Below are 123,823 nucleotides of genomic sequence, written 5' to 3'. Positions count from 1 at the left end.
CTCCGAGCCACGGCAGCCACAAAGGCACCCCCTGGCAATGAAAGCCTCTTTTATCACTCTCACCCCATGGGAAAAGGCAAAAAGGGTATCGGGTCCCAAAACCTGGGTGGGGGAACGCAGTGGAAATACCCGCTGCGAGTCCCCGGCGGTTTCAGGGAGCAGCCCCCCTCGCTCCGCTGCCAGCCCCTCCGAGCCAAGGCGGACACACGGCTCTGCTGCTCCCCTCCCTCCGCGGCCATCACGCACCTCCTTTGGGAGGAGGGGTGAAAACCAGCGCGGGACTGCTGCTGCAGAGCGGGGTCAACCTACCTTGGGTTGGCACGGGGAAAGCGCGAGGCCGAGTAACATCTACGGCCGAGGTTTTTGATCAGCTGCGGATCAGGAAGAAACAGCTTTCCCAGCCTGGAGCACCCCAACGCAGGGCCCGAGGGCTGCTCAGCAGGAGCCCCTCCCTGGGACAGCTTTTCACGGTGACGTTGGCTTCTATAAAGCAAAAACATTTGAGCTGAAATTAAAAATACATCAAAAAAGCGCAGACACTTACAAACAAAAACATTTTTGCATTATGTTTAAAAACCGGTTGGGCGTCTGTGAAAACAACAGAGTGGATCCAAACCTGGGTTTATCACAAGTTCACTGTAAACGAAAAACTTTGCCCAATAAAGGGGCCTTGGCCAAGGCCCTCTCCAGCCTCTTGGCCTCCGTTAGAGGAATAAAGGGTGTTGTTTCCATAGGAAACGCTATCAGTCAGCTGGCAAGTCAGCTGCGACGACACTTTAGATTTGGCTCCAAATAAAAATGTTTTGTTTTGAAGTAATTCAAATTAAATGGGGGGGAGGGGGGGAGAAAGTGGGGGCGGGTTTTTTTCTTTTGTTGGGTGTTTTGGGAGGTTTGGGAGGGACCCTCGTATCCATCTTCAGCCTCGGCACCGCTCGGCGCCCGCCTTCGCCCGCCGCTTCCCGGCTAGGAAACAAAGAAACCAACCCCCAAGTGGATTTTCCTTCTGAGCTGAACCCAACCTCAATTTCTAATTCGGAGCCTTCGCAGAGAGAAAGCAAATAATCCCCAGGGAATTTAAAATAAAAATAAAAATAAAAATTTCACTATTTCACAAGCCAAATTGTAAAAAAAGAGACAGAAAAATTAGTATGTTTCCTATTGAAAAATGTTACAGTAAAAAAAAAAAAAAAAAAAGACACTTTTGTGGTTATTTTTAAGCAGTAAAACAGCAGAACTGATGGAAGTCCCCAACCCGGCTCCACGCTCAGCCCTCGACACTTTGGTGCTGTCTCTCTCCCGCAGGGTACGGATGATCATGGGCTGAGGGATTGAAAGAAAAAGGCAAATTATAAATAAAAAATTAAAAGAAAAAAAAAAAAAGAAGAGAAAAATTAGTAAGTTTCCTGTTGAAAAGCATTACAGAAAAAAAAAAACCAAAAACACACAAAAAACAAACGAGCCTTTTTTGTGGGTTGTTATTTTTAACCGGTAAAACAGCCGAACGGGTGGAAGAGCCCGGCCTGGCTCCGCGCGCGCCCTCGAGGCCCTCCCCGGGGCGCGGGTGGCCGAGGGCTGCGTGGGGCTGGCTCCCACCCGCGCTCCCCAGCCCCGACCACGTGTCAGGCGCTTGGCAGCGGCCCCGGCTCCTTCCCCCGGCGCGGCTTCTCCTTCCCCTCGCCCCAGCCGGCGGGTGCGTGTGCGGGGGGGAGCCCGGCCTCGCGCCCCCGCGGCCCTCCCCGGCCGGCGGAGGAGCAGCTCCGCTGGCTTTCGGCATGGCGACCCACCCGGCGGTGCTTCGCTGGGCGAGGGTTTCCTGGGTTTCGCTGGAAGGCTGAGGAATGTTTAACGCTAACTGCATCCAGATGTGCCTGCTTGGCAGCCCGCTGACGAGCCTTACCGAGGGGACGCGGGATCAGCGCTATCAAATGGGATGTAAGTAGCTGTTCTGTAATGTTTTATGGGAGCGGGCCGGGGAGCAGCGAGCAGCGGGAATTGCAGGCTGTCCTTACGGCTTCTCCTTTTCCTCCAGCTTCCCTTCTTGCCATGTCGCTCTCGCGGTGCCGCTCCACGCAGCGACCCGCACCGTGACCGCTAACACGCAGCCGAGTCGGCTGCAGGCTCCGACCACGCAGCCTCCGGCCCCGCTCCGGCTGCCCTACGCTTTCCTTTCCAAAGAACTTGCTTTGCACGTTTTAGGTGATTTTTTACAGAAGAAACTTCAGGGCTTCTTTAAAGTGCTGCAAGACAGGGTTTCTTCCCGCCCGCGAACATGTTTCAGTGGTGGCACGTTACATTTACAAGCCGTTCCTCGTCAGCAACAGGACATGAATCTTCCCCCCGTGCTACACTATTGCACGCCTTCAGCAAAACACGGGAATTTTCAAGCTCTCTCATGTCACAAAGAGAGAAAGAAAGAAAAAAAAAAAAAAAGTTCAGTTCCAGTGAAACGGCCAGTTACTCATCACGTTTTCAAATGGCTTTCGGGGAGATTCTGATAAACTTTTGCCTTGGGTATCACCTCAAAATTAGTGGGGCGAGTTGGCGCGCGCTCCCCCTCCTCTTGATGTGCGGGTGTAACAACAACCCCTCCACGCTAACGCAGCGTCGCGGCTGGGCGCGGGGCACAGCGGGCAAAGCATTTGTCAGATCGGAAGAGGGTCCAGGAGACGAACCGGCGGCGAGCACTGCAGCCTGGGCAGAGGAGCGCGGCGGGTTCCGCGGGGCCGTTTCTTACCCCTTCACGAGCCTGCAAGGTTGTGTTCTCCTCCTGGGGCAGGGAGGTAATTAGTATCTGCAAGAGAGAGGCAGGCTCCTTGCCCTCGGCACTCGGGCTGCGAGTGGAGCTGCCGAGCTCTCCGTAATTCTGAAAATCCAACCACCTACGGGGCAAGCCTGCGCCTGGATTTCGGAAAGCACCTCTCAAGGCTGCTAAGTCCGCGCGAGATAATTGGGCCTTACCTTCTCCTGCCTTGCGGGCAGCCGAACGCTCTCGTCCGAGACGTGCTGCTGCGATTCGGAGGAGCTGCGAGTTCTCCCCGTTTTTCGGGGCCAGCCATGGTGTGCCGGGCAGCAGGGCAGTCCTGCACTGGCTCTGCCGCGATGGCATGTCCTGCCCCTCGCTGGGGAAAACACCCCGCATGGCTAAAATGCGGCAGGGCATTTTTAGGGATGCCTCGTTATCTCTTTTTTCTTTATGGAAACAACTCCCAGTGCAACTTGCTGTGTCCTTCATTGCCCAGTATGCGAGCAGGGGCTAGGTGGGAAGGAAAACCTTTCGGATACATTTTGCAGCTCACTGTTTTAATTAGAGTACTGTCATCTCGCCACATGTACACAAGCCGCTCACCAGCGGGTCCGCCGGGCGACGGGAGGAGCGGTGCAAGCAGCCAGTCTTCCCCGGAGGCCGTGGGGACGGCGGTGCGGGCGGCCAGGGCCGTCGGGGCTGACACCTTGGCATCCATCGCCGGCTCTGCGGGTTCTCTGCATCAGCAGCCATTCAGGGCTGGCAGCGCCGACAGGAGAGGCTGGAATGAAAGGGGACCAGCCAGCTGGGAGGCTGATGAAACCACGTATTGCAGGGCTGGGGCAAGCAGAGAGAGATAAATAAGGCACCCTGTCTTGTAACAGCATGGATCTCATCCATGCGTTTGCACTGGCCTGAAAAGTGTCACCGACAGGAAAGTTGAAAGGAGCCTTTGGACTGAGGTCTGCATTTTTATCATAGAATCATGGAATGGTTTTGGTTGGAAGGGACCTTAAAGCCCACCCAGTGCCACCCCCTGCCCTGGCCAGGGACGCCTCCCACCACACCACGTTGCTCCAAGCCCCGTCCAGCCTGGCCTTGAACCCCTCCAGGGATGGGGCAGCCACAGCTTCTCTGGGCAACCTGGGCCAGGGGCTCACCACCCTCACAGCAAACAATTTCTTCCCAATATCTCAGCTAAATCTCCCCTCTTCCAGTTTAAACCCCTTCCCCCTCGTCCCATGGCTCCCCTCCCTGCTCCAGAGTCCCTCCCCAGCTTTCCTGGAGCCCCTTTAGGGCCTGGCAGGGGCTGGAAGGTCTCCCCGGAGCCTTCTCTTCTCCAGGCTGAACCCCCCCAGCTCTCTCAGCCTGTCCTCCCAGCAGAGGGGCTCCAGCCCTCCCAGCATCTCTGGGGCCTCCTCTGGCCCCGCTCCAACAGCTCCGTGTCCTTCTGCTGTTGGTGCCCCAGCGCTGGAGGCAGCACTGCAGGGGGGTCTCACAGAGCGGAGCAGAGGGGCAGTTGAGTTTCAACCGACAGAGCTTTTGCCTCCATGTGCTGCAACGCAAGTGGTGGCAGTGGTGACACTGTGCACGGGGCCGTGCGCTGCTGCAACTGCGGCACTGCGTGGCTGAGCACCACGAGCCTCTGCCCCTTTGCACGGTGCTCGTTTGGCTCTGGCTCATGGGAAAGCTTTCGTAAAGACATTCAGCTAATTAAATCCTACGGCCTATTCTCAGTTTGTTTACAGACTTCAAAACTTCTAAGCGGCTGAACGCAATGGGCTCTTTTCTGGTAAGGCAGCTTAGCGATTGTTTTGGTTACTTCATTTTTCTAGGGCTTTGCAGTAACCAGCGTGTCGAAGGGCGCCTCTTGCGTTTCGGCCTGCCCTGTCTGCTAGTCAGGAAGATCAAATCGTTCAGCATGGCTCTGTAATGCCATAGCTCCAAACGCGAGCTCCTCACAAACACCCTGTAGTGCAGGGAGAAGTTGGCCGGCACCAAAGCCACTCAAAGCACCGGCGTGGATGAGGTTATTGACTTTGCCTGGAGGGAGGGGAAAAAACCCCCAGAAAACAAACAAACAAACCAACCCAAAAAAGGAAACCACGCAGGAATAAAACCCATTACATGACACCCAAACACAGAAACGCAAGAGGGCTTCTTCCCCAGCTCTAACGTACAGAGGTATTTTTCCCCTTTAAACATTTCAAAAACAGCTCAAAACTGTTCAACCCGAGTTGTTTTGTGCAAGTTTTCGCACATGGAGCGGAACAAACCCAGCGCTGGAAGCTGCCACATTTCCCTGTGGGCACCCCAAAGAGCCCAGACGCTCACACGCTGCAAAATAAGGTTTTTGCCTGCAGGAGACCCAAACTGAGAGAACGCCGCCGAGATTTTGAAACCTTTGCCTTAGCGCTTCACTTCAGGTTTCTGTACAAGGGCAAGAGAAGGATGGCAGCCCAGCGTGGCTCAAAGAGAGTGGAAGAAGTAACCCTCCTGTGAAACAGAGCGCTCCTCGCGTTCGCGTGTCCAGCAGCGCGTTGAAATTCAACTGGTGGGGACGCAGAAGTCAAACACTCTCTCGGGGGCTCGGGAGGACGGCACCAAGCGAGAGCTGGTAGGAAAACGTAGTCACCAGAGCTTCAGACGGTGCAGACTTCTTGCTGTCAGCATCCTGGGCTGGTGGGATGAAGCTAAGCCACACGCGTCTCTGTTTTCCAGAGTCTCAGCTGCAGGATGGGCCTAGGGTTTGCTATTACTGTTCTTGGTGGGTTCTTGAACGGTAGGAGGAGGTGGCAGAGGAACAGCAGCACAAGGTGAAGAGGGGCCTGGGAGCTTGACTTGTTCTTGTTGAGTGAATCAGGATGGAAAAAAGGATGGAAAAACTGCTGGAAATGAGGCGGGAGAGGGACACGTGTGCAGATCTCCCTTATGGCAAGCCAGAGCCCGGGGCTCAGCTTCCAGCGCTGGGTGTTACAGGCTGACTTTGTTCTCGTGAAATGCATTCAACCCACGTGAAATGACAACAATTATCCAAAAACCTCAAGCATTGCTTCAAAGGGGCTTTGACCAACCTGGTCTGGTGGGAGGTGTCCCTGCCCAGGGCAGGGGGCGTTGAAACTGGATGATCTTTAAGGCCCCTTCCAACCCAAACCATTCTGTGATTCTATAAAGCAACCCCACCACCCAGAATATTCCAAGTTCCCCTGGGTATTGCAAAAAAATTCCTTGAACCCACCAGTGCTGGATCTCCAACACTTTCTTTACCTCATTTTACAGCGAAGCAAATAAGACTTCTCCATCAGCAACCGCAGCCCCGTGTATTGCATGGCCCACACGACGTACGCAGCCCCTCCACTGCACAACCCAAACCTACCAGTGCCCGCTCCGGCTTCAGGAGCTGGCAGGGAGCCGAAAACGCTTGGCAGGTGGCAGGGCAGCAAGCTGATCCGGGGACAACCCGCAGCTGTGCTCGGTGGGGACGGGTGGTCCCGTGAGGCGGGCTGGGACAAGCGTGCAGCAGAGCTCGCCGCTGTGCGTTGTACCTTCTCGCTCAGCGTACCACGTTTTCAGCTTCCCTGGCTATCGCCGCTGCTTTTCCCGAGGCTGGGCAGGTTGAATAACCACTCTTCAAGGCATAACGCAACACACCAGAATCACCAAGGCTTCTTGACTGAACTCAGGGACAGGATCCAGAAGCTTTTTCCCGCCTGGGCCCACGTGAGCAGAAGTGCCAAGTGATGGAAATGTGACGGCTGCTGCAAAAGGAGATTTCCAGGATTAGTTCAAGGCTTCGTGTCATTCAACTGGGAACGAAGGACTAGCAACTTTTTTTTTTTTTTTTAATTTAAAATCATCATTTAACTGCTTTTATTGCAGCACTCCTTGGCCATGTTTCAGAGTCCTCCTCTCAAATAAATGAAAACCAGGCGGAGGACTGGGCCCTCTGCCCGAGCGTGCAACAGCACGGGTCAGATTCCTGCCTGGACGCTCACCAGCACACGCCATACCCAGCTCTGGCCACTTCCAACTTTCAGGCATTTTGTTGCCTCTTGGAACACACAGGCTGTGGCCCCCTTGGTCCTTCCAGCATGTTCCCTATGTATGTGCTCTCCATGTTTCCACCTCATGGATATGAGACCTTTCAGCCTCTGCCTACAGCCCAGCTCAGCCCTCCCACCCGCCTCATCCCACTGCTGGGGCAAACTGCACCGTCCCCTTCCCAGCCCTCACCGCGAGAAGGACACGGAGCTGTTGGAGCGGGGCCAGAGGAGGCCCCGGAGATGCTGGGAGGGCTGGAGCCCCTCTGCTGGGAGGACAGGCTGAGAGAGCTGGGGGGGTTCAGCCTGGAGAAGAGAAGGCTCCGGGGAGACCTTCCAGCCCCTGCCAGGCCCTAAAGGGGCTCCAGGAAAGCTGGGGAGGGACTCTGGAGCAGGGAGGGGAGCCATGGGACGAGGGGGAAGGGGTTTAAACTGGAAGAGGGGAGATTTAGGTGAGATCTGAGGAAGGAATTGTTTGCTGTGAGGGTGGTGAGCCCCTGGCCCAGGTTGCCCAGAGAAGCTGTGGCTGCCCCATCCCTGGAGGGGTTCAAGGCCAGGCTGGACGGGGCTTGGAGCAACCTGGGCTGGTGGGAGGTGTCCCTGGCCAGGACAGGGGGTGGCACTGGGTGGGCTTTAAGGTCCCTTCCAACCCAGACCATTCTATGATTCACACCCGCTGGAGCTGGACTACAGATCCCATCCTCAGGCAGCCGATACAAAGAGGGACAACTGCCTATTTCTCCAAGCTTGGAGGACATGGGAGGCATCCCCAGCAGCAAAGCCCCCATTCCCTGAGGCACCGAGTGATGCAGCGGTTTGATAACCCCGGCTCTGTTTCACAAGTTGGATGGAGATCCCCCACGGCGGCATATGGAGAAGAGGCGCATCTGCCTTGGATGGGGACACGCAGCGAGGGGCTGTGCCGAGAAACGCTCTGCTGTGCTCACATCTCTTTTGTTTGGCATCAAATATTTTCTGACCAATTTAATAGCTCTGTAATTTTTTTTTTTTTTGTCCTCCTGGTGTTGAGGTGGATGAATAATCTTTTTGGCTTTAGGACATAATGGAGCGTCTGCCAGAATCATCAGTCCCGCTGAATTCAGGACAGGACAGCTTTTCCCACACTGACATCCATGGGTAGAGCTTCCACCTGTGTAATAGTCGAGGGTATTTCCTGCAAAAGAAGGAAATATTCAACAAAGACTGGAAAATCCATATAATTCGATCAGGGATTCACTTCAAGGACTGTCAACTTCTTTTGAAAACTAGATGTCTATATTCAGCACTGAACTGTTTTATTTCAGCATGAAAACCGCTATTTCGGATTCTTTTCTTTCAATAAATGAAAACACAGAAGAAAATCTGGGCTATTGGCCCAGGCTTGTAACAATTCAGGGTTTTTCTTGGCTTTTTCAAGGGCACTTATTGCCAGATTCTGAGATGCTGGGTAAATCTTTAAGTCATGGAAATTACGAGTTTCATGACACATACATTTTATTCCAAACCCTCTCCGATGAAATTAAACACAGGAAAGAGCCAGGACTTTCATCCAGCTCCTTAATTACCATCTGGAGCCTGGCAGCTGAAATAAGATCAAACTTTTGCATAGAAAAGGGAAAAAAAAATAAAAATTATTACAGTGAAGCAAGTGATGAGACTTTACAAAGAGCTTGAGTGGAGAGAAAACATCCCAACGCTATCAGGATTCACCCCACCAGGAGCCCACGTGCACCTCAATAAAGCTTCTCCCATCGCAACAGAAGGAGTGAAAATGCCTCAATTTTAGTTCTTGTGAGCTTTTTGAGACAAGGTCCCTATTTTAGGTATTTTAGGTAGCAACCATCACTGCTTGCGATGGGCAGAAGAGGGACAGACCCTTTCTCCTTCGGTGGTGTGTCCTGGGTGTAGTGGGACCATCCCTTCATACCCCTGGACCTTCTGGAAGATTATTGAAGGCAACGTGAGGGAAAGCCTGCTGGGAACCACGTCTCAACAGATAAAGGATGGTTTAGCACAAAACGGGAAGACAGCAGGGTTGCTACAGAGCACCGCAATCCGGACGCGCCAAGGGTAGCTCGCACACGACGGACGTAAAACGCGGAGTAACATCCTACATGCGTTAGCAGGGAGTGCTTCACCAGGCTGAAAATAGTTATGAGCCAAGTCACGCGGCAGAAAGAACGTCAACAGAAAACAGCTTCTGATTATTATCAGCATTTTAACACCAATTTATAAGAGATCAGAGAAAACTCTACAATCCTGCTGCTAATATCAAAGCTACGCCGGTTAAAACATCTGCCTAGCCGAGAAGTGAAAGGTACAGTAAAAAAAAAAAAAGCCAAGAAATGGAGAAAACCCCAGAAACCTCTCTTAGAGGCCAGAAAACAGCAAGAAAGGCAGCCTGAGAAAAAAATCCTGGTCATCGGGACAAGGAGGAAGTGATTTTGAAGCCCCTGGGAACACAAAGAGCCTTACAGCAAGGCACAGATAAGCCATTTGCTAAAATAAAGATTTCAGTAATACTGGAGCCAAAGCAGGAGGAGGTCAGTAAATATTTTGGAGCTGCACTTGGGAAAAAGATAGCTGATACCATATGGTGATGAAATACTCTCCGTTTCAGCAGTAACTTGGAGATGCAGTTAACCAGTAATGAAACAGCAGACTATTTAGAAATTGTGAGGCCCGAGCAATGTGCCTCAAGAATTTTAAAGGGGCCGACCAAGAAATCAATTGATTTATTAATTTTGCTTTCTCATAGGTCTTGAAACATTGCCTAGATCCCACAGGGTCTGGAGGCAACGCTGTGCCACTATTTTTGTACTTCGTAATTACAGACTCATCGGTCTAATTTTGAGCTTCAAAAAGAGAACGTTATGGCCAACACAAAATTGATGGTTCGTGAACAATTAGCAGGTGATACAATCCATGACAGCGAAAGAAGGTTTGCTAGAATTGAACGTCACCAGGCTAAACAGGGTCCTGTTTTAGGTGATAATCATGCCAAATAACAATATTCTTACCAAGCACTTTGCCGCCCCATTAGATGTTTGAGGCAGTTTGAGGTGGCTGCAGGGCTCGACTGGAGGCTGAGCGGCCATCTGTGTGCTCCATTGGCTAGGAATACTGAAAAACGGTGAGCTGCAGGAATAAATTGTGTAGGAAACGGCAAACCCTGGCTCCTCCACCCTTTTCGGTGCTCAGTAAGGAGGGCTCCTTAAGCGAAGGCAGGATGCTGTTCAACCAGGCAGCTTTGGGTCAAGAAGCGTTTGGAGAAGACGATGTTGGCTAATTCAAGACATAGACAACTGCATTAAATACAGCAATACAGCACAGGCAAGATGGAGCTGTAAACTGCATATGAACATAAAAGATTATCAGTGGGTTATTTAAGAATAATTATGAGCACTCGTGGGAAAATTTTGGGGTAGAGCTAAACTTTCAGGAACGTGCTCCCTGCTAACGACTGTAGGGAGCACGACTGGCGCCTGCCTTCCCCGGGAGCCTGCAGCGGCTGCCGGTCCCCTCCCTTCCCTGCTGTGGGAAACGGTGGTGATGAGAGGAGCTGCCTTTGCCGCAGCTACAGACCCTTGACCAGCTCTTTCCCTGAACCCCAGTTACACGTGGCTTTCTGCCTTCCTACTACTCTTGCATTTTATTCTTATTATTTTTCTTGCAGTTGAAGAACTGATCGAATGAGACAGAAGATCTCCGGGAAAAGCGTAAGTGAGAATCAAACCTTGTATGTCAAAAGGCAGCTTCATCTCTCACGCTTTGAATAAAACACTCCTAACACCAGGCTCTGCCTTGCTTCTGCGTACTGGGATTTATTTGCCCACCTCTTTCTTCCCAGTTAGGGCGAGCTGGCAGAGGCAAAACACCCATGCCCCTCCTAACCTTATTAATGGAAGTTATTTACAATGGCTTAATATTTTATGAAGATTACTGGCAGCAAAAAGGCCCTATGTGCATTCAAGCGTGTGCTGAATGTATTCGTTTTGAAGGCACAAATCACAACTGGTTTAGGAGAGCTGGCTCCGGGTGCAGGGAAACGCCAGCCACACGCTGCAGATTCTGCCCTCCAACAGCCAGCTCTGAGCTTCCCTGTTTCGACTCAAAAAGAGTAAAAGCAGCAAGAAACAGTTACCAAGTTAGGAAAAAAAAATAATTAAAAAGCTCTAATGATTTACGGAAGAACGGCATTGTTCATTTTCCACCTTGTTTTACCCCAAGGCAGGGAAATCTCTGAAATGGTAAAACGTGTTTGGCAGAGGGGGATGTGGGCGGGAGGGCTGATTCCACGTTGTGTTTCGGGAGTGGTTTTCAGGACGATGGATGAATTCTTGGTGACTTAACGAACCAAGTCACAGAGCCGGAGCACTCGGATCAGCGTTAGGTTTGCAACCCATGTGCCTTTTGGCCAGTTCCTTAACACATCTCGGTGTTTTTATGAGTAAAATGCACTTTGCTGCTAGTTTTTTAAATGGTGTTTCAGTTAGTCTTGCCTGCATGCTTCAAAGCTGCCGAATCCTCATTGCTGACGCACCGTCTGTTTGTTTACAGATGGACATTGGTGCCAGGCTGCTCAAACACAGCTTTTAATGGTCCCAGAAACACGGCAGAGACAATGAGAGTTCGTCTCAAAGGGGATGCGATCTGTACCCTCTTCCTGCTGGTAGCACTCTGCTCTTTACTCTACTCCCAGCTGGAGCATTTAGTCCCGGTAGGAAACAAGGAGCCGGCACAGAAGAAGCCGGCAGTAACACCAAAAACATTCTCCGCCCCCAGAGCACCTCGGAGACCGATGCCAGCAGAGGCAACGGTCCCCAGGCCCCAAGCAACTCCTAGCGTTAGGCGAACGGAGGCAGCCAACAACAGGGTCCAAACTACAACTCGACCTCCATTGACCGATTCTGCCTTCAACTTCAAGCGCTATCTCCTAAACAAGGATAACAGGAACTTCAATCTCCTCATTAACCAGCCCAAGAAATGCAGGAAAACCCCTGGAGGTCCCTTTCTGCTCATTGCCATCAAATCGGTAGTTGAAGACTTCGACAGACGTGAGATTGTGCGGAAAACATGGGGCAGGGAGGGTTTGGTGAACGGGGAGCAGATCCAGAGAGTGTTCCTCTTGGGAACACCAAAGAATAGGACAGTGCTGGCAACATGGGAGACTCTGGTCAATCAGGAGAGCCAGGCATACCGGGACATTTTACTCTGGGACTTCATGGACACTTTCTTCAATCTGACCCTGAAGGAGATCCACTTCCTCAACTGGGCTGCTGAATTCTGCCACAACGTGAAGTTCATTTTTAAAGGTGACGCCGATGTTTTTGTCAATGTCGAGAACATTGTTGACTTCCTTGAGAGACACGACCCCACTGAGGACCTCTTTGTTGGGGACATCATCTACAACGCCCGCCCTATCCGTGTCCAGAAGAGCAAATACTATATCCCAGAGACCATGTACGGACTAAGCATCTATCCAGCCTACGCAGGAGGAGGAGGGTTTTTGCTGTCCAGCCGCACCATGAAGAAACTCTCCAGGGCTTGCAGAGAGGTGGAACTCTTCCCCATCGACGATGTCTTTTTGGGCATGTGCTTACAGAGAATCAACCTCAAACCCATTTTGCATGAAGGATTCAAGACCTTTGGCATCGTCAAGCCTTCTGCTGCCCCACACCTACAGACATTTGACCCCTGTTTTTACAAAGATCTCATGGTAGTTCACAGTCTGAAAGTTGCTGAGATCTGGCTAATGTGGAACCTGCTCCACAGCCCACGTCTTTCCTGTACTCAGAAGAAGCAAGTGAAGAAGCCTTTCCAATGGAAAATGAAAGCTCAAATAACACCACAAGCATCACCTCTCAGATAATGCAGGCAGACGGCAGCAGAAACACATAGAAAACCATCTGAGAAAGGGAACCCTGAACTGATGCAACTAGATGAATCGACTTTAGAAGCAGAGTATTTTAGGACACCTTATTTACAATGTTAAGAGAAGATGACGAACTATTGCAGGAATTTGCCAAAATTCCACATTTGCACACACATACCGTGTAGGTCCTTCTCCATTAACGAGTCCAAATAATCATAACAGTATCTTTAATTTATTATTATTTATTAGAATTATAGTAGTGCTTAGTGGGCCAATGTGTAAAAGCACATTGCAAACGCAATCTTTGGAGACTGTTCAGCATGGTTAGAAACATGAGAAATGAAAGAAGATAGAGGGTAAGAGACAATGCCAAGGAGCCCCCAGGATCGTTATCAACTTGGTACCTTGACTCAGACTCATTGAGAAATGAGCAAACTACAGTAACTAGTGTAAAGGAAATCAAAGACACCTTAGCGTACGCTCAACTCGTATCACCACTGCCTGGTTGGCTTTCTGTAGGCCTCCTAAGAAGAAGAGGAAAACTAACAGCTATTGAAGTGGGGTCCCATATGTCGCAGATAAGGTGGACTACAAGAACACAAACTGGAGGCTGAGGCTGGTGCGGCTGGTTGAGCAGAGGACCGGTAAGTAGATAACTGGCAAGAGGCTGACTTCTGAAGGGCCTTTAAAGAAAGGACAGGAAGAACTTTGAGTTGATCCCCCGGAGTCTTGATTTTCTATTATTCATAGCAACACCTCGGTTCAAATATCTGCTCCATTGACACACTCAGGACTCAGGGGACCAGTTTTTGGCACTTCCATGAGCTCAGGCTCTCTACGCTATGCTGAGCGGCACTCAGTGAAAACTCAGAGTCATTCAACTGCATCTGATCTCTCTCATCGTCTAACCCAGATCTTCAGAAGGTTTGCATCCGGAGAGATCCTTTGGCCTTCACTTGTGAGGGTAAAACCACACAGAGCTGCTGCTTGCGTCACATTTGGGAGCTTCTTCAAACCAAAGGAATACTTGTCAACGGATTGGACTGGTTTCTATAGGCCTTGGTGCTCTTGCCTGGCATATACTCAACGGCAAAGAGCAGCCAAGACTTTTCACATTGCTGCGGGTGCCATGTAAAGGGAGAAAGGAGCCTTCAGACAAAAGGCCTTCAGAATAAAAGGCCATTCTAAATTTATTGCAAGAAAGCAAAAACACAAAGCAATCTTTCTGCTGGACTTTCCAAGTTTCAGTCAGCCTGTAACTTCTTGAGTATTTTAAGCATCAGACAAGAACACTGGATTGCTTAGTTTTTCAAAGAATAGTCAATACTTTGAAGCATTTTGTTTTTTCTGGCAGCAGAGTACAAGAATATCCTTTTATTGGACATCAAACAGGAAATGAGTTCCTCTAAATCAGGGTTAAAAAGCTATAAAATTCATGGGGCAAAAAGCTTGAATTCACCTCTGATACCGTGTTTGTTGATTCTTCTGCAATTTTTTGCCCCCTCAACAAAACTCCTATCCATCAGAGAAGCCCTGATGCCATCCCTCTTCAGGAGGGCACATACACACGGCTTCAAAGGAAACTACAATCAGTCATAAACGTCCCCGAAGTTGGACATTTGACTTAAACTCTGTTTAAGTTTCCCTTAAACAGAGCCTGCAGCACAGCTGCATTTCATACCTGGGTATAACCTTCTTCCCACCCAGCAATGGTCCGGGCTCAGTACTCGTACTAACGATGCACAACATGGAGGAAAACAAGCTGGTAATAGCTATTGGTAGGCTAGTAACAAGAGTCTTACATGCTATCCTCATTGTAACAGTTTAAGCCTTACAATAATGTATTTCCAAGGAAAGGTCAGCTCTATAGAACCCAAGAGACCACACGTTGATTTGGGGTATTTTGAGGATGCAATCCTGAAACACAAAGTGCTCACATGAGCTCTACACAGAGCTCCCTAGGGGGTGGAAATAAGCAGCGCCTTGCTGGTGGGAGAAAGGCAATCACGCCCCCGTCTGCTGCCACGTGTGATACTTATGTATTTATGGGCTCGTACAGAAATGTATTACCTGTGATTAGTTTACAGTTTGGGAAATTATTTATAGCATCATTAAAAGACAGCATGCTGACGTGTCTCTAGTTGTCGGAGTGAGTCTGTCAAGTACGTCTGCACTCACGTCATAAGACTACCACCACATGTATTTTTCATCAAGACAGCAACATGAAAAATACATTATTCATTCTTTTAGATAACTTGGTAAATCTTTCCTTATGCTGGACTTAATTCAATGATAATGACAGAAAAATAAACACGACTTACCTTATCATTTCCTGCAAGGCAGCTAGGCAGGTTCAGCAGTCCTCATTAAGATCTTCCCTTTTAAGCTTGGAGATGCATAATTGGCTCCTCCTTCTAGAAAGTCTTCAGATCTACAATCTACCCACAATACAGCGTTAATGAGTGCATTTTGTCCCAGATCAAAGTTGTCGTTCGACATCCACCTGTGCCAGCACGTACCCTGACAGCTAGCAGAAACAGAACCGGAGCAAACTGCTTACTCTGTTGCTTTAGTCTATAGAATAGCTCGTTTCTTTTATCCAATGAATACTAAATCTGGTGTCTATTAATGAAAGACACATCTGCTTTTGTTCTCCAGCCTCTGCTGCACGGCCTGTTTGACCTGGTTTTTAAAAGTTTCCATTTGCTTCTGCAGTCGAGCTGGGAGTTTACAGACCCCAAAATACAAGCCATAATTCACTGGGGAAATACCGGCAAGCAGTGCTGCACCCCCTGCGGTTTATTAAATTCCACTTACTGCTACAACAGGCAAAAAGTCTTTAACTTCACCCAAGCTGGGGATCGTTTCCTAGAAGACGGGGGTCTTTTCAGAAAATCCTAAAACCCCACGTGTGTATGAACTGGCAGGAAGGACCCTCCACCGACCTTTCTGATGCCTCTCAGAAAACCAAACCCATCCATTTCACAGCGAAATCCTGAGCAGCTTTTACTAACTGCCTAATGCCATGCACCAGTCGGGGGGTTGCTGCAAAGCCTTGCCTGGCATTTTTTTTTTTCCACAACTAACCCATGACGATAAAAGAAAACAGGAAAACATCCTAAGCGGGTTCCACCAGGAAGAGGGAAAGCAAGCAGACTTCCTCAAGACAGACGCAAACATCTGAAGCTACTACAGTACAGTAGGGTTTATTGAATCCCAGGCATCCCCACACAGTCAAGTTTTGTTCCTACTGTACATAAGTAGCCAGATTTGGTCACTCCTAACGAGCAGAGCTGGCTGGAACCGCACATTCAGCGCCTCTGAATGCATCTCTGAACGCATAAACTGGTAGCGAATGCCAAGACCCATCACTCGGTCAGGCCACCGCTGGCTTAGGCATCATAAAGAAGAAAGCCAAAGACGGCTCTGAAGCAACCGAGCTTTAAAATATTGTGCTTCCTGCCTGCAGTTTAATTATTCATCTTTCTACAGCAGGTTCTCGGAAGCAAACCCCAACTGCAAAATCAAAGAGTAGAAAATAACTGAACGGCTCAGAGAATCCTCACTAAATACTGGCACTGAGAACATTCCCTGGAGACCACCAGACTGCGTGGGGGGGGAAAAAAAAAAAAAAGAAACTCTACCCTAAAGCCTGCTGCGGAGAACGGCTGAGCTCCTGAGCTGCATCCTTCAGCTGCCATCGCAGGTCTTGGCAGCCCTGGAAATCAGCCCATCACGTTTCCTTAACGATACTGCTAACTCTATTGAGGTTTGACAAAACAGCAAAGCTTTCAAATCCAACTTTTCACGATTTTGTAGGCTTATCGTCAGTAACAAAACCATACTGAGGAATGAGAGGAAACGAAATCCCAAAGGACGAGTGCATCCGAGCCCTTCCAGGAGCAGCAAACATCTCCCCCATCCCACAGCCCTGACCAGCCCAGCGCTCTCCAATTCATGGAGATCATGGATCCACAGAGGTCATGGAGCTCCGCTCCTCTCCCTCCTCCCAGTGCCAAGACCAGGGAAAAACCATAAAGTAATACTGGTCTGCAGTGATTGCCTTGGCCCCAGGGTGCTGAGTGGGAATAAAGCCATGATATTAAGACAAAACGCTCACTGTGGCCCCAGAAGCAAGAGAAAAGAAAAACAATCTCAGCAGCCTCCGTATTTCCAGGTGCGACCCAACAAGGAACTGGGCAAACTCGGGATTTCAGGGGTTCCGTTTTTCTAAGAGAGACCAGCAGAAGTGAAAAGGGGAATACAGTGATTCAGGCTGTTCTGAGTATTTAGTTGATTAAACTGCACACTGCATAACGATGCAGGGCTTTTTTTCGGCAATTGGTATTTAAAATGAATGTCTCTCGGAAGGATATTAATGCTGGAATGAAACTTACACGCTAAGTGGAATATGTAGTGTAGGTGTGAAACAGTAAGGCATTTAAAACCAGCTTCCAAAATTGCAATCTGCAGTACTTTAAAAATCACCAAACTAGTAACATTTCAAGGGGAATTAATTAGGGTATGAAAGAGAAAAGGTTACGTTAAAGCGTTACAGTCCAGTGCAGAACAGAAGTTACTGTTATAAGGGTAACTCACACCACAGTAAATGACCGACTCCACAAACTCCAGCTTCCCCTTCCCACTGTTTCAAGTGGTCAGCGTTCCCGGATTATGAAAAGGAATGATTTTGCCTGCAGCAAAGATACACGTCCCCACAAACAAAACAAAAGCCTTGCATATAGGATTTGGGAGATAAAACATTTAAACAGCGGCTTTATTAGTTACAGCTAATATTCACACAGGTAGAGAACATGGTATTTCAATAATGGGAAATTCAACCCGAACCCTCCAGGTAACACACACACCCCTGGCAAAACCGAATCCCTTTGTAGGTGATTTTCACTGGGTGAACTGGTTATACCCTGGCCTGGAACAAAGCCCCCTACTTCATTAACTCCCAATCTCATGCTAATGCTCATGAGTTACATCTTCAGTTGGCTCCGTGTTTAATTTCCCCTTATTTTGCTTCAACCTTACCTGATCTCTGAAACATCCTGGGCCACACCTTACACGAGAATCATAGAATCACAGAACGTGTTGGGTTGGAAGGGACCTTTAAAGGTCACCTAGTCCAACCCCCCTGCAGTAAGCAGGGACAAGAAGCACCAACCAGAACTAATTTGTATTCAATTAACCCCCCAAAAGACTGTGACATATTTATTTAGCTACACGTGCTGTGTCAGGTTGTGCCTGACAGGATCGGCCAGAGGAGAGCGTCGGTGTAATCAAGATAAAGGAGGTAAAATACAAGACGTTTATGGGGCAAAAGTTGGGATGGAACAATTGTTATCTGCAGAGCTAGCACAGAAGAAACGTTCTAGCATCCCCACACCAAAAATTATTCTAAACTCCAAGAACCAGCCCACGTGGAATCCTGCCGTATCAGACGTCTCGGTCCTCAGCCGAATACTCCGGAACAAACAAACAGCTACAGCTTGGACATAACATTTCTTTCAAAGTAACAGCCGCACGGCTTCACACACATGCAGATTTCCTCTTACACACACTTGGAGCCATCAAACCCAAAGCCGAGCAGAAGTTCCGCTGAGCAGAGCCGCCAAGTGACTAACGGGCTCTACCAACACACCGACAGTCGATGTGAAGTGGGCACCAACACCTTCAGTTTCCCTTTGGAAGGCGCCAGCTGGAGCCTCACCTCCAGCCAGTCCCAACGACGATGAATCACCACCTCGCTGTAACGCTGAGCCGCAGGGAAGATCTTGTTTAAAACAAATTTGATAGGACTTCTGGAATGCGAAGGATCATAAGGGCATGAATCAGTTCTCACACACCACCCGATTACTATTTCGGCAAAAAAATATGTTTAGAATTAGAAGCGTGATGGTTTCTGGCAACAGAAAACTGTGTTTCCTTGACAGGAACTGCATTTTGGTGAAGAGAGGGTTCTCGTATTACACAGCACCACTGATCTATACAGCACTGCCCGTAATATCCACAGGAGCCCAGGGACTGCTTGCAGGCCTACAGGATACGGGAAGAAATGCCAGCTTCACCTCCAGAAAGAAGGGCACAACAGGCAGTTTTCTTAAGTGTAAACAAATGAAATAACGTGGAAAATACCGCAATATTTGAGTTAAGCAGACACCCACACAAACTCTTAATTTCTATACAAAGGAAAAAGGCACACATCAAAACGGGATCATATGCACAATGTGTTTTATTAAAAATGCAGTTGTACTTAACGTTGTATCAAACAGCTTTATCATATGAAACCAAAGTGATGGACCACCAACGCACGTGTTGGCAACATGCAGGATCTGTATCAAACCACGCATAACTCCAACAAGGGCACCTGCCGAGATGGGATCTGACAAAGCCCAAATCTCTGGGTTCCTTCAGGAGGGGAAGGTGACGCACCCTGCCCAGCTGACCCAGCAGAGCATGAGCTGTCACACTGCGGCACCCTGGGCACCCCTCTGTGAGGAACAGCAGTCGCTTCAAACAAGCATTCCATCCTCTCTTCGTTCTGGTGATTCAAAACTGCCATCAGTCCCCTCCACCCAGCCCTAAACTTTTCAACCCAGCAAGCCCTGAAGGCTCCACACCAGCTCCCCCAACGCATCAGCATAGGAACAGCTTGGCTTAGGCCAAATAGCAGCAAATAAATCAAAACAGCTCAGAGACGCGAGCTACAAACAGCTGCAATCACAAAGGAAGGGCAAGGAAAGCCCGAAGACCTGCTCCACATTATCTCCCTGTGCTTTTCTCTAGCTCTGCCTCTCCCAGAAGTCAAATGCTTTGTGCTCAGCCCATCTGCAGCGGCCAAGATGCAAAATTGCCTTTAATTTTTGGCTGTTACAGAGGAACTTTTCAAGACGAAGGGACTGACCTAGAGACGTATCTGGGCTGCTAAAAGAGCACATTTCATTACCTACACTGTTTTAGTCACTTGGACCCACCAGTGTGTTACAGTGAAGATGGGAACCACTGAAGTTGTTAAATACCTTTGCTCAGCTGCCGCCGCTGCCATCCTGTCCTAAGCCTCGAGGTGCATGCTACAGCAGCGGTCCTCACCTCTCACTGCTGAAGGATCTCCACTGAACATGCTTCAGAGCAGGATATCGGTAGCATCTGCGGAGCCACTACTCAAACTGTCTCCTCCTGCACCTAATCCGGGGCCTTTATTAGAAAAGGATTAATTCAAATTAATGCAAATTATTAGCAGGATTGCTGTCATGTTTTAGTAACAAGCATAAGCAGGCACACCATCTCAATGCAGGGACCCTCAAATTCTCCAAGAGACCACTGAGCCAAGGCCATTTTATATTCCAACACAGCGGGATGCTGGAGGAGGGGGAGCCGAGTGCTCTGCCCTGCATTGCGCAGCCAGGGCTGGAAAAACACGAATGGGCACAGGCATCCCGTTCCTCTTCCCCACACTAACCCCTAAGCTACTTCAGGGCAAGTGTACCCTCAACGCTTTTCTGGTGACGCACCTTAAGGCACAAGAAAGCAGTATGAGAATTCCAGCTTGCTCCTTCTACTGCAGGCATTTCTTCCATTCTCTTGTGCAACAGTCAAACTCTTTGAAGCTCGATCCGTTTTAGTGATACCCAAAGGCTGACATGAGTGCAACAATCGCATTTTTGAACACAATACAGAAGGCACGGTGTTATTTACCGTAAAAACTTTCATTGTCCACTTTGGGGCAAAAATTTATACTATGCTTTCACAGATCTACTAGGAAACAGACTGCAAGTTATGTTAGTTTTTATACCGCTTCTTTGGAGAAGATACTATATCGTCTGTAAAGGAGGAACACTAGTCACCTACTTCAAATATAACGTCTGAAAGACAGTAAAATAAAAAGGACTAATTGATAAGAAAAAAAAAGCAAAAACGTCCATGACTTTATTACAAAAACACCCAGCAACTGTATTTAACACAAAACCAGTAACTGAGAGTCTCGTTTTATTTTTCTTTCAGTGTACATGCTCATTATTATTTCATTTAATTTACAGAAGGGCTATGTAAAATGAAATTAAAATTAGAGAGGAAACAAAAGGAAGGTTGAGGCATAGAATTTTCTTAGCAAGCAATGATCACAGGAGACAGCACAGATTGAACAGGGATTCAACAGGAGTGACACCTAGGGATAAAGGTAAACAGTAACTTTTTCCTTATCCGTTAGATTCTCCGTGGGGCTTTTTTTGTTTGTTTTAGCAAAACAGTTTAGAGTATCACAGTATACAGGAAGACTAAATGGCAAAGAACGTCTCACACACACACCACATTTATCCCTGCTACTGGTCCAGGATCCAAAACCGCAGTTAACATTCGATTTCCTATCTCTCATTCGTTGATAAACTATACAGGATTACACTGTACATGGAGTTAAAATTACAAAAATGTCATATTTACAAAATCTGTACACACATAGTAAAACTCACAAAATTGTCATCTATGTATCACAAGTTGCTACACCAAAATATTAAAAATGGGATAAAATTATACATTTCTCTTGTCCATTTTTAAAAAGGGTTCAATATTTCAAAGACAGACCACCTATTTCCCCCAAATAAGACTGGTAAGAGAACTAGAAACCTAAAGTATCCTCCTGGGATAAAATGTCGCGAGCAGCATCTCCCAACTAGAAAGAAGCCTATATATCCTGTCTGCTGGGGTGGGGTGTGCAGTTAGCATGTATGTACAGAAATGGTGAAACTACAATAAGGATGTCTTTGGCTAAACCTTTGGCATAAATTAAAATCATACATCAGAAGTTACAGAAAAGGTTTACTTGGTGATGGCAGAGCTCGGGGATTTCTTTCTGAGACACCATTATATACAGCTTTTTGTTCTCTAAGGAAACGGAGTAGGAATAAAGGATTTTGGGACAGAGGCAAATGAGGCAACGTTATTTCTTTGTTAAATTTTTCTGTAGTATGAAAAATTGTATCAAACCTTTTCACTAAAGCACAATTCTATCATAGAAACAACCTCTTCCAGATTTTTTTTTTTTGAAACTGCATATGAAAAAAAAATTAGTAAACCAGCCATGGCAGAAAAAAATTGTTTCAGCATATCAAGTACATATTAGTGCAGGAAGGTGGATAAATTTGATCCACTGTATAAATAAGCTTTATGCGCAGCGTACATTAAATAACCATCACACCCCACTCACACCCAGTACACAGATGCTCCTCAGTGAAGATAAACGTTTATCAAGTAATTAAAGTGTATGTAGTGCAAATGTTACAACCAAGTATTATGCACATGCTACTTGCTTGGTTTAAAGTTACACAAAGATGTGGTGCCTGAAATCATGGACATATATACATCCTTGTCACACTTGGTACAATGTCCTAAGCCACAGAAATACCGATGTGTTTATATCTATATATATACACACACACGTTTTTCTTAAAATGTGACCACCACATCAATACAGTAACACAAACAGACTAAAATCAATACCTGCTTCCAGATGCTCCAAGGCTCAGAAAGTTTGTGCTTCTAACTCTTGCAGTCATTACGTGCCCCTCTTCCATTTCCCCCCTTCTGCCAGCTGAGGAGGGGGGGGACAGTCTCTTCAGGTCTGTGCTGCATAGGATGAGGGCAACGGAGAGGAATAAATGACGGCACAGGCACCTAAGCTGCTTTCCTCCATCAACAGTTCCATGCCCCATGATGAAGGGTTGAGAGAATTTCCCCTCCACACCGCTCCTGGGTGGAAAGGCTTATTGAAAAAAAAAATAAATCATAACGTGCTTTCCATATTATAAGTGGCAGCAAATCAAGGCACGCTGTACTAATTCTGTAGCATTGAGATTAGCTGACTTTGCAGGGGATGCTCACTGGGGAAGGTCCGATGTTCTCAACTGGCTGCTGGGCCGCGTCGGGCCGTACAGAGTGACAGAAGCTATGTGATTATTCTGCATCACCTGCAAAAGATGGCAGGGAAAAAGGGAAATTAAAAGAATTGTACACCAAACAGGAACTCAGAAGAGCGAAAAGGGCAAATAGAGAACTGATCTGCCTGAAAAAAAAAGAAATCCCAGCAACAGAATGCAACGAGCTCTTGGCTAGTTCCTAAAAACAGTCTCTGGATTTCCATGACACATCTGAGCACCAGCACGCTCCACCACTGCTCAGGGCCAAGCACACGCGTCTCCTGCTCGTACGACTTCCAGGTGACAAACTTGAAGTGCCAGCTTTAACATGCAAACGTACAACCTCAGAGAAGAGGTTGAAAAGTTGCCCGTTTCTGCCAACAAGCTTTAAAAATACAGCCACTCCCAAGCCCTGCTTTTATTGAAATGGGAAGTAAGCAGCCAGCCGTAATAACAGCAAACTCTTCATCCGCTTGCTCACACAATATCAAAGTTTTTCTCCTAACCTCAAAGATCATTCGTTGCAGTCCAAAGCAAAAGGTTGACCCAAATGGGTTAGTGTTGTTTGGAGATGACGACCTGAACAGAAAAGAAAAAGAGAAAATAAATAAAAAACGGATGCGTGAGGATCAGGAACTTCTTAGGGAAGAACAAGCACTTGGTAATATAAGGTAAATTATGGCATCTTTATCATGGCTTTCATCAAGTCAATCTATATTATGCAATGCCACTGCTAAACTCCAAGCGAGCCAGAGGATACCGCTGCTAAACGCCACAGAGCCGTCATTAACTCCAGGAGAAAGTAATCAAACAGTTACTAACGACCTCTACAGGAAAACTCTCTTTCACTGAACTTGAACAGGAAGAATTCTGAACACAAACACACGCATAGGAAGAGAGAAGCACCACGTAATTTATTACAAATTATTTTTGTGCAGGATCCCTTCCCCACTCTTCAGTCTACTTTGTTTCTCAGCCTTCACCAATGTATTTACTATAAGTGGTCACTGGTTTTATCATGTTAGAAAATTACCCTGCAAGATGCTGAAACGGAATAATCCAGATATTTATTAAATGGTGTTTTTCACAATTAACATATCACTTGTCCTTCAGATATTTCCAATATTTTAGGATCATATATATATATATGACAGTAGCAGGCTCCTGCTGACTCCAATGGATTTTAGATTACAGACCAAAAAGAAATCTAGAAAATATTTACCTTTTGGCCTTTCTTGCAAGTCATCAGTTTCTCAAATTGCATATCTGAGACATTTGAGATGTGCTCAGTAAAGCAAAATCTGGTTGAACTACTCTCTACAACACAGATGAAAAATAGAAGGGCTCTATGTAATTTCACCCCAGCTTTCCTTTACATGGCTACTGCTCTAAAGATCTCATCGGAATAAAACAGAAGCGAAGGGGAGCAAAGGGCACAATGATTTAGTGGGGAAAAAGGGAAAAAAAAAAAAATCAAACTCAAAATCATATGAAAGCCTGATGAAAATACCTTGTTAGGTGCATCCGAAATCAGTGCAGTATTTTCACAGTACCCCCCACCTCTTACACTTACCCCGAGATAAATCACAGTTTCATATCGTATCATAGAATGGTAGCACCGCAAACAGCCCATGCCTATTTAACCCAACACCCAGCTCAATCCCTCTGGAAACACAGCAAATGTAAGGACTATTCTCTCTTCAGTCGGCCTAGAACTGTAGAACCACCACGTATGTTTGTAAAAGCAAAGCTTCTTCAGACAGACTCTCACATACACTACACACTGCGCTGTACGATGTCATGTTGCCGAAATCCATGTGACCAGTATAAAAACTCTACACTCTGTATTACACAAAGAGAGAGACTTCTTTATATGCTGCTTAGCTCTTCTCTGGATTTTACAGTTCAAGGAATTTTGGAAATTCCATTGCAAAAATTTTGTAAGTTTTCATTCTGCATGTCGGTCTACTTCATCGGAGAGCAGCTATCCAGTCTTGTTAGCGCCCCAAAAGTCTGAAGCTATAGCAGCAAAGCAGCCTAAAAGTAACTAGTGCAGTAAACACCATTCCTCTGCCTAAGCTCATCCTCTCTTATCAGCTCAATCCCTGCCAAGCAAAATTTAAGAGAGGTTTTTACCTGTGAAGTACCACTGGCTTCTCTACAGGGTGCCCCAGAAGATCCTGAATACTGTCCCACTGTAAATATAGCAAAGACTTTGTGTTAAAATGAGGCAAAACCTCTTCTTTGTACCTAGGAAGAGAGCTGTGTACATTTTGGTTTGTGACATGCTCGTTTGCCAAACAACAGAGGGGTTGCATTTACAGAAGCATTTTGTGACCAAAGCCATACTCGGTGATGGAAACTCTCCATTACACTAGGGCTAGGAAATCCTCTCGGGGTTTATTGTAATTTTTGTTGCAAAACAGCTTTGAATTAGAATTAATACAAAAAAAAAATTCTATGGGTCTTATGGAAAGTCTTGTAGCGTTTCAGGGATGTCTCAGAGAACAAAGCAGCTGAGGGAAACCTCAGGAAAACATTCTTTTACATACCTCTGCAGAGGGGAAAACAGCACCACTGCTACCTCCCCCAAAAGCCTTTCTGCGGTTTAAGTGACAAGTTTGGAAAAGCGGAGGAAAGCTGCACTATATAACGATTGGGAATATCCAGCAGTTTTCAGACTCTAAGCAGACTTAGAAAGAAGCTGCGGTTTCACACACAAGACCGAAATAAGTCAAAGCAACAAAGGATGCAAGGAATTAAAATCAAAAAGCAGAGAACGGCAGCTTCCAGGTCGCTGACCCAAATTTTTCCCTTCCCAGTATGGGACTCAAAATCCACCACGGAAAGTCTTCACTTGGCACGCCAGGAGACAATTTAATCTTTAAATGTTTAAGCCACAATACATACATTAACTTTTGGCCTTCAACCTTTTTATTTTAACACGACACAATACAACTGCTATTATTTCTTCAAAGCTTACTGCAAGTTCAGCAGACAGCATTTAGGTGGTTTAAGAAAAGCAGGAAAACATTCAGTTCTGCGCAGCCTTACCTTGCTGTACGTTGTACACGTTTCAGTCTGTGAATCAGCACTATCTGTGAAAGAAAAAACAGAAAAGTCTTTACAGCTTATGCTTGAACAGTCTCCTGTATAATCCTTTATTCTGGGATGTTAGTTCAGAGAGAAGGAGACATACAAGCATTAGATCAGTTCATATACTAATTTACCAGCATCTACTAGCAACCAGAATTGGCAACATTGATTAAATGCCACTTAAGGTGATTAAATGAGTCTGCCTATTTACAGCAAGTTGTAACACTGTATATATATATTTTTTTTTTAAGCTGTGATGTTACATGGAAGAACATCAGCATGAAAGGAACGACATTTCTTTGTAAGATGCCTCATGAAGGCAGCACGATGTGCCACTCCCCAGGTCCAAGCGCTCCGCTGCACTCGGAAAGGACGCTGCCTAAACCCACAGCTTAAGACTCAGGAGCTGGCAGGGCTGAAATCACCTTTTAGGTGACTTTTTCAAAAACAAAGATAGCAGAGAGCTTGGGAGTTACAGTCCCCAGTATCATTCGTGTGGAAAAAGGAAAAAAAAACCTCTATCTTCTATGTGTTAAATGACGAAAGAGCTGCAGGTGAAGGTGACACTGCATTTATGCTTACAGCTTTTAAAAATAAATTGTTTGCTGGTGGTTTCAAGCACTATTTCATACATACTTTTGGGGACTTCTGAATACTGAAAGCACCTTCCTGAAGCACTGGGAATGAAGCTAGACACTAAACAAGTCAAACACAGCAAATGGTCATTAATTTCATTGAAAGCTCCTCTGTATTTTCCACCTGCTAAATAAACATGGTCTCTTTACGTCGAAAGAGTTCAGTGTCTGTGCAACTTGAACTCTGGCTGTCAATTTATTGTCTGCAGTTGAACTACAGAGGGAATTAAAAAAGATGCATCAGGCACTGCCACCAGATGTTAAAATGTGGGTTCTTCATAAGTTTTATAACATTTGTTTAGAACTTGTTACATGTCCTGAACATAAGCTAGAGACTAGAAAGATCAGATTAAAACAGAAAAATCAACAACCGAGCCCCAAACAAAACCCCAAACATATTCAGAAGAGATTCATGGTGCTACTTGAGGTGAATAAAAATAATCAGAAATGAACGCCTTTGAAGTATTCCACAATAACCCAAGGGAAAAGAATTTAAAAAGCGGACAGAATTTTCACACTTATTCTCTTGGCTGAAGCAAAAATCAGCTTTCATATAAGCTTGTATACACATACATTGTGTTTCCAGATTTTTATTCCTCTGCATGGTAAAACTGCTGTGACAGCCACAGGAGAATTGCACTGCACACGGGTAAGCGCTTTCAGTGAAAGCCGATCAAAAAAAAAAAAAAAAATCAAGAAAACATCCCTGGCCAAAACCTAGCCAGCATCCAGTATTCCCTGGATATTACTACACACATTCCCAGTACGCACCTCTTAATTTTTACGCTGAAGAAGTCTACCTTCATCACCACGATCTTCAGTCAAACAAGGTTCCACATGCTTTGTTGAGATTATTTTACGTGCACAGAGCTGGGCACATCTAAATATCTTGTAGAATTCAGCACTACTGATTATTTTTTTACATATATATATATATATATATGTGTGCGTGTGTGTGTGTGTGTATTTTCAAGTGGAGATTTTTAAGTGAAAAGAACAGACATTGTCTACAGCACACAGAGCCAATACATTCCAGATGTTTGTTCTCATTTCCAGCTAAACCAGTTTATATTAAATATCACAAATAAGCCTTTCAAGAGCAAGTTCAACATTTAAAGCACGACAGTGGATTGGAGAGACCAGCTCAGACTAACACTGCCATACAGATTTTGAGCCTCCAGGTCCAAGGTAATTGATTTTAGCAGAGCAGCAGCATTACAGAAAATCAGGGTTGCTGCAGCTAAATATTCGTATGATCCAAGTAAGTAAACAAGGTAGCGTAAGTAAAATCTGAGAACTGATGCATGTGTCCTGAAGTATCATTTTCACTTAAAAAATAGAAACTTAAACTCAAACTGTCTCCTCTGTCTCAATGGTGTTCACTGTCCACATCCTCTGACAACGAAGGGTGCATTGGAGCTGAATTAGACCATATCTCCGCTGGGAGCACTTTGTGGGACGTGCCCCCTGAAGCAGGACAACAGATGAACTACTCACCTCGCTTAATGACTAGTGGAATCTTGAATTCACAGCGATGGTAACTAGAAAGTGCAAATCATAAAGCTATTAGAAAACAGAGGACCCAAAATAAACCGCACAGCACAAACTTAGAGCTCTTAATAACCAGTTTAATGAAAAGTCATATGAATAATAAATTGAGGGTCTCGATGCTAACAGATTATGAAGAAAAGAGTTCTCATTTCTGTTTTCTGCTTCAAAAAAGGCAGCAGCCTGGCAATGTCTTAAAATAACTTTCTAAAAGGCACAAAAGCTCCTTCAGCACAAATTACTCTGCTGTTACACACAGTGGATGGAGAAATACTCAGCTTAGAAACAGTACTGCAGATTTCTCCATCACTAATGCCAACTGCCTGAAAACATGTTCGCTTTAATCAGACATCCAATCACTTGCTCCTTAACTCATATTCCTCCCCTCAAGAGTTTACGTTTAAAAAGTACTGAAAATATGTTCAGAAGCATGAAGGATTTTTTTTTTTAATCACTAACTGAAATAACATCAAGAAAAAGCCTGCAGCCTACATACCAGGAAATGGACACTCTTGCTAATACAAAGTTTGCCTCTAGCAAGAGAGTTTGCACATTATAGCTGGACCAAGAACTACCTCATCTCATTTACTGCTTTAAGACATACTTGACAATATAAAGGCATTTAGAAGAAAATAATAATAATAATAATAAAAAAGTGCTAATAGTGATGGCTGAAACCTCCACGGGTTACCAGATACGCCAAAGACACTCAGGAAAAAGACTACCTGAATTCTATAAAGGGAACATAAGATTTCCTTTTCAGATGTTTTAAAGTGCTCTTTAACAGACAAGTTCTTTACACTCACATGTTAAAGTTGTAATGACCGGGATAATTTGTATGCAGGACAAATTTCTTCACTTTGTGAGTGTTTGCATCAAAGAGAATATCCTATTGAATAAAAACAGACAGACATGAAACAATTTGGATAAAAGGAAGACGGCTTTCTGCAAACCAACCCGAGATTAGCTACAATAGCACCTGCACATAATGATATGTATTTATCTCACTGGAATGTAGTATTTGAACTGGGAAAGTAGTATTTGAAAATAAGCCTATTTGTAAATTCAAATAAACGCACGTTTTCTCCAGCACCCAATCGCAACTGCAGTTTCATTTGCAAACGCTGGCCATTTTTCTCAGGAGGTCTTGTTATCCTGCATATTATTCACAGTAACATAGACTAACGCAAAAGAGCCGTAAGGAGGGACGTGAAGGTTGAACTACATCCCACAGCTCGGCAAAGGTGCACAACTGGTGTTACGGCACACCGACCTCCTTTCTGTGGCACAGGAGCACGAATTTTGGAAACAAGAACTAGTGTATCTACGCATCAGGCTGAGGGAGGAAACCTAAGAGAACGCAAAAGTGGTGGAGATGCTAAAACGCTGCAGATAGAATTTGCATGTGCTACAGAAAAGTCAGTGGTGTTTTTCCCATCCAGAGATTCCTAAGGCAGCAATCAAGAGTTTTGCAGTCTCACTTCCCACAGCCTTTGGCCTTCGGAAAGGATTGCTGTGTAATTAAATCAAAACTTCCCATGAATTTGCTTATGGAAGCTTCCCACTCACCACTCCAAGCGTGAAATAGTTGAAGAAGTAGTCATTGCACTTCGATGGGACCTGCTTATGGGGTGAGGGCGAATGGATTTTCATCTGCAAGACACATTAATAACAAAGACGAGCGCCATTTAAAACATCACTACATTCAAACGATTTGCCACAATCTCATTTCAAGTCCTTGTTCAAATGCGTAACATAATGGTGCTTCATGACAGGACCATCAGCTGCTTGCAGCGGCACAACGATACAGCGGGGTTTTTTCTTTAGTTATCTGAAGTCAAAGGTTTACTCGTATGCGGCTACGTAAAAACATCAGGAAAGGATCCAAGTATATGCTAGTTATTTTGCATAAAATATAAATATAAGATAGATAGTACACACTTGCTAAGGGTCATTTGGATTCAAAAGCGCTCCCATTTTTATCAGTTTTTAAACCAGTCATAATGATGCTTTTCCTTTTTTTTTTTTTTTTAGTTTAAACAGATTTGCATCAACTTAGCTAAAAAAGCTTTTTAAAAATCAAATTCTGTAACAGTTCATCCTGGCTCAATTTGTGCTACGTGGAAGTTTAACTTCACTGGCCTTGCAAAACGCAGGCCCTGTGATAAAACTGAGAGCGCGCGGAACAGAGACGAGGTCCTGCGCCCGAACGACTTCCCTCACCTTATCTTCGGACTTGTAGAAGACTTTGTGCGGAGATCCCAGGGTGCTCAGCACATCCTGGCACGAATCACCAAAGTACACACACCGCTCAAATACCCGCATCTTGGCATCAGCTAAAACACCCGGGCCACAGCCTGAGGAATGGAAAACAACCCAAAATTCATCAGCAAATCAACACCAAGGGCTTAGCATTCCTCTGTTTATCACGAACCAGCTGCATTCTTTAGAGAACAGTGCCCAAAGTAAATTTAACCCTTTATTTTGCAACAGTTTAAAACATTTCTTATCAAGGTGATGTATATGCTGACTGTTGCAGAGCCCCATCTTCACCTCCGACTTCAGCAACGCTGCCTTCACTGCGTCGCCATTCACGGCGGCGTCACTTGCTGTCCTAGTCAGTCTCGGTTTCCCATCAGCTGGTGAGTAGAAGTACCAGGAATTATTTACTTCTATCCTTAAAATGTTCTGCTTTAGCAACTAGAGATGTATCCCCAGCTAAAAAAGTACAGCCTGTGAAGCTAAATTCTTCATCCACATGGACTATGAGAAAACACACATTCTTTACTCGAGATTCCCAGAGCTCAGTAAATCAATAGCAAATCAGTTCCTGGGCAAACAGTGTTAAAAACAGATCTTACTGAACAGCCCTCGCATAGACGAATGGCTGACATCCGTTACTAGATGTGAAGAAACGGAAAGATCTTACAGGGTGCGACCCCAATTGCCTTCAGGAGCACAGCATCTTATATTTAGGAGGATGCATGCGCACCTATGCAGCAATTACTCAAAATATGGGATGTGCTCTAAACACACACTTAGCTTTTATCACTATACATTATTTATTTCGCCAGTTACCCAATAAAATAAATCAGAAATATCTGATAGAGTCATCCTTGATTTCTTAAGCAAGAGTTACTTCACGTTAATACATTTTGAAGAGAAATTTGTGCTGGAACAGGTGTATAATATGTTCTATAAAGGAGCTTCTGCAAACTTTAGCAAGACAAGAACAGCACGTGTCCACATTGCCCCTCTGCAAGTTTTAGTCTGAACATTAGTGGTATATTTTATTCGTTGACAACATTTCCCTTAAGCTGCACATATATATTTTTAACTAAACTTGACACTCTACCTTAGAGGTTTCCAATTTCTCAAAATCATTTCTATTATTAAGATGTTACAGCTAACTCCTTTCCTAGCACACGAGGATATACGTTCCCTGTCTTAGGCAGCTCTCCATTATCTTCCTCTGTAAAGAGAGAAGCAAAGTAACTTGAAAACGTCTGCTCCATTTTTAGTCATAATTTTTTTTTCTTCATCTTAAATTTTCTCCTTTTCAAGTTTTGCATATTGGGAATGTACTCCAAGCGTTTCCTCAATATACACACACGTAGTAACCAGAAGAGGTGAAAAGCCGAGCCTGCTAATGAAAATTGTTAAAGACATCTCAGTATTTTTTTCTTAAAAATATTGTCAAGTCTCAAGTTGCGGCGACTGAACAAGGCTCCTCCGCAGTCATATTATCTTTCCCTAATTTCTAAGCCCTCCGTCTCCGAAAGGACACACAAGGAGAAGGTCCTCATCAGCCTCTGCCGCTTTCACTGCTGCCTCTTACAGCAAACAAAAATGGAATTGAATTTAAAGCACAGTCTAAGGCTGCGGCATTGATGTAGTCTCTTGCTGGCATTTTTAAAAGCTTTCCAGAATTAATCACAAAAACATCAGCATTATACAGCTGACTGGAAACTCAGAAAAAGCACATGTACATAAGGTTTCTTGATTTCTCGTGGTTTTTCCCCATGATGTACTGGCATCTGTTTTATTTATACATGCACCTGGAGTCAAATTCCATTTCTGCAAGCAGACTCTCAGGACTTGGAGCCACAGAGGACAGGGCTACAGCCCACCGTGACTTCTTCAGGACCAGGGAAACGCAGCAACAGCCAGATTCACCTTCCCAGGGGTTTTATTGGGTTTTGTTTCCAATAGTTCAAAATAAGACACAGAAAACCTTTTGAAATCACCTGTAAAATCATCACAAATAACCCACGCTTAATTTATACAGGCTGGATGAGGCTTTGAACAGCCTGGTCTAGCGGGAGGTGTCCCTGCCCAGGGCAGAGGGATTGGAACTGGATGATCTTTAAGGTTCCTTCCAACCCGAACCATTCTGTGATTATCCCTCTTTTCCTGAGGGAAACAACCAGTTCAGTGTTCTGAGTGTCACTAATACCTGCAGTGAGTAGGCGAAGCCGTAAACCTGAGGGTCCAGTTCCATCTCTCAGAACATCAACGTTCTCAGCGTACACGTTACCAAGGAAACAGCTGAGGGGCATCAAAGGAGCCCTGCAACCAATCACACAAAACAACCTGTATAGGATTCGCTTAATCTTCAAATTTTCCATTAACAAGCTGGTGCTGGTTCACTGGAACAGAGCACTAATTTTGACAAACCTGCATTTAACTCAGACTGAAAATTAAAAGTTATACTAAACACAAGGATCAGAAAGTCCGGGGAAAAAGGAAGAGGAACAACCAGGCAGCCCTCAAACACAGGACCTTTACTATTAATGAAACAAAGAGCAAGTTTCAAAGACTCCAGAAATTACAGAAACTGTATCTAGCCTCTGGATGCCTCCTATGAGGACGTAACTTCAGACTTCTCTTGGGAAAGTTGAAGTTGGACGGTTTTTACAGGCACCTGCTCCTTGCACTAGGTGTACCACCCAAAGGCAGCAGAAAAGCCATCGCAGGGATGCTCACGCTGCTCTCGGGAAGGTACCACAGCCCAGAACATGAACTCGGCTTGTGCAGGTACGTCGCGAACGGTGGTGCTGCTTTCCTGGGACAGTTCTCATTTTAATTCAATTACAACATTTTTTGACAAAATTGTTAACGGCCCCAAGACAGACATTTTCAATGGAAGGGCTGCTTCCCTGTGTGTTAGTTTGTATATGCTCTGTAAAATTCACTTTTCTGATGTGAGTTTCTCCTCTGTGTAAGTGACTTGAGCTAAAAGTCAGGCTTTGAGCTCTCACACCCGCCCAGAGCCCCGTGCGACAATTAGTGCTCTCACTAAAGCCCCCCATGTCACGGACAACAACGTTTCTCTGCAGTGCATTTATTTCTAATTAGGAGGCAATGTCTGCATAAACAAGGTTCCCTCCCTTCCGAGCAGCGATCCACAGAGGTGTTAATCATCTCCAAGCATTAAAACAGAACTGTCTCTGCAAAAACTACCACCTCATCATTTGGGTATTTATAGCTGGATGGAAGATTACAGAAGTCCTTTCAATTTTTCTTAGTAAAGGAACGTCAGGAACAATGGTTTTAGAAAGAGCAAAACGTCAGATGTTGTACAATAAATTACTGTTTAAAAGAAGACAGAACACAACACCATAGAAAACATTAACTATATTAAAATACAATTCTTACATTAGTATTAAGGCGTGAAGATCAGTTTCCTCAGAATAGTAAGTTCGGTCAGGTAAAGGCAAATATATTGAATATATGATAGATTATACATAGGGCTTAAGCCTGAAAACACGTATTTTATTACTTTTGTCGAGCGACAGAGTTTAAGGCCCTTGGTTGCCGTGACATACATAGTACCAATACTGTAACAAAATGACTGACTGCCTACACCAAGTTTGGTTTGCCTTGGCATGCAAACGAGATCTGGAGTAATACTAGCCTAACTGCAGCTCTTACTAGATTCCCCACATTTCCTCCTTTACTTAATGAATTCCTTTTCAGGTCAGTCGAATTAGCCTGCTGCAGCTGGGCCAAGCTGACTTGATAGCGACAGTCATCAAACCAACACTTGGTCATAAGGTCTGAGGACAATACCCATGGAAATGTGAGAGGCTGGTACCTAAAGGCATTCCGCACACTACCAAATTCATGAGAGACCCAAACGGAACTAGAAAACTAGGTATATAAGATTATATTTAGCATTCGCAAAGCCCTAAACAAATGAGTTGGAAAAAGTATATTCTAAGTGATGAAACCGGCATGTACGTACTTGGTATCCTGCAGACTGTTTCCGTTGTAGATGTACATACGTTTCACAGTCGCACCATGCGGAATTTGCAGAGAGGCTAGGCCATGGGCAAAATTAGGCTGTGGATGTACAAAGTCATTCTTGTTACATGACACAGGAGAAACTTCAAGTCAAAGTTAAAATTGCATTGGAAATACAATATATGCTAACCAATTCAGATAAATCTCTAGCCAAAGACACGGGAGAGGGCAAAAAACCGAACAACCACCACCACCCCTTGTAGATGTGTTTCTTTACATTCCGCCACTCCCGCATTCCCAGGCTGGGGCGAAGTGCTTGCTATGTTTATCCACCAGGAGATGGCACTAGTCTAACAATTAGCCATGAGCCTATTGAGAATTCCGGTTTTCTTGGTCTAATCACTGGCAACTAGCAATATAGAAGTATCTGTGCTGATATGCTAGACTGAAGTTCTAAGAAATCAGCTATCTAAAAGGTAGAAATTCTTTTTTCTCTCCCACTGCATTAATTTCAGCCGTTTAACATTTTTGCCGGTTTGTAAAATGCCTTTATCCGATTAACCGAGATTCATTCATTCAATAGATTTTCTGCTCTCCTTATCACCACATTCTGACACGTATTCTTTTCATAGGGATTTTGAGCGTTTTCTTCAAATAGAAAGTGTGCTAAGGAGGTCAGCTTCATTCTTTCATGGCAGTAAGAGTGGATTTCCTTCAACTTTGAAGATGACAAGACCTTTCTTCAACGCTATCAACATACTCTGCTGGCATTGGACAGAAAAGACTTAGCTTTGTCACAAGCAGTCAACAAGACCAAAATGCATGATATGAAAACTGTTATCCTGGTCTACATTAGCAGGACACCACTTAAGGTAAACACAAAAAGGTATTCTTATTAAAAAAAAAAAAACAAAAACAAACCAACAACAACCCAGGGCAATAACCTTCACTGCTGTAGGGATTTAGCAGCAAATGGCCAGTACCTAACAAACCTAGAGACGCCCTGATTTCCGTCCTCTTTCTGAACTTGCCCAGAACACGACAACTTGAAAACACAGCTTTCTGACTTCGTCAGACTTCAGATTCCTTTTTAACACACAAATGCCTTAGCAACAGAGGAATCTTCTCCAGAGCCATGGAAGTGCCATATATGCCTCTCTCCTTAACAGAAAGGGAGTAGGTTTTCACGTGCTCCTCACCTACAGTTCGTTACTACCTATATAAAAAACCCAAAGTTTTCCTCTGAGTTTTTTTTCATTTCTATAAGCAGAGATTACACTGCTTTGCTAACTCATTTAGCATTCCTGTATGATCCTGTCTGAGCTCAAAAGATTTTGGCATCTTCGAATATCCTTTCACTCTTTATTCAGCCTTATCCTAACGCTGAATCCTTAATTCAGCCTTATCTTCCAGTCTCCCCAGAAGACTCCGCAAACAACAGTCATCTTTCCTCTGGACTGTTTCATACTACCCTGTTTTCTAAACTATCCTAACTATTTCTACCTATTCCTAATCCTGGGGAAATTTCACCTTCCATTCTGTGCAAGCAACATTTTACTATTTATTTACTGTTCCATTTACTATTGAACAACTGGATGAAAGACGTTGAGAATGCAAAATTATTTTCTGCACTGTTCTATCGCTGTTCTGGCAGCTATAAAGTAGTAAATCATCACACGATCTCCCTCAGAGTATTTGAGCCAAGCATTCTCTAACTATCCCTAGTTATTTTCTTAGTTAACTGAACCACGTACCAAGATAAGACACACAGATGCAACGGCTAACATTGATTCTAGCAATTTTATTTAACATCTTTTCAAATCTTCAGAATAACAATTGACTGACCTAGCAGCTCGGCCATTTAATTCATAAATGCCCTCGGAACTCTTACATGAAAAGCAAGTACTCTTTGTTGGGCCGTTCCTTCTGTTTGGCTTCCTAGGTTTCTATTTACCTTCCAATATTTCCAAAGCCCAACTGACCTTCACTGCTCCTAAATAGTAACTTCCCCTGGTTACCCCCTGTTCTCTCACATGTCAACACATAACTACTGAAGTACTAGGTTGTGACATAAAGACATGTTGGTTGATTTCTCCCACTTTGTTTTGGCTCTTTAGATGCTCCTCTTTCTTTTTCACTGGTAAGCCTAGATAATACAACTGAGAGCGTTTCCATCCTCTCACAAAACAAATTATACATACATTTTTGTTAGTATAGGTGGGAATCACAGAAGACCTGATCTTGTTTCCTCTATAGACAGTGATTTCCAAAGATTTCAGAGAACACGGTAATACGTTCAATTATTCAGTAACTCATCCAAACATCTGATGCATATGCAGACAGGCATTACAAATAAAGCTCATTCATCCGGCTTTCTAAAAGCACTCATACTGAAGAACACTTAAGATGAAAACATATTTTATGAACTCTATCCTAGTTTAGTTGCGCAATCACTTTGATGAGATTCAAAAATATCTGATAAAAGAACAGCCTTCCTGCAGATTGCTTAACGTTTACGTATTTGCATAGGCAGCGCTCATATTTTTAGAGGACTCCTTTCAACAGCAGAACTGCTAGTCCCAGTTCATGATGCAAGCAAAACCTCTAAGCACATGCCTCTGCTAAAAAGCAGAAAATTTTTAACTTCTAAATGATTACATAGCATGAATAAGAGCACAACAGAGGAGTTAAATTCCTTCCAAATTACTGGTTTCTTTTGCTTGCAGGCGAGACATGCTGTAGGTGATATTTTGCAAGTACCATAGAGGCAAAAAAGACTATCCATTAAATCAGAATGATCGCTGACCTCGTACTTCGGAGTTTCAGTCCAGGAGTCTAACTGAAAAGAAAATGACAGTCCTCTGAAATTGAGGTGAAAGAGTTGCTCAGCGGAATTATACACTAAAAGGGAAAAGAAAGAGAACAGGGTTATTGAAATAAACTAAGAATCCTTCAGTTCAAATCTAACAGCACTTCCATCACCTCAATGGATTTACTACGTCTCAAAATGTGGGAGGAACACGATTACACAGGACAGTAATAGTTTGCCTTTTAATTTGTTGCAGTAGAAACACAGCAATAAGAAACCTTAGATTCATTACAATAAGAATTGCCTATGTAAGCCAGCCGGCACTAACCTATCCCTAATGATACAACTATACAATATGTCACAATCAACCACACCTTAATATGCCTAAAGTAGTTTAAACAGCTACTATTAGTACAAAACAATTCTGTTCATTGTTATGTGAAACACTTGTCCAACATCAACCAGTAACTCCTTTAGACAGATGCGGCCAGAATGCTGACAAACTCCGCGTTTCACACCAGCGGGAAGCATGTGCCCCAGCCAGGGCTCACAGGTACCTCCCTGCCGCTTCCACCTCTCCTTCCCGAGCAAGGGGAGCTCCAGCTCACAAAGCTGGAGTAACGTGGCACGAGGAGGAAATGCTTCAGTCACGCAGGTCCTAGGCGTTTACAATGAGAACTAAAATAGTGCCACCAGAAACACCAAACCATTTGGTCAGCTTTTACAGAGAGCAGTAATAAATTAGGACACGCACAGATTTCCAGCTGTCATCACGCCACGAGATGTCCTGATTTATTGCAATAAATTGCACATCATGAACTATAAACGGCAATAAAAGTCACCCCAGTACTTACTCTAACAAGACATACTCTTTTGTGAGATTGTGGAACGCTTTAAAAACACTCCCACGGGACTGGGAGCTTGGGAACAGTTTGGGAATTGATGCTACCAAATGTCAACCTGTGCCCAGTAGCTGCTGGGGGAACATAGTGTTCCTGTAACACACAGAAGCTAGTTCATTTGCAAACCAGTCTGAAAACAGCACAGGCAAAAGACAATAAACAAACTGCTTTATTCCACTTTACCAAAGGAAATTGGTTCCATTTTCTCTTTTTTTTTTCTTACCATTTTATATTTAAGATGACATGGCATAGCGAGAAAATGCATAATAATATATACTATTATTTTCTCCCCCCCACGCACAAAGTGCCTTTCAAATGTTCAGCTTGAAAGACATGTCACAAGATATCTGGACAATACCAGACTGCCCAGGATAGAAAAATAATAGTTGAGCAATAAGCATTAAGTTCTCAAAAGTTATCATTTGCCTTTTCTGTAGAATGTGCTGGTTAAGAGCATTTTCCCTCCTTGTCACTCAAAGGAAAACGTGTGGGGAGAGGGAAATGTTTTGATCTGGAGGAAAATTACACAAATCTCTCTCATGTGATAAATTATGATGCATCTTTTCCAAAGCCCACAGCCAGCTGGAGAAGTGTTTTTCCCCTAGTCATGCCAAGTGTGATATCTGATTATAAAAATCGCATCAGTTCCCATCGCCTGCAACATTTGTTGATGTTTAGGCTTAAAGGGCAAGGAATGTTTTTATCCTTTGGAAGTTCTCTCATGTCTCCCTCAAGACTATATGTCACAACCACATGACTGAACAAGGTAAGCCTTTATTTTATTTCAGTTTATGAACTACATGGGTACCCTGTAGAATAATTCCATTCAAAATTGCTGACAGAAGCAAAAAGACTCCGGGTGAAGGAAGGGGAGAGCGCCTGCCTTCCAGGAGAGCAGCAGAGCGTGACCAGCTGGAAGACATTTCTGTAGAGCCGGACAGGACAAAGCCACCGCCACCAGCAAGCCTGCACAACGGACACAGTTCTGACAAAAGCAGATCCAGAAGTCAAGTCTTCCTGGTAACAAGCACAAGACTTTTCTGGCACCCCAGGGGAGCTTGGGCAACCTCTGAAGTCTCCGAGAGCTACAGAGCTAGAAGACAGCATCCCCCCCTCCTTGCCAGGAGGGAAGGATGGCTTTTTCTTTCTACCTTATGGCTTCAGTTCAACCCCACAGCCTTTATCTGTGCTGAACGGCACTTCGGCAAACAGCCGCATCCACAAGGCTGTGGAACAGGATGTGATTTCAACAGCCCCACTGGCAGGAGCAAGCGCTCCCCAGCGGGAGGTCAGGTCAGAGAATCATGGAAATGCGGGATGAAATCTTGGCTTGGGTGAAGCTATCGACCTCCAAAGTGGTCATATTTCAGCCAGCCCCATGACAAAGATACTACAAAGTTTCAACCTAACATTGGCCAAAAAGTAATGAAGCCGCTTACAATTTTCCTGATGACTCTTCTTTTTTAAAACCACTGATTTGGCAAAACCAAACCTGCTCACTGAAGGTCGGTTTCAACACAAAACCGTTGCTAACCTTTTGAAATATGTTCTGAAACTATCACTGTATCCTGTTGCAGGAAAGGTCTGCTGCAACCACCTTGGTTTTAAGCGAAAGAGAATATTTTGTTTGAAACTCTAGTGGAGGTTAACACAGAAATAAACAACAAAATACTTTTAAACTTAAAGGACTTGCATTGGGGTTTCGGAGGAGCATCGGTCCAGAGAAGAAAAGGGATGGTTATGTCGTACTTTCATTCATGAGAGCCGGCATTTGGTACTTTGGCCACGTTAAGAGGAAGGTTTCTCTTCCCCACCTTTCTCTCCCCACCCCAGCTCAAATACTTGTGGGACGTGAAAACACCATCATCATCCCTCCCACATGCTGAAAACTATGGTGGTTTTTTGCCTTTTCTGTTTTAGAAAACACAAAGAAAAAAAAGAATTATCAAAAACTTGAATTGCATGATACAAACTGTTCAAACTGCTTACGACAGGCAACTAAACACAGAGAATTTACTTCTGCTAAGTAGGATGCTAATGGAAGATACTGAATTTCCAGCGAGGAAACCAAATGAGCAAATGCACTAGTGAAATGGTAATATAGGCCAACATTTTAATAACTACATTTTCATATCTACAGGTCACTGGATGAAGAGATGTTATGAAAAACTACCATCAGATGAGGCAAGTGTGCAAGTTTCCTTAATTGAACGTGACAGGCACACAATATCTGGCAAATTCAGCACGAGGACACGTGGTGCCAAGTTATGCTTTTAAGTGCTTGCATACAATTTTATGCAGTAATAAACCACGCTGTTGGTATCACAAGCAATGCTTACAGCTGGATATTTATTTTTATGGTTCATAATATTACAATTTTGCAAATAATTGCAAATAAACCATTGTCCCAGAACAAGCTAAAATTATAAACAGTCTTGTACATACTATTTCCATACTAGCTAACTATAGTTCTCAGAGTTTCTGCTTAAGAGGAAGTGTTAAGATCATGACCAAAGTGAAATTTAAAAAGGCTGATTCTGGTCCTTGGAGCCTTATGGCTAGAAATCCTCCAAGCTTCATTTATCTCAATCTGATGTTCATCAACTACAGCAGGCTATTATGCGATGATAGTACTTTAGCCACATGACCCTCCACAGTTAATAAATCCTGTTCTGTAATGGGCAAGAGATTGCCTGCAGAGAGCAGGGACAAAGACTGGATATGCAATCGCCATCAATCACAAAGCACACCAGCCTATTTGGGATCAGCCCGACTACTGCAAATGGACTGGGTTAAGCTAAAAATAGAAAATGATATTCTAAAAAGGGTATCTTGCCTATATGGAGTTTATCTTCTTTGTTGTTATGCCAGTTTGTGGCTCTGTTTCTCAAAGACTCCTCAGCAGTTTAATTATAAATATCCTCTTCAAAGTTTCACCACTGGCTTATTTTCAGCACCTAACAAACCCCCGAAATACATGCTTTGTTTTCATATGTAAACAAGGAGCTTAAAGATAGTCTTTTTCCTGCTACAGAGCTGGTGAACAGCCAAGAAGCTGCAAGAGTCAGAGTGGGCTCAGCCAGGTTAATTAAACGTGGCCTGGTTCTGGTCGTGCTGCACGTAGGCTGCCTCCACACCTCCCAGTGCTCCCAGTAAGAGGAAGCAGAGGCAGGGAGATGCAAGGCAGACACACACAGGCTCGGACTCGATCCTGCCCTAACAGGGGTATAACCGCATTCTCAGAGCATGGGCCCCGAGCAAACGGTCCTGGCTGACTGTGCACGGAGATCAGCTCCGATGTCTGTATGTTCACAGTATCCTTAATCCCTAAGGACACTCGAGAGCTGACCATGCATAAGAATGTGTAAAAACAACAGCAAAGCTCACAGTTTTCTGGTACCGGCAGTTCAAACCAGATCATTAATGATATCCGAACACACCATTCTGTGCCTGACCATTTCACTTAAAGAAAGTCACAGCTGAACATTCAGGACATTTTACACGATATCCCAGCCATAAGAATTCGACCCTTCTGGAGCACAACTTCATATCGTTTGACAACAGAAGCGCCTACACATTCCTCCAGGCAGACATACAGGAAAGACTTCCTAGAAAAAAGCCTGTCAATTAGGTGCGCTTCTGATCCTCAGGAATACTTCAGCTTACCTCCTGGATGTGTTGCTCCAAATGACTGATCAATTTGTTCTATGGTTGGAGCAATTGCCTGAGAGTTAAAGTGGACACCACTGAAAGAGAAAACAAAATGAATCTGCCTTAAGAAAACTGACCAGATCCTACAAATGTTTACTAACAGCAATACCACATTTAACCATATTTTTTTTTTAACAATAACAATTGAAAAAAGGAATGCAGGATTAAAAAAAAAAAAAAGAGAGAAACCAGTCACTGTAATCAAGAAGAAATCATGGGAGGTCTTAAATCACATACCAATATTTTAACTTCACCTTAGTCAAGTCATAAACTTCAATCACCTGAAACACAGGAAAGAGAAACATTAACAACTGGCAAAAGTGTGAAGTAATATGGTACAGAGGCAAATTCTTGTCAAAAGGCAAGACTAGCTAATGCTGCTCGCTCCACTCCCCAACAGAGCTCTGCCAGGAGAAACCACATTGGCAGAGAAGAGACTCCAAAAACGGACTCGGCAACTACACGTCTGAAACAAGTTCTGAAGAACAACGACGGGCTGAGGAGAGTACCTCCAGGTCCCGTGTAAATCAGCACTCACCTGCAGAAAGTCATCTTTTCACTCATACATCAGCATCTTGATTTCTGCAAAGATTACTCTTAAGCAAGTTCAAAGGGAAGTAACAGGGAATTACTCTATTAGGGAATCCTGTAATGAATGTTAAACAATAGGTCACTCCTTCAGTCACTCTTATTGTCCTAAAGAAATCCTGTGCAGGGTAATAAGTCCTAGCACTGACTGCACTGTTTCAATTTTCCAACGCTTTTTCTAAAGGAAAAGATGAAGACGGCAAAACTAAGTAGTAGCATTCCATTTCAATACTACATAAAAAGACACCTAGCAACCTCTCCAAGCATTACAGAAGATAATCAGAAGAGTAACCCTCAAAGAATCAGGGCAATTCGTAATACCTAGTTCTGATATTTATTAAATATTTTAGACCTTACTGAATATTCCAAGGAGTTTCCCCTCTCTGCAGATAATATTAGGTATGGATCCTTTGTTCTCAATACATTAGAGAATCACAGAATGGTGGGGGTTGGAAGGGACTGCTGGAGATCATCCAGTCCAACCCCCTGCCAGAGCAGGGTCACCCACAGCAGGTGGCACAGGAACGCGTCCAGGCAGGTTTGGAATGTCTCCAGAGACAGAGACTCCATCACCTCTCTGGGCAGCCTGTGCCAGGGCTCTGCCACCCTCAAAGTCAAGAAGTTCCTCCTCATGTTGAGGTGGAACTTCCCATGGTCAAGTTTGTGCCCGTTCCCCCTTGTCCTGTCACTGGGCACCACTGAAAAGAGCCTGGCCCCATCCTCCTGACACCCACCCTTTAAGTGTTTATAAGCGTTGACGAGATCCCCCCTCAGTCGTCTTTTTTCCAGACTGAAGAGACCCAAATCCCTCAGCCTTTCTTCATCAGAGAGGTGTTCCAGTCCCCTCAGCATCTTGGTAGCCCTTTGCTGTCCCCTCTCCAGCAGTTCCCTCTCCTTCTTGAACCAGGGAGCCCAGAACTGGACACAGCACTCCAGATGCGGCCTCCCCAGGGCAGAGCAGAGGGGGAGGATGACCTCCCTCCACCTGCTGGCCACACTCTTCTTGATGCCCCCCGAGGATGCCATTGGCCTTCTTGGCCACAAGGGCCCATTGCTGGCTCATGGTCACCCTGTTATCCACCAGGACTCCCAGGTCTCTTTCCACAGAGCTGCTCTCCAGCAGCCAGCTGCATTACTGCACATGCGCAGCTGAGATCAATTTCACATGATTTTTATCTGACTGTTACTGGATCCTGAGGCTAGACCAGATCATTTTTGGTGAGTACCCATGGTCAGACACAAGCTTCTTCCACTCCACATATGCGTTCCTGTGTCAGCAGGAAAAGGAAAATATGCAGAGTACATCATAACTGCTGCAAAGAAAAGGTAAAGCACCTTTTTTGTTGCTTTGTATAATCCTCCAACAAATCACTGGCAGATTTCAAAAGGACTCACTCTTCAGCTAGACAACAGAGCAGAAATCCCCAGGGAGCTTGCTACCAAATGTGGCTTGAAAGCCTAAAAATATCACCAGCTAAGAAGGAAGTCTTGGTTTTGGGAGATGCCTGGGAAATAACCCTAAATAAAACAACTTGCTATCCTCAAACCACTATTAAAAAAAAAAAAGCAACCAACAACCCCAAAAAACCCAACATTTCTGGTACGCTGTTGACTCATAAGAAGTTGGAAGAGTTCTCTGAAGCACTCTGCTGGGAAAGACCACAGATTTCAGGATATAAGCAACAAGTACAGCACAAAGCAAGTAACGAAAGAACATTCTGGCAGAACCAACATAAAGAAGAGCAAACAAATTTTTCTTCTGAACAAATATACTTTGAATTATGCTTCTTGGAAGAACCTAGTTACTCAGTATTCTAATTCAAATGCAGTTTCACACATCCAGGTTTCCTTTACTGCACAGCTTGTTAAAAAACAAAGGCTACTTCTATAAAGAGCTAGGAATGATGTTACTTTTTTTTTTTTTTAGTAACTCTGCACATCCTCTTTCTCCTCGAAAAAAGGTTTTGAAAATAGAGAAAACCACCCCACAAACAGATCTAGTTTTGCAGCAACTACTAGAGAGTATCAGGCGCTCTCCTGAAGTTCTGCTGAAATAGGCTGCAGCGGTGGAAGACCAAAGGATGAGTTGAACAAGAAGCAGCAGCAGTGCTTGAGGCACAGCACATTGCCCAAACGAGGTCCCCGCGAGACAAACACCCGGAGAGCAGCCAGCAGCACCCATTTGCCACAGCCCTCTTCCTGTGCCTCAAATCTATTCACATCAACATTTCTTTTCACTAATGGCAGAGGAAGAAACAAGCCCAAGTCAGCAAAATTTAAAAGGTAGTCAGAAGATCTCATAGAAGTCATGAAAGACACATATTGAAGAAACGCTGCAACAGGCCATAGCACTAGAAAAGGATCTACGTTTTAAACTACAGAAACTACACTGAAAAAAGGATTCAAACGCAATTCTTTCTACGTGCAGAGAACAAACAACTGAGAAGACCAAGGACTATTCAGCGATGGGTTTACCACCCAGCCAGAAGGCAGCTGGTTTAAAGGATTAAGACCTGATGTTTTGTCACATTGACTGTTTTGATAATTACTACTGAGTAAGACTCATAAAAATGTTCAGGTATCTACTAACCAGCCATAACAGACCAGCGCTTTCTCCACCTCAGAGGCAGCTTGCACAAGAGACCTTGTTTCTACAATTCACAGTAACGTTTCAGAACCTGGTCACATTAGCTCGAAAACTAACACACTAACAACTCCTGTTGTGCTTTGGCTACTGACTGCAAGTAGAGACTAGGCGCAAGCTGCCTTCTCCTCCCTGAAAAAAGGGAGGAAACTTTTGGGGAATATTGCTATAGCTTTATACCTGCACCAGCTTCTTTGGGTCTGTCAAGTCTTTCTGTTTCAGTAGCCTGTATTTCAATCTCTTTTCCACAACCAATAGCAAGACTGTATTAAAAAACAACACACAAAGCAAAGAAAACACACATCCTGATTTTTCCAGTTTTGCTGCTGCTGAGCAACACCGAAAACAGAGAGTCATACCATCTTTAAAACGGGCATTACTTATTCTACACTACTCTTTAACAAGTCCTGTTGCTCACTTCGAAACTGATCCCATAGAATTTCTTCTATAAAGCTTTCTGAACACTTTCACAAGTGTAAGTTTTCATAGCATTGTAGGCATTTACACAGCTTGACTCTTCAGAGTTCAAACAAACAAAAGGTATCGCTAGACCACTGAACCACAACATACTGGAAGAGATTGGGTTTTTTCTATTTATTTTTTCTTGAAACAAACCTAAACACACATACCAGAAGAATTTGGTTTTTTCTATTTTTTCTTTAAAACACATTTTAAAACATATTGTGGAGAAGGTTGAGAAGAAAAGCTCTTGCACAGTTCTTAGAACACTGGGTGTTGAAATGAGAAAGCCAGACCCACAAAAACTGTCTGGAGATGAAGAGACATGGCATACACTCCTTACAGCACATTAAAAACACTCCAACATTGCGACATTCCAAAAACCATCAGTAAGATGGCCCTGAAGTGATGATGTTTTGAGTTAGTCTCCTTAAGAATTAAATATATTTTGGAAAGATTTCGTACAGCAGGTGTAGCTTACACTGATAAAGACCCATCTGACAAAGAGAATTTTCAGCATGTTGTCTTGAAAATCATGAATTTCCATACAAATTCTGATTTATTAAGTTCTAAATCTTGACAAAAATGAAAATCCCAGTGTTACAGAATGACTTCAAGAACAGATAACTTCCATAAGGCAATTACAAACTGAAATCGGGGGGGGGGTGTCAGTGCTCAGCTGTCCTCCACCTGAGCTCAAAGAGCACCGAAAATTGTTCTTCAAAACACATATTTTTATAGTTAATATAAAAGATATCTTTAAAAAGAAAAATATATGCGTATCATGGTGCTACAGGTTGCTACTAGAGAAATAAGTACTCCCAATAACTACTAATTTGGGTTGCTATCCATTTAAAGTACACCAAGAGCTCAAGTTTCAGCTGGCAGCACACTGCTTCACTCTTTTTCATTTTTCTAATAAAGCACTAGGTTGACATTTTGGAGAGTGATGTTTTGCTCCTGGTTTTATTGGAGACATGAATAAGGCGAACAAGGCTACCACTGTTCCAATACTTGGAAGCATGGGTATGAGCACCATCTTCCAGACTTACCTAAAGGGTAAGCATTCCATTTTTTAGCATCACATTTAACGCCACACTTCTGCTTTCCAGTGTTCAATAGCACAGCAGCTAGAGCCGTACACTCTCACCCAATTAGCCCAATCAACACCCCAGCACTGTGGGAAGCAATTTGTGCACCAGGTGAGAACCACACTGCCAACTGTTCAGCACAGCTGGTCCTGCCAAAAGGACCATCCTGAATAATTAAGAAGTTACATGCAGATATTTAAAATGTTTCAGTTAAGAAAGCTTTTCAAAATTTCATACTGATCTTGGCATCTCTCTACAGCCCCACAGCAGCCCGTTCTGTATGGATGAACCACACCACTGTCATAACAGATTTTTACGACCATAAATGCCACAGGAGGTTAATGATGAGCCTGCCCTTTATTTTGCATCTTAGCTACACAAAGCATCCTAGGAAGGCAGATCAAAACTTGGTCACCCGAAAGCACAGGAGTGCAACTGCTGGGCTGAGGACTTTGGTCACAGAGATAAAAGCTCATCCGGAACAAATTGTGAGCCGACGCCTCCCGTGCTCACAACAGGCCTGAACGTGGCTTTCTGGGAGAAATCATGAACTCATGGCCACACAAGTACGAACGTAACAACTAAGAACAGGAGGTAGGAAGTTTGCTTTCAAAAATAAAGTGTCAGCCCTAATAAAGGAACAGCTTGAGAAAACACAACACTGCCTGGCTTGCATTAAATGATGATCTGACTTCAAATCATAGGCTTAGCTTTAGTAATGGCCTTTTGCAGCTTCTGGAGCATCTTGAGACAAGACAGGCAAGTGAGATTGCACTGAACCATCCTGCTCCTATGGCACTCTTACAGTCCCCAGTACAATGTTAAAGCGTCTTAATCCTGTAAACCAAGATTTAACCCCCAAACCCCCAAAGAAATGCAGTTCATTATCACAAGAGAGCACTATACATGGCAAGCTAAACATAAAAGTGTATACTTAATAATGCTTTGTTAAGTGTCACTATCTCCTAGGGTTTTGTTTTGCAATGTTTTATTACCTTAAGTCTCTGATTGAAAGCATCAAACAGCAGTTTGATTCCATCCTGAGTCAGGTTAAGGATGAGGTCATGGCTAAGAGGTGACTGTAAAACAAAAAAAAAGTGTCAGGCTTTTCATTTCAAGGCTTTGTTAAGATATATAGCATTGTATAAGTATAAAGTGGTTACTTTGGAAAAACAAAACTGCCTCAAAAAACAACCTCTTGTTCAATACATAAGCATAACAAAAATACATTTGGCCAAACCTCTCAACCTCTTCAGTTTCCTTATGAAAAGAAATAGAAGTGCCTGTGTGAGATGTGCACCCTGCAAGAACTCCGGAAAGAGTAGTGGTCCATTACTTTAAGGCCGGGGGGAGTGGGGAGAAGGGCTGAACCACCTTGAAAATTAACATTCCAAGTTTAGCATCAGAGAGATCACGCAGGGACAGCCTGTTGCATTCTTGCCACACAGAAATAGCCCATCTCACCAGGCCTCGCACCAGAACCAAGCACACACTTGACAAAAGGATGGAGAGAGGGCTTTCCACTTCAAAAATCAAAGAGCATCACAGCCTTTTTCAGGCCTCAAAAGAAAGGCTTCAGACTCTTATGTTGTGAATTTAGGTTTCCTTAGTTACGGTGAATCATAACAAGGAAAGGCTTAGTTTGCAGTCTGCTGGAGTCAACAGGAGACATTCCACTGGCTTCACTGGTGTCTGTACAGGCTCTACGCCATCCCCGTCTGATGCGACGCTGTGGAAGCTGCTCGCGTCTGTGCTGGTACAATCCATGCACACACAGCCAGTTGGCCCTAATTCAGCTCTTTGATTGTGTACCATCTAAAAGAACGTTTGCTTCAAAAAAGCTCTACCCTCCACAACTGTCTCCTCAGAGGAGAAAAAAGGCTGAAGGACAGGCAGGCAGCAGTATTCATGCCCTAGAATTGCACCAGTCATCTAGCAGAAGACAGAATGGGGATGGGACATCTGGGGCACATACAGGCTTCTAATGCGAGCAGCCACACCACAACAGCCCTTTTTATGAATTAAGCATAAGCTATCTTAAAAAACTGTAATTCCCCCTCCTTGCTCTACTGGGAGAAGGTCTGTGTTTTGACTATCAGCAGTCTAATTTTCATCCTAAATTTTCTCACATCAGCACTGTCTTCTAACTTGGATACTTTTTGTGCATTCTCACGTGCATATCCCATCCATTCCCAAACCATGTCTTTAAATAATCATATCCTAACCTTCACATTGCTAGGTCAAAACAAGCCACAGGGCTTTCTGTCTCCTGTGATGCAGATTTCCCATGCCCCGTGATCACTCCTGCAACTTTTCTCGAAGTAGGTTCAGTTCAAGCTCATCTTTCTTCAATACCGTGATCCGACGTAAGCTGTATTCTAAATAAATTTTCACAGCGCCTTGCACAGCGGCATCAGTGCTTCACTATTGCTGGCAAACTTTTATGATACTGCAAAGAACTGAAGCAGCACTGCAATACAGCCATAAGCCTGAGATAAAAAGGTCTAATGTTGATCCTGATGGTCTTTTTAAAAATCCCTTATAAATCTAATTTAGAAAAGCTACAGACAGAGAGAAAAAAAAATAGCGTGCTGTGTTATATTTAAATATACCAACAGAGTTCTTCTGATATGGGATATGCTCTGCATCTCGCTGGTTTCCAAGCTGAATTTTCTTGAGGTTATTCCAAAATTAATGAGAGCATTACAAGTACTTCTGAGTGGGTGGAAAAAAAAAATTACATCCGAGGGAAAGCTTGGTAATTATTATAGCCAATAGCTTCTGTTCTATGCTGGCATATTTTCTAATGGAAGAAAAATTTCAAGGGCACACATTTAGTCCATAGGACTTTTAAGGCACAAAATAGAACCTCAAGTATGAAAGATGATGTCAGGAAGCAACAGGAGAGTCCTTCCTGAAGGAAGCAACTCAAAGGTGCAGTTAACTCCACTAATCTACATAAAGCTGCAGGAAAAACTGTTTGCACTGAACAATCCCATCAATACAAATCCAGAGGAATAGTGTTAGGAAAACATACAAAGGCAATTAAGTACCACACTTAAACTGACCAAAAAGGAGTTAAATTTCTTTAGTCAAGGAAAAGGGTTCATCAAGCTTTTCTGGCACGGTTTGGGCATCCCATTTATGTCAAGTTAAGAAGAGAGCCATGGGCAGATCTAATTGCATTTAATTGTCATATAAATTTTTGAAAGGAAGTACTCTTGACTGCAGTTCCAGGATCAGAAAAAGTGTCTTAGATGCAACAACTTTAAATTACATTTGATCACTATGCTCAAAGGCATTCTTTTAGAAAGTAAAGAGGAAAGACACAAAGGCTGTTCAAGTATAGTTTAGCTAGATAAAAGTCGTGCATGGCAAAGTTTGTTTAAAGCTTTGAAACGTGTAAGAACTGCAGCAGCATCTCTTTGTGGCCAGCTGCTAATGAAGTGCGTGATGTTCTGCAGGAGAGTGAGGATAGAGCCAGCCAGTCAACTGCAGGCCCGGAGTGGCACGTGGAAAAAAGCTGCACCAATATCAGGCACCAAATCGGAATAACACACAGAAAAAATATCAACATGACTATCCCACAAAGCTGAGAACTACTATTTTGTTGGACTATGTTAAAAACACCTTTATATTTATTACAGTTTGGGGAGAAAAAAACAATAAGAACAACCCCTGCGGGGACAATAAAAATTCAGTGTATGTGGTCAAGGACAACGTAGCTGTGCAAGAGGTGCAAAAAGCTAAGCAGTGGTATACATCGTTTACTAGCACAGGACTGCTAATCCTTCCGTGATTCTACAAAACTGAGAGGAATGGGAATCTCATCAGTTATCTAAACAAACCTAGAAATAATTCTGGAATGCACTGGGGTAAGAAAAACTAGAAAACCTCTAAAGCATACAAAACCCAAGGAATGCATTCACTGCCAGATGGATGCCTCCATGCATTAAGTACAAGGAGCTAGATTTCCAATTTGCAAAGCAAATATTCAGTCATCATAAAACCCATAAATCTACATATTGTCAAACAAAATAAGGGTAACTCATTTAATTACATGAAATATGTATCCAGCAGTAAACGCCAGAGTCAGGCTTGTTCCTTAGCCATTCAGTATTCACTGTGAATGAAGGAGACCTCAATCTGTATTTTGATACAAACTGAAATTCTAGCAAACTTTGCCTTTTTCCTGATGCAAAGATCTGTAACCTACAACATCTGAATATCATCTCCTGATTAACATGCACTTCACATAATACACATTTGGAGAGTCACACTCCTTTTGTCCCATCTCCTCTTCCCTTCCACTAACATAAAAGTGGGTATGTAAAACCTTTTATTTGATCTAGCAGAAAGGTTTCACTTCTGGTCCCCTTTTTGATAAAAGTCAAACATATTGGGAACAAATTAATGTTTAGTTATGAAGAATGAGTAAAACATCCATAGCTGGTTTAATTTACGGCATCTGCTTTCTGCAGACAAAATCGCAGATCCAGAGAGGAAGCGTGGAAGCCTTTTCAGCGGGTTCATCGCCACCGAACCAAAGATGAAAGTGGAAAGTAACAAGTGATTCAGTACTTCAAAAACACTGCAACGCTTGACAATGATAATGTAAGAAGACTTGAATTTCATTATCCAGGTAATTACAGAATATTTCCGTTCTTGAAAGAAAAACAATACTACCCCACCACCGCATACAGAAAACCTGCTATCTGTTAAATCACTGCACTGTTGAGGATTATTACTCTTGACATGAAACTGTTATAAAAGCTACACCTTTGATGTGGTGGCAGTAATTTGGTGTAATTCAATTTCAAGTACCTCCAGAATTCATCCAATACATACGTTAGCACGGCACAGCATCAGAATACCCCCTAATGCCTTAATTCTGGACACAGTGAAGTGTACGACCCGGCCAGATGACGCACCACTCACCTGCTCACTGTAGAGAACCTGGACGTTTTTGATAATGCGACAGTGCTTCTGAAGAATTGCTACAGCCTGAGCCAACGGCATTCCTGTAAATAAAAACAGTTGCATTTCTTCAGTTCGGAGACTGGCTAACTATTTTTTTTTTTTTTTTTTAAAACAGAAAGGTTACAGATGAGGTAACAGAGCCACCATCAGCAAACAGTACATTACAACAGAAAGGTATGCAATCAACAAATAAGCCTACTTGACTCATGGTATCAGCGCAGACCTGTTCTTTGAAACAGAAAAGTCATTGTTTATCTACCAGTTTGTTAGGCATACGTGAAAGAAAAGCACCTCCAGCTACAGAATTAAGCTGCAAAGTTCAGGCAGAAAAAGCACAGATCTTTCTACAAGCCACGTGCAAAATTTTCTGCTTCTTGGGGTTAATAATCCAATAACCGATAAAACAGCCCATACCAAACACCACTAGCGCTGCCGAGAGCGTTCTCACACACAGGCAGTAGGCTCCTGGACTGCATTTTATGGCATACCCTTTATCAGGCTTGATAAACTACTGAGCAGTCATACAAGATAGACACAAATATTAAAACGGAGCAACGACTCTCTTCAGACCTACCAGGCTGCATGAGCTGCCGATACCGCTACATTTGTGTCAAGGAAGGAACTTTATCTTCTCAGTTTACAGACAAGATAAACATACTAAACAGTTTGGTTCAACTGAAGTAACACACTTAATAGTCATTCACCCTCTAACATGATTTCAAGGGTGCTTTTTCCCCCCCCCCCCCTTTAGTGTATATCTTATCTTTATGGCTATAAATTTTTGAAAGTGCAATGAAAACAGCTGATTCTGCGGAAAGAATAGCACCGCGCCATCTCATCCTTTATCACACTTAAAACCTTTGTTGCCTTTCCAAATGAAATGTGATTGTATTCTTGGACTCAAAACAGGCAGTTATAAAGAGAGGTTATGAGCTTTTAATTGTGAAGTTTTATTTCCCTACTAATTGCTGCAAGTCAATTTAGATTAGTTATCTGACATTTCAATTCCCTGTTCTTTTCTATTTCTACTTTTTTAAATGTTAAGAAAGTTGTCTTGATTAGGGAAAGTTTACCACGGGATCTACACTTTTATTTAGGTACCAGTTCAGGCATTGAAAGTTTTTGTTACTAGCTACACCTCTCAAACTCAGACCAGACATCATGTTCGAAAGCAGCTTTTAGACATTATCTACAGTACCAAACTGAGATAATTCCCTCCCTCTCTCCATATGTGTGTGAGTGTGTACATACATACATATATATATGTGTGTGTGTATATATATATTCCACACACACAAGTAGATCACCATAGGGACTACTTTCATGTAATATTAGCATAATGCTAAAAAAAAAAAAGTCTTTTCACTGTCACACTAAACTACGTGCCTGTTGCGCCCATACATTGCAGCTTTTTTGCAGTTACGAAATAAAGTTTTGGCAAAACAGTCTTAGAGATTGGAACTACAGTGTTTCAACTTGTAAATACAACATACAAATGTTTCTGCAAAACTGTTTTTTTCACATTAGCCCATAATCCTGAAAACAATTCCGGTTTTGCAGCTAGAAAATATACACCAGAAGATGATATAAAAATCAAACAGAACAGTTATTATTTTAATAACGGTAATAAAATTAAAATGCACAGAGCCACAATAGAGAAGCACTGTTTCCTATTATCTAGGAAATAGCAGTTGCTTTGTAGTCTAAGCAGTTGAGTTTTAAAGACAGTTATTATGTATTAGATAATATTTTAAAACGGAACAGAAACATAAATAACAGCAAGAAGCTAAGATCAAAGACACTGCTGTGAAAATTTTACATTTCTTAACCTAGCAAAAGCTGCAATTCCAAAAAAAAAGTAAAGATGATTTAAAAGTTTAAAACCAATTTTCAAAGTCAGTATTTCTAGGAGACTTGCAGAGGTAAGACCGTTAGCTTTTAAAAAAAAAAAAAACAAACAAAAACAAACAAGTGGCAAAGGCTGAAGGAAAGCCAGGGAACAAGCTGGCAGAATCTATATGCCAATGGCAAGCGTCAGAAGTAGGGACAGTTTTCAGTAAAAAAGCATGTAGTTAAAAAAAAGTGCACACAAACACGAAGTTCAGTTTGTCGTCCGATGTAAACTGATGCAATCTTGGGCTGGTAAGTGTGCAAACAAATGGCTCATGTGACTCTCTTACTCAGAGCTTTCTCAAGCTGCGAACAAATGGACATGGACTGATTCTGTTTAGCTTTCAGCAACCGAGAATCAAGCAGGTTTTGCCACGCAGCTGCGAGTAGCAACTTAAGTTCTCCAAGAACAGCCCGCAGAACCTAAAACACGTGTGGAGGAGCCAGTATCCTCTCTGTGCCTCCATCAGCAGAGAGCCAAAGGAGGAGGAAAGAAACTGGGTTATTTTTCTCCACCCTTCTCACGCGCACACACACACACACACCACCCTCTTTTCCTCAACATTCGTCAGCCTTCACAGTCAAAGAGAAAAACAAAGAATTCTTTTTCCCCTGCTCACCAGTCAGGGGGAATGGGGAAGCAAACGTGGTTTCCAGCACATCAGACAATCACCCAACGCGAGCCATGGCAAACAACACCCACAAAGACCAGTGCTAGGTCTTCCTTATCACAGACTTTTCCCTTTTCTAAATGCTGGAGTGATACGAGCGACACAAGACGATCCTCTCACATACACTGGTCATGGACAAAATGGCTTGAAGCATTAGACTATGGGCCTTCAAGGGGAGGGTAGAGGAGTGAATAAAGATTAAAAGAGAAGAATACAAGAAAATCCAAGAGAAGATGAATCATAACACATTAAACAAAGAGAAGTGAAACTTAGTAGGAAAAGAAAGTATAAAAAGCAAGAGAAATGCAAGTATGCCTTAGAAATTATACATCTTAAACGCTAATAATACAGCTATAGGCACTACAGAACAAGTATTTAATTGTTCTCTGGTAAAAAGCAGGAATGTAGCCCAAGAGGTGCAGTGACACAGGTATCTAATTGAACACAAAACTCAGCCTTGGTTAAATTTTTTATGCTCTGGTCACACAGTGAGTCAACACTGGAGCCAGAAACAGGATCCAAAAACTCATGTAAAAAATTTTCCTGGCATTTCCCCTCAGTCATCTCCATTGTGGGCACACCGCTGGGAGCCAGAGTCAGCAGCAGTTCAGGAATACTGCCATTCGTTCTGCTAAGAGCAGATCTAAACAAACCACGAGTAGAATACCACTGGCAGCGAGAATCCCATTTACACCGGCGCTTCCAGCCGCGTTACCACTAACACAGCTGAACCAGCTTTATCAGCAGGGACAATTTTCATACAATATCGCGAGCGCAGGACAAAGTTAAGTATCCTAATACCTTAGTCAGCCTCCTGCTCTATACCAGCAGGTCATGCTAATTATATATTAGACACATCACGTGGTGTCTATGTTTACTCCAAGAATTGCAGCTGAGTTTCCTCCCTCTCACATCCATGCACGTCTGTGAGTGTGTACACATACACAGAGACCCAGTATATAATTTTAACCGTGAGATTGCACTAATGGACTTCTTTGGGGGTCTCTCTTCCCTTTTTTTGTGGTTTGGGGGTTTTTTCGGGGGTTTGTTTTTTTGTTTGTTTGTTTTTTTAAGAAGGATGGGGGAAACCAGTACTATGCATTTCAAAGATCGTCAGGGTATGTAATTCAAGACAGCATTTCTTTTCAGGTAATACAGGCACTAAAGGACCACGAAAGGCCACGCAGAGCTGAGAGAGCACAGTAACATGCCAGCGGTACAAGGAGGTCACCAGATTTCAAAGGGTGGGACCTGAGGTACTATAATTAGCCTCCAAAAGCCATTCTAGCTCTCCCTGTAACCATCCAGTTGTACTTGACTCTGAATCCACAGTAGCATAAGCAGCCCTTTGTGTTTGATGGGTTTCATATAAACAGCTCCATGTCACAGTACCGCTCCTTTGGTGTGACCCAAGTTCACGGAAGCTGTGTAACAGTGCTTTTAAGGAACACTCTGTCCCCCTGCTGTCACAGGTGACAACAGCAGCAGCAGAAGTGTAACTCAAGTTCTGGCAGCTGCCCTGCAGAGCCCTGTTTACATTAGCCAAACTATTACTACCATTAACTGGGCTTTAGACAGAGCAACAGCAAAGATGGGAACCTGAGAGAAAGAGCCCAGTGCTGATATCCCAAACAATCGCTTGGAAAATGCATCAGTATTTTCTGAGAGTTTTAAGGACTACCAATATCTGCTTGAAAACACAGGTCATCCGAAGAATCCATACCATCTGAGCTACATTTAAGTGCCCTGAGCTGAGCACCAGCCAAATTTCCATCAGCTGGGGGAAAGTTCTTTCTCACTGCAGTAAATAGAGCAATGACTGGTAAGGAAGGACCTCTCAGAGAGATGAAAAAATAAGATCATAGGGAGAAGAAATACCTGTTATCTAACCCTGAGAAAACCTCTCAAAAGTTTACTTTCGCCACTATAATGACGCAACCCAGCAATGACACAAATAAATTGTGAAACTCAGCTACTGATATTTACGAAGGGTTTGTACAGAAAAGCACAATATCTATGCTAAGTATTAGCACGCAGTTGAAGATGCTGGTATCACCTGACATACGTTCAGGTGACAGTCAGTAAGTACGTTCATGCCTCCTCTTTTCGGAGTTAGTTAAAGAAATTCCTAGTCTAAGATGGCAAAGCAAAAACAAGGTGAGTAGAAGCAAGCACACAAGCTGATAAACAAAGCACAACTCGGTGTGCAAAAGTGAACCGTGCCACTATATGCCATAAGGGAATCCTCGAAGCTCATATACTAGTATTTTTAGTGATAGAGAAAGGTGAGCTTTAACTCTCTCTCCCTTTCACTCTTGTGACTCCCTGAAAGCGCTGGGACAAACCTTACGATTGTGAGGGGATGAGAACCTCCCCCCCCACTCACACACACGGGGCAGCCTGGCGAGCTCGGGGACACACACACACACACACACACAGAAAGAGACTTACCCAAGGTGAACTCCCATTGCTCGTTCCCCAGAGACCGCTCGGGTACCACCTCCAGATCTAGCATTGGCTCAGGTAGCGCGGAGGCCGCGGGCTGGCACGGCGGGTCACCCGGTGGCAGGGCCGGACCTCTGAGGGAAGCGGGAGCGAAAGAAGCTGCCAACCTGCGCCCCGCTGTCCCCCCAGCCCCACCGGCGGACAGCGCTGAGTCACACCGGAGCCCGCCGAGCCCGGGCACCGGCACCACAGCGGACAGGCCCCCCCCGCCCCCGCCATCGCCTCACGGCCCCGCCGCCCGCGCCACCCCCCACCGCCCTACCCGGGCCCTCCACAACGCTTGGGCAGCCGTCCCCCCCGGGGGAAGAGAGGCTCGTCGCCGGGCCCGGAGGCACCGAGGACGGCCCCGGTCCGGCGGAGGAGGGGAGTTGGGTGGGAGGGGGGTGGGGTGGGGGAGTTGTAGCCCCCCCCCGGCGCGGCGGGGCTGCGACTCACCTCACTTGCGGCTGCTGAAAAAGTGCTTTGCGGCTGTCGTCAGGCGAGCCCGCGCGCGGGGCGGGGAAGGGGGCGGGGCCAGGGGCGGTGCGCCCCGCCCCCAAACCGTGGGGGAGAGGGGAAGGTGGCGGCCTGGGGAGGGGGAGATGCGGGTTCGAGTCCCGCCTCGGTGGGTGAGCGCTGCCCGGGGTGTCGGGGGGGACAGTCCCACTGCCACCCCCTGTCCTTGTCTGCAGACGAGTGTCAGGCCCACAGCACCAGCCCTAATTACGCCGTGTCGCAGCCCGCCACGGTAAGCTCAGGATTAAAAAAAAAAAAAGAAAAACAACAACAAACCCAAACCAACCCAGTTGTATCCAGTTTTTCCGGTTGAAAGGCCGGGGTGGGGGAAGGAGCCAAACAGAATTAGTCAGTGGCACGAGCGAAGTTACCCGAACACACTCAGGAATGACTCAGTGAGGAAGAAAGTCTAAACGAGGTCATTGGCCTTGCAATGTTATTCGAGAAAACAGGGGGAGGTGGCCACCCCAGGGGCTGCGGTAGCCAAATCCCCAGCTTTTTTCCCCTCAAGAAGTCCAACCTTTCCCCTGGGGTGGTGGTCGCCGTACGCGAACCTGCTTTGCTCAGACCCAGGAGGAAGACCCCAGAAGCCCCCGGGTGGAAGCAGCTGGCATCCACGCAATGAACGAGGATAACGGAGCTCTCCCAAGATGCTGAGATGCTGCCACCTCCCCCCCGCCGCCACCTTGGGCACCCCGCGTCGGGCCATCACCCATTTATACAGCGGAAGCTTGATCCAAGATGAGCGGCAGCAGGTCAAGCCTTGCCCAACGTAAGGCAGGGAATTAAAAATAAATGTGACAAACCCCAAGGGTACGGGCTGGTGGCAGCCTCACGTGAAGTGATGCGTCCCCTGGAGCGGGGCTGCACAAGGGATGGGAAAGCCAAGAGGGTCCAGAGGCTTTGGAAGTGGCTGTAATTCCTTCTGCTGGCAGGTCGAGGCTCCAGGAGGGGCAGGGAGCAGTGGGAGAAGCACTTTTCCCACGTTTATTGGAGGGTGGTAGCAGAAAAACCTCCCCTCGGGCGATACCCATCTCCCGTCCCCTCTCCTCTGCTGCATCCCTCGGGGCGGTGATGCTCGGTCGCGGCTTGACCCCACCATCGGGTGCTGCCCACGCGCCCCATCCCATGTGCCCACCACACCCCACGGGAGGTCTGCCGCAGGCCAGCACCGTGGCACAGAATATCCGTGGCACAAAATATCCACGGCAGAGAACATCCATCGCACAGAATATCCCGCAGCAGGGTGGAAGACACCGTTTAAGAAACCCCCTCATGCAGATAACTGCAGAAGTTAGTTGCTCAAATTAAAAAAAAAAAAAAGAAAGAGAGAGAAAACCAAAATTCCTGCTAGGTTTTTCCACTGCCTCTCCTTCCCACCAGCAGCCACGCGTTCACGTCGGACACTCCGCGTGCTCTGCTCCCTAAAACCCAACGCGTGCGGGCTGCCCGCGCACCGCTTCCAAGCCAGCTGCCAAGAAAAGCCGTATCCATTGTCCTTTCAAACAGCTCCTTTAAGGAGCAGTGTGTATAAATACCAGCGGGCGCAGTCGCACCTCTGTTTCCACGGGCAGCCCGAGCTGTCGCTGGCGAGGGGCAATCACGGCACTGAAACACAAAGCTCCGTCCCGCCGTCCTCAGCATCTCTCTCCAGGTCACGGGGCTGTCAAACGAGGCCAGATTTTAACGTATGCGGCGTGGAGCGAGCCCTGGGGAAATTAGCTTTCCCTTGAAGTCAGCTGCACAGTGCTCTATTTATTATTCATGCCTCGCTTGCTTTTTTTTAAAAAAAAAAAAAAAAATAACCTAAGCACGGTGACATCTTAATATGCTGAAAAGCGCAGAGGTGCTGCCAATTTTTTTCCCCTCACTTACTGACAAGTCTTTAGTGGCTCAAAAAAAGAGAAATTAGCCTTTCCTCTCCCGGGAGCACCGGCTGATCCTTCATCGTGAGCCACCTGCAGTGCTCCAACTCACCATACATATATATATACATATATATATATACACACACACATATATATGTAAAATATATATATATATATTGACATTAGTGTGTGTGTGTGTATATATATATATGGTGACATCCATAAGGAACATACTTGAGAGAAGGAATACCCATCTTGTGCGCCCCATTTATTTAATGGGACAGGAAGGACACCCCAGCACCCACTTTTACCCAGGCGCAGGATGCCCACAGCCCTTGGATTGGGATGCTGGATGGAAAAAGGGTGGATGCAGATCTGCCAGGCTTTGCAGAGGCTCTTCTCCCCCTCACTCCTGCGTGGGGCGATGCCCTTCGACCGCCCAGCGCTGCAAACCGGGGGACGCAACGGGCTGGGCTTTCGAGAAAAGGAAAATTCAGTAGCCTTCGAAAAAGAATATGGGAAGTACGGGCTGAATTCCCTGCGTGAGTTCGGAGATTAGAAAGGAAGGAGAAAAAAATGCCAAATAAAACCGGGGAAAAAATAAATCCGGAGCTAATTGATGCCTGGGTGACCCTCTACCCTGCCATCCGTTTTCAGCCATCACCCCAAGCCCCCGCCGCAGGCAGAGAAGGGCTCGGAGCTGCCGTCCTCACCGCGCTGGGGCTTCGCTCTTTAAAATAATAACTGGCTTGTTGACAGGGAGCCCTCACCCAGGGAGCCCTCACGCAGGGAGCCTGCCAGCCCCTTCCATGTCCCTGAGATTAAAATACACCCCCCAAATACCTGGGAGGGCAGAGGAAAGCTGCCGGGGGGCAGGCGAGGGCAGTGGCACCGGAGGCAGACGCGTTGGGTGGTTTCTGTTTGCCGGCTGTGACCCCCCCCGGGGGGAGCGGGGAGGTCCCGGGGCTCAGGAAATCCCAGCTGGCGGAAAATCCCACTGCGGCATCCCTCTCCTGAGGGAGAGCGAGCGCTGGCGTGGCTGGGGACACAGCACCTCCGCCGTCCATGCCCACCACCGGGCCCCAGCTCGGCTTCCCCCGGCGCAGGAGAACGCCCCCCATGCACCCAGGGCAGGATTCCCAGAGGGGCTGGTTTCCTTTCAGACCACAGCTCTCCTTCCACTGGCTGACAAATAAAGAAAAAAAAAATCCCAAGTCACGGAATCACAGAACCATAGAATGGTTTGGGTCGGAAGGGACCTTAAAGCCCACCCAATGCCACCCCCTGCCCTGGGCAGGGACACCTCCCACCAGACCAGGTTGCTCCAAGCCCCATCCAACCCTCCCCTGGCTTTCTCCTTGCCCGGAGAGGCCAAGCTCTGCAGTGGGTTGGTTGGTGGTTTTGCACAGCCAAGACAGTGGTTCTAAAACAACCCCGGCTCCCCCAGCACCAGTTCTGCCGCTAACGCGGCCAGCCCCAGCGAGCTGCCCGAGGACACGGAGAAGTTTTCCCTTTTGGACCCCTCTGTGCTCTGGATCAGTCCCGGGGCCGGGAGAAGCCGGTGCCCGTGGGGATGCTGGGGACGGAGCTGCACTGCCCGTGTCCCCCATGGACCAGGCGTTACCCCCGGCTGGGGCTGGCGGAGGGCAGGAGCGGAGACCAATGGAGACATCCAAAACCAAACCCCCCCAGCGCGTGACACCAGGCGGGATGGCATTTTCAAGGCAGGTTGGGCAAAGCACCATCATTTTAGGAGTCTCCAGCTCTGAGAACCGGGGGGAAAATAGTTAGAAATCGAATATTAAAAAAAAAAAAAAAGAAATATCCTTCTGACTCTCCAGATTATAGAACAATTCCTGGAAAATACCCGAGGCAAGGGCTCAGCTCTGCAGATTATGGAGCAATTCTTGGAAAATACCCGAGGCCAGGGCTCAGGAAGCAATGTGTGGCTTTCTGAAAAGTAAAATCACTTTTTTTTTTGAAGGACTAGCTCAGTTGTTAATGTTTTGGACCAAAGGAAGGGCAGCGGGTGCATCCATCAGAGGTGATCCGGGTTCCCCGCTACCCAAAGGCTTGCGATGCCATCACTTTTTGGGGTGGGATCAGCAGCCGGAGGGAATTACTGCGTTTTTACTTGATTCTCCTAAATTCCACACCTCTGCGGGGAGACATTAGTGGAGAAGTGCTGGGCTTTGCAATCCGGCCGGTCAAAGGAAAGGGGAAAAAAAATGCAGAAAGCTACCAGGAGGGACCCAAAACGCGGGGCTGCAGCCATGCGTGGGGAAAAGCGGCGAAGGAAAAGTGGGAAAGAGCTGCCCTCTCCCGAGGAGACTTAACAGCGACACGAATCCCGGCTCTGCCCTGCGGCTTCCCAAGAAAACGCCCTGGAAACGGACCCCAGGCTTGGCAGCGCGGGTTCAGTGGGGGAAAAACTATTTGCTGTAAAGCTCTGAAGTTGCTCCCAATTTTTTTTTTGGAGGTGCTTTTCCTGCTGAAAAGCTTCGGGTTCGCAGTTAGACACAGTTCCAAAACAGCGTTTGCAGCTCCACCGGCTGCAGAGCGAGGCGGGGATTTGCTTGTGCTCCTGGGTGAAGCGTGGAGACTACCCCATCTCTCCAGGGGAATTTATTCCACCTCTCCAAGGGGATTTATTCCACAACCCAGAGCTTAGTGTGCCGAGAGTCCCAGTGGGGTGGGCAGCACGCCCGGCCCCAGCTCGCGTCACCCACCTCAGGGGTCCCCGGGCGGGCAGGGGCTGGCAGTGCCGAGCCTGCCTGTTCCCAGAGGACAGCCCTGGCTCCGTTTATCCCTGGCTCAGCGCTTCTCCCCGCCTCGCCTGCACTAAACATGCCCTGCCGGGATATTTTCCATCACCCAGAACCCAGCCGGAGCGGCGGCCAAGGCTAACACGGGCAGAATGTGCAGCCTCAGCAGCTGAGGAGCTGCCCCGCTGCTCTGCCCGCGGACGCTGCAGCCGAGGGGCAGTTGAGGGGCAGAAAAAGCCTTTTTTTCCAACCAACTGGTTACCTGCACACTTGAAGCCTCCAGCGTGTTGTGAGCCTTGTCCCCAAAGCCTCCGCGGGCTGGGGCTTGAGTGGTCCAGGAGAGCATCCCCCTCCCATGGGCTGGGGCTTGAGTGCTCCAGGAGAGCATCCCCCTCCCGTGGGCTGGGGCTTGAGTGGTCCAGGAGAGCATCCCCCTCCCGTGGGCTGGGGCTTGAGTGGTCCAGGAGAGCATCCCTCCTCCCGTGGGCTGGGGCTTGAGTGGTCTGGGAGAGCATCCTCCTCCCCGCTGGCCCCCAGGGTACACTGGGCTGGTGGCCACGCAGACACCAAGAATAAAGATTTTCAAGGTGATTCTGGTCTTGGCCGGGAAGGAAGGAGAGCACGGTGAGGCTCTGGCACGCGGTTTGCTCAATCGGGACCGCGGTGGCCATATCACTTCCCACATCCCACATTCGGGCACCTGACAGCTGCAAAACCTCCCCTTGTGTTTTCCCGCCGTGCTTGGTGTGGAGAGAAGGGCAGAAATGGGAGGCTCCCAGCGCTTGCCCCAAAGATGCCAAGACCTAATGTTAAACGCCGACCGGGAAGAGCAGCAGCCAGCACGGCCCCTGCCCCTCGCAGGGGACAAGGGCAGAGGCCGGGGAGAGGGGCTGGGTGGATAAGGATGAAGCGTTTGTGAGAAGGAAAGGGAGCAGCCGTAGCAGCTGGGGCAGGAGGGGCTGTTATAACACGGCAGCAGCTCCTCTGCCTTGCCCAAGTGCGGCGGCAGCGCTCCCCGCGCCACGGCCGGCGCGATGGAGCGCATTTCGCAGCACCTGGCCCCTCCGGATATGTTTTACGATCTCTGATTCATGCAGGGCTAGATCTAAATTGGCTTCAGCTTCATTACAAACAGCTGGGCTGGTTTCTCTTTCCTCCCCGGGGTGGTTCAGCCTGGGAGACACCATCGCGTGGGCAGCCCAGCTGCCGGTGGAGGTGGGGGGCCTTTGGACCTTCCTGGATCGGTCAAGGCGGAGCCGCCGGCGTTGCAGCCGGTGCAGGGGGACAGTCCTTCCAGCCAGGCGCTGGCTGCAGCGTCCCTCCTTCGGCTGCTGCCCGGCCAGGGGTGTGCAGCTTTACACGCACATTAAAAACTCCTGGGAAAATTCACCCTGGGGCAGAGCACGGGGTTTCTGTAAAAAAAAAAAAAAAAAATTACAGCACAGGTTTTTGTAAAAAAAAGTAAAGGATGGGTTTCTATAGAATCACAGACTGGCAGGGGTTGGAAGGGACCTCTGGTGATCATCCCGTCCAACCCCCTGCCAGAGCAGGGTCACCCACAGCAGGTGGCACAGGAACGCGTCCAGGCGGGGCTGGAATGTCTCCAGAGACGGAGACTCCACCACCTCTCTGGGCAGCCTGTGCCAGGGCTCTGCCACCCTCAAAGTCAAGAAGTTCCTCCTCACATTGAGGTGGAACTTCCTATGTCCAAGTTTGTGCCCGTTCCCCCTTGTCCTGTCCCTGGGCACCACTGAGAAGAGCCTGGCCCCATCCTCCTGACACCCACCCTGTAAGTGTTTATAAGCGTTGATAAGATCCCCCCTCAGTCGTCTTTTTTCCAGACTGAAGAGACCCAAATCCCTCAGCCTTTCCTCATCAGAGAGGTGTTCCAGTCCCCTCAGCATCTTGGTAGCCCTTTGCTGTCCCCTCTCCAGCAGTTCCCTGTCCTTGAACTGGGGAGCCCAGAACAGAATGCCACACACCCCTTATGCCAAGGGCTCCGGGAGGCAGGAGTGCTGTGCGCGTGGCAGGGCTCCCACCCGGAGCTGAGCTTCGCCTCCAGAGACGTTTCCAAAAGGGATGTTTGAGCTTCAGAGCGGGCGAGGAGGATGGGCCATGGGGCAGAGCTGTGGGGCAAGGCCCCCAGAGGAGGGGGGCAGAGGGGGCAGCCCCTGCACCAGCATTTTCATGATTTATCGGGATTTGAGTCAGAGCAGCGGTGCGGGTGCCGGAGCCCCCCCCAGAGCCCCTGGAGATCTCCAGCTGCCCGCTTTGTCCCCGACTCCTGGCAGACGGGCAGCGCGACTGGAATGGCGCTCGCAGGCAGCCATGGAGAACACAAAAGCGCTGCTCATGACTGCTGGCTCCCAGCCCCCAGCCCCTTCGCAGCCTCTCCCTTTTGCACTGGGAATTACTTGCTCCAACACACACGGGGCTGGAAATTCCTCCCCGCGGCCCAACTTCGTTAAATGATGTTTGGGGCCACCCCGGTCCCTGCAGCACCGGGTTTCGGGGAGCAGCGCGTGAAACTGCCTTCCCCATGGCCACAGGTACGTTTCGGTCCCGTTCTTGGTTTTTCTTGGCTGTGGGACCCCCCGCCCTGCTGCCCTGCAGTCCCCTGGGGAGCCGGGAGGAGGACGTGCTCCCTCCCCATGCTGCCACCTGTGCTGCCAGCGGGGACTTGGCTGTGCAGAGCCCCCCACCGCCAGCCCGGCCCAACCCGGCAAGAAGGGGCCTTGCACCCAAAAAGATCAGTTTTCCAACCAAAGGATCGGTTTTGCCCCCAAGCCAACATCTGGGCTTGCTGCCGCTGTCTCAGGGCATCCAGCCCAGGTGGAGAAAAGCTGTGAAAAACACTGAAAATCTGCTCCGCCACGGAGCCACGCCAATGGGGCCCATGCAAACCCTCTACCACTGCTGGCCATCAAGGTCCCATCCCTGGAGGTGTCCAAGGCCAGGCTGGACGGGGCTTGGAGCAGCCTGGTCTGGTGGGAGGTGTCCCTGCCCAGGGCAGGGGGGGTTGGATCTAGATGATCTTCAAGGTCCCTTCCAACCCAAACCAGTCTACGATTCTATCAGCAGTATTTTCTTTGGAGCAAGAGGTAGTGGGGGGGGGCAAATCCCGCGCCATGTGCCGGGGAGACAAACGGCGGGTGGGAAATGTCTGCTGTTCGCTGCTCTGTTAAAGCCACCAGCTTGAGCCGCGGGGCTGCAGCACTGGAACGCGGGACGGGACATTGAGAGGGTGGCGGACGGTCAGTAGAGTGACCAGGACAGCTTTTCAAAGGGCCCACTGTCTATTAAAAGTGTCCCATGAGCTCATGGTAGCAGGGCACAGGCTGAGTTTGCTGGCAAGAGAAGAGGTCCCGCTACAGCCGGCAGCTCCGGGAGAGGCAGGAGGGGTGGCCAGCATCCCTCCCTGCCCAGAGGGGACCAGCCAGAGCCAGGTCCCTCCCACAGACCCTGCTTTCCCACCCTTCCCAGTCACCTCCCACCCTCCCGGACCCCAGGGTATCGCTTTCCATCCTTCGCTCCAGTCCGGCTCTGCAGCGCGGTGCCCCGCGGCCCCGTCCCACCCCAGGTGCAGGAGCGGAGGTTGAGGCGCTGGAAGGTCCGAAGCAGATGATGAATAAAGCACCTTGGTGGGGTTGGTGGTTTCGGAGGGTCACACGCCCCGCGGGGCCACCGACACCAGGTCCCGGCGGTCACACGCCAGACACGCTCTGCCGAGAGGAACCGAAAGCAGAACCAAAAAGAGGATCTGTCCTCTCCCCGTGTGGGAGCATCCGCCGGGGCCGTCGCTGCTGGGAAGGGGCTCGGGGGCTTCTCAGCAGCACCAGCAGCTCCGGCCCGAGCAGGAGGCGAGCGCTGGGCAGCTCAGGAGCCGTCTGTGCTGCGACGCGGCCCGTCCCTCCCTTCCTAATCCTCGCCACAGCTCCCAGTCCTCAAACACAGCTGGAGCAAAGGACCTGGAGCTGCAGCACGGCCAGCCTGCGTGCAGGGTCGAGCATCCCAAATATCACAGAATCACAGAATGGTTTGGGTTGGAAGGGACCTTAAAGCCCACCCAGTGCCACCCCCTGCCCTGGGCAGGGACACCTCCCACCAGACCACGTTGCTCCAAGCCCCGTCCAGCCTGGCCTTGAACCCCTCCAGGGATGGGGCAGCCACAGCTTCTCTGGGCAACCTGGGCCAGGGGCTCACCGCCCTCACCGCAAACAATTTCTTCCCAATTTCTTCTTTTCCCCAGCTCTAGAAGGATTTTTCGCTTTCCAAGCTAACTCCTCACCTGCTCTGCTGACGAGCGAGCACCAGGCTAAGCAAGAACCATCCCCATCCCCAGCTTCTCCCCGCTCCTGCAGGCCCTCCCCCGGGTGGGTGACAGCAGGGTGACAGCAGTGCCACGCCGCTCTCCCACGTAACTTTTTTCCTCCCCTCTCCCTTGCTCCTGAGCTTTAAGAAACGAGGCCGAGGCAATTCTGGAAATGCACTTCTCTCAACCTGTAATTGAGACAGCTCTTTAATGAAGTCCCTGCAGCCCCGAGCGCTGGGAGCGGGGCGCGGTGGCTGATGAATATGCATGTGGTGGGCTCTGGGCTGGGCGGCAGGAGAAGGCAGGATGGCAGGCAAATGAGCTACGGGAAGCGTCGCCCATGCAAACGTTGGCTCCACTTCTCACTGCAGCTCTCGTCCTCCAAGCCATTTCTGTCGCTCTCTCAATTTGCATTGGAAACGTGGCAAGAAAATAACGTTAACTTTACAGAAATTGGTCCTGTTTCTATGCAGGCAGGATGGATTCATAAATACATCCGTGATGGAGCGAGTCCTCACCTAATGATGGACCAAAAAAAGAGATGGAAGTCCTGCCCAGATCCTGCAATTTTGGCATTCTTGAAAACCACATCTCCTTCATTTAACTTCCCAGCCCTGACCTGAACGGGGCGCATTATTAGACAAACAGCAGACACCTGCAGGAACAGAAACGCTGCCCTTTTCACCCCCAGTTTCATTTCCACAGTTCCCTGCTCTCGGCAGGGGCCCAGGAGAGCTGGGAGCCGCCCCATCCTTCCAGGGGGAGTAGGAAAGCCCCTCACCCAGGCTTTGGGAACGCCAGTAAAGCGGACTAGAGAGGTATCACCTGGGGATTCTCCCACAGCGGGAAGAGGCCGGGTAATTGCAAGAGGTGACAAAGGCAAGACAGAAGGGACCATACCTCGCCTGCTCCGGTTGGCCTCCAGGTCACCAACATCCTTCTCCAGTAAGCTCCAGTGTTTCCAGCGGTCTTTCACTCCAACATCGAAGCCGGCCACCCCCGAGTCATGCTCATTGAGGGAATGGATCGGCACATTTTAAAAATCCTTATGCAAGAAGGTTTTCGGATTCCCTCTGCTATTTACGCGCCCAGGAGACGAACTCCATCCAAGAGGAGCTGGGGGGCAAAGTGCCTCTGTCCTTCCCATGCCCCCACTCAGGAAAAGGCTTGAGGAATGAGGTGCTACATCTATGTGTCATGATGCACCTTGGGCAGAAAAGTAGATCATTCCATGAACTCGTGGGTAAACCGACCCGAGCTATTTAACGGCTTCATCTAACGGCTTTACCAACCGCTCTTCAAAGACGCCTTCCAGAAGGAGCCGCTTTGACGGCGGAGCCTACAGTAGCCAAGGGAGACACCGTCTGCCACCAGGAGCAGAGTCAGAGGGGCACCGTTTGGCATTCATGGAAGTTCTAAAAGCTGCCTCCCTCCCAACCTGGAGGGTCTTCCGAAGAACCACAAGTAACAGCCAGCGCCGGTGTTACCGGGCCCTCTCCGAGCTGCTTAGTCAGATTTTAGAAGTATGAGATAAGGTGATGCTTTGACCTTCTGCACGAAGCCCGTGCAGAGCAGCCTGCAGCTGGCAGCAGCCCTGGGCCTCATCTCCGTCCGTAACCACCACACCAGGCCATAGTTGATATTTGGAGTTATACCACTGCAAATCGTAGCAGCTTCAGACGAGGTTCTCAGGTGCAGCACATAACATTCATATTTTCCCCACAATACTTCACCACATTTGCCCGTTTCCTCAATTTCAACATGCAAACTACCCTGTTTTCCTCCTCGGCCGCAGCAGCCTAATTAGCAAGGCTTGATGGCCGCTATAAAAACCTGCCCAATAAACAATGCTCTTCTACGAGCGGCTGGTACAACGCAGTGAGATTAAAAGAGAATTTCTTCGGGTTACTTGAGTAGATAGACGCCTTCAGAGTAAGCCGGGGATAGCAGTTATAAAACACCACAGGAGTTTCAGGGCAGTAAAATCCCTGTTTTCCCTAATCTATGTCCTTATAGTAGTTTTCCTGGACAGTCCCTGGTTCAAGTGACCACTGGATGTCACTATTTCTTCACTCACGGCCCTTCCACAGGTAACAGGTTGGGAAGTTGCCCCAGAAACACGGCCCAGGACAAGCAGGAGGTCGGAAATAAAATTTTTACAGCACCTTGTTTTCACTACACAGAAGTTTATTATGAAAGTTAAACATACAACACAAAAAGTAGCAAAAGCAATCTCGTAGCTTAAGGCAACTCTTACAGGAGATGAATTCGAGAAAAGATGATGCAACTTCAGTTTAAATAGAAATTATGAAAAATATCAAATTGCATCAATAACTTAAAATGCACTTTAAAAAGTCTGCGCTAACCAGCAGAGGGTAAGGGCTCGTGATCTTAATGCCAGCATTAAGATATGGAAAGCAGCAGAATGCTAAATGATGACAGGGAAAGTTCAGTATTTACACCAAGAGAGCAACATTAATATCCGATAGCCTCATTTCCTGTGTACTTATGCTTGAAAACCACCGCCTGACACGCTAGGAAAACCTTTTAAAATAAATCTTCAGACTATTCCATCAAAAATACACAGATGGCAGAGAGGATCCAAGGCCGGGGATGCGTGCGGGCGTCCCTTCAATAACTCATTGCAGAAACACTTTAGAAAAATTCTTTCTTTGGGGGAAGAAGAGCGAGGAGGAGACGTGGCCAGAGAGTGAAAAAGGTTATCTTTCAGGTGAATCGCATGGAAATTGAAGTAGCAAAATATTTCTATTTGATGACATTCTCACAGTTTACAGTTATTGACAGTTTTAAGTCAATGTTAAATATTCATATTATCAGCATACAAAGATTCTCCTTCACATTGACACCTGCTTACATTTTTGCAAGACCTCTTTTTGCAGCAATTGTTTTGCCCTTAATGAGGAATGTAGTTATCTTAATTATAGAATTTAGTAGAGATTTAACTGTTCTAACCATAGAGTTTTCTCCCTTCAAAATCGTTCTTAAAATACTGAAATCAGATCACCTATTTTAAAAAGTTATTGGAGTGACATTTTAATTAATCGGGCTGTACAGGAAGCACCACATGCTAACGAAGCCAAATAACATCACATTTCCAGTCAATTTTCTTCAAATATTGGACGCAATGAAAAATTTGGAACTAGTCCGTTCACCGCCCCACCCCCCCCAAATAAAATCAAGATAATTCACACAAATTAACTCACCCCAAATCTTACCCTGTTAGAAAATGCAATATATACTGCAATGTACTTTTAATTTGCATAAGATTTAATAGAAGTGTCCTACGCACAGTAATGAGGTTTTCTGCACACAACCTCATCTCAACTTTTCACCATTCAGCACAACTTTACAAAAAGCCTAAGATATAAAATATACTTAAAGCAGCTATCTTAAACATGATTTAATACGTATCAGCTTGGCAGCCGACCGCTTTTGTTCCCAGTTTAACATGCTGTTGGATCCGACTGTAGAGTTGCAGTATCCCTTTTAACAACTATTTAAAAAAATCCCTGAATAAAACAGAAGCCAGCCTGCGACTTCCGATGAGTTTCAGTAAAGTACTATATACAGGGCTATAACAACCACCCAAACTCGCTTGGTACAGAGTAAAATCTAAGACAGACAACGGGGCAGAACGCATTAATGCATGAAAATATAGATTTTTCAGATTTTGCCATTTAAAAGTGGAACCAACGAATTGTTAGCAGTGAAAAGAATACTGCAACCGTAACATTTACAAACCCACACAGTTTGAAAACTGATTCCAACAGCTCTGATTCACTGGGTTCAGCTTGGAAATAATGCAAAATAATGTCAGCAGTTTTAAGAAGGTCTTGCAAATTTAGGAAAAAAAGAAAACTGAAAGATAGATAAGAATGCGTTATCTAAAATAAAGCAGGAGCACAATAAGGACAATCAAAATTCCAAAAGCCCATATTAAAAAAATTAAGCTTGGAATGCATTGGCTTCCAGCAGTTTACAAAAAAAAAAAAAAAAAAACACAAACAAAAAAAGAAGTTTTAAATCTGTAATATCTTGACCTATTTTTAAGTGACAATTTTTATTACAGTTGAGAAAAAATGGTTTTATAGCTGCATAAGTTTCCATTTCACTAAAATAGTGCCAACAAAAACAAGTTTGCATAGAAAAACAAAGTTTCAAATTGCCACTGGCTACATGCTTAAAATGGGAAATGCAGGTATTATAACATAAACATAGTGCAAACCATGGCAGTTGATGGTGACTTTGCCTGCCGCAGGTCAGGAAACAGACCATAGTATACCCAGTTATCACAGTTTCTGGTCTTTTATTAAATCCTTTGCCAAGTAGAAGCAATGCATGTGTGCAGACCCGTGGTGCGCCTGCCGCTGTTGATTAACGTAGCTTGAGATCGTCGCCGCTTCCTAGGTTAGATCCAGGACTAGGGTCTTGTTGTCTTCTTGCCTGCATTAATAAATACACATTTAGGATCAAAAAAATGACTGAGAAGTTATCGCGTCAGTTAATTTCTTAAGTGCATTAACATGACTAAGACCATAACAGCTCGTTCTGGGCGTCACCTCAAGGCATGTGGAGGAAAAGAAAGCTACCAGAAGTAGTCAACATGGATTCACCAAGGGGAAATCATGTCTGACTAATCTGATAGCCTTCTATGATGGCACGACTGGATGGATAGGTGAGGGGAGGGCAGTGGATGTTGTCTACCTCGACTTCAGCAAGGCGTTTGACACGATCTCCCACAGCATCCTCAAAGGGAAGCTTAGGAAGTGTGGGTTGGATGAATGGACAGTGGGTGGATTGAAAACTGGCTGAAAGACAGAGCTCAGAGGGTTGTGATTAGGGGCACAGAGTCTAGTTGGAGGTCAGTGACAAGTGGTGTTCCCCAGGGGTCAGTACTGGGTCCAGTCCTCTTCAATACATTCATCAATGACCCGGATGAAGGGATAGAGTGCACCCTCAGCAAGTTTGCTGGTGACACAAAGCTGGGGGGGGGGGCTGACACAGCAGAAGGCTGTGCCACCATACAGAGAGACCTGGACAGGCTGGAGAGTTGGGTGGAGAGAAACCTTATGAAATTCAACAAGGGCAAGTGTAGGCTGCTGCACCTGGGGAGGAATAACCCCCTGCACCAGTACAGGTTGGGGGCTGACCTGCTGGAGAGCAGCTCTGTGGAAAGAGACGTGGGAGTCCTGGTGGACAACAGGATGACCATGAGCCAGCAATGGGCCCCTGTGGCCAAGAAGGCCGATGGCATCCTGGGGGGCATCAAGAAGAGTGTGGCCAGCAGGTGGAGGGAGGTCATCCTCCCCCTCTGCTCTGCCCTGGGGAGGCCGCACCTGGAGTGCTGTGTCCAGTTCTGGGCTCCCCGGTTCAAGAAGGAGAGGGAACTGCTGGAGAGGGGACAGCAAAGGGCTACCAAGATGCTGAGGGGACTGGAACACCTCTCTGATGAAGAAAGGCTGAGGGATTTGGGTCTCTTCAGTCTGGAAAAAAGACGACTGAGGGGGGACCTTACCAATGCTTATGAACACTTAAAGGGTGGGTGCCAGGAGGATGGGGCCAGGCTCTTCTCAGTGGTGCCCAGTGACAGGACAAGGGGTAACAGGCACAAACTTGACCATGGAAAGTTCCTTCTCAACATGAGGAGGAACTTCTTGACTTTGAGGGTGGCAGAGCCCTGGCACAGGCTGCCCAGAGAGGTGGTGGAGTCTCCGTCTCTGGAGACATTCCAACCCCGCCTGGACGCGTTCCTGTGCCACCTGCTGTGGGTGACCCTGCTCTGGCAGGGGGTTGGACTGGATGATCTCCAGAGGTCCCTTCCAACCCTACCATTCTGTGATTCTGTGATAACCAATTCTAAGGCAGAAACTCCACATTTCAAGCGATAACCAATGCATTCATTTTTAACATCAAAATCATTCTTTCCCCCTCAATTCAATAATCCCCCCAGAACCGCCAGGAATCGTAGAGGAGGGCCGTGGACCCGGCCGTGGGGCAGAGTCTCCTCTCTGGAGGGGCACAGAGCTCTGGCTCTGCTTCTCCACCCTGAAGTGCTTTGCAACATCACTTTAACCATCAAAGAAAGCCTGCCAGAGTAGTCACGCAACAATTTTGTGTCTCTTCTTCCAAAAAAAGATTTTCTTTCCTGTGAAATTCCCTTCTGTTAACCTGTTCTGTAACTATTTTCAGGATCAAGATTTTAGGGAGAAAGGCTACAGTGCGAGATGGCAGAGTATGTTACATCAGTTCCAAATAAATCTCCTCTCAGTATTTTTATGTCGGAAACATTTACTTTAGCCTTTTCTGTAATAAAGAGACTTATAACATGACAACACACTAGCCCAATTTAATCTATAGATTAACACACATTTTAACACTTCTTAAGAGTTGGGGTTTTACTGCAGCATACTTTTTTTTTCTTTGGTGCACCTGTGAAGTTAGCAATAACGCAGACTTGAGAAAATTGGTACTTATGATTGTGCCCCTGTATTAAAAAAAAAAAGTAACACAAGTTCTCCTCTAAATAAACAATTCTGTTAAACAGTGTGAGTTGATGGCATTTTCAAGAGGAAATTAAGGATGGTCAGTCAGTTCTATCAGTCACAGTAACAGAGGCTGCTTTCTACTTTCTCTGCCTGTACACATGCAGGCTGCTTTCTAGAAGCACACAAATATTGCAGGTAAATACTTAAAAGTGTTGATACACTTAAATTTTAAAGCAATACTTTGATGAGGGAAACATGCTAGCAGTTTTTTTAAGACATTTTAGTATCAACACTTTTATTTCATGTTTACAGAGTGAATAGCTGGCATCTCGGCCTCTACTTATCACGCGACCCAAACAGTACGATGGCCACATTCTCCGCTGGTGGAAGGCATCACTACACCAGCATCATTTGGTGCAGCTCCCTTAGTTTCACCAGCTGCGATAGCCTGTCACATTTGGTCCTTCAAAAAAAAAAACGCTCTCCAAAAACGCAAAACAAGTGACTTGCTTCCCTCCTTCGAATGAAAGGCTTCTCGTATTTTGTTGAACAGGCCTAATGCAGGCAGTTGTGCCACTGAAATATGCAGTTTAAGCCATTGCCACATTTACTTGCTCACCGTGAACAACACTTCAACTAAAGCGTGACTAAGAGCGACACGAGTGCTGCTGGTCGGTGTTCCCCGGGCTCTTCTGAGTCACATTTACTGACAGAGAGGAAGCCTTCCCGCCAGCGCGGCCGTCACCTGGTGCAGCCTGCTGCTGCCCCGCTCCCAGCCCCGGCGCCAGCCCCCAGCTCCCCAGCACCGACCACCAGCAGCATCTTCCCAATGGAGAATTCTCCTTCTCTGTCCGCTTCTTCCTCCCTCATCTACTGCTCATTCTTCTTGCCTGCCTAATCCTATGCTGCCCGTGCAATTGGTTAGCCTCATGCAAACACAGAAGTGCTGCTGCCTTCTGCTATTCAAATAGTGATTTAAAGTTACATTTTCCTTTCATGTGCAATGTCATTCTGACACACACAGAGTTCATTCAATAAATCCCGCTCGGAATCAGCATGTTGCCAGAGAAGACAATTCCCTCCTGCACTTTCTTTGGTATTGCCATTATTGCTTTGCAAACACCCTTGCTATTTTAAATATTGCAATTGCTACGTACCACATTTATGTATCCAATGCTGTTGCTGGCTGCATTTCAGCTACTTAGGGGTTAGATCTTCCACTCGCTCTGCTCCATCTACACTGGTCGTACTCTGGCTGAAGGAAACAACCTGCTTCTCCTACTTGCAGAACAACTCTGAACATGGCAACCGACATCACTACCGCTGCACAAACCCACAGATTTCTCAGTAATCTTTCTGAGGAATCGCATTAAAACAAACAGCTCTAATCACGCACCGCACTGAAGACTCCAAGTGCTAAAGGGCATATTCCTTCCAGCCCCTGAAGCAACTCTGCAAACTGCTCTCTTTGTAAAGATGCAGAATATCAGGAGATGGCATTTAACTGAGATTTTGGACATTATTTCCAAAAGCGAAATCATTCAGCTTGGACTATCAAGATCCCTGTGGAAAAGTTAAAGGGAAAGCCCAGGCTTTTTTTTTTTTTAATTATTATTCTAACAGAAAAGTAAACTGTGCCGTAAAGATTTTTCTTAATACAAAATGGTTGCTCAACAAGTCTATATGGGTACTTCCACACTAATTCAAGAGTTGTACTAAGAATTACCAAAAGGACGACAGTTCCACTTTGCATGTTTTTCTCCTATTGAACAGACTGTAACAAGACTTCTTCTGGTTTTAATTCTTAATTTAAATTTCTAATTCTTTCTTCTAAAGGGAAACAAAGGCATGCACTCTTTAAGAATTACCAAAATCTTTCTTACACCAATCTAGTTACCAATTTCATACTCAATGAACATTTTTTACACTGAACTAGAAAAAACCCAGCAAATTAATTGCTGCTTTGCTACTGCTGTAAAAGCAAACAGTTTCTTCTTCAGAAAACAAATGATACGCACAGCAATTTTATTGTCAAGTTTCAGCAAAGACTCCAAGGTAGGGGCATATGGTTGCATTTATGCTTTGTCTAAAGTGGCCTTTTCTTTCAGAACACATGAAAGAATTCACATGATTCATGACCTCATTGCTACTTGTAGCGTTTGCAGAAGCCGCTACTGAACAACTACCAGATTTGCCCTTTCAAATGATATGCAAAAAGCATGACAAATTACCCTCAAATGTACCAAAAGCAGTCATTACAATATCATACACTTGTGTATGTGGATAAATGTGTAATTTTGCATTTCAGTAAGTGGGGATTTACACAAGCAACCTGCAGTGTGTTGGAAAGACAGCTCCGTCTTGTTCAGACACCCTCCTTTACTTGTGCTGTACTGCTAGGCAACAATACCTACACTTAAAACACACTTACTCTACCAGCCACCATCCTACCAAGGTGCACGTGCAAAGTATATAACTACAACGGTGCTTTACAAGCTGAAATAAAAAAAAAAAAACAACTTGTAGAGCATCAGGCACTGGGTGCTATTTTTGCCCACTGACAATGGTCAAAATACGACTTTCGTAAGAAATGCCACAAGATCCTTAGCACTGACTTGCAGGAGCAGTGTGACTCCCAGTGCGGTAGGATCTAGTAGTTCTCCTCAGTCTGCTACAGAAAGCTAAAAGTTCCCTTTTACAGAATTCCCCTCAGTCTGGAGTCTCCTACTCTCTGCATAGCTAATCAATCCTCTGAATTGCAGCATTTGCTTGAATTTTTGAAATGCATACCTTATGACGCCACGCAGAAGCATCAGAATTACTCTCAGTGAATAATGAGCTCAGCTTCTCAAAGATTGAGGAGACTCGCTTCAATTAAGAAAGATGCATCTATCTTTGCCGTTGGGAAGTGAAATATTCTGCCATGAGTCATGCATAATGAGTCACGAGAAAACAGTAGTTACTCATCTTATCTCAGCATATTTCATTTTTCGGTCAAATGGTGATGTTAAGTTTGAAGGAGTACTACTCCGAATGTTAATCATCTGCTATTTAATGAAAGGATAACAAATATTTGCTTGTGAGAAAAACCTGTAAGTAGTACACAGATCCCACCACTGTTTTAATTTTCCTAAAAATCAATGTATTTTAACTGACACAGACAGTTTCCTGCCAAATATCCTGAAATTGAATAGTTAATGCAATGGTCACACAGGGAGTTTCGATACCCAGAAATACTTTGCGCTCAGCTTTCAGCACATGAAGCCATACAAATCTTCTGCAATACGGAAGGAATTATAACTGGCCACAAGCCATTTAAAGCCTCTAACGTTGGAGAGGGTATGGTGACCGACTAAAAGAATTGCAGGAACGTATCTGGCAAAACACATTTCAAAGCCTCCTATAACATGCTATTCTAGATTTATTCACGCTGAGCTCATAATGCTGATACTGTAGGGGTAATAACATATTAGGAAAGAGAAGTTACTAACGAAGTCATTTTGACTTGAGGGTAAACAAGCACACGAAGTATCCCCTGCAATACTCTTACACCTAATTTCTCTCTCCAACCCTGTTATCACTGAGCTTTTCCCAAGCCTAAACACAAGCTAACTGGTACGGGCTAAAAGTCATAACGAGTATGATGCAGTAAATCTGTATTATATTAATTTTCTTCTTAGAAAATTATATAGCTTGAAGTTATCAACTCATTAACTTCAAATTGTGACTCTCTGTACAAGGATCATGTTGGAGCATTTACATCTGTTAGTGGGGCACTCGGGTAAAACAGACTGAAGACTAGCAGCAATTAAGGAAAGCAGCACACAAGCAGTTCCCCCAGCAGCCAAGGCACCCGGACACCATCCTCCTCCTCCAGCCACTCAATCCTGACCCACGCTGCAGCTGATCGTGCTTTCAACAGTGCCAATAAAACTCCTTCAGCTGGCTGCGCGAAAGCATCTCTAACCACCCCCTTCCTGTGCACGTTCAGAGGCCTCCGACATACCTAAGGAAACCGTCTCCCCTTATCGCACGAGCTCATCAGGAAAAGATATCGCAGTCCCACCATGTGGTTTACACGACAGCTCTGAGAAAGCAGAGCTGGGAAAGCTGGCAGTAAATATAGTAAGGATGGAGAGGGCTGCCATGAAGATGGCCCTCCCTTTCGACGAATCGCATAAAAAAAAAAAAAAAAAGAAAACCAGCATGCAAAATTGGGATCTCTGAATACCAGGCAGTGAAGTCGCAAGAAGAGTGGTACACACTGCATATATAACTTGGGACACTGGTGAAGAGGAGGGAAGGGAAAGGGAGATAATTTGAAGAAGGGCTGTCACAAAGAGTAGCCAAAATAAAGTCTCTCCATGGACAACTCCACTGCAATTCTTTCATTGCATTCTGGCAACTCCTTACTGCTGAAACAGACAGAGCAGATGCATTATGTGCCTTGGCATCTGTCATCTATAATTTACTAAATAAGTAAAAAAAAAAATAAAAAAATCAGGCTATGTTATGAAAAACTAAATAGTGAACATTTGGATTCTCTTAGAAGGACTGTCAACCTCCTGAAAAGGATTTAAAAAAAAACCCCAAACTGAGAACATATTGCAGATACTTTTCTAAAAAGCATACAACCGCAGGACAAAAAAAAACCAAACAAAAAACCCCCCAAAAACCCAAACAACTAAACCCTGAAATAAAGAAAGCAATGCTCAGAAAAATGACCAGTTACAATCAAGCACACCTCCCCGTCAGTCCTGCTAACTCAGGCAGACCCACATCAAGAAAAGTAACAAACTGAAAGCTCTTCTCGGAGCTGCTGGTTAATAACAGCCTCTCCCGCAGGGATCTGAACATGGTTAAAATGCTGGCCATGCCTCCATTTCAGTTACCCTTACTCAACAGAAGAGCAGGGGCGGGGAAACTCAGCCTTCTCAGAATTAAAAGTCAGCAGAACCGGGCCACGACAACATTGTAAGAATGACAGCTTATATATAATAAAACTTCCTCGGTCACAGTTACAGCTCGATGAAGGCCCCCATACGCTTTCAGCTCTCTGGGGGGCTTGAAAAGAGATGCTCCCTCCTCTCAGTCTTCACTTCTCAGAACAGCTTTAGCTACAGCAGCAGAGGGACCCCACCATCACTCCCCCCGTGCCTATCTGCCACTGGCAGTCAGTAGGAGTTACGATTTTTACCAGCTTCCTAGCAAGGGTAGCTATCGGCATGAGACTTCGTAGCCCCGGAGTCGCTTTGTTTGCTGGCCGTAACATCCATTTTACAGTCCCCTCTCCTTTTCACTTCAACCTGGGAAGAAGCAGCCTTGGTCTTCTTCATTATAATGCCAAGCACTTAGATGATGGATGGAAATAATGGAAAACAGTATCTCAAATTTGGTAAGAGATCTGGATGTTAGACTAAAGTCCTCGTAGAACGATTATATTATGGACTCTACACCCAATGCTTTTTTCTTTATTCCTACAACTATTTTCATTACCTTTTAATCTCACTGAAAGTCAAAATAAACAATTTTCTTGACAAAGGCCATAGATAAAGATTATTTAGCAGCTATCTCCATCAAGATGTCATTTCAAGCTTCTTCCTAGAAACAGGGTACTCTTCACTAAAAACACCCATCAACTGTGTTAGGTGCCGAGTTTGTTCTCCCACCACCAGCTGCTGGAGAGCATGACTGTAATTTGCATGACCAGTTCCTGATGCACTCTCTTGCATGAATGAAATCATTGCAACATGCACATCTCTGTTGAAAAGACATAATGAAGCTACAGATTCCGGTACACCACAGTGGGAACCAGGCTAAGGCAACAGTGAGCCCAAGAAGGAAAAAGCATGGCAACAGTAAGCTCTTAAGAGCATCAAGTACAGATGAAAATGTTACTTTTTAATGAAAACTTCCTTTCCAAGGGAAAAAAAAAAAAAGCTTGAAATGGTCCCTTTTAGAAAGTATTGTTTGAAGGCTGGTATAAAGGTTATAAATTTATAATTAATATTGATTGCTTCCAGACAGTATTCCTCTGTTGCTCAGCCCCTTTCTAACCTTCATTGACTGAAAGAAGACGCTTATATTACAGTATTGCCTGATTTGCAAGATTGATCTCCTCTGTACTACAGTCAGCATTGATTCGGTACAGCACAAATTGTTTTTCTGATATATGCATTCCATAGCACTTTTACACAAATACCCACTATTTAAAGTTCTTGTGGAACAACCTAGTCATAACGTTCCTGGCCTACGTGTACTGTATTCACATGGTAGAACCATATTCGCACACACACTGGAATGCTTTTTTCTAAATTAGGTTGTATTCATCCTGAATATAAACAAGTAATTTTTATACATATACTTATGGATGCACTCATACACACACACACACAAGCATAAACCAAGTCTGCACTACCCACTACATATGAAGAATTAACAGTTTGGGTATCTCTCGCATCCAAAAAGCTGTATTAAAGTTATACTATTTTTATATCATTGTCAGTTGGGAGAGTATATACAATAAGTAGTAATTAAATTCACCCCAGACTAATTTTTGAGGAAAAAACCCACACCCTTAAGAGTCAGAGAGTTTGATGAGAAGAAAAAAGAAAAGGTCCATATTGGAATATTATACAGTATTATTACAGTAGTTTCCGCAGAACACTTCTTATCCTGACAGTGAGCTCTGGTCATTCAGACTGAAATGACCAAAAAGAAGAAAACACTAGTGCTGACTCTCTCAAACAAGATGTAAGGCGACAAAGAAACAGTGAAAACCAAGCACCTGCCTCACTGATACCCCTTCAGTGTCCTCACTCTCTTCTACAGGTTGGCAAAGGGAAATGCACAAATACTGAGGAGTTCCTTGACCTGTTCAGTGGCATCAGTTCCAGAATACACCCCTGAAGTAACGGCCTTGCACCAAGCTCCCTGTGCTGGGACACTTGCTCACGGAAAGAGAGCTTTGCCTTCCGCTGGTATGAACCCATTCAGCAGTGCAAGCGTGTCACGTAGCTCAGCACTCCTAAACCCGCGAGGCTTCATACAATCATTTATTTTTACAATAGTCTTTAACTGGGGAGAAGGTCTGTCTTCATGTGTATCATTAAACATTTAGTGTCTCAGCATTCCAACATTTTCGTAAGAGTGAAAGCCATTGGAATACATTATTAATTTTGCAGGCATTAATTAAAAACACTCACTGACTTCAAAAGCATCTTTGAAACAAAAGAATCATGAACAGCAAGGCAGGATTTGCGGTATCTGGTGTGACCAAGCTATGTAAGTTGATAGAAAAACCCCAAAGCATCTTGTAGTCAAAACTGAAACTATGTTAAAAATATGTAGCAGAAGGCAGTTCAACTCACAGGCACTTAAAAACGTCAATGAAAGTTTCTAAATCCTCTCACACCCTATTTACATTAGAGGAGTGCTGTAATTGCACAAAAATATGATCACTTCTGGAAATTCAAGCACAACCTACCAACCACTACTGATTCTGCCCTCAGATGCAATGACTGTGTTCATGAAAATAAAGGTCTGGTGTGCTAATGAAGTCATCAATGGAAGGGATACTGCGTGATAAAAGCAAGGCAAACAAGCCTGACAGCACTCTGAGGGGTTTTTGTAGGTTTTGGGTTGTTTTTTTTTTTTTTTTTTTTTTTTTTTTTTTTTTTTTTTAAAATCAATCAGTTGGGGTTTTTTAGGATACTTAAAAATGAAAGTTAGCATAATGATTATTCCTAAACTGCTGCTATTTCCCCCCCCTCCTTCAAAGTACTGCCATTCTAGTATCTGACTGCCACATACAAGCCATTTTAACTCTTTTCAACAACCTTTGCTGAGCCCTCCTCGGCAAGGATATACCACTTTGTTTTAAAAGTCTAGAGAGAGACTTAGAAGAGGGAATCTTTTCTATGCAGAAAGCTGTATAAATAAAGAACTGAATCTGATCATTTTCATATGCTGCCAGGCTTTGGATGGATAAATGTTTCCAAAGAGCTGGCGCCTCTGTTTTGGGTAGGAGTGGGTGGAATATTGCAGGATTCCCCTTCCCTCCCCCACTGAAGCAGAATCTGGTCTCTATTAAAGGCATTTCAGCTGTAATTCAACTGTCTGAAATATCCTGATTTTATACAGTGTTGCAATTCCTAAAACAATCATTAACACTGATGAGATCCTGTTCCAGGTTTGGCAATTCTGAGTTTTACTGTCCCTGCCAAGCTTAGCAGGAAAGAAAAAAAAAAATAAATTGAAGTTTTAGTAATGATGAAAGGTGTATAGATATCACATTAAAAAGATTACGCTGAGGGGATCTTGCATCTGTGTGTAGCGTAATATACATAAAAACTCTCTCAGCACACTTAGAACCCACCTTTCAAGTACCACCTCTGTAGTGCAACCAAAGATACTATTTGACCTATTGAAATTACACAAGCAGCACGCAATACAGTTTGGGCTAGTGTTTTTATAGCTGTCAGCAATGCAATCATCAGAAGGGTACAAGTGACAAACCATATTTCCAAGCTGACCGAGCATGTAAGCATTGGAAAATTTGATACAGGCCATAAATACATCCATGGGAATGTGCATTTAGGCATTACTGTCTATTGAGAATTGTATAGGATGATCATGAGCACCTTACGTAAGTGCTTACTGATTAAAGTTCATTTGATTCTGCCCAAATGCTGCATTAGAATACAACTGCAGTGAAAGTCAGGGAAACAATCAATGGTTTGGAAACCTGATTCCTCCTTAGGCATGAATGCATTGTAAGTCTAGCTCCCCTCTCTCCCCTGCCCAGCCCCAAAGGATCCTGATTTTTATGCAGTCCCAAGATCCAGAGCACAAAAGCTCATCTGTAAACATTCCAGATATGTGGCCAGGATGACTTCCCCCAAACACACAAATGAAAACTGAAATGTAAAACCCAATTATAGAACTACAAGTAATTGAGGCAAAGATCTCTTGGTTATACATATTAAACACATACAGTAAATTAAAAAATAACGCATGCATAACAAAACATATTGCAATTATTAAGAAAACCTGTATTTGACATCACATAAATTTGAAGCACCTTTTGAGAATGTTTTTCATTCTGCTAAAACACATTTCGAGACAGTAATTTTCCCTTTTCTTCCTTTCTGTAGGTGATCTACACCAGAGCTGGGACAATTGTTTTGAGAGACAACGGGTACTGGCAGCTAATAAGGACATCATTTACTAACAACTGCCTGCTGCCTTATTAAAAGCAAGAGTCTTTTCAGAAGTTATTGAATCCAGCTCCTGCAGCTGGCCAGGGATGTTGCTTTTCGTGTCTCAGTGTCGCAAGTTTTGATGTCTGTCATGATGCTCAATATTACCCCAAGCTCACTGTTAATTGAAAGAGTTTTTGCACATGCTAGCTGCAAATCAGTGTTTTCTACACCTGGAGGAAAGAGCAAGTCTCACAGAACTCCAGAAGTTATTTCAGGAAGCCTCATTCTTCTTTAACCTTCAGCATTCAGTAAGCACATGGCGGCTTCTCTGTAGTAACAGGAGTGGGGAAGAAGGGCACAGCAAAGGAAAATAAATCAAGAAAAGCTTGCAGCAAATTGAGGTCAAGGACATAAGGCCGGGCTTAAAGTTCTGACTGTGTTGTTAAAATTAAGGCAGGCTGCCACGGATCTTCACAAACAGCTTTAAGTTCATTCCACCTTCCTTTTGAACTGCACTGACAAGCAGGTTCCAGCTATGCTGCGAGAGAGAGGGAAAGATTCAGTAATCTAGCTGCTGCTCCAAGGATCCAGTGACAGGGAGGCCTCCACAGCAAGGATTTTACCTTCACTACAGCTGACATCCGACATCTACCTGGATACACCGGGCTTTGCAAGGAGCCGCACGCCAGCCACATCCCTTCAAAGTGAGAGACATTATTCTCTGCATCTGCCTTCTCCCTCTCATTCTCACACTTGCCATCTTCCAATTGTACTTGGAAGGAACCAAAGTTTGTCTAATCATCTCAATTATCAGTAAGGATGCCAGAAGAAAAGCAGCTTAGCAAGAACAATAATCAAATTTTCTAAAAACCTGTGGAGCAGCAGATTGATCGCATTTGATTATAGTAAAGTCAGGCTGTGCTGATGAAGCAGGAAGTAGGAAACAGAGTTAGTAAGGGAAAAAAATTCAAAGTGTATCTGTTTTCTCCCCATTCTCTGCCTGACCTACAGCCTGCCTTAACTTGCCAACTCTCCTTATGTTTTACTCGTCCTCTTACAGCTCTTGCCTTCCTGACATCTCAGAGCAGCTGGTTTCCATTCCCTTTTCTGGCTCCTCTCTTCTTGATCCCAGTAATTTCTGCTCTCATCAAGAAAAAGCAAGATTCAAGACTGTGGGGCCCTAAAGAAGCAAAGAACAAGACAGAGGGAACCACACCAGTGAAACGGAGGAGCAAGACTCCCTGCTAGCAGAAAAAGGTGAGAGGAAAATAAAACTAGCCTGTACAAGAAAGCAGACTGTGGCATCTGATTAAATTCACTGGTAACGTTTCCCCACGGTATGGGATAGCGAGCTACAAAATCATGTGCCCGCAGCTCCTGAAGCCTTTCCTGCGTTCATGAGAAAGGTGTGGGACAAATGTATCGCTTAAAGCTTAAGTACCCACAGATAAGGCCATCTACAGAAAGGAAAAAAAAGGATAAAAATCAGAGAATTCTTACCAAAACTTGAAATTAATTTTGCGAGAGTTAAAAAACAATGCATTTTGCAATTTTTACATGACAACATCAAACAACAAACAGAAAATACACAACATTGTACAAACAGACAAATAAACAGAAACAATCTAAAGTTTTGGGAAAGTACTAACCAGTTACTGACAGCAGCTGTGAAACCCTCACCTCCATTTCCTCCCGATGAGACCTGTCTCTATCCTCGAATTCACGAGTTCTTCGCCGAGCTTCTTCAAAGGCTTGTTGTGCCAATGCATCCTCCTGCTACCAAACCAGATGACACAGAGTGACACACAAGGCAACCCTCCTTTCCACCAGATCACATTTCTTTTGAATATTATGGATCACTTGGCAGCAGAGACAAGCATGTCCTATAGAACCTGCCAGAACACGCATGAGTTCCAGCAAATGCCAATACAGGTTAATGAAATAATACTCACCTGCATCACTGCTGTAGCGATAACCAAAGCTGCAGCACAGCTACTACTAAATACATTTTCAAAGGAGAACTGCTTTTCCAAAGTAGTTAAAAATGCTGCTGTTTTTTTTAAATAAGTTCTCAAAAGTTATATGAAAGAGGCACTACATTTTACTCTGCTTGTAAGTCATTTTGAAGACTGGTATATCTAGATAGTGTTCACTAGCATCATTATATAAATAATGGTAATCTAATTCTCTCTCCTTTTTTAAAAAAAAAAAAGGATCATCTAAGTTACGAACCAAATAAATCCTCCATTTTATCAAAAGCTGCTGAAGGCACATCAGTATGAATATTCTCAATCCTCATGTATCATTTAAATTATTTAAGTTTAGATGCATAAGAAAGTGCAAAGCAGCAGTTATTCCTCCACTAATTTGTACACATTCCCACCCAATGCAGAAGAAACCTGCAGGTTTTCAACAGCCTCATTGCTCATTTTCAACAATGGCTTATGCACGGGAATAGAGAGAAATGAGTGAGCGCTCAAAAAAAACTTCCTTCAAACCGTATTTTTTTATTAGGAAATGTTTTAAATAAAGTGTTATTAACATGTAAACTATTATTAATTGGCTTACGAATTATTTCTCTTTAGAGAAGAGCCCTTTTCGCGCATATTTTGCTCAGAATGAAAATAGATGGCTCTGTTCCTCACCAGAATTTTCAAAGGTTCAGAATGGAGGAGTCAAGTCTAAAGAGGTTCCACAAAACAGTAAGGGATAAACTGTACTGGTTCTCCCTCCTCATAACTCCTCAGCTATAATTACTACTATCTCTGATGATGATCCACCCCCCCATGTTATTTTCAAGTCGAAAGTTTTATTTAAAATAATTAAAAAAAAATAATCCTAACCTTGACTGTTAGAGGACATAAACATGTTGAGAGCCCGACTAAATTTTAATACAGCAAGGGATTAAGTGCATAAATTTTTTAATTTCAGATAAAGCATCCCTAGTCTGAGAGAATGTTAAATTGCTTTTTTTGCCATCGGCACAACCATGCACCCTGCAGCTGCTCTGTGAAATGATGTGAATGAGTGCCCCTCGTGGCCTAGCACAGTTAAATACGAACAGCTGCCAATCAATAACTCCGCACAGCCAGGTCCCCAGAAAGCTACGTTGAGAGGCAATGTTTAAAGCTGCCAATAAGACAACATTTTAACACTACCTACTATTTTTAAGAGTAGAATTTAGCCCATTTATATCTATCTTAATATTCATGCAATGCATAGCAAACCAAGGTCAGACAGTGGAAAGTAAGTTTGTTCTTAATAATGCAGAAGGACAGAGATAAAATAGATAAGCTTGTCTCCCAGATAACTACAGAAAAGCTGCCTTATTTCTAACATACAAAAGCTATGTATGTCTTTATTACCCTTTTTTTTTTAAACAGACTTAAATGAAAGCAGATTTTTTTAATAAAAGACTTTTTGCATTTTACCATCATTTAAAGCGATCATGAAATAAAAGGCTAACATATAGCCTCAGCCAGAATATTTTAAAGAAATGGTCATAACCAAAAGAAACTAAATTAGAAATTCATAGGAAAATAATCCGTACGTTGACATCCAGAATGAACACATGCTGACAGCTGAAACACTGGTTCACTAATGTCTGAGAAAGGGGAAAAAAAAGCATCAGAACCTACTTTTTTTTTTAAATTAAAAAAAAATAAAATTCTGCTCTAACCCTGTTGATGTGTTTTAACAGAAATTAACAAACATATCAGGATCTGGTACAACAGGAATTTAAAAAACAACTTTTTTTTTTTCCTTCAAAAGTCACTCAAATCTAGTAATTTTAGCCTAGCAAATTTGGCTGTATGAAACCCAATAATTTACCCACCTTAGTTTTAATCAATAAAAATGCTCCTGGTATGAATCTACTAAGGAAAAGAAGCAGCAGCAAAACATGAGCCATGTCAAGACGAGAACTGAAGAAAAAAAAAACCCCAAACCCAGAAAAACAAAAGAGAAGCCTAAACACACTCCCACTTGCACTTGCTGCACACATGCCCCCCGTGCAGCAGCCTGGTAGGAAAAGACTTTGTGAGAACAACCATTTATAACTACCCGATATACACGGCAAGAATGCTCTATTACAGAACAGATACAGAAGTACCAGAAAGTCTTTTAATGACAGTCAAGATAAATATCAAACCCAGGGAAAACTCAGTCCCAAACAGGGAAGATATTCAAGCACATACGTAGAGCTGGGTGTGTGGTAGTCCACTGAAGTCTGAACAGGCAGACGAATCAGTAACAAAGACTGCTTAGTAGTAAGTCATTAATAGGCTGTGAATTAAATAGAACGGACACCAGTTTAAACGCTGCTTTATTGTTATGCATGTGGTTTTTCTTCCTAAAATATTTTTGACGTGGTGAAGGACGGTATAATTTCAAAGCATGGCAGCAAAGAAAAATTTAATCTGATGCAGTGTTAGTAAGAAGTGGTAAGAGATGGGAAAATGCAAGATCATTACATTTGTATAAGACCATGCTTTTACTGGAGTGCTGCTGTTCTCTGTGGTGTTTGCTTCTTCCAGAGCCAGGTGTCTGTATATTGTGCTAGCGGAATTCCTCTTGCAGCAGGGTGCTCTCTGGAAAGGGAGGAACTGCTGCCGGCTCCATTCATTAGAAGGCCTCCAGATGGTAATGGCTTACACGGCAGAAATGGCTTACGCTTCCAGAAAATGGGAGAGAGGGGTGCGCATGGGGGGTAGTGAACACCAATGACGCCTCTTATTGCAGAAGATGGTGGGTACCACACTGCATAGTATGAGGCAGTTAAACCCGCTCTGACATCAGTGTTATTTTGGGATCAAAGTCAGCAGTTAGGTCAACTGCCACTAGCAACATTAAAACAGTTTTAAACAAGGAAGCAAAGCGACAGATACAGGAAAAAGGAAACTGAAGAATGCAAAAGATTGCCCGACTGTTTACAATCCTAACAAATACAAGGGTGCAGCTACTTCTTGTGTCTGTACAGTGCCTTATGACACTGGGAACTCTTAGGTACTACTACTGTAGCAAATAAGATGACCAATGACCTCCTCATAATCGCCGAGAAGCACAAACTAAAAAAAATTATACACCTGTAACTGAGTACAAATACATCTCTGTAGATCCACACTGCGTAATACCTACAGCTCAGCACCCTGTACTCAAAACTCAAGAAAGCACTGACACCCCTCACAAAAAAAATAAGAATAAATCACACGTTCAGTGCACAAATACTTTCTGAAGATGACAAAAAGGAATTCAAAAGAGTAGTTAAGACAGCATATACGTATCAGGAAACTAACATAATCCAAGAGCATGCAAAAACATTTATCAGGAAATTAAAAAGAGAAAAATTGAACCCACACCACAGATCACCTTACCACCCTCCTTAACTTTTTTCAGGAACTATCCAATTTTGGAAAAGAGTGACACTATCTCCTTCTGAGCGTACGTCCAAACCAGTGTCCCCTCAGTTCAGAAGCCACATGACTTAGTGTTATGTATTAAACTTAATAGTAACAGATCAAAACCCTGGGGATTTATCTTGCACAGTCCTCAGGGGTGTACATTTGACCTTGCCGTGTAAGCCATTACCGTCTGAAGGCCTTCTAATGAACGGAGCCGGCAGCAGTTCCTCCCTTTCCAGAGAGCACCCTGCTGCAAGAGGAACTCCGCTAGCACCATACGCAGACACCTGGCTCTGGAAGAAGCAAATGCCACAGAGAGCAGCAGCACTCTCAGTAACAGCACGGTTCCTCGGCTTTTCTCATGAATTAACAAAAGGTGGCAGGACTATTCTCAGAATGGCATCTCCTCTCTTTCTAGGCATCCTGAAGAAAGCATGCAGTGCTGTGACAACCTAAAAGATTCTGCTTTGACACTAAGTATTTCTACTTAAGCCAGAACATAGTCACAGTAACACGGGCTCATTAACCTGCAAATTGGTTTCTTAAGTTAGGGAGAGGCAAGGCACCACGAAGCCTACAACTATACATATCTCCATGTAAAATTTGATTTGAATACTTCCAGCTCTTGCTCAGAAACAGAAAAATCTATATGCCCCCCCCGGTTCTGCATGCCTGAACTAGAGCAGTGCTCTTGGTATTTAGGTGGAATCAGAGAGTTCCTGCTTGTTCTGCAGTGACCAACTGTGGCTGTAGAGGACTACAAGGGAAACCCCAAGGAAGTGGGGGCTGAGGAGGAGAGGCAGAGAGTGGAAATAGAAAATGCATCCTTATTTAAATCACTTCCAGTGCACAACTGGCAGAAGCAACCCCCCAGAGGGCACAGAGGGAAAGTAACAGTAATCTGGAAAAACAGTTGGTGTGAATATTAAGTTTTTGCAAAAATCACCCATATGTATGACATACCTGGAGGTGTAACAAAGAAAGACAGAGGGAATCATCAGTGCCACACAAATCAGTTCAATTATTCACGAGCAAGTTGGAACAAAAGGAAGGAGATAAAGAAAGCTCCAATTTTATTATGCTATCAAGCTGGAAAAGACAGAGTTACCATTTAGGAGACACTGAACATTGGTTCAAAATTAATTACTCAAGTTTCCAGAAAAGTTAGGGGAAGTCATGATGACCTTGGGTGAAAAAAGAAGTCTTCAGAGAGAAGTTGGGAGAAAATGGCTATATACAGGTACAGAATAAATTATTAAGAATCATTTGCTGGAGTACCAATACAGAACTTGGGGAGTCAAAAAAAAAAAAGCTGCAAGAAATTGCTCACCCTTCTTTTCTCTGCACACTGAACAAATCCTTGTATTCAGAAGCACTTTGGACCATGTCTTCATATAGTTCTAACATTTCTAATTCATCAAACTACAGAAACGAACTGCTGAGTTCACCACTAAATACATATTGTAAATTGTAACTCTGGTAACTGATGTTACTACATCCAGTTTACTGCCCACTGCAGAGACAGGTGATCTGCATGTCAGCCCACACAAAGCTGGTGCAGCAGCTTTTAATATCAGTTCAGTAGCTTTTTACCAAGCTACATCTTGAGGCAGTGGAACAGGTTGCCCAGGGAAGTTTGTGGATGCCCCATCCCTGGAAGTGTTCAAGACCAGGCTGGATGAGGCTTTGAGCAGCCTGGTCTAGTGGGAGGTGTCCCTGCTCGGGGCAGTGGGGTTGGAACTAGATTATCTTTAAGGTCCTTTCCAACCTGAACCATTCTATGATCCTACCTCAAAAGCAAAGAAGGTCTGTCTCAAGTCTGACAAAATTAAGGAACCCCACAGCTGTGTAAGTGAGACTTATATATGTGATATGCACTTAAAGTGTCATTTCCTCTGTGTTTACTTTGTTCTTGCGCGTGTCCAAAGATTCAGCTGCTAGACAGTCAGCTTGACGGTAGGAAGTAGGTAGATAGGAAGGAAGTTCTCAAGAGCTGCCATACCTTAACAGAGCAGAGTCTACCACTGTTAGAGAACACGTGAAAAAACCCTATTCACCCTCCCCCCATATATAGCAAAACCAAAAGCTACTCAAAAAAAAAAGCACTCTAAACAGCTAGAATAGACTTGCCAGTTAAATTGTTTCCAGTTACAGACATAGCTTTTCAAATACTTTTAAGATTTACTACTCTGTAGCATAGTAACAGTGCTAAATCACCCACAAAGTTGTGAACTACAGATGATTCCTGCCCCTAGTATTTTGATCTAATTAAAACACTAGTTTAGCTAGAATCACATATTTCTGCACTTCTGTATTTTAAGTTTTCTTCTGAATTAGTACTCAAAGTGAAGGCAGAAGACAAGCACACTAGAATGTGTGATCTCTACCTGACTGCATGTTTACTTCCAGAAGAACAAACGTCTAAAGGCACAGCGGTCATGGGCAGACTATCTTACCTGTGCTCTCTCTTCATCAAATTCCAGGCAGCCCATACCATCCAGTCTCTGTAGATCTATCCAGCCTTTCCAGATTACACAGACACCATTGAGAATCATAGGTGCCTTCAAATACACCTGAAATAAAAGCAAAACACATGCTATGAATTTGAAGGCATTTACACACATGCCTGCACAATGAAAATACCGACTCAGGAAGCTCTATATGTATTCTTAGAAGAACATCCAAACCAGCTGGTAACATAAGACTCCACTTAACAGCTTCCCTTGCCTCCTTTCCAGGAACTAATTTTAATCAAGTGAGTGCTGTAACTTCTGCCTACTGTACTGGATGGAATAAATTTAAGCTGTGTTCTCATTTTATAAACTGGCGTGCACCAGGATTTGGTTAGAATTCTGTTACTGCTTTCAGTTAAAGTAACTGTTTTTCTTGTCAGCTTACCTTCGTGTCACAAAGAAAGTGGCATGCTGCCAGACAGGGAGGATCCTTTACAGCACATTTAAATGGTTAAATGAACACATGCTTCCCCCTCTACCCCCAAGAAGCACTGTATTTTACTCCAATACGTGAGCTCTTTCAATAAAGAACAAGTACTACTTTCAGTCCTCCTCAAATCTACAAACTAGTCAGAGTTTAATAAAATACACTATATATACACCATGCTAAAAATAAGGAAGTCTTCCTGTGTTTACTATGGCATTTGTGCTGCTTCAGCTGCAGCAAGGAATAATGCATGAGCTTAAGGCCCTACATCCAGATAATGGTACATGATATAGTGATTTAAAGCAGAAGTATTTCCCCTTCTAAAGACCAGAGATTAATCTCCACACAGGAAATTTAAAAAGAAGCAAATACAACATGAAATGAGTTTGACACCCTATATTTAATGACATCATCCTTAACAAAAAAAAAAAAAACCGCAGCAAAATTACCGAAATTGTAAAGAAAAAAATCAACCTTCAGTAGTTATTTCAGCCTACTTGGCCAGTCAAACCCCTCATGGAACAGACGTTTGTCTATGTTGAATTGCTGGAGAGGCAAACCACGCATGCAAGCCTGCACCCACTTTAGATTGAAAGACTGCCTAGACTTTCAAAATCCCACCGAGTCTCTTTGGTCTCCAGGAGTGGCCCAGCTAAGAAGGGGAATTTTCACACAGCATCTCCTTTAGTAGCTCTAAATTCATCCCCTGGCAAATCCTCATCAGCAAAGTATAATTGATGTTTAGCGCTACAACACATTTGAAAGCACCCCGACTGTGCCTACCTGTTCAGTTCCACACTTACCAGCTAAGAGCACTCAAGCAGAAAAAGGAAAGAGTTACAGGAGCTACAGAAGGAAGGTAAACCTTCCTTATGCAAAGGCCGTGTTGGTAAAGTTAAGCACTGAACAACAGGAAAGACAATCCATGAGTGGAAGAAAGGGAACAAATTACCTGTTTGTCAGTTAGTTTCATGTTATGCTATTTACCAAATAAAATACACATGATCTCTGAGCTTGATTTTTACAGCTTGACACACTTCAGTGTCAAGTGAAATAGTCTAGAAGTTTTCAGAAGTTTTAATTAGCATGAAGTCACATAGTCTAGAAATTTCAATTAGTACAATACGCAGTAGCTCAATAACGAAGAAATAAAGGTTAGTTCAAGTACATCTTCTTTGTATCAGCTCCACTGAGAAGAGCACGGGCTGGTTTTCTGTCCCTGTATTCACAGCCTAGCACATGCAAGTCATCACACCTATGTCTTCCGTGATGCAGGGTGCAGATCTACCAGCCAACAGCCTTTGCGAGCAGGGGTGTCAGAGCCAGCATGAGTAAGATGTGGACTACCAGGAAACCACCTCCCACAGCCCTCATTTCAAGATGAATCATTTCAAACTTATGAAATACAACATTACTCCCTTTCAGCATAGTCTTCGCTCATTCATCTCACAAGAAATAAACGAGGCACGCGCCATCAATTTAATAGATGTGCTTAATTAGTTTAGAAGTGAAAGACAGTTAAAGAGGCTATTAGAATGAAAAGTCATTCTCTTCTAAGAATGCAGAATAACTCAAAAGGAGGGGAAAAAGCAGTATAACCCAACTACGGGCCTATAAAGACAAAACAGTCTGTACTCTAATGCCAGCTACTTGCAAACAGGCATTTTGCTGATCTTCTTTTAGGGTTTACCTCTCACCTAGCCTCCCCTATCCTTCTGGCCCACAACAGAAGCCTGGGACAACAGAAGTTACATAGAATGTCCCACAGATGACAAAATCTAGCTTTTCAAGTTGTCGATGAGAGTATTTTTTGTTTGTTTCTTTGACTAGGAATACGGTGCTGCTACTAACTGCCTCATTTCAACAGCTGCTCCATTGCCTTGGTCATTGCAGCTCCTAGTGCATTATGTGCAGACTTTGTAGCCCAGTGCAGACAGTAGGTAGCCCAGCTGCGGCTGCTGAGGCTCAGTACTTCCAACGCAATGCCTTACACATCACCTGGAAACCTGAGCAGTGCTGGAAATTCTGTGAAAGTCTTCACAAGTCAGAGGGAAAAGGGAAACAAGTGGACAGAGGCGATGTGATTACCGATGCCTACTCTCTGCCCCAAGCACAGTGACCAACAGCTGAGCTGCTGACAGAGCAGCTTGTGAACCACTGGCATGCAGCCTGACCTTTCCAGATAAAGCACTCTGCCTTTGCTCCGCAATCAGAGCCCTTAAAGCCTTACACCACTGCATTCAGTAGGTCTTCGAAACTCAGATAATATGCATTTTTCACCTCTGAAAGGATGAATGCCATAGCAAGATATCTGAATTTTGAAATCACTATATAGTAATTCAAATTTACAATAATTCATATTGAAACCACATGCGCTTATGCAGGAACTTTTCTCTCATTAAAACACACAATAAAGCATACTGGTGCTTTTTCCTGTATTTTAGAGAAATGAATTTAGACTCCTCTCCCTCCCCTCTCCTCTTTCTGAAGAATAGAAACCACCTAAGACTGTAGCCCAAACGGTTTAACCACATATTTCCTTCTTTTCAGATAAAGCCATGCTGGTTCCCTTTCAATTTCCGAACTTAACAGAATTATTAATAAATTACTGTCTCTTGTCTGTGAGCACATGATCTGTTATGGCACCTCAAAATCCAGCACAAAGTTGTCTTTTAAAAACTTTCCGAATTGTCTGTTCTGAAAGTTGCCTTAAGACATTCACAGTTAAGACAGCAAAGGCAAAAGCCACATTATTTTTACAAAGACCCCAACTTCCCCCCTTAATATTACTGAGCTATATAATTTGATTAAAAGTAGATAAAGGGATGTCTTTTTTAGAATAACTATTTCAAGGCGGCATTTATATAATTTTATAAGCCTTGCCCACACCCTCGGGTGCTTTTCATAATACTACCTGGAAGTCAGTCTTGTAAAACTCAGACACTTAGGTGAAAAGCACTAGAGAGTAGTAGGAAGAAGAAGGGGTTGAAAGTCAGGCAATTACCGATTTCATATTCGGTGGACAAATTTAACGCTACATAAAGAAAAACCATTTAGGGACAATCTAAGAGGAAAAGATATATTACACAGCTGTCTGCTTTCAGAGTACAGTCTATCCTATGAACCAAACAAGGCACAGCTTTTTTGACAATGACAGCAGATGCTTGTGTAACTAAGTTAAGCATTATTATACACACACTGAAGGAGGAGAATGAGTTCTCCCTTATCTTGCACTCTCGTTTTCCACACACTAGCACAGCCAAAGCCGATTAGCTTGTTAGATTTTGAGACATAGGTAAATTATCACATACTGGAGTCTGCAATTTTTACTAGCTTCTACCGGCTGAATTTTTGTTCAGGTGGCTGTTATGCAAAAGTTCCATTTCACTTCAAACTACACCTTCCATTTCAGACTCCTACTACAAATCAAAGTAGCATTAGAAATTTTTAAACGAGAAAAGTAAATGTGTTACTTTTACATTGGAAACCAGCTTTCAGTGTTAGAACAAATACTCTGCTTGCTGACTGAACCACCAGCAAGAGTAAACACTCTTATCTTCGAGCATATTATCTGGATGGAGGATGAACAGCATCATAAACACACGTAAACTTCAGAACATGCTGCACAAATATATTAGTTGTTGAGCTGCATTTGTGTGTTCTCGGCCTACCAGCTGGCTTGATCTCAAACACCTCCGTGCCACACCTTCCATATATAGTGGATCTCACCTTCCTTTTTGTACACTTTCAACTAATCTGTTACTTCTTTTCATCTGCATTTAAATGAGCAACCCTCTCCAACTCCAACTAACTGGGAGTTAGCTTTGTTGTTAAAAATAGGCAGGGACTTGGCTCCTCTAACACCATTCGTTCATATTTTAAAAGCCAAACTTGATTTGAATATAGTGAAGCAGACAGAGGACGATTCTCTATGACTTAAAAAAAGCTGCTTTACTTGAGCACAAGACGCAAAACCTCAGTTTCACATCCTATTTTAGTCCTCTAGTAAATCCTTATCTCACAACACCAGAGTATTTAAGTGATGTGCTATAGATATGCTATCTGTATGCTCCATCCACACATCCTGCAGTTACAGAAAGCATTCCTTCTCCCTAAAGCAACCAAGCCGTTTCCTCCCCAGAGATGGCAAACAGTTCTCACCACCCACCAACTCATGAATCAGCACGCTCACAACAGCCACAGATGGGCCCAACTTCACTCCCCCAGAAAACACCCGTCCCCAGCAAAGCGGCACAGTCCCGTCCCTCCTCTTCTCTTTTTCCCAGCACGCTGGGGCAAAACGCATTCTTTCAGAAGAGGCTGAGTTCTGACTCACCGTCTGCCTCATCACACACACACACATCTGCCCATTCAGAGCTGCTCACAGCAGCTGCCTCTCTCTTGGCTGAGCCAAGTACGTCCCTCCCAGCTTTGATCCCACCTTCCCCTGAATCATACCCCACTTTTAAATATTTAAACAGCAGTCTCCCCAGTGACTTCACATAGGAGACGCTGACCACTAAGAAAGAAACAGCTGTAAACATTTACTCCAAGGAAGAAGGATGTTAAATCGGTTACAGCTAACCTGATCATTTCAGCTTCTCTTAACATGGTCTATACACACTGCCGAGTAAAAGGAGACTACCTATTCAAAATGTTCAAATAGGAAATTACGTATTCATCTCTTTCCTTTAACAGAAATCTTAAAGGAGTATATATACATTTTCATAACTAAAACGCAGTGGTCTTGCCACACAGATTTGGCATGACTGTTCCCAAATGTAAAGCTGAGCCAGTGTCTCCCTTCTCAAATACCCAGACTCACTTTCACACGGTAATCAGAGAAGGGTGGCTAGCCTGGGTGTCAAAAAGGGGTCAGAGCATGAGAGGAAGCAATCTATGACACTCCAAAAAGAAAAAAAAAGAAAAAAAGAAAAAAAGCTTTCTAAAACTTTGCAACAGACTTTGTACGCTAAAATCTTCAATTATTTGGGGAACAAAACAGAATAGTACCTTCATTAGTGTAACAACCGAAGTTACAGCGAAAGCTGAGAACTCCACGAAAGGCTTCAGACTCCACTTTTAGATACTGATCACTCATATTTTAAAAAAGAAACTAGTGAAAAACAACCAAGTCATGGACAGAGTTTACAGCATTTATCAGACTTTTAAAAGTTCAATTATGAAATAAAACCTTTGTAACATAGCTTTAACCAGGAATGAAAGAGTAAATAGAAACAGTTGAAAAGAATCCCATTTAGAAACTCACTATGAGTGAAATAGACTTTTTAAGTGTTTTTAATCTTAGAATAATAGACACATCACTACAAATCAGAGCTCAAAAATCCAACAAGTTTAGATCAATCCTTCTGTCACATGCCTCAAAGCATATTATCATTCTTCCTTTAAACACAAAAAGAAAATGTTTTCGAAGTTATTTTGAAAGCTGTATCTTGAAACAGCTTCCACTATACGAAAATGAGGTTTTGTTGAAATTTAGGCCTCATACTATTCTGTAAAAACGCAAAGGAAGTGACACTTCCTGACAAAACAAGAGTCTTTCCTAAACAGTCGTACATGGATGACCCAGCTGTGGCTTTCAAGATGAATACAGCTTCAAGTTTCTCACGGGTGTCACCCACGTCACAACCATACCCACACTGGCACCAGCAGCCCCTCGCTGGCCATGGGACCCCTGGGAGGGAGCTCCCAGGGCCACCACAGTGGGCACAGCACCCCACAGCCCCCAGCACCGCCGTTTCTCTGCCTGAGACCTGTTCCTGGAGCTCCTCTGTCCTATGATCGCACTGAGACATTTCACTTGCAAATTCAGACTGTGGAAATAATTTGGGAAGAGGCTGGTAGGAGCAGGACTGACCAGGCCTGTTGTAGCGTATGAAATATTCTTTGGGAAAAGCCTGTTTCAGCTTTTTACTTCTCTTCTTTCCTCTATGTTACCTACACCTGCCGTAACGCCCACCCAAAAACCAAACAGACCAAAAACCAACCACACAGGCATTAGTTTTTGCAGAACATAAGAGGCGTTTCTGGAAAGAAAGTTTAACATTCAAAATGAAATAGGGTTACTCTATTTCATCAGCTATGACAAAGGTCAACTCCTCAAGCAAAACCAGAAATATTAACAAAACAGTATGCTTGCTAAGAGTCTCCATCTAGACTGCTATGCTTAGAAAAAAAAAAATGGAAGAATATTAAAGTTCCAAATGCAGTCTTTCATACCACAACGTTTTAAGATTACAAAAAGCAGTGGAAATACAAATTCACCGACTGTGAGGAACAAAATATCTAGAGGAAAAGAATTTGCTGAAACACAAAACATCCCATGAACTGCTAAGAGCCTGTACTAGAATTCTAATAGCAACAAGTAAAAAGAGCTGAGCACAGTGCTAACCGATTTAACTATTATTTGCAAGGGTTTGTTGTATATAAGCAGTTAAAATTGTTGTTAAAGATTTTAAACCCCTGTATTTCCCCCCCTATAGAGCAATATATCCTTGACTCATTCTGCTTCTGCTTGAAGTCCATGAATAAAGTTGCAACTATGACTTAATTCCACAGAGCCTTTTAATTTAGTCTGACCCTTATCAAGATACTGTACCTGCCAGACTCAAGAGTCAGAGGGATACAAGTTTGGTTTTTTTTAATCTAAGTTTTAGATTCTTAGATACATTTCCCCTCCCCCTATGGAAACCTGTAAATTTATACATGCCTATATATATATACATGCTAATATATATACACACATGCTAATGTCAAAGGTGATTCAAGATACAGCTTGAAATATTAGATTAAGGAATTTCATAGCCGCCCCCCCCTCCCCCCCAAAAAAACCAAACCCTATGAAAAACCTTCTGCAGTAAATTCCATTCAAGAACACCAGCAAGACAAAAATCTATTTTAGCTCTCTGATTCTAGCAGAAGGTGTTTGGGTAACAAGTGATAGCATTCCCTTGGTGCACTCCCTGAGGAAGTAATGCACTGCAATTCACAACTAGAAAACCATCTCAGAAAATACTCACTACAATTTTCAACTTCATAGTAAAACCTGACAGTCTGGTATTATGTACTTTGGCCAATTTTTAAGTAAGTTTATGTAAGTCGCCCGTTTTTATTACAAGCATCACTAAAGTTTTAGAAAATGACCATCTAGATAAAATTCAGATGCAGCAAATCCATTTTTACAATTCTATGGAGTAAAAATATCCACGTATGGACTCATATTAAAAACATCTTTATAAGTAGTATCAGGGCTGTGAAAAAAAAAAACCCTCTCTCAACACGTTTTCTGTGTTACCAAAATACTACAGTGATGGTTTTTGTTTTGGTTTCTAAAACTTCAAAAAAAGAACAGCAGAAGAATCTTCCTCGCTCTACTGGAGAGGCAGAATTTGCAAGTCACTTTCATAAAACCTGATGTTTTTATGGGCTTTTTGGTTATTATTTGTTAGTTTTTTTCTGCATCAACTATGTAATCATGACTCTTTTGAAAGCAGATCAATGTTTCATTAAATTATGCAGGTTACTACTTCAGTTAACTAAAAAGCAAGTCTAGAACTGAGAACAGATATGAATGTTAAGGATGTCAGAACAGATGTGATTAAAATCTGCGGAAACTACAGCATTTTATTCCTGGATTGAAACCACTGGTCAGTACTTATGCTTAGAAGCTAGCAAAGAAAAAATATTAAAATGCTACTGCACAGAAGTTATACTCATCATTTAATAACAAAAATAAGCCCCCAGACACAGTTCGTCGTTCCAAAATACTGCAATTACTGGACTGAGCAGGAAATATACACTACACGATCAAAACCACCAAATAAACACCAACACGAAGCAAAAAGTAAGTGGCTTCTTGTTTTCACAGTGTCACTACAGATACGTCTAATGCCTCCCAACATGAAATGAGTCTCCTGCTCAGACTCACTCCATTTGCCTTCAAAAAGACAAATCCAACCACATGGCTGGAACTGATAACCAACAAAAATGCAATGAGCAGAATATAAGGATAATCTGAAAGACAAATACATGCTGGGGTTTTCCCCTGTGAAATTTTACAGGGTATTTATCAGTACATCTTTACCACTGGATTCTACATGAGAAAGATGGCTGTATTTTAAATTTACTCCCCTAAAATGGCATGCATTAAGAAAGACCAACTTTTTCTTGCAAGATTTAAAAAGAATAAATGTTTTTGCAGCAAAAGATTGCTAGAAGACTGCTGCTGTTTTGCTGCTGCAAGCCTGCGTGATTGTAACTGACAAACGCTTACGCTCACAAAACCAGTTAACTAACAGAGACACACACTGCTTTCTGCCACGTTGACAGAACATATTTTCCAGAAGGAAATTTCAAAATTGGTTGGGAAATTAGTCCTTTTTCAAGCTTGCAGAAAACCAGCATAGCAAGAAAGCAGTTATAACCAGAAACGCCAGTAGAGGGTTAGAAAGAGAGGTTTATCTGAAACACATCATTTACACACCATGCTACATGTGTGCAAATAAATAGCCTATTAAACCTGTCTTTTCGAACTGAAAATTTGAAGTATGTAATGCAAGTATACTCAACTAGACGATAGGCAATTTTGACAACATGGGCAAGCAACCAATAAAAACCATCCGGGAACAGACCTGAGCAGGAGAGGGGCAAGAAAAGTCGCCTCTTCTGCTCTTTGGCAGTTCTTGAGCACTTTGACAGCCTCATCCTTCCCCCTTAAGCAGGATTCAAGTCTGGAAAAACTGCATGAACGTTTATTCGACAAGCAGTGCTGCATCAAACCTTAAAATAATATGGGTAATTTTTTGTCTTTTGTATACCATAACAACTACGTAGCTTGCATCATCCAATCAAATTCCATAGTGTCATAATTATTCTGTACAAAACTATCAGGTTCTGCAGAGAAACATCATTAGCAATGGCTGGGAATTTTCTTAAACAGAGTAATTAGCACTCTCAGATATATGTTTGATACCAAGTTCTCCAAACAGCAAAATCCTGAAAAAAGATCACCAGTTGTAAAAAGAATGACTAACATAAATACAGCTTTGGTTAGCCAAATGGCAACAAGAATTCTCCCAGCACAAGACCAGGAAAGGACAGAACCAACATTCTGTGATCCACAGGAGAGGGGAATGGATTTAAATCCTTATGCGCTATGTAGTTTTATTCCCTATAAACCACCTACTGATTCATTTTCTTGAAGTTAAAAAAAAAATGACAGCTGACATCAGCTATACTCCCTCAAAAGTTTGATTCTCAAGTTCCAGATATCAGGACAGAGCTTAAAAAATTTTCATACTGCTTCTCTGAATGCTTTGTCAGGAAAGTTGCATCCTGTATGTTTCATGAACAGCCTGTTGTAAGAGCTTTTGAAGTGATTAGAGATACCAGCTTTCTGGTTTGGTACAAATAAAATCCTAGTAGTTTTCCCCCATGACAATCCCCCAGGATACCAGGTTCTGCAATCACATTGCAGGGTACTGTTCTCATTCCCCGAGTTGGGGGCATCTGGACACGAGATGATTGCCCACTGCGTCCCTCTACCTACGTGAAAAAGCTTGCCCTCAATAAATTAAAAAAAATAAAAATCAGAGATGCATACAAGCTTTATAAAGAAGTCTCCAAACACTCTTTAGTAAGTAGCACGAGAAAAATACATTACTATAGCTGTTTTACTTTGTCTAGATGCCTTCCTGCCTTAGTTTTCCTGTTCTTAAGCATTTAAGCACTTAAGCATTCTTAAGCATTACAAGCCTAATACATAGGCTTGTATTAGTTTTTCAAAAAGAAAAAGTACAATAATGCCTCTATTGAAGAATGTACGCTTTTTCCTTTTTTTAAGTCTGTTCTATTTTTTGCAAGAAATACACTATCTGGAAAGACACTAAAAAAATTTCTTCTTGTCACCGCCAACCTGTTTTGTCAAACAATGCTGGCTACTCCTCAACTGCCGTCAAGAGATATTTCATCAGAACAATAAAGCCCCCACCAAGTGTTCCAGAGCTGCTTTCTTCCCTAGATTTCAGACCTAAAAGTACTTGAAATACGTGACAAATGCTTTTTATCCTTGGTCAGTGTATTTCAATAGAAAATTAAAAGTTTAATGACCCTTACTGTAAAAATTATGCCAGGTTTAAGAACCCCTTTTGTCACCTTCCATAGGTTTTATGTTCTATATTTATACCGAGATGAACAGATAACACAAGTTGCATACCCAGAAGTCCCGCGGAGTTGCTGCCTGCAACTAAGCAAAGTATCTTAACATACAGAAAGACGACAGAAGTTCTGCACAGGCACCTCAAGCAGCTACAATTTGCATCTCATATACAAGTCTAGATACTACTCTAACAGAAAATATATAGACTTTCTGCTTAGACAAAACATCCAGCATCAGCTATTCCCCAGAAAACGATCCTTTCATTAGCACTCATCCTCTTGGAAGCGCAGTCTTGTGCAAGAATTCTTTTTTTTTTTTTTTTTCATATTATTGTCACAGTATATATTTCACCAGGCCAACTTGTTAAAAATCAAATATGCAATTATGCAAGCTAATTAGCTCATTTTGTTACTTGTGCTTTGGACAATAAAGCCTGAAGAAACATTTCAGTAACTTTCAGAAAAATGACAGTTTCTTGCAGCAAATGTTTCATCATCTTATTGAATTTTTCTTTTTTAATACGAAGTATTAAGTGGTTTTCACAGAGAAACAGACATTCTCAACAGTGATGCTCTTACTTTTCTCATTCATTTGTAAGACGAGCAGAGAAGCATAATGTTAAAAACTTTGCTTTGTAAGTGGAGACTGATATGCAAACAAGAGGATTCAACGATCCAAGTGTTTGGTTTTCTTCCAGTATCCATGCCACAGAGATCTCAAGTACTGCTTTCATCCACGCAGCATTCATCTATCCTCGCGTATAGCTGGTTTCCAAATGCAAAATTTAGCTCACTAACTCTGGTTTGGTTCCTCTTCTGGGAAACTTTAGGATGATGGTGTGAGTAAATCTGAAGTCTCGTCTATACAACTCTAATAGGTGCATTTAGAGCGCTTCAAGGTAATATATAAAATATGACTGAATAACTGCTTCTACAACATGCAATAAAAACTAACTGAAAGCAGATCTAAAGTACTTGGGACCTACAGAAAGGGTTGATAGGTAGGGATCACAAACAGCACAGCTGTGCTGTAAGTACCATTCACAAGCCTTGTTTCAAACTGGCATGGTCACTGCGTGCACCATAACGTACGAACAAGGCTGCGTGCAGTAACACAAGTACGTGGAGGATGGGAGGAGCGAAAGGATTACGGGGAAAAGGCTGTGGGTACTTGTCACATGAGAGATGCCTGGTGTGACTCATGCTCTAGTGGCAGAGGGCACCCTACGATAAATCACTCTTCAGGAACAACTGGCCAAATCTCACAACGTGTACCTAACAAGCTATCAGCTCAGAAGATCTCTTTTCCCAAAATCCAAGTTCCTGACTGTTAGTAGTGTATAAACAGGATGCAGATAGAGGCATCTCCCAGTTTTGAGGGAAAGTGAATAAGCAAAGATACACTACAACTACTCTGCCTTCAAATGGAGTTTCAATTAAATAGCTTTCCTCTATGCAATAGCAGGTTGTAATGAATAACGCCTGAATGTATCTAGGCAAAACAAGAAAAAGTTTCTCTTTCCTCTAAAGTAAAAACGGTATAGGAGAATGATGTATCCGGAGAAAAAAAAAAGAAAGAAGAAAAAAAGAAACTGATCAGTCTCTACTAAATAAGACACTCTTAAGCACAAATGCAGTAATAGACTCACAAGCATCTATAGAAAATTAGTATTTTACTCAAACCATATAGATGATCCTGGAGGAAAACTGATCAAGGGGGCCATCTAGGAAAGTGGATTATTCTCTCCGACCAAGCCTTTCCAGGACTCCCATCACACTACTCCAAGGAAAAATTAAGCCGTTTAGCCAGGCTGGGTATAAACTGGATACACTACCAAACCCATTTATCTGCTGTCAGAATAACCGCACACTGACTTTCTTGTTTAAAGCTTTCAGAAAAAGCCTGAGAAAGGCAAAAAGGAATGACAGCGATGTGGGCTTCACCAGGGCAACACCACTTCCCTTGGCTGAAGCAAGCACAAGCACCTCAAAGGGCCCGAGCACACTGACAGCTCAGCAGCTGATGCGCCTTCACAGACCACCAGCCGCTCTTCACTCAAGAGCCTCTCCCAGTTCCTACAGTATTTTGGGGTTGTGGGGTTATCAGGTAGATCTGAGTAGGATGATGGACAGCTGTTTAAGGGCATTCAGGAAAAGTAGCAGCTCTGAGGACAGGCACCAGTCAGATCTTCTCTGCTCCACATTCCTGAAGCTGAAACTAAGCCAGAAGTGCAATCAGAATCATTGAATGGTTAGAGTTGGAAGGGACCTTAAAGCCCACCCAGTGCCACCCCCTGCCCTGGCCAGGGACACCTCCCACCACACCACGTTGCTCCAAGCCCCATCCAGCCTGGCCTTGAACCCCTCCAGGGATGGGGCAGCCACAGCTTCTCTGGGCAACCTGGGCCAGGGGCTCACCACCCTCACAACAAACAATTTCTTCCTCAGATCTCAGCTAGATCTCCCCTCTTGCCGTGTAAAATCCTTCCCCCTCATCCCGTGGCTTCCCTCCCTGATCCAGAGTCCCTCCCCAGCTTCTCTGGAGCCTCTTTAGGGACTGGAAGGGGCTCTAAGGTCTCCCCAGAGCCTTCTCTGCTCCAGGCTGAACAACCTGTTTTAGCCTGTCCTCACAGCAGAGGTGCTCCAGCCCTCAGAGCATCTTTGTGGCCCTTCTCTGTATCATTCTACTAGCACAAAGGCAGAAAACAGCAGATGAACATTATAAAAATCTGATGTCAAAATACCATTATCCTAATCCACCAGTGCATTAAGGCACTCGCTAAAAATCAGTCAAGGACTGTACAGAGCTACGCAATGAACCTCAGCTTGACTTCAGATCTGCAATCAACAAGATTGTTCTGCAAGAGAAAGCGTTTATGGCCACAACAGTTCCTGGGAAACAAAATGCCCTCAAGAGACAATCCACAAAGAATGCCAAGATACCCCTTAAAGGTTGACATTTGCTAGTTTTTTTAACTAAGTTACACCTTACATGCCCATATGCCTCCATCACCTACAAACAGCTCCATGAACTTTTGTTAGGTGATGCCCAACCCTTCAGTGTTGTAGCACTGTCTCCTGAAGTGCTTTAAACCGAGACCTTCCCAGTAACTTGAAGAAGCATTAAATTACCACAGACAAATAAAAGGATGAAGTCTTGATAACTGTTAAGACCACATGCTTCTCATGGCCGAGATAGTTTGCCCTATGTGATGGCAAGCCACGGTACAATTTTTAATTAGTATTATGGCTCTAGCATAGGTTTTTTTCTAAATCCTTAACATTAGACACCCTTTCACACTGATTTGGAAAAAAATTAAATTGTTTTTGTCCAGGGACTCTGTGGATTGCAGGTGACACATAAAAGTAACTGCTGTGAGAACATTTTAGAAGGTGACAATGCAAAAACCCCAAATACCACTGGACTGGAAATATAGGAACTTGAGCAATATGGCTCTTTAGCACTACAGTGAGGGTAAAATGAGAGCTGAAACTATAAATCTTTTTCCCAAACACCCTTACCGATTTTTTTAAAAGTAAGCATACCTGAAGAATGAAAAAAAGAAAGCTGCTACTTCAACTTTGTTTGAATGACTTAACGTTTCATCTAAATTCTTTAGAAAATGGTGTGGACCAAAGTAAAGTGAAACTTACAATTCAATACAATTTAGCACTGATACTCAGATATTTCTCAAAAATTAAGCCTTCACTTTCCAAGCAAATTCCATTGGGTACACTGTGATCCTATGTTTGACTGGAAATTGCATTTCCTCAGAAAATGGAGCACCATAGACCATCCCAATAATCTATGAAGTTTTATTGCTAACATCAGACAAGAAAAAGTTGGTTTGGGGATAAGTCTTATCTATCAAACCTCTATTGAGAAAAGAGGACACAAGTGGAAAACCAATGCTGTTGACTTCCATTTAAATATAGCTTTTATTCAAATGCAGCACCTTTCTTTCTCATTGCATTTCTGTAACTGCTGGAATGTCTGCAACACAACAAAGATTAAGTTTTTTAGAGTAATCCAAACACTGAAGATCAATTTACAGCCAAATAAAATTCCCTGGTTAGGACAAAAAAAAACCCCTACACGAGTAGAAACTCAGCATCTTCAAGAAGAAAACTGTAATCTGTAGTTATGGCTGTAACAAAGTTACTGGCCTAACGAGTAGAAATCCTAGCTAAATCACACATGTGGTGTACCAGGCACTCTGAATCAATTTAAACTATGTCCGATGTGCTTTCCTCCAGAGCTGCGGAGCTCATAGCATATTACACTGAAATAAGCCTGTGCTGAAGACGGTGGGTCACGAGCAGCTGCCGCCGAACAGCCGACAGGAAGTTAAGCTGCATTAAAAGCGAGATGGAGAATAGTATTATAAAGGGGAGGGGAAGTAAAACAACTTCACACACTTCATCAGTGTACTGACTGGTATTGAAACAATAAAAAAGAAAATCCGAGAACTACTGTTCTTTCAGGTAAGAAAGACCAGAGCTACATAAACATCTTGGATAACAAGTGAAAACCGGGGACATTTTATCTTACTGTAAGAAGTATACAAAATTAATCATGGAAAGAAAGTTGATCACACAGTTCTTAAGCAAATAAGGGGACTTCCAATAAAATTAGATTTTAAGAAGCACTGAAGGCCACACACAGAGTTCAGTCTGAAGTTTATGATACTATGGTACCAGTATAAAATTGAAGTGAAAATTAAAGAACTTCATTAAGCAAAATAAAACCAGTCTAAGTAATTAATGATACCAGAGAACCAAGGTGAAAATAAAGCTCTCCATTTCATTTCAGGGTTCAGGTATGTGAGATTTCAGGCAATTCATTCCACTACTACACTGTCTGCCTCTGAATTTCTTAACAATACCTATTCATTTATTCTTTAAAAAAAAAGAAAAAGAACTGGACATTAGCTGGCAACACAAAGGATCAGGAAGCCTTGGTATGGTTCAGATACCCAGAAACAGGACCTACATTGGATTTGACGCACCACCCCCCACCCCCCCAATCACAATGAAATACAATGTTCTACGATTTTTACAATCTAGAGACCTATTTTTAGTGCTACTTTTTCTTTTGCTATGACAAACCTGAAAAATTGCTCAAATACACAATTAAATTTGCTACAGGTCAAAGACAGCACAGAACATTAAAACCATCTCAAAAAAAATGGTAAGCTCGAGTTTAAAATGAGTAGAAACATTAAGTGAACACTTAGCTATCCAATTCTTGAATTAATGAAGACAGGGTATCCACCAGAGGCCTACCCACCCATTGTGAACATCAGATGCATCAAATTAAAAGGCAAATTAAGCATACGAAAAAACCCTCAGCTAAGAAATACCAGAATGAAAAACCTCAAGCCTACGAAGCAGATATTCACAGAATCACAACTTTCACATGGACTCACATGGGTGTTGCTCTTTCTCAAATTCAATCATTTAAGAAGCAATTCTAGCAGATGCTTTGTCAATCTGTGTACAAAACTGCTTAGGCACAATAGTGACATACTTCAACTCTGCATAAACTATTTTGGGCCATGATTTGCGCAGCCAAACGCTGAAGCAGAATTCCAGAATAAAAATATTCTGGTGTTGGTAAGTTTATCTACATTCTAGATCTCAAACTAATGCCTAAAATAATAATTAACTGACAGCTCCCCCCATAGCCTTTTTTATTCATGTAATTAAAAACATGCCTTGCTGGCTTAAATCCAGTGATGAACAAACACACATTATGCACTGCCTCAAGAATCAAAGCTCATAAAACAATGTTGCACAGAGCTACAAAAATCACATGGTGTTAAGAGACTGCTGAAGCCTATCAAAGAAATTCTCAATAAAACCAAACGACGAAAATCTACAGAGGACAAAGCTCTCAGACAATTCCTATGAAACACTTAACTGGTTCTGTTGATAACGTAAGAGACACTCTCCCATTCTGCTTACTCCTCCTCTGAAGTTATGGGAGTGGCTCACTTTCAGACAAGTTTAATTCTGCACAGAGCAAGTCTGCATTCACCCACAATTTACACTAGTAAAGCTTGATTACCATGCTGAATTTGTAATTTGTTCATACTAGAGCGTAACACTATCCCCATTTATTAGTTTGTCCACCTCTAGCCTCATTCCGATGAAGTCTTCTAAACATTTCAGTGAAGTACTCTAGAATTTACTGTAAACACACATAAAACAGGGAGTGGCATTCATTAATGAGGCTCATGTTCTAATTTAATACACAGCGTATCTACCACGCTCTTACATGATTAAGACAACACAAGAAAATGGATGTAGTAGTTCAGTACTTTAAGAATTCATTCAGAGAAAACAAAGTTAAAAAAAAATCATGAGTAAATAAAATTAGTTTTGAACTGGCAAGAAGAGAGACTTCAGTCTTCTTACACATTACAAGAAAAATTCCTCATTCAATTGTGAGCCAGAATCAATATTTTTCAATAAGAGCCAGATTCAATTCAGTTTCCTTAGCAAAGCAGTCGGTAACCAGCGTAGCCAACTTCACTCCTCCTCCCCCAATTCGTCAAACTTCTGCAAGCCTCACAGGACTAAACGGAAAACAATTTTTCCCAAAAAAACCTCATTAACTTGAATTCCAAATACCGTATCTGCCCTCAGGAATTTTTTTTTCTTCCAATCAACTTTTCCCACTACAGGAAATATTTATCTTCCACCTAGCAGCATTTAAAAGACCCAATATGCCTTTAAACCTGAATATGCTTCAAATATTTCCTTCAGTCTGGTAGGTTTGGTAGCATTAGCTGTTACTTGTTACAAGAGCAGGTAAAAAAAATTTAGGCAAAGCAAGAATTTTGTACTCTATTAAAAAAATAATCTTTAAAGTAAAAAAATTACACAGAAATTAGCCTGAAACAGAAAGGCTACGGGGACTTAAGTGGTGGTCCAAACCTACTGAGGTGTGCAGAAAGTCTCCTATTGAATTCAGTGATTTTTGGGTCAGTCCCAAAGCACCTACAGATAAGAAACAGCATCTACATTTTAAAGGTCTGTTTTTCCTGTAAAACAAAACCAGCTGTAAGTGATTTCAATAACTTTATTCTGATGAGACTAAGCAAGGTTTCTGACTTTAAATCTAACACAGCTTCACAGTAACCATCACTGTCATTAGGGAATTCTAGCTTTCAATATCAGTCTATGGGACAACCACCTCAGAGAAAAGATATTCAGAAATCAATTCTGAAGGTGATGCTTCTTCTGTAGTATTGCGCATGGTGAAGCTGAGGAAAAAAAAAGCTTCATTCCACTAAGCAGCACGCTGAATGCTTACTGTATCAACTGGCAACCTAAGACCCAATGAAGTAACCTGTTCAAAGTGTAAATTTTCATTAGTCTACCACAATTCATTGGCCAAAGTCTAATTTCTGAACCATTTTAGAAGGACCTACTCAACACCAAATTTAAATTGTTCCCCCAAATATCAACACAGCATGACAGGAGAAATAAAGTTCCGTTCCTCGAAATAAGAAAAAGTCACCAGTACTGCCCACGTGTTTCCCTCCAGAAATATTAACATGCTTTAAAAGAAGGTGATACCAGATTTTATCCTAACAACTTTCAGTTGTACTCGTGGGACTACCTACATGCACCAAGATGTGAAATATAAGTAATTTCGCATCATACATGCAGTCCATACTAATAAGATCATAAGCATAACAAAAATTTCATTTAGTGGCAACAATTTCCTTCTTACCTTGCCTCCTTCTCTTTCAAAGTCGACATATTCCCGAGTTGGTGTCTGTCGCTGCTCCCCCTGCCAGCTGGCCGGAAAAAACTGGAGAGACAGATTGGTTCCTGTGGCCACAAAAGCCTTTTAGAAAAATCAATACAAACAGGATCAGGGAGCAAGACATTACATAAATTATGCAGGCAGTCATTTATTTTTACATCAGTTTATGTCTTAAGCCAGGCAGCATAGAGAATACTTAAAGTCAAAAACATGCACTCATCATTTTTCTTAAGTATTAAGTTACAAACATCTGATTCCATTTTGACAACATTTGCCATTGGCTGCTTCGGATATAAAATACAACATGGAATCAATACTTCTTTCAAATCAGTTTTGCTGACATTAGAATCTGTCCTTTCAGTTCTGTCTGGATACCCTGCACCAACTTAGTACCTGCAAGCATTAAAATTTGCTCATGCTTTTTAAAGAGCTTGCATATCTCTAAAAGAAGTACGGCTGAAGGAAAATTAACTCCTGAGACCTGTTGCTAGGGACTTTTTTTTTTTTGAAAGAGAAGTACTCGCTTCCTTTCACAATCTACTCATACTTAAACACTTATCTGAAGTGTAAATATCCCTGTTTTATCGTCTACAGGCAAGCAGCATCAATGCGCAGCTCAAACTTCACAGGCGAAAGTCCTCTTGCCACATTAAGACACCAGTGAAATCCCAATCAGAGATGCCATGTCAGTGAGAATAGGCAACCACAGGGATTCTTCTCAGCTGCAGCTCTTTTTAAAATCGTTAAAGGGACTGACTTAAACATATTAAAAAAAGCACAGGTTGCTTTCAAGTAAATAATTTTCTATGGTTTCAAATGAAAATGATTCAGTTTTCTTTATAAACTTTCTGTATTTACTTGCATATCTTATCAACTCCAAGCCATGAAGAGTATTTCAGTTTCTAGTCATGAAATAAAAAATTATTTTTGCAGGTAGAAGTCAGATTCACAGTATTAATACCCTTCTCTGGTCCATGTGAGTACGCCCTGTAAGCATGCAAACACTCGAACATGCTCCCAGAATATAACTCTATTCAAAATCCCAGGGTTAAACATAATTTGTTGCAATCAAATAACTGTATTGATTACCGTGATTGCTTAGATTTAAATGGTCATTAATCCAGAATACACTTTTTCTTAAAAGCTATACAAATACTACTCTAATAGTTCAAATTTCTGGACAAGCGGGTTTTTTTCAAGCAACCCAGAATTCAGCAACTTTACGGTATAACTATACTGCTACCTATGACACAATAGCTCTACACGTTATTTAAGATAGTTCCGGTCATGTACCAGCAAGCTGTCTCTCACAGGATTAATACCTCCCATTTTCAAAGTAGAAGTGCTTTGCCTTGACTTTTTCCCCTCCAACAAGCAAGACTTATACTCTGCAATCAGGTTCCATTCCAGACTACCCTTAAAAGCAGATTTTTATTTTATTTTATTTTTAAATCTCCTGATAAGCACATTCTTAACATCATTAAAGTTGACAAATTGGTCCTACTACTACTGGGGGGAAAATTGTATTGGTACATTAGCATTTCTTTGCCTTACAATCCGCAAAGACAAACGTTTCAGTCAATGTAACAGAAGCTTCATTGAGGATACACTTGCAAGAATAGAAAGCAACAAAACTGCGAGACTGCGAGGGCCGCAGACCATCAGGCTGAGTAGCTTGTACTACCCCTTTGCTTTTCTAAGTGATTCTATTTACATATCAACAAAAAAAAATTATACCTATCTCCGAGTATTTTTGACTCATAAGTCATCACCACTTATCCCGTTCAAGAAGTGCCTTCCCACCTCCGAGCATCTTTAGCAAATACATGTTTTATGCTCCTGAATTTATACACTTAAAACCAAAATGCCAAGGAGTGAGATCCTTTGAGTGTAACCCAGCCGACCGCTGCAGCCCTCCGGACCACACCAGTTCCTGCAGGCTCCAGGGATACTGGGTCAGAAGTACTAGACTTGCTTTCTGGGAAACCCAGCCAGACAGTGAAGTGCCCATGGCTCCCTGCTTCCACCCTCCGACTTGTGCTAGAGGGCCATGAAAAACCATGGGAAAATCATCAGAGAAAAGAAGAAAATGAAAGCACAGATTCCCACATCCTCATGGAGTCATGCAGGCAACACTTAAACCATAGGCTATTTAAAAAGCTATGTAGATATGTATTCTCTGGATTTTTGAAGTCTGTTCCCTCCTTTGAACAGATAAAACCATCCAATTAAAATACCCATGTGCCTCTTAAATCAAAATCATAGGTCAATACTGCAAAACTCGAGAATAGTCTTGGTAGTAACCATACCGGACTACTCCGAACCCAACAATTTTCTTCTAGCAACAAGCAAATTTAAAAAAAAATAATAAATAATGACAACACTAGTTTGATCTTAAACTTGAAAGTAAGAAAACTTTAATTTTTTATACAGAGCCTTATAAAGTTTGGTCTGAAATGCTGTCGTACATATATGCCTCAAATTTTGCAAAAAAGCTGACCAGGTAGTACAAGGGTGATCCGACCCACACCTAGACAACGTAAATACAAGGACCTTCCAAACAAATAGGTTGTGAGGAAGTCTCCCAAAACAAACTAAACACATGAAGTTATTTTCACATTATCAAAGCAATACCAGTAAACCCAAAGTCTCATTTAATACTTCACAGTTACTTCCTGAGTAATACTGGTAATTATTTTCTTTATTCAATCAGGAGTTATCTGACAGAAGTAACAACTTACTGCCAGTTCTACATTAAATCCCTAAGCTGTTCTCTGCGTTTTTTTGTCTGCTTAAAAATATGTAAGGTCATTTGCAAAGACTCCCTTTGGAGATAAAGGAATAAATCCTTGATGTCTGAAAAAAAAAACCAAAACATTCAAGACTAAGAAAAAAGTAAAACTGCTAGCTCTTTTTAACATCAGTCATTACACACACTACATTTCTAAATAAACCTGACTACTTGCGCCCCGCTCACAAAACAAAACCAGATGTTTCAGATCAAGAAATTTAGAGGCTGTTTTGCAATTAAGTAGAAGTAAAAATATGTAGAACAGGCATCAGTGGTTGCTTCCAGAAGATGAAATTCTGGCAGAGAAAGACAGCAGCAGGCTTAGAAGTACAAAGGTGAAACTACAGTGATTTCCCATTTATATAAATAATGGCATAGGCTGTATTAGAAAGCTAGTTTATAAGCTATATGTCTCTTTTTTTTTTTTTTTTTTTTTTTTTTTTTTAGGGAAGGACTCAGATACACTATGCACTTTCACCTGTTCAGGAACTTCAAATGCTGGCAAACTATGTTTTCTTACCTACCCATTGTTTCCCTGGTGACTTTTTAAAGGAAGCAAACACGCACAATGAAAAATGAGTGTTAAAAAAAAATAGTAAAATTAAGAGACTGACTACAGGGCACCTCTCACAAAATTATATTACAGGTTCTAATACCAGAGATAGTAAGCAGGCAGGTAAGATTCAGCTAAAATAAAGTTAGTAAAAGATAATCGTGTACTTGAGTGTATATCCTTGTATTCACAAATGCAAATGAACAAGATCAGCTGCAGTAACTGGTATTCAATTATATTTGTTTGGATGTGCATAAGAATAATTTCATTGTGTGTAAGAATAATTTCACTGTGAACTGACGAGCGATACCTATACCACATGAAATTAAAGAATCATCACAAACCAGACTTGGTGAAAGTAGGGGTTATTTTCTATGGGAAGGGAATTTTTACCTCGCCTTTCATTATGTTCTGTAAATGAAAAAGAGGTTACTTCTGCATTTTAAGAACAGCGAAGAGTTAAGAACTTGACAACAACGGTGTGAGATGCTGATCCTATAGAAGGGACACATAGCAGAAATCAAACCAGGAAATAACTAGTCAGTTCTTGACTACTCCGGGCCATACTTCATCTCACTTCTTAATTCAGAAGAAGAGAGTAGGCTGTAACTAACCCTAATGAATGAGAAAAACGGGGCTAGAGTTGCAAGTTTCAAAGCCTAATTTTAAAAGCATGTGATTTAGTTCACAGGTACATCAAACGGTCCAATCGAGACTTTTAGCTAGCATCTTTCTGAACGATTTTACTCATTCCGGAAAGCTACTATTTCCGAAAAAAAGAGGGAGGAAAAAAAAAACGGAAAAAAGCAGCTGACTATTGAAACGAGCAGCTCCCAGCTGTAAGATGTGCCGAGGGAGGGAGGTGCGGGCACCCTGGGCTGTCGGGGGACTGCGAGGGCTTCTCCTCGCCCCCCGTCAGCCCCGGTCGGGCCACTGGCGAGTCCGCCGCCCCGGCCAAGGCAGGGCCAGGGGACACCTTCTATCGAAAAATCACTATTCTTCAGGGGAAATCCTCCCGTCCCTCGGCGTCCGATATAATTTTTTAACCAAAGCCTCCCACCCCTCGGCGTTTCATGTCATTTTTCCCCTCAGAAAAACTTCCCCCCCCGCCTCCTCCCCAAGCGTCCCCGCACCGCACCGCTCCCACCACACCGCTGAGGTACTTCGAAGCCTTCCGCCCCCCAGGCTCCCTAAAACTTTTTAATTTTTTTAAAAAATAAAGGGGGGGAAGCTAAAGCGGCGAGGTCCCCCCGCGGCCCGGCCGTCCCCCCCGCGGCTGACCGGCGCCCGGCGGGCGCTGAGGGGAGAGCAGCCCGGCGCCACTTACGATCTCGGAGCGTCCGTCGCGGCAGGCGTTCTGGAAGCGGGCCTGCCTCTCCTCGTGGGGCCGGTCCCTGAAGCCGGTGTATTTAATCTGCGGGGAACAGGGCGCGCAATCAGGGAAGGGCCCAATCCCGGCGATAAGGGAGGGCACAGCGGAGTGCACAGACTGCGCTTCTCCGCCGCTGGAGCGAGGCGAGGCGAGGCGCCGGGCTTCCCCCCCGCCCCGGCCCCTCCGCCGAAACTTTCCCCGTGGAGGGATGGAAGGAAGGAGGGGAGGGAAGGGAAGGGGGGAGCCCCGCCGCCACCGCCTCACCTCGCACTCGCGGCTCAGCTTCCTGAAGAACTCCTCGTTCTCGAACTTGCTCCGCTGGTCGGGGACGACCCGCGGCATGGTGGTGGGGCCGCCGCCGCCGGCTGCCCTCCCTCCCTCGCCCGCCCTCCCTCCCCGCGCTGTCCCAGCCCCAGCGCTCGCCTCGCCCTTTGTTAGCCCCCGCCGGCGGCGCCCCCCCTTCCCTCCCTCCCGCCTCTCTCCCTCCTCCTCCTCCTCCTGCCGCCGCCGGAGCTCGGGCTGCTGCTGCCGCCGCCCCTCTCCCTCCTTCCCTCCCTCCCCTCCGACTTCCTCCCCGGCTCGTAAACTCCGGCCGAACAGCCGCACCATTCACAACTCCGCCGCGCATGCGCCGCGGGGCCGCCGCGCCTCCCGCCCGGGCGGGAAGCGGGCTGAGGTGGAGGGGATGGCGGGCAGAGGGAGGGAGGGGACACTGACTCACCCCCCGCCATTCCCCTCAGAGCCTGGCGGTGAGTCACCCCGCAGCGCTGAGGGGAGCGGGGTCGCTCCCCCTCGCTCTCCCCCCCCCCCCATTCCCTTCAGTAAGGCGGCTCGTCTCGATGGTTTCCGGCTTCCTGCTCCGGAGGGAGCAGCCTCAGCCCTGCGGCGGGTTGTCCCCTCACGGCGGGGACGGGGCCTGCACCTGCCGGCGCTGAGAGGGGGGCGAGGCGGGGGGGACAGGGCCGGCCTCCCACCGGCCTCCCCTCACGGTCAGCGGCGGCTGGGAGTCGGAGGAGAGGCCTGGCCTGGCCCAAAGGGCGGTCCTGATGCGGGTGTGTCCCCCCCGCCAGGGACCCAGAGCGCCGGGGAGCCGGCCCCCCACGGGCCGCAGGGACCTGTGCCCCAGGGAAGTGGGATCGTGGCGTTGTTTGGGTTGGAAGACACCTTTAAGATCATCAAATCTGACACCCACCGCTCCAGAACTTGCGGCAAGGCTGCTCGGCGTCTTTGAGATCTTGGTGTCAGCCTACAGAAAAACACCCCCAGCACTTCGTTTCACCAGCTCTTAAAAACTTCACTTCCACGCTAAAAGCACCACACCAAGACAGCGGCCTCAACTCTTGATTTCATCTTCACAAACAGGCATTTTACAGCAGCTAATTCAATCGAGGAGCACAGCAGGACATACATCACCTGTCCCTAAATCCATTTCTCTTCATACGTACCTTCATTTTTTTCCCTACAACCGCTCCCCCAGGTTTTCAGCAGCTCTGGGGCGTCGTAAGGATAGCTGTGCATGCCAAAAAGCAGCTGGATATTACGATGCCTATTGCCAAAATAAAAATTATTAAGAGCGTATTAGATCTTTTGATAAAGATATGAGGTTTTCTAATCTCTCAGCATTACAATCTTAACTTTACACGTACTCATGCAAATTGGAAGAGGGCAATGCTAAGGTTAGCCAGAAGGCATGATTTGAATCAAGTACGAGCAAATTAATAAAAAATGAGGGAAGTGTCTGTATCCCTTAACCAATTGTATACAGACTTCATAAAAAAACTAAAAGGTTTTTTTTTTTCTGAATGTAGAAAATACCAGTAAGAGAAGTTTAATACATTTGTGAACTGCAGATTGAGGCAGTAACTCTGTGTTTAAACAGTATCTTCCCAGTTTTGATACGTTACTGTAATGCAGATATAGGTGTAAATTCAGAAGTTGAAGGCGCTAAAAGAACTGTTTTAAAAGCTTTCTTCAATAATAACCAAATCTGAGAAGAAAATACACTGAGATTGAAAACACGAAGATGTTATATATTATCTTGATTCATTTAGATTAATACCAACCCTTAAGCGAAATTCTCATGAATGTCAGGCACACTTAAAGGTCCCAAAATAAGGCATTTTTTAAAAAAATCCATATCACTATTCATCTTATAGCAAGATCAATACCAAGAGCGCAGACCTGCAGGAGAACTGCCAAGTTCATAAGGTAGAAGTCTGCTCTCTTCACCTCCAATAATCTTTCACCACTTGCTAGTACATCGCCCAGTTCCCACCTCCTCACCCCCCCAAACGGCCCATGCCTTCTCCCAAACAACAATCTGCAAAAAGAAAAAAAAAAAAAAATAAAAATTTCCAAGGTCAAAAGCAAGACGAGCGGTTGTAAAGCCCTAAAATAAGAAACATGAGACATAATCACCTAGCAAATTTGGGGTTTTGACCTTGGCGTATATTTTTAAAGACTTTGGAAACAACCTGAAATTTGACTGCTTTCCTCCAGCCAGCTCTTTGTTTAAGGTTTGTCACCCTGGAGTTTTCATCTCTCCGCTGCGAGGGTTTTTTGTTTTACACGAAGTGAGTCAGTATTATCGGAAAGTCTGTAACGCATCAGACGCTGCCTCTGTTTGTTGCCTGGGTTGGTCTGATGCAGACACAGGAGAACTGGAAGGGGCGAGATGGAAAACAGTGGCACAGTATCACAGCAGTCTTCTGAGTTTATCCGGTTTCTCTACACTAAGCTGACACACCACCCCCCCCCTCCAAAAAAAATGAACTTCTGCTCTGAAGAAACCTCCTTAGTGAAGGGAACTGATTCATTTATATTGTAACAGATATAACTGGCAAAAAATATAATTATTTTAGGCCTGTTTTCTCACCAAGGGAAGCTTATAAAATTAGACCACCTCGTCCTCTCTCTACCCCATGCAGCACCCAAACCTTCCTAAGGCAATTCAGGTCTCAAAGGCAGGGAAGTCCCTACTTCTTTTTTGTTCCTCGCTAGAGAGAGGAGAGGCGCGCAAATCAATGTCTTTGCTGCAGGAAAGGCTACTGCATAATTTCCGCAGTTATTTACCCTGTTTGGCCAGAGTCGCTGGCCACCGGCCAGGCAGCCAACGGGGATCAGAAGCAGCTTGGCAGGTGGTAGCTGGGGGACATGAGCGGGAGAGCCGAGGTCCTCGTGCTGGAGGTGGGATACAAACGCCTGGGGACTCTGCAGCTCACCACACTTTTTTTTTTTTTTTCCTGTGCTTTTAGTTTTTAGCACTGTATCATCAACGCAGCAAAACGAGCTAGAACCTTTTTCCTGGTGCATAACCAAACGCCACTGCTACCTAAAGGCGTCTCAGCGCTGCCGCTGCAAACCCTTTCGGTGTGGATCTGGCTGCTCCAACGTTCATAGGCTTACCTTGGTCTGCAAATCCTTGGTCTGTTGATTCACAAGAACTTTGGCTGTTCACCTTCACAAAACAGAAATGGTGGAGCCCATAGGCACGCTGCTCTCAGAGCCATTGCTCAGAACAGACCCCTTTCCAAAATGTGTTTACAGCGCATGGATAATTGAGGCAGAGTATCACTTAAAGATTTACAGATGGGCCAGTTTCGAGAGAGGGAGCTTTCTTCAACTGACAAGTCCTGTATATACTCTTCTTCCTATAACCTTCTCTACCACGTCTTTAAACCCTCTGGTTCCCCCTCGGTGTTTGACGAACAACTGCTCGGCACTGGTGTTACATTGTTCTCTAGACTTCACGCATATGAGACACTAATAAGCCAGACTCCTGGGTATCTATTGATCTCTGGCAGCTGCAGCACAATCAAACACCAGTGTTATGTATATACGAGCTACACTATGATTATAGATCCATTAATAAACTGTTTGCAAGATATAATTATGCACATTAGGTGCAAAATGCAATTCACTTACGCAATTGGTCTATGCTTATGGGTTCTCCAAAATTCAGGGAGAGGGGGAGAAATTGAGCAGATGAACTGACTTCTTTCCCCCAGACTCATTTTTATTTCCCTACTACTACTACAACCGATGCTCGCAACCAGAATATCCCCACTGAAGTCATCCCACCAGTGATGCGGGGTTATTGCTGATGGGTTCATGGACCCACAGTCACATGCAGAAACCATCCTGAAATGCTCTCGCTCACCTCTGGAGCAGCCTTTCGTGTCTAGCCTGCATACATCAGCATAAAGGTCTATCTTATCTCAGGACTCCCAAAACAGCCCTTGTGGGGGATACGGGCATGAGCTATTGGAGTCAGTTCACTTCTGTGGAAGCCTTTTATGCAGAGGTGGATGTAGGGACTCCAGAGGCGACAACGTGCAGCTTTCAGGACTTAGCTAAGTCCAAAGTTGGTATCCAAACATCTAACGTAGCACACAGAGATAAGAGCCATACCACAACAGTTAAACAAAATGATTTAATTTTGCATTCTGAGTGGGAAGCTGCCTACCAGTTAAGAAATGCTAAGCACGGCAGGTATGAGGGAGGAAGCAGACCTGGTGTCTCTTTTCTCTGAACCAGGCTACGAGAGGGATGCATCTGTTGACTCCAGATACCAAAGCTGGAACCCTTTTCTTAAAAGATGATGCCTACAGGTGTTACTTGAAGTAACTGGATGGGACTCACCCTTATCAGAACAAGATTCCTGCCTGCCTTTGTTGTTCCCAAGCCTTTGGAGTCCTCAGCCAGGACATAGGAGACCCTTCACACGCTGAAGCTGTTGAAGCTCCAATTCCCACCCTCCCCGGTGAGCACCCTAGTCACCATGGCCCTAGCTGCATTCACACCTCTGCTTCCACCTGGGTTACTACCACCGTGCAACAAGAGACCTAAGTCCTCTCGAGCAGGCCTAAATGAAAAGCCAGTAAAAACAACTGTCCTTTCCCAGCAAGGTGATTTGGACACCCTGGGCTATTTCTGGTTTGGAGCAGTGGCAGTTTAGCAGCGTGCTTCACAAAGAAATCATAGAATCATTGAATTGTCTGTGTTGGAAGAGATCTTTAAGATCATCAAGTCCAACCATCAACCTAGCACTGCCAAGTCCACCACTAACCCATGTCCCTCAGCACTACATCTGCCTGGCTTTTAAATACCTCCAGGGATGGTGACTCTACCACTTCCCTGGGCAGCCTGTTCCAATGCTTAATAACCCTTTCAGTGTAAAAATTTTTCTTAATATCCAATCTAAACGTCCCCCGGTGCAACTTGAGGCTGTTTCCTCTTGTCACCTGTTCTCTGGGAGAAGAGACCGACCCCCCCTGGCTGCACCCTCCTTTCAGGGAGTTGCAGAGAGCGAGAAGGTCTCCCCTCAGCCTCCTCTTCTCCAGGCTGAACACCCCCAGCTCCCTCAGCTGCTCCTCACAGGACTTGTGCTCCAGACCCCTCACCAGCTCCGTTGCCCTTCCCTGGGCTCGCTCCAGCACCTCAGTGTCTTTCTTGTAGTGAGGGCCCCAAAAGAATAGCCTTTGTTTCAATAACATACATGTGTGGCATCTCCCACAAAAGCATGGCCTGTAGAGCCTGGGACACGCACCTGAATACACACCTGTGTGCCAGCAACTCATCATAGAGAGGTCAGGGACGCACAACTATGGAAGTACAGCGTGATACCAGGTACAGGAGTCTGATGCAGTGAAGAAGGCCTCTGATTACTGAGCTTGGCACTGTCTTAGGAAAACACAGCATCATAATGAATTGAAAATCTGTTTAAATTATTTCAATTAACCAGGGGAATACAGAAGTTTTTCTAGAAACCAACATGAAACGAAACTCAAGAGCATCAGAACCAATTATTCCTCCAATGATGGAATGGAGGCTGAACTACACAATTAGAGAACTAAACCAGATTATCCCAGAAGATTACTTGTCTTTCATACTGGTTATTGGGAACAGTGACAATAAGCAAAGCAGGTGTACGTTTCTATGATTCTGTGCTATCTAGACCAGTTTTGGAAATGGAACTATGCAGCTTTTCTATTAAAACTCCTTTTTTTTTTTTCATTTTACCAATCGCAGCAAACTGTGAAAAGAAATATTATCTGAACTCAGAGTCTCCATTGTCTGGCTGGACTGGGTGCCTCTTCCAGCCTTGCCTGTGGCTTCTTGAGTGACTTTGGGCGCCTCACTTCTCATACCTTGATTCCCCCACCTATCGAATGGCTTGAGATCTCCAGACGAAGATCTCGAAATCCCTATGTAAAGAGCCAGGCACTGTCATTATCCCCAAGGTTGAGCAATGAGGAGAAAGTTTAACTGCGCATAAGGCATGACTCACCCAAGCCTACATACATAAAAGGAAGTGTATAAAAACTGCCTTTGTGAAATTAGTTCTGCAGATGCAGTTATCAGCATAGGGACAATGCGAATGACACTCAGCTGTGTGTTGTTCAGGCATAGCAGCGCAGTAGATAGCACACAGAAAAAGCCATCAGCCACACTGTCTCATTACGTTGCATTTCTTAAGCCATTAAAAACTTCTTCAAAAGTATATGCATGGTGTTGGGGGGTCCATAATCTGGTAGAGAGCCTTTTACACATTTTAAAAAACATTGAGCACAAGAAGACGTAAAAAGGCCAGACAAGATCTGTAATTTTGTAGCTGTTCTAGAAGTCCCTGCAGATTTTCAGATCTCAAGGGCTTCCAGGAAGCAACATGAGAATGGACGATGCAGCCAGTTTCAGTTCCTCAGGCCCAGCACAGGCCATCTGTAGGACTCCGGCAGCTCACAGTGGACATGAAGTTGCCCACCCAAGATATCTGAGGTTTTGTTCTCCTATGAGGACAGGCTGAGAGAGCTGGGCGGGTTCAGCCTGGAGAAGAGAAGGTTCTGGGGAGACCTTAGAGCAGCTTTCCAGTATCTGAAGGTGGCCTACAAAAAAGCTGGAGAGGGACTTTTTACAAAGGCATGTAGTGATAGGACAAGGGGTAATGGCTTCAAACTGGAAGAGGGGAGATTTAGATCTCAGGAAAAAATTGTCTGCTGTGAGGGTGGTGAGCCCCTGGCCCAGGCTGCCCAGAGAAGCTGTGGCTGCCCCATCCCTGGAGGGGTTCAAGGCCAGGCTGGACGGGGCTTGGAGCAACCTGGGCTGGTGGGAGGTGTCCCTGGCCAGGGCAGGGGGTGGCACTGGGTGGGCTTTAAGGTCTCTTCCAACCCAAACCATTCTGTGATCCTATGAAGGAATCAGGGTGACAGTAAGTGGTCACAAGCAGAGAGCCTAAGAAACAGCCAAAACACGCACATGCTCCAGTAGCCTCCACCAGCCAAATCTCTACCCAATAAGCTAGCTGCAGTACCATCTCTGGATTAATTATATTTGCTCCTCTTCTGTTTCCAGTCTTCATGGGGTTGGGGTTCCCCTCCCGCGCCCTCCGCCCCGTCCCCATTAGCGTACACAGCACTGCAAGACATCAGTTGACACAAAATAAGTTGGTGGCTAATGTGAGGGAGGAGCTCGTGTGTGCAGGACAGCACAAGTACCTGGTCCTGCAGCCATCCCTTCTTGTTCCTGCGGGAGTAGCACAGGGTACGTCCAAATCCAAAGCAGGGAACCCAAGCACTTGTAGGGACAGCTGTTGGGTCGGACTTGAGATGATGGGAAGAAAGCCAAACAGAGGGTGACTCAAAGCCTTGTTCTTGTTTCACATGTAAATGTTTATCGCTAGGCAAGCTGTGTTATAGTCTGTTGTACTTTTGATTATACTCAGTACAACTGCTAGAGGTGATTCAGCCTTGGTACCGATAAATGTCCAAGTGACTCTTCAGATTCAAAAGAGATTATTCTTGTGCGCTTTGAGCTATAATTCTTTCCTCTCATAGATCCAGTGGTGGAAAGCAATTGCATTTGTGAAGCTTTTTCACCTTCTCTCTGGTTAAAGCAGAAACGAACTCCCGACTGTAATCAAGGGTTTTAAGACTTTGCCCAACTGAAATAAAAATATCAATAAACTTCACAGGAGGGGAGATTTGCCACAGGCACATCTTAGCTGAAAGTGTTTTGCTGGTGAGAAACAAAGAAGTTTATGCATAAAAAGTTCTCTCCTTCCAACATTCTGTATTTGTTTAAAGAGTCAGAGAGCTCCAGCGGGTTTATCAGCACAACTTGCCTTAATCTTAAGGAGAATTTTGTTAAAATTCCTCCGTTCTCTTTCTAGGAAGTTTTCCTGGAGATACTGTAAATTAAAGTTTTTCCACTGCCATTCAGCCCTCTAGGTCACTCACACTTTATCCACCTTTACAACACACACCCAACTTCAAATTTGCCTCATAAAAGGCAGCAAAATATTGACTTTCAAACCACGAGATTATTCAAAAAAATCTTGTTCTTTCTTAAAGAATTCATTTCATTTTGAAGGGGAAAGTCGTGTTTCAGAACTGAGCAGAGTTCTGCTGTCTTGTTACACACTAAACATGTCAAAAACTTACATTTCCATTCACCTAACACACCAGGCTGCCACGTCGCGTCCTAACAAATGGATCGACGGGTGCTTTATTGTGCTTTTGGAAAAATCAGTGCTCCACGGAGGCAAATCCAGAGACTGGGAGACAGAATTGTGAAGCGTGTTGTTTAATTAGACATTTAAGCCTAGGAATCACTGCCACCATTTACAGATGGATCACTGCGAGGTGAAGCCTCTGGCTGAGGCCGATACTGGAAATTAGCGATATTTAAATTGGTGTCTCAAACCAAGTCCGCAAGGAAATATTCCTCTTTATCAGCACATTCCATCGCGGGCAGGTTTGGAGTGCTCTGGCACAGGGGGTGCCGACCGCTGCTTTCATTATGGAGCTCGCAAAGTTAAAATAAATAAGAAAAATACCTGGCTGCTGCTTTGGGGTGCTACCGAACGCGGCCTGCCTCATGCCAGCTCCCAGAAAGCAAAGAAAAGCCCATTTCTTGGGTGTGTACTGCTGAGGGAGCTGCCTTTTCACCTTCTTTTAATACAGTGCTGTTATTGTTTTTGTTCGCATTGATCTTATCCTTTGAGAATTTGGAAGGGATTTCAAAGAGGCAGGGTGTTGATAGTAACTTTGTTTTCGCCCTTCTCTGTTGCTCGAGCTATTTGGTTTTACTGACTAGGAATTGGGATGGCCCCGATCCTCCAGCTTGATGCAAATGAGCGCAACCTGGCTCAGAATGAAATCTCATCAACTTGCCCTTGACTTGGTAAGTGCACAAGAATTTCCCCGTGCAGATTGGATTGCAAATTCCAGGTTGAATGGTGTATTTACAGCTGCCCCTTCGCCTTCCTTATGTCCCAAGACAGATTCCTCAGCACACTCTACCATAGGATTTTCCACGTAGATGTGAATTTCCTCCCCCCCCGCCCCAACAAGTCTTTAGCGTTGTAATTTGCTGCATTTCGTGCTTTGCTCACCAACAGGAAGGAGGCCAGTGAGATGTCTAAGAGCCAACGCTACAGCGGCAGCGAAAGAAGCGGAGCACAAGAGCAGCAGAGGTGGCTCGTCACCTCTCCGTCACCTCTGTGGTCTCCCTTGGCAGCTGCAGCCTTTGTAGATGTCCGGTTAAGCTCGAGACTGACCCACAGAACAAGGAGAAACAAAGGTCACATCCAGTTTCACCAGAAAGAGATTCCAGTGCCTGCTCCAGCCCCATAATCCAGCCGTGATTAACGTGTGTTGAAGGCAGATCTGGTTTCATTACAGATCCCAGGTTTTGAACAGTCTTTACTGTTTGGAGGGGGAAAAAAAACGACCCTCGAAAGCTGAAGGAGGAAAAATATGGCTCAAACACAAAGTTGGATCCCGTCACAGGGAAGTTAACAAATGACAATGTTCTACACAAACCCAGGCTGCTCCGGGGAGCATTAAACAAAGGTAGGCTGGTTTCCTCGGGATTTGCATCTCCATTCTCCCCTTTCACCCATACCACCTAACTTAAAGGCTTTCGAAAGAGTTTCTGAAACCTGCTTTCCCTCCCACTCTCAAATTTGCTTGAATTTGACCTGCGGACTCAACAATTTGTGGTATAGGAGAACAGAAAAGAAGGAAAAAAGGCGCACAGGTGTAGTCATCTCCCACACCTTGCTTTACCATGAGTCCAGGGCCAAACTGAGTTTGTGCAGGGTGAGACTTTTTTTAGACAGAAAGTCCCTTCAGGACAAGAAGAGTGACTCCTGAACCTCTCACAAGAAACATCTCAGAATCAACTGAGATTCCCGGGATGGAGCCAGACCAACCGACCCGTGTCCACCACGGAGAGCTGTCATTCTGGGGGGTTTATGGCTGAGCTTCAAGTCACAGCCCCGCTCCCAGGTTTCAGATCAGAGCACTCAAGGTTTCCAAAAATAGTCCCGTCACCAAAGTTCTCCTGTTCAGCCATAATGCAGTGGTATCATTCCCTAACCTCGTTCTCAGAAACAGCTGAGATTTTTGGCTGCATTTTAAAACAAAAAGGCAAAGAGCAGGAGAAAAAAAAAAAAAGGCAAAAAAAAAAAAAGCAGGGGGTGGAAAACAGCTTGAGGGAAATGCCTGGCATGGAATAGCTTTAGCCTAAATAGCTGGGCTCTGGCAAAGCTGTAAGCAGTCAGACTGCTTCTTACAATGAAAACCACCCGACACTCTTGATCGGCACATACCCACTCATAGAAACGCAGACACCTCTCCTATCTACACAAACCTGCGCCCCACAGCAGATAGGGCGAGCAGTAATGAATGGCTTCAAATCCCAGCAGCCAGGTCGAGATTAGGTAACAGGAGAGCATTTAACTGTAAAGATAACTCGAGATAGATTTCCCAGGAGAAATCAGTTTCCATCCTGGGAGGTTGTCAGAAGTGGATGGAGCGCAACCAACCCTGCCGTAGCACAGAGCAGCTAAAAAGTGACACATGGAGAGTCCTCGATATTTACTCTGTACACAATCCTAACGATGAGCAATAATGCTCTTGCTGCAGTAGAAGGATTTTACAACTGTTGACGTGATGTATTTTTCACATCCATGTTTTAACAGAGGCAGTATCTCTCCCCTCCTCTGCCAGAAGTGATGAAGCAGAAGCACACGGAGTTTTGTGTGACTTGTGCATGCTTATAGAAAACTACTTCGGGTAGGGCTGATGACACCAGCATTTAGAGTTCTGCGTTCATCGCTTCTCAACCCAAATCGTTCTTCTCCCTGGGAGTTTCAGAAAAAGTTCACACACACATTTTCATGGGCACTGATTGACGGAGTTCCTTTTTTTGGCTGCATCTTCTTCTGCTCTAGGGTTTATCTGAGCCCAGTACCCCAGGATCTCCTTACAGCTACCTCATCCTCTCTTTTGTCTTTTCTCCAGCCAGGGG

General features: G+C 44.3%; 3 protein-coding genes across 7 annotated transcripts; 1 reads left to right on the top strand and 2 right to left on the bottom strand.

Moving 5' to 3' along the window:
- The first annotated feature begins 1,517 nt into the window (after positions 1-1,517).
- Positions 1,518-14,786, top strand: B3GNT9 (UDP-GlcNAc:betaGal beta-1,3-N-acetylglucosaminyltransferase 9). Its single transcript, XM_063334233.1, is given in 3 exon segments — positions 1,518-1,884; positions 1,887-1,932; positions 11,344-14,786. Coding segments are annotated over 3 exon segments (1,404 nt in total). The 5' UTR covers positions 1,518-1,838; the 3' UTR covers positions 12,656-14,786.
- A 5,776-nt stretch (positions 14,787-20,562) lies between these two features.
- PHAF1 (phagosome assembly factor 1) lies at positions 20,563-56,833 on the bottom strand. 4 transcript variants are annotated; one of them, XR_010070957.1, is made up of 18 exons: positions 56,297-56,587; positions 51,243-51,325; positions 47,300-47,383; positions 41,760-41,803; positions 41,478-41,557; positions 36,907-37,001; positions 34,102-34,199; positions 32,311-32,423; positions 30,078-30,211; positions 29,424-29,507; positions 28,661-28,743; positions 27,804-27,847; positions 25,630-25,673; positions 24,712-24,770; positions 23,082-23,154; positions 22,541-22,626; positions 22,160-22,421; positions 20,563-20,831 (listed from the first exon to the last, which is right to left on the bottom strand). XR_010070957.1 is itself a non-coding variant. In XM_063334228.1 (18 exons), exons 2-18 carry the CDS (start codon positions 56,358-56,360, stop codon positions 22,352-22,354), a joined length of 1,338 nt encoding a protein of 445 aa, XP_063190298.1. In that variant the 5' UTR covers positions 56,361-56,424; positions 56,786-56,833; the 3' UTR covers positions 20,563-22,351. The 4 variants fall into 4 exon arrangements, 3 of the variants coding, with proteins under 3 accessions (XP_063190298.1, XP_063190299.1, XP_063190301.1); XM_063334228.1 differs by adding an exon at positions 56,786-56,833 and having other exon boundaries at positions 20,563-22,421; positions 56,297-56,424; XM_063334229.1 differs by adding an exon at positions 56,613-56,726 and having other exon boundaries at positions 20,563-22,421; positions 56,297-56,424.
- An 11,132-nt stretch (positions 56,834-67,965) lies between these two features.
- CBFB (core-binding factor subunit beta) lies at positions 67,966-112,915 on the bottom strand. Of its 2 annotated transcripts, none has more exons than XM_063334227.1 (6): positions 112,775-112,915; positions 112,466-112,552; positions 107,759-107,875; positions 89,355-89,471; positions 83,149-83,275; positions 67,966-70,254 (listed from the first exon to the last, which is right to left on the bottom strand). In XM_063334227.1, exons 1-6 carry the CDS (start codon positions 112,850-112,852, stop codon positions 70,232-70,234), a joined length of 549 nt encoding a protein of 182 aa, XP_063190297.1. In that variant the 5' UTR covers positions 112,853-112,915; the 3' UTR covers positions 67,966-70,231. The 2 variants fall into 2 exon arrangements, with proteins under 2 accessions (XP_063190297.1, XP_063190296.1); XM_063334226.1 differs by having other exon boundaries at positions 83,180-83,275.
- Positions 112,916-123,823: the final 10,908 nt, after the last annotated feature.

The sequence above is a fragment of the Chroicocephalus ridibundus genome, chromosome 4 (genome assembly GCF_963924245.1).
Source record: "Chroicocephalus ridibundus chromosome 4, bChrRid1.1, whole genome shotgun sequence".
NCBI classification, from domain to species: domain Eukaryota; kingdom Metazoa; phylum Chordata; class Aves; order Charadriiformes; family Laridae; genus Chroicocephalus; species Chroicocephalus ridibundus.
This window is presented reverse-complemented; position numbering and strand designations above follow the sequence as displayed.

Bases quoted from the DNA above. Each gene is read 5' to 3' on its own strand.
- CBFB (XM_063334226.1), bottom strand. From the start codon at position 112,852: ATGCCGCGGGTCGTCCCCGACCAGCGGAGCAAGTTCGAGAACGAGGAG. The intron at 112,553-112,774 runs GTGAGGCGGTGG...TGTTCCCCGCAG, and splicing joins AGCTGAGCCGCGAGTGCGAG to ATTAAATACACCGGCTTCAG. The intron at 89,472-107,758 runs GTAAGAAGGAAA...CTTTTATTTCAG, and splicing joins TTGAAAGAGAAGGAGGCAAG to GTGTATTTGAAGGCACCTAT.
- PHAF1 (XM_063334228.1), bottom strand. From the start codon at position 56,360: ATGCTAGATCTGGAGGTGGTACCCGAGCGGTCTCTGGGGAACGAGCAA. The intron at 34,200-36,906 runs GTCAGCGATCAT...GTACATCCACAG, and splicing joins CTGAAACTCCGAAGTACGAG to CCTAATTTTGCCCATGGCCT. The intron at 32,424-34,101 runs GTACGTACATGC...GATTGGTTGCAG, and splicing joins AACAGTCTGCAGGATACCAA to GGCTCCTTTGATGCCCCTCA.